Below are 132,586 nucleotides of genomic sequence, written 5' to 3'. Positions count from 1 at the left end.
CTTTGAGTGCAAGCTCTGTCTTATGTGGGAATTATTGAATTCGTTCAGCAACTCCCTTCACGCGGTTTAAGACATTTCACTGCAGTCACTCCACACGCTGATTGGATACAGCCAGTTAGTCATACCACCTCACAAAGCAAGCGAGCACAGTTTCTCCTAAAATAGAGTCGGTGTAAAACTCTGAACCCTGAAATAAATAAATGAAAGAATTAAATATGCACCATCTTTCATTTTCAGTTTTGTGAGTGGGCAGCAGCATTAGTGCTCCCTCTCGTTCACAGCAGTTACCTTTCAAAAAAATAAAAATCAATCAGAATCTGATGCAGTTTGAGAGGAATAAGAACAAGAATGCTGATTAGTTAAAAGGACAGTTCATCAGAAAATCAGAAAATACATATTTCAGTCAGGACCACTTTGTCAAAATAATCTTTATTTACTTGCACAAGTTTCATTTGGCGGTATGGTACTGTTCTTGGACCCCCTGATCTTCCACGCGCTTGCGTGGAAAGCCCGAGGCAGGAAGAGCACACCTTCCTGCCCTTCATGAGCCATCATGAACGGCATAAGCAGGGAGCGCAGCAGCAAAGAAAAACCCAGACAGAGCAGAGCAACCAACAAGATACAATGGTAAGGTTCATAACAGATGACGGGAGGAGCTGGGGTGGAGGTGGGTTGCAAAAAAGCCAGCAGAGGAAGCAGCAAGGGAGGTCGGGCTAGAGCAGTTTAAATAGCGCTCTGAATGCAATTTCCCAATAGGAAGCGGGCACGGGGAGTCAGCAGAGCCATCAGCTGATCTGCTCGGTGTTGACAGCTACGCTGTTGATGCTGATTTAGAGCTTGACGTCGTGGCCTGCCAGAACTAACGCTACGCTTGATTTGTCCTCTCACCTATCGTGCTTTTTAACCATCCAGATTGTTTTCGGTGTGAGAGGTCTGCCTTCGCTCAAATATAACGGAGCAAGGCCGCATGAACTCAGCAGTAATGTCTCTTTCATGAAATCATGACCCGTTCAAGATAATCTACAGACCTTGTCATGAGCAGTTTCATGTGGGAACTAATTTACACAGAAGGAAGCATGCATCAAGTCTTGGACAACAGGATAACTAACTTAACTAATGTTACAAATCAGCCGAGGACACCATTAATGTTTACATCCCACGAGCCTCTCTCATATTTCTGGTCTCTCATTTCCAACCTGTGACCATTCATGAGCTGTAGCTAGCATGTTAATTTATTGTTGATGAGTTGGTTAAAAACGCTGCCTGCAGCTGCCTTTCTAATCTCACTGGGCGACATGTTTAAAAACAAGAATCTTGTGAAAGGGATCTTACATAAAAATGAACTTTATAGCTACAAACATGGTACGATGCTAGGGGATTGAGGCTAAAGCTGCATGTTCCCAGCAAGATGTCCTGCATGATTTCATAAAGTAAACAGCATTGCTGTACTGCAGTGGAGAGGCAGTTAGTCATGGTATTACAAGAATTGTAAGACATGAGATCAAACTATTATTTCAACCCAGTTTAGCTGTTTACATTACACACTTCTTCATATATTACTGTATAAAGTATATTTTAATTTGAACTTTTAACATTACAAGAGACAATCGGTGCTTTGGTTGAAGTTGTAAAAGAGTGTGAAATTCCCCGAATGAAACGAAGAGCACGACCAAGCTAACGTAACCCCACACCCTCACCCGCAACAGAAAGGAGCATGTCATCGGTCTCAATTTCTTTGTGGTTGACATATAAAAAATCATGAAATATTCAGAGTTGAACCGCCTCCTTTAATCCCGACGACTGTGCCAGGATCAGAAAAAGGAGAGCAAAAACACCACCTCTCTCTCTTCCTGTCTGCCCGTCTCTTCCTCACACTCTTCGGCATCACACACCCCATCGCTCGCCCGTCGCCTCGCAGGTCTTTTCCTCTCCCCCTGCACGACCCTCTCACATCCTCCTCCTCCTCCTCCTCCTTCCCACACTATCTCTGCTCTGGGTTCTCTCCTTCACCCCCTCCTCCATCCCCTCTTATCACACACAAAACACACACATTTGCACATACTGACATACTTACAGCTTCTGTGTCCTGGCACACACACACACACATATATACACACTCATAGGCACAGTCACAAGTATAAGCACACACACACGCACAATACAATTTTCCCTACTCCTCCCTCGTGTTGTTTTTTCTCTGTTTTGCTCTGGGGAAGTTGGCACCGTACTGTAACTGTCTATTGTATTCATCGCTGAGAGCTATGTGGTTACACATTCACCCATGCACACACACACACGCACACAGACAGAGACAATTACATGCAATATAAATCTTGCACATTTTGCAAATAAAAATGATTTCCCTATGAAACACCTAAGGAGGAAACATCAAAGGTAGAAGAGCTCAGAAGGATCCACTTCTGCTAATGAAAGTGAGTCATCCTTCACGCAAATTAGCATCTGCTTTCTTCACGTTGTGTAAAGACTCTATAGCTTCTGTGAAGCCTCCGTTATAGATGGTTGCTGGTAATGATACAGACAGGTGCTATAGATCAAGTGTTGTGGGAGATCCCCGACTCTCCATCATGTCATGATAGAAACAAATCTAAAGCAACGTATCTTTACGTTTAAGGGACAAATCCCTCGAGCAGCTGTAGGAATTATTATTCTTGTCTCTCTTATCTATATATGCATTGTCTTTATGCAGCCATAAAGCCTGTAGAGGGAGGAATTCCTGGTGGTTGAAAGGGTGCAAAGAATGACTGACTTTAACACCACTTTTCATTTTCCAGGTTAGAATATGATTACCTTTGCTCATGATTATTTTAGACAGCGGTGCGTGGTCGTTGGAAAGCATTATTTTTCTTTTCAATTAAATTCAAAGGCGCTTTACTGACATGGAAATTACAAGAACAATATTGCCAAAAAAGGTGACATTTGTCCAAATATCTGTACAGTACACAATAACATCAAAATAACAGTTAAAAAATATGCTGTGCTATCCATCATTATATTCTATAACCATTACATTGTGCAAGAAATACTCATTCACAATGATAGGTTGAAGCAAAAATATTGTTTGATGTCGAGTGTTAAGTTTTCACAGGCATCATATATATAAAAACAAAATAATATTTTGACCTTTCCCCTGCAGGTTTAAGGAAGGAATGCAGGGAATGACAAAATCACAGGTTAACGTACATGGCGGCGAGGTCACAGATGTGACTGGATGTTTCCTTTAAGCAGCTATAATCAATGTTTTTAGAATAACACTGTATAAAATTGCGATGCCAAAAAAAAAAATGGTAGTGATGAACCCATAGATAATTAACACCTGACCCAACGCAGACAGACGCACTAGTGACTAGCTGGTGAACATTGTGGAGCATGTAGGAGCTAATAGCTGGAGTTGGTAGCAACCAAAAACAGAGCTAAAAGAGAGCGAATATTGGACTTACATTGCCCCCTGGTGGTCAGACACACAATTTCAAATTAATGCTAATGCTGCTCTGTATCTGCTGCATGTGTAAATAAGCAGTGTTTGGGGGAAACGCCTTACAAAAGCAACACGTTACAGTTATACATGTCTTTTAGCGGGAATGGAGCAATAAAACGCGTTACTAATAATATTTCAGTAACGTGTTACTACAATTATGTCGCATTACCGACAGAAGTGAAGCATTTATTGTTGTTTTTTTAAGAATCCATCCACATGACCATATAAATATAGGCTATGCGTGTGTTTCATATTGTTTTGTTCTTGACTTTGGGAGGTGCGTATTTGTTACACCTTTTATTTTAAATGAATGACACCTGTTTTGTATGTTCCTCAGCAAATCCCATGTCAGTTTTTACACGTTTCCCTCTCTGTTGCCAAGAGACTGACATGAACGGTGAGACTCTGCAGCGCTGACAGCCAGAAGGAGAAATCAACAAATGCCTGAATGATCTGCACATCTTCTTTCTGAAGTCATATTGGCGAAAAGCACAGAAATCATTTCAAACTGCCCTTTGCCACGGCAGCCAAAAGAGGACCTGACCTGGTCAGTACGGAGTGTCAATCAATACACAGGTTTTTTTTTTCTTCATAATTTAGATCATGTAGCCACGAGTTGCACTTAATTAATTTTCTCTTGAGGTCATCCTCTTCACCCACCTCTTATTCTTCTGTCACCTTCCTCACCCGGCCCACTCCTCCTCCTCCTCCCTCCACAGCGCCCCTCTTTGTGAATACACTGCTGATTGTTCAACAGTCCTTAAAGCCTTACGGTGAAATCTATTTCTGACTCCGAAGCAAACCAGAGGTGGTCAGCGAACAGTCGCAGCATATCTGATCTCACTCGGGTGCTCGGTGTATGCGACGATGCTATACGACATAACATTACAGGCCACTTGACAGAAGGAGGGTGATCACGAATGTTGGCTTTCACGCTCAGCCATGTGCGTTCCATCTGTTACCTGGACGATTAGGAACATTTTGTTTATGAATTTGGGGCATAAAAGAGAGCCGCAGCAGGGATGCCTGTTTGCTTGTTTGTTTGTCTGCAGCCCCATTCATGGAGTGGATTCCAGTCACATTTGGTTTGGGAATCCAACTGCATAATTAGGCTGCATTTTTTCCCTCTCCCACCAGTAGCTAAGACATTCTTTTGCAGGTGAAGCATGGAGGTCGGTGACATTCTCCAATATTCTGCTCAACTGACTAGCTCTTCTGCAAAAAACCATAACCATGGGAGTCAGTAATGACACTCAGAAGATCTTAATTATTCTGAACAATGGCTAGTCCTGCACTGGTGTAATTAAGCCTTTTCTACATGCATACGGGGGATGATAATTTGATCCTGGCTCCCCCAGCTCTCTCATCGACATGATTTTATCTCTATCAATATACTGCGCTGCTAATATTTATTTAGTTTCCACAGCCAAAGAGAAAAATGTTAAAGGACCTTGTTTTTTCTGATCTCTCTCAAGGCTGGAAGAAGAGCCGTGGCAGGATCACAAGCCTACTGAGACAGCCAATCAAGACACTCCATTCTGAAGCCTGGCGATGGTTTAGCACAAGGCCATTTACTGTCAGAATTTAAACCCACATGATTTATGGTATGGCCGCCCTGGTCTGTTTTCTCTGCTTAGTTCAAAGGATGAGTCTGGCTGCAAAATGCTCAAGGGCACGGGCTAATATGATAAACAGGGAACAGAGGCTGCAGGCTGTTTGGAGGGGGGGTGCTCACTACAGTTTACCCTCACCCTGTGAGAGGCGAGCAATGGTGTGAGGGATGAAGCCAAGAGGGGGAAGAGGGATGCGAGGAAGGGAGATCTTTTTCCCCCCATCAGCTCTCACTGGGGGGAAGGAGGAAGTGGAGGAGGATGGTGTTGCAGGGATCACCAGTCATGGAGGATTATAATTGCTAAAAATAAGAAAACGGTATTTTCCTCTCTTTCAAATGAATTCCTCTGGGTTTCTTTCTTTTTTATATTTATTATTTTAAGCAGAGACAGAGAGGGGTCTTTATGAAATATGCAGGGATCATCCACTGAACTATATAGCATGCTAATATATTGAAATGGTTTCTGTGCAAAACGCAATGTTTGTTGTGGAGGGGAAAACTACATCAGCTTACTGCCGAGCACTTCAAAACACATCACTCTCTTTTAAATTAATATCCCCAAAATATCCACTGGAATATTCGACTCTCATGCTAGCAATCAGTTAAAGCAGAGCAGGGGTCATATTTTGGAAAAACCGGATATCACATTTCGGAATTAATCTCTGCAATTCAATCTGAAGGACTGATTCAATAAACAGTATTTAAACATTTTATGAGGAGTGCAAGATGGATTTAAGCCTCCCCCTCGTCAGAAATAGGCAGCTAGCTGTATCCGCCTCGGAGGGTTTGTCTGGAGGGGAGATTGGCTGCGCTTAGAAACGGACATTTAGGACGGACTGTAAGCAGATGGCGCGGTGACAACTTGAGCCGCTAGTTCTTGTGTTGACATATCACAGCGGGGTCGCGGCTCGAGGCAGCCCCATCATCACATCAAAGTCTGTCTCTCTGAGTTCTGATTAACACTTGCAAAACGACATGGGAATGACCAGAAAAGGTTTAAAAAACAGTGGATGGAGTGTATATACAGTATATTATGTGAGAACAGGATGAATATAGCGGTGGTGGAAGAAGAACTCAGATGCTTTACTAAGCAAATACCACAATGTAAGAGGTATTACCAGCTAAAATTACTAACAGTACCTGTATCATGTATTTATCAACCACTAACAACTCCTACCATGAGTACCCATAAGTTGGAGCTGCTCCAAACAGGAAGTGAAGAACAACATAATTAAAACACAGTTGTAAGAATATAAATAGGAAGAAGAAGAAAGAGAAGTTGTAATTGCTGACAGATACTTTAAATAACCACTTCAAAATGTCCTTATACTGCTTACAAATGCTATAAAGGGGGAGCTAAAGTGCTAGCGTGGACGAGAGGCTCATGCTCGTGACGGTGTGGGTTGTGAACATTAATTGCATCTGCCATCAGCTGAGCTGTAACATTAGCTATTTAAGTAAGCTAGCCTCTCGTCCACGAGTTGAAAGAGACATTGCTGTTGAGTTTTTCAAATGTTTTGTGTTGTTTTGTTTTTTTTGGTGCCATCTTGGTCCATTGTAGCCAGAAGAAGGCAGACATCTATTTAGCTGATATCTCAGAAACTTGGCAACTCACACCAAAACTATCTAGATGGTTTAATAGCACAAAAGATAATGTGACTGTTTTTACATTTTGGGTGATCTGTCACTTTAACCCTCATAGACCTACACGGTCGCTGGCAGATGGAAATAGCCAAAATGTCAAGTTACTCAGAAGAACCCATGTGGTGGTCCTCAGGGCCAACAGGCAAGGGTTGTAGCCGAGTTACTGTTGTTGTTCACGTCCAGTGGAAAATATTTTGTATTTCTCTGAGAAAAATATCACTTTTGCTTCAAAATCCTCTGTCATAATTTAATAACCTTTCTGTTAACTCTCTGAACTGTACACATTTACATGGTCAGTAAATAAAACATAGGATTACACCTGTTTCTAACTGAAAACTGTAATATTACAATAAATATTATATAAATAAATGGCTGTGACTTGCTAAGGAAAGGTAAAAAATTAAAAAGTAAATCTTTTGAAGTAATAAAAAAAGGTTCAGTCTGGGTTTACAGTAAAAAAAAAAAAAAGATTTTCAATTAAAAATGTAAAAATTCATTTAAATTAATCTATTCTCAGACAAAGTAATTAAATGTCGTAAAAATGGGACTTGAAATGAGTCTGACTGCAACTTCAAGTTCTCCTGAATCGAACGACTGCTAGGACAGGGTGGGAAAAACAAAATAAATACAGGAGAGTCAGGCGCTCTTTGAGGATCAAGTACAATACTTGAGTGAATGTATAGTTACACTCCACCACTAGAATACAGTGTCATAATAGCCCATGAGTTAATAATACACAGGGAAATCCAATTTGACAGACACACATTCACCACTGAGGCTAATCACATTTCACGTCTTCTCCTATTGATGGGAACTATCAGCTCGGCCCATGAGCTCATGTTATCAACTTTTATTTGAGTCACTCAGTTTTGTCAGCACTTCCCTCTACCTCTAAGTAGGACACATATGGCCCATTTTTATGACCATCATGATTTTTCAGCAAGGGAGGGAAGGAGCGAGCAGAGGACCGGGGCTTTTGGCAACCTGTGGCCATCTTTCTGATGTTATCCATGCGTATGCTTTCATGAACCTAATCCCAGCAGGCACACACACACACACACACACACACACACACACACACACACACACACACACACACACACACACACACAAATGCAGAGTCACCCACGTGCATGGGCACACACATACACACTGACACAAAAAAAGAAAACTTTCAGCCATGCGCATCAAAAAGCTGGAGCATTGCAAAGTTGGCATTTGGACAATATTTGCGAACAAACTGGCAGATGTCAAAAGGCTTTGACGGCAGGGTTTTAGAGGGGGAGAAAAAAAAAAAAGCACTAATACGGATGTGCTGTAGTTACTGTGTGTGTTTTTGAGTGCTCTGAGCCCCGGGCTGCCAAAAAATATAGAGCCAGGCCTGCATGCTATGAGCGTGAGAAGATATGGAAAAAAAAAAAGCATGCTCCTTAAAAACAAACTTACAAATATAACAGCTCTGTAAAATAGGAAAAACGAAAAAAAAAAGAGGATGCTGAAAATGAGATAACGGCCGTTTTTATGTCCTGAATTTAAACAGCAACAACAACAACTTCACTCTTGCTTTGTACAGATCTTGGACTTTTCAGGACACTCGACTTTCATCCCTCTGGCTGACTGAAATCCACCCAAAAGAGTTTAAAGGGGCTATCTGGAAAAAGAGGAAAAAAAACTTGAGACACACGCATATATACAGTGCTTTAACCCTGAGGCCTGCAGGGTAATGGTAGGATTAATTACTGTTGAGTTTGACCCAAGGAGAACTAGAGCAGATTATCCCAGATGCTGCAGAGGAAGGCATTAGTGCTGGTCGTCCCTCCATGGCAGCAGAGAGACAGCCACCTCAACTGCGACGATGTCACCATGACCTCGCTGATCTGGCCCACTGCACACAACCACACAGAGGCAGCAGCATACAGAAGGGGGCTCACGTGGCAGCGACGCCGACGGCGGCGGCGGCGGCTGTGCACTGTTCACACCACGATCCAGCTTATTTTTTTTTTTATTTTTTTTGTGCGTTTTTTTTGTCGCCTTCAGATGCGGAGCGGGCGGCTGAGAGCCAGCTCCTCTCCTCTCAGCAGGCAGGCATCAGAGGAGGAGAATAATGTGTAATTACAATAGACAATCTAAAACAAAGCCCTTCACTTTCAATGAGTTCCTCTTGGAGAAGGGAAGGTTACCTCAAGGGGGAATTCTAATGAAGCAGATGGCTGAGTGCTCACAGGGGCAGACGCTGACTGTCCTCCTTTTTTACAGTCTGCCAACAATTCCAGCGTTCTGAGGAGCTTCACCTGTCTCTTGACCGCTTCTCTGCGTGCATCTGGGAGCGAATGTGTCTGCGTGATAGGCTTTTGCTTATTGACACCTCTCACAAGATGGAAGGGGGGGGAAATAATGAGTAACAGCACAGAATCTCCATTTCCTGCAACCCCGCTGCACGAAAAAATAAAAATAAAAGTGGCGTATTGTACCGTGAAGTGCAACTGAGAGCATGCAGCATGTGAACATTCGCTTTTTTTCTCTTTACCCCCTTTCTCGCTCCCCTCCTCAACAAAAAGAAATAAAGAAAGAAACAAAAGGGGAAAAGAAAGGAAGAGAAAAGATAAATAAATAAATATAACGAACACATGGGCAGGCTCTCGTAAGATTCACCTCCCTGCCAAGAAAACTCAGCCTAGTATTTACTTATTTTACTCTTTATTCCGTCTTTATTTTTTTTTTATGTATTCCAACATCCCAGTACTTTTTTCTGTCGCTCCTCTCTGTATTCAATGTTTGTTTGCCCTCTCATAATGCGCTTATCCGGTGATGTTTTCTAATGTGCTTAGTTGTGTCTTGTTTCGTCTCACTTGTTATGTCTTACATCGCTGAAGAAAAACAAAAAAAACACTCCCTTTTCCTCTTCTCTTCCCTCCCTTGCCCCCTTGTCTTGTCCTCCTTCCCCTCTCCCGCCTCAAAAAAAGAAAGAAAGGAAAAAGAAAAAAAGATAAATAAATAAATGAGAAAGGGCTTCTCCTCACATGGGCAGGCTCTCTCCCGTCTGCTTTTTAACCTCCCTATTTGGCTTTTTCCCCATATTACCTTTTTTGGCAGAATAAAGGCAAACAAACAAACAAAGAAACAAACAAAAAAACACTCCAGGCAGGTGTTCCTTATATTTTATTCTATACCGTTTTATTTCATCCAGTATGTGTGCTTATCGAACAATGCAGTTTTTTGCCTCTCTCCATTCACAGCCACACAAACTACGAGCCACGGCTACTGTGTGTGTGGTTGTCACGTGGATCGGCGCAATGTCCCGCAGGTAACACATCCAGTCACACCATACATGTACAGTTCCCTTATTGCTTTTTTCCCATAGTTCCTGTGTTAAATGCAGAAAAAATAGATATCCGTTGATCAATAGCAAAGCGGTCAAAATACTGTCCTCCCCAAAAGGTCGCGTGTCCTCGTAAAGAAGTGTTGAACCAGTCACTGCCTTCATGGAACAAAAAAGGTCGAGCCTTCAGGTAGAAAGTCTTGGTCTTAAGCATCGTGTAACGAAAATGTCCCACTCCTGCGCCGCATCAAAGTAGAGAGATTATACAATGTAAATGACATGTTTCCTTAAAAATCATGGACATGTTATGGACTCTGTACATACACACAGTTTGGTGAACATTGCTTATCATTATCTGTTATGGTGATGACATCACTTATTAAGAGATTCTAAAATAAATACAGAAATATAAATAGGTCCTATGGAAATATATAAATCTGTATAAGTAAGTACCTTGTTGAGGTTACGCTCCCAACATCAGATTAAGTGGAATTATAGTACATACTTCAGCAAATGAAAGACAGCTTCGAGAAGCAGGATTTTTTTATTTTTTTCATGTAAACCCTCATCTCTCCAAATGTAGTACGAACGTGACCTTACTGTTCCCACACACACAGACACACAGACACACACACACACACACTTTAATCCAGTGAAGAGCAGCCTCACCTTTGGCTTCAACTCAGGATTTTATGATCAGCTGCAAACCAGTAGAGGAACAAATGAGGCCGTGTATTTTCAGAACCAAATCTAAGCATCTAATTTGTGTAGTCGTTAGTTTACAGACAAACAGGCTGTAAAGTGACTTGACGACTATATCGACAGCTAAGAGGGAGAATCCTGCCAGTTAGCCGTACAGTGTCGTAACCCTGAAGGATCGTTAGGTGACACAGACTTAAGGGTGAATTCCCCCCGCTGTTGCATGGCATTCTTAAACTGGGTCATATCCAGGTTACACTGCCCAACAGCCCACTTCGTGGTCAAAATAACATTAATGTCGTGTCATTACATCTCTCTAGAGCAGCAGCAAAAGAGGTCAGTTGTATTAGATGCTACGATAAATAGAACTTTTCACCACATATAGCAATCTTCATATCATATCCAATCACTCTGAGGTACATTGTCATAGGGAACACCTGATTCCGGTGCTTGTGTGCAAAATAAATTGAGCGTTTGCGGAAAAGGGTCAGAGGAATTTGTGGTCATGAATGAATAACGAGGGCTTCGGAAAACCACACACACGCGTGCCTTTTTCTCCCCCGAGAAATTGCAGGTTCGATTCCGCTGCTGCTACATCTAATCCTCAATCACAGCAAATGATTTCATTAGTGTGCATCGCTGATTCACCAACCCATATTCATGGGCGAGTAGGGCGGCACAAAGGGAGAGGGAGGCTAAGATTAGGCAGCGAAAATTGGAAGCGCACCAAACAGAAATCTGAGAATGCTGCGTTATAGAAACAACCATGAATTGGAAATGGTACAGAGGGTGCCGCCAAAGCTCTGTGATGGCTGTCGCGCTGAAGCAATTTACAAACCTGCTGGCTGCTTCACAACACATCTACCAGGGGTCAGAGCCAGGCAACACAGGTTTCATGGTAAAGACACGACAACCCCTGACCTAGATTAGATTCAGATAAAATAGAGCAACCAATTCATACCAATGCATTTTGTTAAAATGAAACAGAATGCAAACATGCCAGGTGCTTTTCCATCTTGTCCTCTATACTGGTTTCCAACCAGACACAATGGACACAACCCTGGCAGCTGATGTACTCCTTTGACCTGCCTTCATTGCTGTTTCCTCTCTTGCATACAGCCGTTTTCCTCCCATGTTTGGTGGGGTGACACATAATGAAAATAGTTCCCCTGCATGAGTCACAGTTGTTTTTCTTTATTCGCTTTTCTCAGAAGACACAAAGTTTCAAAGCCTCCTTATCTAATTCCCAGCTGATTCCTCTGAAAAACACTGTCTCTATACTACATTACGCTACAGATGAGGCTGCAGCAAATAGTCTGAGAGGATGGAAATAGCAAATCCCCTTGAAGAATAAACATTGCTGTCAGGTGAAAGTCTTGTTACTCCAATTTCTGTTATTTTCATGTCTTGGATTGAAGGATTACATGGTCTTCTGTGACTTGAGAAAATTATTATGAAACCGCTTTTCCAAATTTCCACTACTGAAATTCAAAGCTGCAGGGTCAACAATCCAAAACTGCTTTTCTTGATTTCATAAAAGAATTTCTTGCATAAAACGTCTAACACAAGAGATTTTGACCATCATGCATATTGTGTCTGCGCTCTAACTGACAGTGACAGATTCAGCTGATACACTGTGCGCCCACCCAACCCTCGCCTTAACCACTAATCTGTGATGATGGACCAGACTAAGTTCAGGCCGACTAATCAATCCCCGTCCAATGTCTGTCCCTCCCTAAGCTATGACCTGTGCCACTCTGTCCCACCCTGAGCCGATAGCGTCCAGCCCCTGCCATCGACCTTGCCAAGCAGTGTGGGAAACACAGTCACACACATACACAGCCAAACACTATCTGCTAGTTACATAGCTACACTCACAGCTTTCCCCTCATATCCTTCCAATCAATACCACACTGACAAACATCAACTACCACTCACGGACGACCACGAGGAAGAGGGTGACATGCCGCAAGTCCCAGAGAAACAGCACCCCGTCAACACGAGTACGCTATAGTCTGCCTGTCTTCCCCTGTGGCTGAAAGTCCAGCTACATCATTCTCTCAGTGCATCAGTGTTTCCTCACATCTCCACCTTTGTTTCGCCAACCGGCTTCAAATTGTTCCCTAATAAGGTCATATTGTGAGAGAAAAAAGGGGGACTTTTTCCTGATGTGCGAGGCACAGCAGTCTGTCTGCTTTTGTGTAGTGCAAGGCTAGCAGGTACGGGAAGACCGAGGTTTAAAAGCCTAGACAGTCGCTACTCCAGCGGTGAAACAGTTGTATGTGTTTAACTCCATTCCTCCAACCTCTTCGCCCCTCTGGTTGTTGGTCTTAAGAGTCCCTCTGTGAGATATTCCTACCGACATAATTCCGACCATGAGGTGTAAGGCCAATGTAAATGTTTTACAGCCTTTCGGATGTTTACTGCAGATAAAGACGAGGTGTTAAATGTGGGATAGGCAAACAAAACACTGCTCTATCCATTAGCAAAGCCTGCTAAGACTGCGATGAAGACCATGAAAAGGTCATGTGTATACAGATAAAAGCTATGACCCATCATTGATTTCACCTAGGTTATGTAATGAAAGGTGAATCTGTAATGAAAACCCAAATAATCATAGAGTTCATGCACTTCTCTTTCTGCCTCATCCAATTCTGTGTACGTTGTTATTTTACATTTCACATAATGACTGCTGGTGACATAGATTGTGCCTGGACGTATTGCATTCAGCTGTTGGTTTTATTTGCTGATCATAATTAACGCTCTTGTTTGAATTTATTCTGTACTGGAACAATCTTGTCATCACAAAGGGAAAGCTGGATTTGACTAATTAACTAAACATAAATAAGGAAATACATCACCAATCAATACAATGAACCCTAATCTCTGGTCCTATCGCCTATCACCTGACAATGATTCAGTGTCTGGGGACAAAATTTGGGACTTCCAGTGAGGCCAGGGGATATGCAGACATGATATCTCGTTTACGCTTGTTGTATACAGTCTGCTTGGCAACTTGAGGTGAGAAAATGGAGTTGAAGACGCGTTTTGGCTAATCTCTGTAAACAGATATCTGCATATGAACACTGATATTATTTTTTTTTTAAAAAGGGATTAAAACTCTAAATTGGCTTCAGATAAGAGCAGATGCTCTCCACATTGACTGTTTACCTGCAAGCAACCGATGCAAGCTCAAACGTGATTGGTCAATACTACTCGAACTACGGTACAAACAAATATGAGAATGATATTATAAATATAACATGTTGTTCTTTTCCTACAGATTCTGCATTCACATGCAGATATCGGTTGGTGCGTTCCATTTCAAGTCAGAAGTCAAAATGTCCTAGTTCTCAGTTGGCACTTTCAACTGGAACGCCCCCTGAAGTCGGATTTCTGACTCGGAAAGTCAGACGCACCTCACCAACCCTGACCTCAAAATCCAAGATGGCTGCTCTGTGAATCTATACTGTTTATTTGCACTTCTGTCTCATTAAATGACTCTTGCAAACGGTTCTGTCTGACTTCTATCTGTGGACATGTTGCTTCGGTGTTTGTATGCGCAAAAATGGTGTAATGCATTGTTAATCAACTGGTATTATAAACAATAGCGAAAAAACTCTAACCTGGCTAGAACTGGTATTCCAACTTGTTGTACTGGAACGCAGTCAACTCGATGTCATTACCAGCTCTGAATTTCTACTTCTGATGTAAATGGGACGCACCAATTTTATAGATTAAATACACCCTGATGAACTAGATTTCCTACCTTTATGTTGATGATGTTGACATTTAATAATGTGAAAATATCTCATGAGTCCATTGAGGGATGGAGTGACGTACAAGTGTAAGAATTTCCACTTAAAGCAAGTTGCTTGTGATAAGAAAACTGAATGTTTATTTAAAATGAAGGAAAAACAAAAACAAAAATGGAATAATAATAATAAGTCTTCCTCGGTTTACAGTTCATGTATTCATGTCTTCACCAAAAGTCAATTATTAAATCTCCAATCAGCTATTGGCTTTATAACCTGGATATAACTAATCTGAATGCAATAGTGCAAAATCAAATCAGTCATAAATTTTACAACATAAAATGTGGATAAAAACCATGATTTCTGAATATTTTTACCATGAGCAGTCGTTACGTGCTGTTGTGGCTGTGTGCATGTCTGTAAATGTGCATTCGTGCAGCTCTGTGTCAGGGCACGTGTGTCGCTATACCTTATTATAGGGACTTCTGGGAGCTGTAATGAGAGGAGAGCATGGTCACTGTGCACCTCTGTGTGCGAGTCCATGATAGCCTGCGAGGGTCAAGGGATTACAGACATGTCTTGTTAAATTAGGCTGCTGAGGCTGAGTGCTGTGACTGAGTTAGGGACTCAGCTGTCTGAGTGGAACCCGGGTCTGTCTTGGTGATGAGCTACGGACAAACATGTAGAAGCATATCACTGCTCTTCTCCTGTGGGAGTTTAGTGATACCGTCCTCTACGGTGTATTCGGTTTTTTTGACCACTGTATGGCTCTCTGACAGTGTCACCAGAATCTGAATGAATACACATACAGTATGGACCTATTCTTATTCCTATTTCTTTGATTTTGACTGCAAAAAGCTTAATCTATTTGAATAATGTCTGGTACCTTTTTAAAATCCTCATTCTGTCATTGTTAAAGTGCAGCAGTACATAAATACTTCATGGAGAATGATTAGTAAGGAGTGGGCTTGTTCAGGCAACTTACTGAGTCACCGATCCAGATTGCCAACAATTTAGTCTGTATCGGTTCTGTGTCTTGCTAAAGGACACTTGGGCAGGAAAAATGGCTGCTGATGAAAACGTCAAAGATATTGAACCAATGACCTTTGCAATTATGGAACAGTCTCGAGACCCCCCTTGGGGCACTGTGCCTTGGGTGCATCAACCATAGCTACAGTACTTACTTTTAGCAACAACAAACACACATACATTCAGATCTCAGACACATCACTGGCCTTCAATGAGGAAACAAGTCTATGTTGACCATATAGCAGCTACAGCAGAAAAAAAGAAATGCAAAAATCAAGTCGCAAATGTCCATTTCCAGCACTTTTTGGATAATTCAGCATGCATCCTGTATGCTCTGTATTTGCTTTTGGGGCAATTATATATATATGACTATTTTTGATTCTCAATGGTCTGAGTGCTACACAATGCAACACACAAGCTGTGGATAATGGAAGTCCTAGTTTTTGTGTTGATCAGTCCAGGGAAAAGTCTTGCCTTGCATCCGACTGTTCCACTGAATCACACGCTTATCCTCACCAACACTCACACATTAACAGTTGCACACACTCAGGAAGAAAAAAACAACGCATGCTTTCTACACAAAAGCGGCATGAGCTTGGAAGACAAAGTGAGCTTGTAAGGACATGGTTGAGGACTCTGCAGACAGCCAGTCGCTCACACACTGTTATGTCTCAATATAGAGATGGAGGGTAGCTCGCTGGACCCCTCTCCCCCTGCCTCAAAAAACAGTATTATTAGGATAAAGTGGTATAAAATAAGGATTGACGGGCCAAGAGGAGGTGAATTATTATTACCCCACAGGAAAAGTCTTTTTGGTTTCCTAAAATCTCTTCTCCATCTCTCATAAGGTTTTGAAAAGTTTATACAGTGGATAAATAAGTACAATCTAATAGATACATTTAAGGATCAGCAATATGTGATCCTGTATGAGATGGTACAAGAGTCTGCCTGTCTCGAAGCATGTTGTTTTAGCTAAAAATGAAGATACTTTTTTTGAAACACACAAAAAGCCTTTATACATGCAGGTATTAGTGCATAGGTTCCTGCTGAAAAAGAGTATTACTGTGTAGTCCGAAGAGTTGTCTTCCCAAACATCACCAGATGAATTTGGCATAGTTATAGAAATAAAGAAAATGACTGTCCTTTAAATGGAGATAATTTTCACACCCTCCTAGTCCCTTGACTAACTTAGCATTTAAATATATCTCTATCTATATACAGTATGTATGAATAAAAAAGAGGACAAAGCATAAAACAAATATAGAGTATTCTAGAGCTCCGAGTTACCCGGTAAAGTGTCTTTTAAATCACAGTAAATGTAAGATCTTGGTAAAATGAGAGGTGGAACACAGTGAAGTCTGAAGACAGAAAGAAAAGAATGCCACACATGGAGATAGTTTGTCTGTGTTTCAGTTTGGAGGAGCACAGGAGGGTGTGATCAATCCTCACAAATTAGAAGGGAGTTTAGAGCGGACAGTTTGAGGTTCTAGATCTGAAGAGTAAGCAGCAGAGCCCCTCCGTAGAGGTGAGCCCGGGGAGGCCCTAGGGGAATGAGTCTGGTGAGGGTGCCCCGGAGACATCTGGATTGGAGGAGTCATGCGCCCTGGCACTGAGCTACAGGGTTTGGGCACAAGAGTGGGTGAAGAAAAAGGTGAGGGGTAATATCCAGTTTCCACAGAAGCGCAAGGAGTTTGGTGGCCCAAAGCCTGGGCCACCTCTTGTGGCAGAGATGAGTGGGAGCTGGATAAAAGTTTTAAGTCCTCAGAAAAGCGGCCCAGCGGGGAATCTCTCCCCGTTGGGTTTGGCTGGCTGGGAAGCTGTGAAGGTATAGAAGACTGAGGCAGGAGCAGAGAACTGTGGGATCCTGTGGCACTGGAGGGGTCGCTGTAGTGAAAAGTCCTTCCTGCCACTGGGCTTTGAATAGTAGGGCTGGGTGCCACTGGGGTAAGGCAGGGGGAGGCGTTTGCTGAACCATACTGGGCCAGGGAGGCCAGGGCAGACCTCTCCAGGGACATCTGATGAGGCAGGAAGCCAGACTGGAGGCCTGCCAGGCTAAAATGACCGAGGGAAGATGGGGAGCCCTCAGCAGGCTGCTGGCTGTGCTGTCTTCTACTAGAGGATGGGGAGCCTTGTGGAGGGGAAGGGAAGAGGTTTAAGCCACTGGTAGTCCTGCCTCCCCCAGCAAACTGCTGCAAAGGAGCCACTTGAGGAGGTTTGGTTGATGGCTGGCTATGGAGAAGCTGAACAGGCATAGGACTGGACGAGCCGGTAGATATAGGACTCTGACAACGGGAGGAACCAATAAGTCCAGCTGTAATTCCACCAGAAGTCCCTCCTACAGGACAAGCTGCTGAACCTCCTATATGGCTCCCTACTGCCCCTCCTGCTGCTCTGCCAATATGTCCTCCAATCACCCCTCCCCCTGACCCACTCGAACCTCCTCCTATATGGCTAGTTGTTGATCCAACAGAAGCCCTTCCCAATGATCCTCCAGGATTAAGTGCCATTGAATCACCAGAAGTCCCACCAATTGGCCCGACAGAGGCTCCTATTGTCAATCCCCTAGAAACCACCCCCATTGATCCACCAGAAGCCCTCCCTAACGATCCTCCAGTAGTCGTCACTACTAGTGATTCCCCAGAAGCCCCTCCCACCGACCCCCCAGATGATCTTCCCAGTGATCCTCTCGAAGTCCCTCTCAATGATCTCCTGGCTGCATCTCCCATTGGCCCACAGGCAATGCCCCCCACTGATACCCCTGATGCCCCACCTGCTAACCTACCACTAGCAGCACCCATTGACCCTTCAGATATTCCTGCCATTGAATCCCCTGAGATCTCTCCTACTGATCCACCAGTAGCTCCTCCCAACCCAAAGTGCCCCCCAGGAGCCAATTCTGTCGTTCCAGTTGTAAAGTCATCTCCAGCCCAATTAGTATCTCCTCCAGTGGCTCCTTCCACAGACCCTCCAACTGCTCCACCTGAAGACCAACCTGTAGCACCACCACAAGCTCCAACTGCCCCACCACTTATTCCTGACCCTGTGCTTCCACTCGTAGATCCTTGGTGGAAGAGGTTTGAAAGAGGTGGGGTGTTGGAGCGGAAGGGCTGTTGATGCTGTGGTTGTGGGTGTAGCTGGGCCATACTAGATGAGGGTGAACCAGAGGAAGAAAATGGTCCGAATGGGAAGGCAGAGGCCCCTCCTCCACTGGACCCAGACGCTGCCCCACTAGGTCCACGTTGGCCTTCGCTACCTAAGGCCTGTTTGCTAGAGCTGGTTGCCCCTGTACCTGACGTCATGTGCTGGGCCCGAAAAGAGGCCAGCAATGGCATGTCCACCCCCGTTCGCAGTTTTGAGGGTGTGCTAGACGGAGAGTCTCCAGCAGAGCCTGGTGCTGTGGATGGAGGAACAAATGTGTGGAACTTCTTAAGCCGGCTGGAAGGGTCCTTTAGGGACCCCAAAACAGAAACTGGAGGCCTGAAGAGGGTTGGTGGAAGGTGAGGATGGTGTGTCAAGGCAATGGCTACTGAGGTGGTGGCAGCTGCTGCCTGAAGAGGAGCCTGGATGAGGGGTGCCCAGATGACAGGGGTAGGTGAGGGAGGTGTCTGGGGTGGGACATTCTGCAAGAGGTGGGCGCAGTGGGCCATGTCCCTGTCATGCTGCACAATCTGCTGGATGATCTCATTCTCCTGGTAGTTGAGTACACCAGAGCTGAGGTCGTGTTGTACCTTGTGCTGCAGGATTGAGTTTTTCTTGCCTGTAAAAGCACACGCACACACAAACACAGACACGTAGAGAATGACAGGTGAGAGAAGAAAAGAGATAAAAGGAGAATGAGCATAAATCTCGTAGGCAGTTAGAATCAGATTGACATTTGGATGTACTCAGGTAACCACCCAATTTTCCAACCACCTTTTCCAATAGAATATGCCAGCAAAGACTCTGCTTTGAAAGGAGAAAATAAAGCATGACTGTCTACCTGAAAAGACAAGTGGGAAAAGGGGGGGAAAGAGATTTAAGAACGAGACAGGGAGATTGAGCAGAAGGGGAAAGAAAAAGCATGAAAGACCACAGAACAAGAGAAACAGCAAAAGACAGGTGGGGGATAACTACTCAGAGACCGAAGCTTGTTGTGCATGACAGCCTATAAGGTGTAGGTGGTGTATGTTTGACTAGTTCTTACTGATATTCCCTCGGTGGCAGGGAGAAAACATAAAGCAAACATTGTACCACAAGGTGCGGCCTGGGATAGAGCGTGAGTTGCATTGAGACAATGGCTCAGTGGGCCAAGAACTATCTTTTTGCCGTCATGTTTTCTTTCCTGTTATTGGCTGATGATTCCTTTAAAGAGCATTTATAAAAAGCTGAATAAAAAACATAAAAACTTATTTTTCTTTGGGATAAGCCATTGCATGACCTAAAACAATCCTTGCTCCTTTTTGTTTGCGCTCCTTGCGTTTCTCTGAAGTCCCTGTGAGCTGTGCACAAGGTCAAAGAGACCAGTTGGTGTTGCGTCACTATGACAGGCATACAAACTGCTGACCCAACCTCTGAGAGAAATGTGCGATACTCTGACCGCAAAGTCTATTAGTCATTGTTGAATGGTCGTACTAGCAGTGACAGGGTTAATTCACATGACTGCCATTTTCAATTTGGTGCTAACAAAAGGCTGTGAAATTCGAAGATACTGTAAATGCAATTAGGCCCGGATCAATCTCTCCATTTTCTGTTATGACTGGTGGCAGATTAGTAGAGGTGTTGCATTGAGGTATTGTATCATCCAGCTCGACCGTGGCACTACCTGACCCTTTATCACCTGCACACCTCCAATCAGATTGTGCAAAGTCCATCAAGATAGTAATTAATTTGTGGATCATTGCCGTGTGAGTGACTTTATTAGGGAGGAAGGGTGTACATGAGTATCAGGCCCAGGAGAAAGGACATACGCAGGAGACCATCTCACAGAAACATCACTATCAACCCACCACATCTTTTCAAAGCAGCCATTTTCTACAAAGAGACCCCCTAAAGCAATTTCTCTATCTTCCATTCTAAACATAGCAGAGGATAAAACAGAGCATGCAGTGATGGCTGAGTGATGATACAGGCATGCCTTTCATTGTGAATTTTTCATCTGCTGAGGCTGAGCCTGGGAACAGTGATGGATATGGAGAGAATATCAATTGTATGCGTACGAGAAGTCACGCAGGGATTTCAAAACCAGAGCTCTATCTGCATGTTTATATGCAGATGACTTTGAAAGTAATTTCAGTCACTGAGTATCAGTGTGAACATTTTTTTTTTTACAGACCTTAAGTTTTGTCTGAGGGTTTTTGCTCTGGTTTGAAATATTTGTCTTTTTCCTGTCGGTGTCAGTGCATACCAACTGAGTAAATTAAAGCAGAAAGAAAAACAGAGACACAGTGATTCTCTCCTAACTCAGTGATGGACCTACTTATTGATGTGCTGGCTAGGTAAAACTACTAAAAATGCACAGTGAAAGATTTAAGATTTTGAGTATAGTTCATTTCTGACACCTTCTTATACCATGTCCTGTTATAGGTCTGCAAAATGCTGGCATCCTGTTTACAGTAATTAAAAAAAAATTCAAGGTCTCCCTCTGAAATCGTTATCGCAATTTGACTTTCTTACCAATACGGTCCAGCCTGTCCAGGGCAACAGTCTCAAAGGCCCGTCTCATCATAGGATACTCTTCCAGCACCTCATTGAAGTTGTCCACAGACAGTGAGTACAGACGACAGTACGTGTCCGCTCGGACACTGGCTGTTCTTCTGCCTCGCGTCAGCAAACAAATCTCTGCAACAAAACACAGCACAAAAGAGACGGTTATGTAGTGGAGTTTAACCCAGAAACATTTAATTCAACTGAAATAAAAACTGTTATAGCAGTAATACTAATATAGGTTTTTTGTAATATGTGGCAGACAACCCCTATACAGAAAACAAGTATGTTTTTGTATATTATTAAAACAAAAGTATCCCCCATTTCCGCTTCTTATATATGCATCCAAGTTACCCCTGATACTTTCAGTGATACGAGAGTAGTGCATATTAAGATCAACGATTTCTCACTGACTGTAACACCTCTTTAACTTACCTCACCAATTAAAACATGACTTGAAGCGTAGGACATTATGTTCTTTATCTTGTGTGATGAGGTAAAAACACACTTTCTAAGCAAACTGTGAACTCCCGAGTTGTTTTGTTTTATTTTTTTTACCATTAACAACTACAACTTTTCTGTAATCCATTGGTGCTGCTGCACTTAGTGCCCTTTTCAGAGCTTAGAGGTCTGCCAGCTATCATCTGCTGTGGCCGCTCAAGAAAATAATGCTTCATTTAAAGAGCTGCACTACTGTAGAGCTCGGGCACAGAGACAGTGTGTGTGGGTGCAAATGTGTCTCTACTGTATGCAGATGTTGGATGTGGCTGCATGCACTACTCAAGCTGGATGTGCCTACTGTATGTGAGAGCCTGTGTCTGCACTCGATGTGTGTGTGTGTGTGTGTGTGTGTGTGTGTGTGCATGTGTGATGAAGTGTTTTATTCATGAGAGCAGGCAGTGTAAGAGAGTAAGGCCTGCTGAAATAGAGGATATATTATTCTATATATACTTTTATATACATAAAACGTATATAAATAAACTTACATGGTTGTACTGTATACATCTATGAAATTCTATATATTTTATGTATATGTGTATTTATATAGACAGAGGTTAGGTGACTCTGACATACATATTAGTTAGTGTGCCATGTGTTTGTACACATTCCCTCATGTCGTTTCCCTTCAGCTTTCATCTCGTCTTCTGCCCTCCCTTCCTGTGTTTGTGATCACACTCCTTCTTTCTCAGAAACCCATTTCCAGCTCATCCAACACACACATGCTCTCAATTCTCCCACGTATTGCGCATTTCTACTTTCCCCCCCTCAGCTTACATCAAATCAAATTTTTAAAGAATCCAACTTATCTCAAGGAATCTCATGCAATGTATGACTCTCTCCATCTCCCCATTGTCCTTTTGCTTCAGCTGTACCCTTTTAGATATCGCACATCTATAAAATGTTGGTGTTTGTTTCCCTAACCTGCAGCCACACACACACACACACACAGTAGGAGCATCCCTGCACAGTATGGGGCAATGTCTGCTTTAATCACAAACATGTGTAACCTTGTTTGTTGTATATGTTTTTGTATATGGGTAAGATGATGACGCTGAGCTGTGTGTGGCAGAGTCCTAAAAAAATGAGGCTGTCAAACGAGCTGGGGTGTGTTCGGGGGTTAGAATCAATCACCACCTCCACATCTCCTTTAGAAGCAGCGCTCATATTAAACCTACACATTAATATGCATAGTGTTCGCTTCAGTTTTTTGATGATACATTCATACTCAACCTGTATGAAAATGTTCATACTGAAAGTGTTCACTTTAATTTTGTTTTTACAAAGCTTGTATAAAATATCTATGGTAACATTATGGCAAAGGTAAGGGAAACATCACAGTCTTGATTTGATCTTGAAAAACCTGACTACTTTAGACGTGCATGAACCCTGTTATGTTGTTCATCAGCCATAGTTTGTGTGTGTATATCTTGTGTTTATGGGCCGTGGGCACCCTAGGATCTTCTGACCCCCCCCATAAAAGATTTCTGGGTGCGCCCCTGCATAGGTTCCCCTATGTAACACTTCTGCTGATGTTTACTGCATAAACTAGGAAGCTGTGTGAAGCACCACGATATAACTGGACAGTTTGATGTCAACAAGAGCGTAAAAGTCGGTGTGCAAGATTTAGTCAAAGCAGCCAGTTGCAATCTACAATGCACAAAGCTCACATAGTGGAAAACTTTATGTAAAGGATATCTGTATCAGGCAGCTGCATAAGCATTAAATTAACTGAAAGGGAAAGTCTTACAGCTAATTAGCCACAGCATGCTAGCTGTTGTCGATGACAGATGCTGATGAGTACCAGATATTTAATCTTCTCTCAGCCTTCCTGCAGAGGTGGGAAGCAACAAAGTACAAATACTTACTTACTGTACTTGCATAGATTTTTCAAGTATCTGTACTTCACTTGAGTGTTTATTTTATGACAACTCTTTAATTTACAACATTACATTCACTACATTTTTGTTATTATTATTTTTAATTATTTATTTTTATTCTTCATCATTGCACATTGCCTTCCCAACATCACAAGACTGATTACACCGCATCAGTGCATGTCACGCATGGCAGATGTAGCAAGATGAAACAAGGTAACAAGAGGGAAACAGAGAGGGAGACTTTTTTTTACAAGTATATGTACTTCTACTTGAGTAAAGAAGCTTTTACCACCTCTGCTTTCCTGGCATCACTGAAAAAAATCAGATTTTTTTTCTCTTTTTAATTTGATATGTACAGGTTGAAGATTTTATAAAGAAAGTGAAAAGGGTGACCTTGGAGGGATCTTTAGGGGAGAGCACCGTGTGCTGTGCTGTGCCTAGTTCGCTGTCTCTGGTGATGGCACAAAATGCTTCTCATATTGACTCCTAAATTGCAGTCGCTGCCCAATTGCCAATGTAGCTCACCCATACTGCACTTCCCCTCCTACTGGCATGGTACCAAAATATGCTCCATAGCAAGGGAAAAAACCTATTACAATGCCACCTCTACACTCAGACATACACCAGATAAGTTGTGACTTATCTGGCAACTAACAAACGCAGAAATTAAACCTCATGTTACAGCTACTGTATATCTGTGAAAGATAAATCTTAGAATATATCCTCCGGTGAAGGAAGAATACAAACATCTATATATATATATATATATATATATATATATGTATACACTTTTAGGCTGTTTAGTTTTTGGAGAGACACCCAATTTACATATATATGGAGGGACTGCAAAACACCTCTCAATATGATGAAAGTAAATAATAAAAAAAACACCAATAAACAAGACCTGAAAAATAGCCGTGAAGCTGAGTGAACATTATATGTAGCATTCGCTACACGGCGGTTGTATTGGTTTGCATTTGACTGCACAGGACTTGATATTTTTCTGGTCACTGAGTGTAAAGTGGTTATGAGTGTGTGATGGTTTTGAAAAACAAGATAGGAGAACAGATAAAGGGAGAATGCATGATTTGACAGTGAATGAGGAATATGTCCTCTATATGAAGCATAAGAATAACCTCATTTGCAGTGTGTTACGGTTTGTGTGTGCATCTGTGTGAGAGAGATCATGGCTGAATGGCCAAGTTAGCAGGAGAGCTGTGTGGATGTGGAAGTAAAAATACCATGACTCTTCTGCGCGTGTTTGTGTGTGTGTGCTCTAAGTGTGTGCTAGCAGGGCAGCCCTGGCTGTGGCTGTGCTGGGGGTCCATTTCCCGCAGCACTGCTCCAGTAATCCCCTCTGGAGAGGAGCATCGCGGCTCTGTATTAAATCCTCTTGTCCCGTGGCTTTCTGGATGAAGCCAATACTGCCAAGATGAGGCGGTGAGCTGCAGTGAGCCCTCTGGCCTCATCTAACTGTCTTTTCAGAAAGCAAGCGAAGCCTAGACACTTAGCGGGGCCATCTGAACTACAAGTGCGAGGGAAAAAAAACAAAAAATACATGACATGATTTGGGTCTAGCGCAACCCGCTCTGAGCTAAACAATAAGAGATTAGCTGACATGTCTGAGTGCTGAGCGGCTAAATGCAGGCGGCTGCCCTGAAGCCCAACACTGTCCTGAACATCAGGAATTGAAATTAGGAGCTAAGTTAAATGTGGCGTCAAAATAAAGCAGTTTTCTATAAGTGGATTTACTCTAAGTAGAAAATATACATGTATATAATGAGTTTCACACAAAATGTTAAATGTATTTTTTGAGAGAAATGGAAAATCAGCTTGAAACCCCAAAGTAAATTGTTCTGTGGTCATCTGACAAAAAGTCACTGGATCTACTCACCAAACTGTACAAAACATATGTATATTTACTATTCATCTACTACTGAAGAATTCATTTCAGCTTGTTGAGTTTCTGTCCAAAAAATACATTTACCATTTGGGACAGCCCACTCTGCAATGTAAAACATACACTATGTTAGACTGCTGACCGCTAACTGAACTTATGCCCTGAACTGACCAACTCTAGGTGTCTTTTGCCTATGGGTCGTGAGTTACATTTATTCATGAATCCTCGAATCCTACTGCTTACTCACATCTCCTCATGACTCATCGCAATGCTCCCCAAATCCTGCATGAAATCATAGAAACAGGCTTAGTGGGTGTAGCTAGTGTAGCCTGTATTCTGTAAGGGGCGTGTGTTTTTCTCCTCACAGACTGCCACTTCTACAATTATCCATTTCTGTGTGGTCTTAACTCACAATAAGATGATTCATAATCAGCCCAAAATTGGGGGCTTTGTCAGCTCAAATTAGCAAAGCTATCATATCATCGTGACACAAGATAACTGACTGGCTGTGAATTAAACATGGCATTGTACTCTGAATCTAAAAACAGCATTTTAGAAAAAAGGATGAGTGAGTATAAAGATGCAACTCCCAAAAAAAAAACAAAAAAAAAAATTCCAAAGGACTACTTGATAAATCTCCCTGTCTTGTTTATCTGACTGTTTACAAAACTGTTCTGGCAGTCGTGCTACAGACACAAAGAGGCCTCGGCTTCCAGAACACAAACTGCATCCGTGCACTACGGGATGTTACTCTGCTGTATAGCCATGATGCGTTTCATTTTCGCACTTAAGTGACAATGCGTTCATCAAAATTGAATGACACCAATTAAAATTGGATGTTGCTCAGGGAAAGGAGGACTAAGACGTCATGTGTTGTGACCTTGGTGAGAATGCACATGACTGGTCTTTTGTTGCATGGTGCAGCCCACGTGTCCTGGGCTCTTACTGGAAAGATGCTTCCCCCGAGTCCCCTTCTGCACCGGCTCTCAAAGTGGAGAGCAGACTGCAAGCCATGCAAGATATCAGTGTGTGTGAGAGTAAGTAGAAGGCAAAAAAAAAAAAAAATGAATGAGAGATGTCATGTGTGCATTGCTGTCTTTGTATTTTTGAATACCATATGCTCACAGTGTTGTTCTCTTTGAGTTTGGGTTGCATCTACACTAGGAAGCAGAAGGCTGAGCAGAACACACTCAATAAAAAAACAACTGTTCATGAACAACTCTTTATGACGCATGATTGGTGCGAGAGAGGCTGTAGCATTGCGAACATCTATGAAATCTTAATTTCTAAAAATTATTAATAGCGATGAGATAGTGCTCTAAAAAAAAGACAAAGCGTCACTCAACACACCAATTAAATCATCATTAATATTATTATAATCAATTATAACATGTAGAATTAATACGAGCATGAGAAAGACAAGTGACATGGCTTCAGTGCTATACTCAGAGAAAACAGACTACAGCTACCATAAAACCGAAGGTTAATATTACTGTCTGACCGGTATATGGGTCTGCTAATGTTACAGGTCAATGTTGGCCTATCACAAGTTTATTGGTATCAGCGTATATGTTGTCCGATATTAATTTTTTCCAGGTGAAGTTTGCTGTTTCAGTGCACTGATGTCATTTTGGACAATAAAGTTAACTGTTAAACTGTTTGTGTTCATAGTCTGTCTTCACAAGAATATGGGATATCAGATTTTTTTTTAACTCCCTCACATCAGTATCAGCATTGGCCCCAAAGGTCCAGTATTGGTAGGGCTTTCCTTAACATGGGTTATGAGGTAATATTTTTGGATGGATATCACAACCAAACCATCATCACAAAGATCTTCTGCAAAAGTGTGAGACAAGACATTAAATGAAAAAAGATACAGCAGATTCAGCATTTAGAGCCCAACCTATATATATATATATATATCAGTTTGCCATTAATATTGGCCGATAATTAAATCTCTGGTAAGTTTACTGTTTCTGATGTCGTGTTAGACAACAAAGTTCGATGTTACATTGTAAAATATCCTGCCTCTCTTATATATATATATATATATATATATATATATATATATATATATATATATATATATATATATATATTTGTCACAATTGTGTGATAGCCATATTTGAAGGGTCATTGCTAAAAATGTGCATATATTGGCCGATATATCGATATTGGAATTTTTTTACTTCCTTAAATCGGTATTGGTCCCAAAAGTCAAGAATCAGTTGGGCTTCAACAGAATGCTGTATGCATACTGCATGAAGTGAATGCAAATATTGGCCTTTGAATGTGCTTTTACATAGATTTAAGTCTGAGTGTCTTATGTCTTTATGTTATTCTACGTGTGTACCTGCCTTCCTCTCTGCTTACAAGTGTGCATGGATGTGAATTAATGAGTTTGAGCAGCACTGCTTGGTCTGTGATAAAGTATCTGTGTCCTGCAGCCAGGTCTGGCAAAGCTCACCTGGACTCTGAGTCCTGCTGTCAGCTCCCATCTCCCTCCCCGACACTGCCCCCAGCTTACGGAGCGGACATTCTCTAACCTTTGAAACATCCGCAGTAGGCTGCCTGATTCCCCGTGACATGCCATGCTCACTCCCTCACAGCATTAGCATAGCCGCGCAAACACCTCCCATTTGGCTAGCATGCATAGACAGGTAGGGGATATCTGGTGTTTTTCTGCACCGCGGCTGATGCCAGGGTCCCGTCACATCTCATCGTCTCTTTTTCACCCCCTGAACGGAGGCTGGTTATGTTAGTGAGGGACAAAAGACACAATAACACAACATTCATGGACCAGAACATGTTCATGTATGTGTACAGATGCAAATCCACAAGTCATTATTTGAGGATTGCCACTTAATTTTGTACACAAATTCATGTTTTCCTCAAGATAAATTATGCCAACTTTGGTGAGGGCTTAATTTTTCTAGTGCCACCATCAGGTCAAAATGTCTTTAGTTCACAACTAAATAACTGCAATATGAGATTCCCAATAGCCTTTGTGTTTAGAGCTAATTAGCATGCTAACAAACTCAGCTGGTGAACATGTTAAACACTACAGCGTCTTAGTATCAGCATTTTAGTGTCATCACTGTGAGCATGTTAGGATACCGCATACAGCATTTAGCTCTATGCACCGCGGCACTTAACAACAGTGGCCCAGAGTGATCGGTAATGCCAGGGCAGCATGGTGGTGAGGTGGTTAGCATTGTAAGAGAGAAAGCGATAAGATATATTGCTGTAAGTCCCTCATCTCCAGTGTGTTTATCAGGGAACACAACTGATGGTGTCAACACATATCCACGAAGGACACTGGTAAAGTCGTTGCCACTGAAATTATTGCTTTTATTGTATCGTATAATAGCCTTGTCCTATCCAATAACACCATGCGGGCATACTTGTATAGTATATGTGTATTATTAAGTATTAAGTATTATGCGTCATCACATCGTGTTCACTCTCCAGTCATCTGCATTGCACCCTTAGTGTTTGGATGACACAGCCCAACAATGTCTCACAATGTATCGTGCTGTATCAAAACACAGTATTGAATCGTATATCATCCTATCCCATCCAGCCTGTCATGTTATATAAGACCGCTCTATATATCATCGTATCCCCCATTCTGTCACTGAGTCAACTGCTGCAGTGCCTCAATCTTCAGCTGATGCTGCTCCAGTATAAGAGGAGCAGGGGTGTTAACTGGGTTAAGGACCAGGAGGATTACCTGAGCCTTTGCCGCTGCCAGCCTCTCTCACTGACTGGCTCAGTCAGGCTGGCTATTTGGCCGCTCTATAGCACAGCCAGTCTGAGCCCGCAGAAGGGGGAAAAAAAAAGGAAATTGAGGGGAGATGGGTGGAATATTAGTCCCCGAACCCAGGACTTCACAAGACTACAGATTAAGAGAAGACCATTCAGAGAAAACCAGTCAGAGACTGAGTAAAGCCAAAAAGATGACACAGGAGATTGCAAACTGTGCAGTCAACTTCCGCCCCTCCTCAGCCCCCTATCACTCTGACTCCGTCTCACTGTCTTTTTTTTTTACCCCCACTCACAGAGCCGCTACAGGCCACTCACTCACAGTCAAAGCGAGCCATCTTAGGGGCGCAATCACGGGCAGCTTTTGATAAGCACCTCTGACTGGCACGCCGGGCCACCGCAAGGTCACCGAGCTCTACTCCATCCGAGAGAGAGGCGCAGTCTGCACTGGCAACACATCAATTACTGTGGGCAACAAAGGATGAACTATAACAACACAATAACCTGCTCTGTCTGGGCACTGAGAGGGCAACGGAGATGCTGTTCAGATAAGTGTTTCAATACTGGACTATAAGGAGAGAAAGAGGGAAGTGAGGCGGGGGTGGAGGGTGCATGTTTTCTTTCTGAGCCCAGAGCAGCGTCCAGAGAACGGGGCTTGGCAGAGATCCATGTGTCCCTTGGCGTTAGTACTGCAGTCACATTACATTTCCCCTCTCCACTGGATTGCTGTGTGCCCAGCCGACGCTCCCATCCAGGACATGTCGTGTCCACTTTAGACTTTTGGCTCTCTGGCTCGAGCTAATCCAGCAGCTAACAAACTGGAGCAGACTGCTGAGTAGATAATTGTGTAAATAATTCAGGTCGTCTGTGAATGAAAGAGTTACGGTACATGGATTTGCCGAGATGGTGATGAGCATATACACATGCCATTTGCTGTACTGTAAACTCGAGCCTGCAGACACTGAGTGTGTTTGACAAAGAAGGGAAGCTCTCAGACGACTGGACCTCCACTGCTCTCCAATGCACATGCTTACACCCCCCACCCCAGAGAGTCAAAACCTTGCGGTCCACGTGGAGCAGGTCTCCGTGTTCTGTACATATTATAAAAAAATGATTGCTTTACGACTTCCTACTTGCTGCTAGTGACAGCTGCACTGAGATCCACTTGTGCCACACACTCCCTGTACTGATCCTGCACCAATTAATTTCATGAATGACTAACTCGTGTTTGGTAACAAACTCCCAGTGGCTCTAGGCTTACCTCACTAGCCCCCACCCTTACAACCCCCTCCAGAGGAGTGCCACTGCCAGGAATAGTCACAGGATAATGGAGTCAAAAGCCTTGTGCCTATAATGCGCGAAAAGGGGAAAATAATTACAGATCTAAGGCTTAAGATTAAAGTGAGCAGGCCAGTTTCTGTTTGTGGGTTTCACTACTCATGATTACTTAAGGCAAAACAGGTCACATGCATCTATTCGAAGGCATTTAGATGACATCGTCGTCAAGAGTACGCTCAGTTCAGCAACCCTGAGTGGCAGAATGTCACAAACTGTGCCATTACCACGATACACGTGCTAACAAAAAAGCCTATGCGCTCCCTTTGAATCTGAATTCTGCCTTGCTGAGGACATTTTTTGGACAACATTTGAGACAACATGGCCCTAGAGAGAGCTGGGGCCATGTTGTCGAAAATGTTGATTAGTTTTGGCATGTGTAGAGATAGATTGCCTGCCATCTTTTCATTATTTCCGCAGAACCCCCGGAGAGAGGGCATGGAGATGGACTTGAGCAGGCAAGGCGTAATTAAACTTCCACAGGCAGGTCATGTGCTGTTAAACGCTTTGCCACCATTTCTCATTACTTAACAGTGTAGTCTAAATGATACGCTGTCACTGGGCAAATTAATTGGTATTTGGTGAGGGCAGTATGGCGGCATTGTCTCCTACATGTGTCATAAGCTCTGTGGGACCATGAGAGGACTACGCATTATCTGACCCCGATTAAGAACATAACACGAGTTAAGTACATAACAACTCTGGGTTATCGCACACGTCTCAAGCATTCACATAGTATGTAATTTCACAGCTTTCGAACCCCTCTGACCTTTGAGTGCATATTTCTTAATTTGTGCTAAAGCAAGTGCTGTTTTCTTAATTTGGCTTCGCCCCACATTTACAAGACAGCTCTCATGATGTGATTTAAGGGGAAAGTCCTGCATAAACCATGAAGCAGAATTTTAAGTGAGGTGACAAGCTCTGCACAACATACCACTTCATGCTCCTGACGAGCTAATATCAGAGCCAGAATACCATTATCCAAATGCTGGTTGCCTCGCACAATCAAAATTTTAAACCCAGACCGACCTCTAAAGGTGCTGAGCGTTATTAATAATAAAACAGAGCAGATTTAAGCGCCGCAGAAAGATGTGACCTTTGAGTTAGTAATTCTGGCGCAGCACCAGCTTGTCTTACCTCCAAAGTAGGAGCCATCTGAAAGCTTGGTCTCTTTATTGCCTTTGGTTAGTACACTGACAACTCCGTGCTGTATGAAGTACATCTTTTTGCCGATGGTGCCCTCCCTGATGATATAATCCCCGGGCTGGAACACCTCGAACCTCAGCTTGGTGAGCATAGAGGTGACAAAGTTGGGGTCGGCGTTGGCAAACAGAGGCATGGACGCCACCAGCTTTCGACAGTTAAAGTTGATGATTTCCTGCGTGAGCACACAGAGAAAGCAGTTAGCAAGAGCAGCAGAAAAGAGCAGGGGCTTTACAAAATGCATTGGCCTGTCACGATCTCAGACAAGAGGGATATTAGAGTAACAACAGGAAAAATGTCAGCCATGCAGGCATTTTTTTTCTGAGCTCCTCTCAGTTTTACTCTTGTTTGGATATGGCCTCAAGAAAAGGAAAAAAAAAACAAAAAATGAAGGAAATGTCAAGCAGTACACAAGCGTTTGAATGCATGTCCATGGGATTCAAACACTCAGCCCACCTCACGCAGCGGCTCGTTGAGCTCTCCCAGGATGCTCTCCTCGTCGAACATCTTGCCCTGGTAACGGTGCTCATAGTAGTCGTGGATTCTCTGTCTCATATCTGCCGGCAGCTTGTGGAAGGACATGTACTGCTCCACCTGTTTGTACTGCGGGGACATGGAGACACACAACAATCAGGTTATTCAAAGGCCATAGTGCTGTAGCACAGATACACAGCCACAGGGAAAAGCTGGAACTGATGTCACACACACGAGGAAATGGAGATAGATACATAGAGGCCATCCAGTCTCTGGCAGGTTACGCCCAACAAGATAGTTTTATTCCAGTATTTGATCATGTTTCTTGCAGTATGTCTGTCTCTCTCAAAGGACAGAAAGCTACCTTACATAATGTTCTTACCAGGGCTGAACAGTATATTTACATTATATCGTTTTCATGATATGTGACTGTATATCGTCTTAGATTTTGGTTCATGTTATATCCTGATAAGGCATAATGGTTGTCTTTAGGGATGCATTGAATATTCTTGGGTAATTCCAGTTCCCGATTTTTTTTTTAATTCGACCTTACTATTCTGATGTTCTATGTAAGAACTATGATTGACAGCAAACATTTACATGCTCACAATAAAACACTGACCAGTAAATAGGCTTAACTCCTTCTAACATTTCCTCCCAAACTGCAACAGGTTAAAGGACCTTCTCTCACTCTCACAAGTTTCAAAATAAAGTGCTCTGTAACTGGACAGAGCTTTTTGTACAAATAACATCCAACTGAAATTGCAGTATATTCCACTTTATCTTACATGTTGTAAGCTATCTTATCCTTAGTGAAGTGGTCTACGTTAATTTAAGTTTCCCTTGATATGCACTTGTGTAGTGTTTACCAGGACTCTTATTTTGAAAGGCAAAAACGGAAGGAGACTGTCTAATGCGCAAAGTTTGCTGTGATATAATTTCCTCAACTTACCAGACTGTTCTACTTGTTCTAATACTGAATATAATTCATATTACTGATGATTATTTATCAAAAAACAATCAAGTACCAATAGTCGTCTTTACAGTATTGTTGCAATATCGAGGTATTTGGTCAACAATATCCTGAGATTTGATTTTGTCACCCTGTCCTGGCATTTATGAAGCACTTTTGAGGTAATTTCAAAACATCCATATATATATACACATATAAAATCATATCACCAAGACCATATGTCTTGTAAGCAAAACTAAACATTGGTTCAACTAGACTACTGCTCTCTTAAGATATAGGAGAATTGAAAGAGATTTGATCATTGTCGAGAAGTGTTTAGTCATGCTGACAGCTCACTGGAGCCTGTAAAAGGTTTCATCATTATGGCTAAACTGGGTCTTGTTTGCCACTGAAACATTATCGGAGCAAAGCAAATGTGTCACTTCAGTATCTAGTTGAGGTGTGTGTTTGAAGAATTACATTTAGTAACAACTCATATTTCTACACTGGGATATCAGAAGACTTGACACTCTTCATTCATAGTGTAAAATTTAAATAATTTGCCTCCACACACAGTATCTAATAATACATAAATCACATAACTGGTTGGCAGGATACCATGTTGTCTTGTATTTAGTGTTCATTTGGAGAAGAAATTGTGAGTAAGAAGGAATGTGATGATGTGAGAGTGTTCACGGAAAAGTTGTGACGTGATTAGAAATTCAAATCATGTCTTTAAAACCAGTGACAGGAGAGAAAAAACACAATGCAACCACGGATAAAAGAAAAAAATGTTACAGTAGAACAAGACGCTTGAGACACTGATGATCTGTGTATGAATGCATGAACTTATGTGCAGTATGTGTGTGTCTGAGTGTGTGTATGTTATAGCTTTACCATAATAAACTGCAACTAAACCATTCACAAAATTCACTAATACACACTATGTACTGTAGGTATGACATTAAAACTAGCTATTAAAGGAGACATGTTATGCTCATTTTCAGGTTCTGTTTTAGTTCCTGTCTCTTTAAAGGCCGCCCTTCTGAATACCCAGTCTGCTCTGATTGGTCAGCTCACACATGCCTGAGCAAGCATCGCTCATCGTGTCTCCGGTCCGCTCTGTCTTGTTTGTAGCTTCCAGTTAGCTTCCCTTCTACCATGAATTATGCAAATAAGTAACACGGTGACGTAGTGCGATGTCAAGAAGACAGGAAATTAAAGGTGGGACTACTGACGAGGTGTTTCAGGAGCAATGTTTTCTGTGTGAGAGAGGAGCCCCAGGAACACTTGGCTTTTTTTTATCTTTAACATGCACAAGAACCTGAACAACACATTGACGGAAAGGAAAAAACGAAAAAGCACAATAGGTCTCCTTTAAATTAAAAATCAAACGAAAGATGAAATAGTAAAAAATATACCAAAACACCAAAGCCACTCCAATGAAATCAAGATAAAAACTAATAAAAAGAACCAAATAAATGCTGTGTGATAACCATGCTGTGATCTCACTGATGCGTCTTGCTGATAACTCAATATAATATTTACACTGTGTATGTGAGTGCAGTGTTGTAATTATATAACAAACAAAGCCCCGTGGCTCCTCAAACACAACCTACATCAAAACACTTCACAGTGTATTTAATGTATGTTTTACAGTGCAGACACTGTGTGTGTCTGTATCCTTCAGGCTTCATGTTGTTTGTTTAAGATGTGTGAGATGGCCTTTCATTGATTCTACAACGTAGGAAGCAGAGACGCACATCAAAGCACACTGAGACCACCTCGGGAATAATAGCAGGTAAAAATCCTTGACCCAAATAACGAAGGAAAAAAGAAGAAATTAACCATTCAAAGGGCCACGCCGGAGGTGCTCTTTGATCACCATTTCCACGCTGCCTAACGGCCTTACCACTCAGTGACGTGGCTGACCTCAGATGTCTTCCTCTTTGTTATCCGGCTCTCATACTCTAGTCACCACTGATCTTGGAGGAGATCATCAAAAGGCCAATCTTTTGAGAAATATAGCACAGTAAATAAGGACAGCTGTCTCATGCAAGTCAGATTGTTTTTTTGTTTTTTTGTGAGAGCAGGAAAGCTGTCAGACTTCCTGACAATCAGAAGATGAGAAACACATATGAGAGTCCAGTACTTTAAAACGTGAAGGCAGACTAAACTACAGTATAACCACTTTGGGACGACTCTGTTCAGTGCTAACAAGGATTTGCAGGTTGCATCTTCTGACCCTCTGACACACTCGTGTTTGTAATCCTCCTCTCCGCAGCCCCCTGTGACACCCTCTACAATGCTCTGTTCTGCAATGATCTCTTTTGTCTCCTGTGCTCCCCTCTTTGCAGAATGACAAAGGAGTCAGTCTCTGTTTATCGATGATACAGCTCCCTTGACTGCTGCCAGGTAGCCACAAGCTGTTGCACGCCCTGGCTTGTAAACAAGATTTTTTAAATACATTGTTGTTGCTGTTACAATCATAAATACTACAGTGTATGCATATATCTACAAGTGCAGGGGAATATTGTGTGCATAGATTACAACAAGAAATGCTGCACGTGAGAGGGATTAGTTCAACTGATATATGATATGTCAAACACTAAGAATTTGCTCATCTGATATACTTAAAATATCATGATGCCTCAAGTGAAATATTTGACAATGTATGTGTGTAAAGTGACCTGGAAAATTAAATGCTTGCACAAGCAAGAATAAGACGTGGAAAGAAGCTTTTAGATATCCGGTCTCCGTACATGGAGATGGATGAGCTCTGTCATGGGGTAAGGGTTTGAGTCTTTATCCCCACAATCCCTTTGGCATAAAATTGAGCATTTACTGATCTGATGATGAAATAGAATCCTCGCACAGAGAGGAACTTCTGCTCCTCTACTCCAAGTGACGGAAAGCTCCAGAAAATGATCGCCGACTTCTCCAGCTGCAGTCCCATTGGCTGCTGAGCACTGCTTGTCTGCGTGTGATGCCAGGGTGAAGATGACAGGTGTAACCCACATTCTGCATCTTGTCTAGTGTCTTTATGTCTCCAGCATTAGACATGCCACAGCATGGCGCTCTGTTTCAAAGGCGTGGATTATCATCTCAGAATGCCCCCCCCCTCCACCCCACACTTTTTTTTACATTCATAAAAAAGACATAAAAAACACTGTCAACATGTAAAATAACCATTTATCCTCAGCTTTTCAGCAATTTGATTCTCCCAGCATGAAAAGGGGCATTAAGTGAACAAATGCAAGATAATGTCCTATTGCTTTCACATTGTGATGGGTACAACTGTACTTTATAGGTGCTCCCTGTCCCACTCAAAGGCATTTCATATTTACTAATCACTGCTGAGTCAGAGGAGGAGCTGACAGGGATGTAAAGACACCAACCATAGGGGGTTATGGTCTGATAACACCCCCTGTGACAGGAAATTATCTTATTGCTGCACAGCTGCCATCATGCTGCCACCAGGAGGATCCCCGCTCTCCTGCTTTTACTTGGCTAAATCAAATCATAGTCAGCATTAAAGAGGAAATCATTCCACCATCAGCCTCCCTCGCAGGAGTAGCTGAGGAGAACCACAGGGTTGATTCCTTTGTTCTTTCTTTCTTTAGTTGGGTATATTGGGAAAGATCTAATTTGTTCAGATGAGAGGATTAACACCACTTTCATATCTGTAGGGTTACCACAAGCATCTGGTTAGCTTAGAAACAGCTAGGCTTGGCTTTGTCCAAAGGTAAAAAAAAGTCCGCCTACAAACGTCTCTATAGCTCAGGCAACAGAGACTCCTCCTGCCAGTAATGAGCAAAGTCTGGCATCCTCACGATGATGACAAGACTCCAGGATGTTACTGCGCCCACCCGAGAAAAAGTTACATAACCATGTCTTTCTTACACTTTGGTTTTTGTACTGAATAAGCAAATAAGATATAATGTGTTAATTAGCAGAGCTTTAGAGGGGCTGGTAGGCGGACTTTGTTATCCTTGGACGGAGTCAGGCTAGCTGTTTCTCCATGTTTCAACCTTTTGCTAAGCTAATGGGCTGCTGGCTGTAGCTTGGTATTTATTGGACAGAAACGAGAGTGGCATCGATGTTCAAGTCACGTAACTTTTGAAAAGACAGGGAAAAAGTAAAAAAAAAAAAAAATCAAAGTTTGACAAACTTTCATCCAAACTTTGGTGGTTTCACTTTGAAAGTCCTGCACTAGATTTTGAATTTTTTGATATCTAAATTTTCAAACATAATAAAAGGCAGTGAAACAATGAATGCTGCATAGATCAGCCTTTTTGTTCCTCATCAGACAACCATTTCAGAAAATAAAAGTGATTTCAGAAAAGTGAACGGTGCATCTGTACAGTATATACTGTAAGTGTCTTACTGTAACTTACCGTCTTCTAAGTACATTACATTAGAGAGTTTTGTGTGTGTGGGCGAGCCTGTAAGCTTTCAGCCTTGGCACTTACAGTACTGTAGTAGCTGCCCACTGAGCAATATAGAACTGCATCTTCATGATATTTCATTTCACAAATCCTTTCCCTCTCTTTCTCAGTTTTGATCTCTTTCCAAATGGCCATTCTTTGGTCTCTTTCCCATTCATACTTTTCTTTCTTCTCTCTTTTATCACGCTTTTTAATTTTTGTCCAATTCCCTTCTCCCTCATACAGCTCTCCAAGCAGATGCAAATGTTTTACCGAATAAAATATGAATAATTCATTTCCCAAAAGAAATGTCAGCCACTTAATTATACTTTCTAAACATTTATTTTTCTCCACTGTTCTCTGTTTCCTTGTCCATAACCTTGGGTTTCATGGTCAAAGGATTTGGGTCATACAAGTCAGTGTGACTTTAGTCTTACATCTGCACACCCGCATGTGTAAGTATAAAAAAATGGGCATCACAGAAGGGGAGTTAGTACGTATCATTCATGGATAATTTAGTGATGTAATCAGGCCACAGCTGGTCAAGAGAGAGTGCGATTGGTCAATGGTCAATGTGGTGCATTCTGGTTAAACAAGCAAGGAAATTCCTTGTTCTTCACAAACACCACGCTGCCACTGCATAATAAAATGAGACAAGCTTGACTTCAGCACAGCAAACACTGCAGAAAGCATAAATTTGCCCTGACATTAAATATAAAATGTATTGACAATGGCTGCATCTTTGATTTGGTCTTGGTTATGCACTCAAAGAGCGGGTATTTCATGGAGCACCTCTGGGGCATGTCAACAGTCCTTGACTCAGCAGTGAAAGTTGTGTGGCAGACAGGGAGGAAAAGGGAATGTAACAGGGTTTAGATTAATGCCATCAGTCAGGTTCCGACTAATGAGAACGGCTCTTACTGTAAGGCAGAATCAGACTTAAGCTCCTCAACTTGTTGACAGCTGTGTCCTTGGGTTGCCTGTATGGGAAAATCGTGACTTAACCTCGACAAGGCGCCACAAAGTTTTTGCTATTGTTGGATGGAACCTACATCTTTGTCGTGCTGGGGATTTTTAAGGCCTTCAGAATCAATCAACACAGTATATTTAGCCCAAATAAGGAGAACACTTAAACTGCATGTTTTACTAGTTTCCTGACAGCATTAATCCATTTCTCTCCCTCTTGGGAGGAAAGTCACAACTCTGTAAGTGCAAACATAGTCTCCCTCTGATGACTACTTACTGTATTTCCAAAGGTCCTGATTGGGGGATTGACATGGGGGAACAAAAGATCTCTAGAGCCTCTTCACCCTCAGAAAATCAGCTTTGGGCCTCTTATTAACTATTCCCCAAAGAGCCATGTTTAATTGCCAAGTGTTAATTAGAGATTTAGAGGGGAGGGGCTGCAGCACCACACTGCCATTTCCTTCTAAAGCCATTTGGGACCGGCATGCCACAACACGCGACTCATATAGTCCCTCCTGGGCATCCCTGATTTCATCACCAACTACCAACAACAAACAGAACAGAACAACTCAGATATCCCACACTGAATATTATTTATTATATGAAAAAAAAAATGAAAATATGAAAAACCTGAAAGGATCAGAGAGCCTCTATAAAGTAAGACATTATGGACACACGTTAGCTGCAAATGAATGAGATTATGTCTTTTGTTTTGTGTTCCCATTCCCTTCTCTCTGTATTCTATGCATTTCCACTGTAGAGGGCCATAGTGGCAGATAAGCAGCGGCTTACAGAGAGCTGGAGTGGCAGGCATACCCTGTATGCACGGTCACATGTGCAGCCATCTTGTGGCCCCAATCTGGAGAGATGTAATTCTCTTTGTGTGATAATGGTTCTCAACATGCCCGAGACAAGAGGGAGGAATCCTTGGGGGAATTGGCAGATTTGGCAGATGCTTAACCCACTACAGCTCACAATGTTTTAGACCGGTTAATACATGAGCTCAATGTGGGGACGAGAGACCCCAACAGATTATTGAATAATACTACAGTAGTCTATAACAGACGAAAATACTGAATCTCAAGTATTGTACAATTCTGTTCGACAATGTAATTCTGCAAGAGGGACATTTTACTCCTGTCGAGACGGTTACAGCAAATTAAACTAAGGTTGGGACAGAAAATGAGTGATGTGAAAGAAAAAGAAAAAACAAATCATCGTTGCACTCAGCAGAAGAAACGCATTAAGTCTTCTGTCATATTTTACTAATAGATATCCAATGCGGACTTATTTATTCCATTTCACATTCGACTAAATGTTTAAGTCATTTATCAAACAACAACTGCCAAAAAAAATAAGTAGCTTTGAGTTTTGAACTCTTATTTGGACAAAATGTGCAGCATGAACATTTAATCCTGTGATGTTTTACAATCTTCCCATTTTATACATTAACTATTAATTGTTTAATTAGAAAAATAATTGACCAAATAATCAAAATGAGTCAGTTGCTGCCCTACAAAATCTTACAAACTGATCCATTTCAGAGAGTTCGAATTGGGATGCATTTTTCTGTCTGAACCCGGTCGAGTAGTAACCGAATCTGACCTGAACTCGACAGGCGTTCTGTTTTTGATGTCTGATCCCGACTTGAGCCCAACGCAGTTAATATAAGCTGAAACAGTTTGTGTTACCCTGTCATGCAATTATTACCATGGTTACAGCTTGCCTGTTTACCCTGATTACAGACATGTACAGTGTGTAGATGACCATGAAGGCAATGTTCAACGCGCACAGATATTAAATAAAAAATAAATACATATATTATATGTAATTTGCCGTTACCGAACCCAAACCCAAACATAATTTCTACATTTTTGTTTGACTTATTTGGTCATTCACGTCCCTTCAGGTTCAGGTCGGGTATCCATGTTCTAGTCCAGGGTTGCCCTGCAGGCCAAGGTTGTAAATGTAAATGTAAAAAAATAATAATAATGCAGTAGTAGTAGTCTGCATCTTAACAATACAATGTGACAGATGCCTACCTTTGGCCCTTGGCTCAACATTTAGTTTCGGTTTTGGCCAAAAAGATTGGGCAACCCTGCTCTAGTCAGAGCACTTAAACTCAACTCAACTAGCAGTTGAGTGAGTACAGAGTTCAAAATAGAGATATCAAAATCTGAATCACTACTTGAAAATGTGACTAAAATCCCATGACTAGAGCACTCTGTAACTAGCACTTTGCACTTCTAACACATGAGAGTCTCTGAGTAGAAAATGTAGCGCTCCCAGCACGTCCGGCTTCAACCTGTCTCTTTTCCATTCACATCTGACACGGACCCAAACGAATCCATGCAGTAAGATTCATCGGGAACAAATTAGATTGCAAACAGGTGAAAAAACGCACACATTTTATTTACCTATTTATACCTACAGGCTCTGTTTACACACAGCAAAAGGCTAGCATCAGGCGTATATCTTCAACAGAGTGATAATGAATCTAATAAAGCTATTTTTCGTCTCAGTGGGGCCCCACATCCACCCCTAGTATTTAGTGTGATTGTTGCACTCTCTACTTTGTGTAACAGTTAACAGGCTGCCTGATTCCTATTTAAGAGCTCATTTAAGTTTTAAACTTGCAAGCTTCTGACAGCCCGGGCATTTATCACATGGTGCCACATTGTAATAGAATTCTATTCAGAAAAGATTATACTCTGGCTTTCTGATGATAATTTTCACCATCTTTGGCGGCAGAGCCTTCAGCCCCATCCTTTCCTATTTCCCATCTGTACATTTCTAAGAGTCCTTCATAGGCTAATTTTCATCATAGCCCCCCACCCCAGAGGGATTTCATTGCTTTGTTTCCTCTCTAAATTTAACCGTTACCTGGACATCACCTCTGCATGCCAACTGCACAGATGGCCTCTCATCTTGGCCATACATACCGCCATGTGTATACGACAGATCCACGCTCTACTTTTTACAGCTCATTTACAGCAGATGAATACAGAAGCCTGTGCCACATAATAACCAGCACGAGGCAGTAAAATGTGGTGATGGTGCAGCTCGGCTCAACGTTGATCTCCTTTTTTGTATTCTTTAAGAAACTAAACAGTGATCAGTATCTGCTCTCCATCCCACTGTGACATTACGGGGTGTGAAATTTGTGTTGTTGTCTATTGAACGTATAAGTACAAGCTGGATTGAGGCAACTGCAACCTGCAACTGTGATAAAGCTCCTAGCTAGCTAATTTGAGTATGAGTATTGAGTATGAGTATTAAGCATAACTATCGAAGCACAGTGATCTATGGAGCATCTATAGCATCCACATTACAGATGAGGAAGTCACAATTCATGCTACTTCACAGACATCTGGTGTATGCAAATGATGCAGTTTTGTAGTCTTGCTGACAGCATCTTTGGAATATCAACATGGGGATATTTGGCTTCCGAATACAAAAAACTCCAAACTGCAAACTGCACAAATCTGTTTCTCAGCTCACCACCAGCCAACAGAATACTGACTGGTGGTGGCATTTCCAGCACTGACTAATGGCTCAAAATGTCTAATTCCTCACATTTCACACTCTGTAATGTGCAACATCAGCTATGCATGTGTCAAGTCAGCACTCCAAATGAAGTATTAAAAGAACATTTCTGAACATTGTGATGTTGATTAGAAAGCAACAAAGACCAAAAATGAAAAAAAAGGCCCAAAAAAACAAACAAACACACAAGCTGACACTTTTTGTAATCCTGTTTGATTCATCTGTAACAAATACACACTGGATTTGATGAGAATTAATGAGAATTAAAGCTTCTTGATGCCCTTTGAGTTCCCACTCAGTGTTTGTGTGTTCAATTACACCCATTAAAGTGCCCTAACAGGAAAGCACACAATAGTATCAACACATGTCCTGTTACCCAAATATATACGTAAAGGGAGACCTTTTCTTTCTTTGAACAGAGTTTCTTTTTGATATTTCAAAGCAGTAAACTTAACGTTTATTTATTTATTTTCTTCCTGCCTTCTTTGGGTAAGAGAATACAGAATTATGCACGAATTACGATGAATCACTCTTTGTAATCAAGTATTTTATAATTACCTGATATCTGTCGTATCACAATCCTCACATTGTGCACGGTTCACTTAAGGCTTACAGTAGTAGGCTTACTGTAGTGACAGTAAGCCCACCATCACATCTTCGCCTCGTTGCCTTTTTAAGATTTTGCATTTACTGACTTGAACAAATGAGACACCAGGGAACGTCTCACTGTAACAGACAGGCATGTACGGGGTTGGGTGGTAACATATAACATGTGATCGGGGATTATATATATTAAGAATATTATGTTATTAGATTGTAAAAAAATACTAAAATCAACAAAACTAGATTACATCTGAAGAAATGTTTAATCATATTAAAGTTCCTTTGTCAAGGTTTGCTTTATTACATTTCTGATTACATCTTTAAAATATGTAAATTGAATTTGTTTTAAAAACAGCATCCCACACAGCACACCTGTAGTTTATGCCAGTACTGTTTTTGTGTAATGAAAATGATGCAAATGCTGGATATGCAAAATGTTTTTAATTTGCATTGACAATGTTTCAAATAATTGTGGAACTAAAATATCCGTGGCAATTTTTTTTTTTTTTTTTGGTATGAGGTGCAATATTTTCAATATTTGATTTTGAAGTAAACATATCCAAATATATATACATATATATATATATATATATATATATATATATATATATATATATATATATATATACATACATATATATATACAGTATATATATATACACAGTATATATATATATATATATATATATATATATATATATATATACACAGTATATATATATATATATATATATATATATATATATATATATATATATATATACACAGTATATCTATATATATATATATATATATATATATATACACAGTATATATATATATATATATACACAGTATATATATATATATATATATATATATATATATATATATATATATATATATATATATATTTAAATTTTTTTGTAATCCAATGGCTAACATTCCTAATTACAAAAATTGCAGTGTAATTTCTCTGCAGTAACTGACTAAATTTTACAGTATTCTGACCCCACCCCAGGCGTATATAATAACTTGGTGTATGATGTCAGGCTGGGCTGACTGGCTGCTGTGTTGCTGGTGTCTCACTTAGCAGATTTCTCCCCAGGCTGAGTCCCGGCGGACAGGAACAGCTGTCCCTGTCATGGCGGCCCAGTGGCCGTCTGAAAACAGCCACCTGTCCTCTCAGAACTCCAGGGATTGACCGATGGATTGTCCACTTCTTGAGTGTGTGGATTATGGTATTAGTCTAACACGGAAAAGAGGAGTGAAATCACCAGGAAGCAGATCCCATTGTCACACAACTGATGCGGGGGCCAATGACAAAAAGGTTTATGTCTTTGAAGGGAAATAACCCTGATAAGCAGAAGGGAGGAGTGGGTATAGTAACAGTGTGGTAGAAATGACTACTATCTGGCTCCCACAGCCAGATGAGCACGTATTGACAGTGCAGCCAGAGAGTGCCTTATCAGTGAGGCATGTGGGAAGATAAATGAGAGAATCCGCGCTCTTTAAAATTAATTGCAGTCTGCAGTAATAACCTTTCTGCAGGCTGGCACCGTGGGAAGCTGTGGGAGCACAGGGGAGCCTTTTTAGCTGGCTGGGGGATTCTTAAGGCGCCTTAGGGGGTGATCCCAGAAACGGCAGCAAATGGCTTTGGTAGTGTCTGCTGACTGGTGCTGAGACAGGCCAGCTGTTCAGTCTACTTGGCAGCAAGGCATCTGTAAAGCTGTGCAGCAGACGAGTGGAGAGCTCTGAGCTGGGAGATAGTTTGCTCCCCTTTCATTAGGCGGCTACTCAGATCAGCAGCATTAACCGTAAACCGACTTGAGTGTTTTACTTTTCGTGGTCGAGATTTCAGTTGGTGAGAATCTGGTGAACTTGTCTCTGCGTTACTCACCCCTAGATTTGTGAGGTGTTAATTCATCCACTGCAACGTTTCTCCTTTTGAAGACCCATTACGTCAGCTAATCTGTTCCTCTGCTGGTCTGCCGGGGCCTTTCTCTCTGCCCTCTTTCACTCCCGCTCTCCCTTCCTTCATTCAGGTAGGGTCTGTAGAGCCTCTGCCTGCATTCCCACGAGGTCATCCTCCCTCGTCTCTTCCTCACCACAGACAGTGGGCAATGTGGCAGCTTCGCAGCTCAGCTCATTATCGCCCACGCTGGGCCCACAGAGGGCATGGCACTGTGGAACACGACTTGGCCTTCGCAGCCAGCTGTCAGGGCTTTCCTTTCACTGAACTGGGCAGGCTGGGGTTCCTGTCTCTTTATGGATGGTTCCACGGACAAAAACCTCATCCGGCCAGAGATAAACAGCCAGCTTGCAGGAGCTGAAGAGATGTGAACGCCAAGCTTAGTATGCCCTATCTTTTAGTAACTGTGTTGTAATTCTGTTTCTGTTGTGGTCTATCTCTCTGAAAAAAGTTCTGGCTTCTTTGTATTTCTTTAAACCATTCACAATCATCATGGAAAATAGGGTCAGGAGGAAGCTGTTACGATGCATGCACATGAGGAGGCCAGTCTTGCATTAAAATGGCTAAAAGAAAGGGTCACAGCTGCGAGCTTGTTTAGCGATCAGGTGCGTGTTTGGGTAACTTGCCATTTTCAGCATGTAGGTTGCGAGCTCAAAGGTCGTTGCTGTTTTTAATGTAGAGATGGGGAGTTTGAAAATGGTAACAAGCAGATAGTAGATAGGAGACAAAGGTCTCGTGGACGGCTGTAGCTCAGGAGGTAGAGCGGGGCGTCTAATAATTGGAAGGTTGCTGGTTCCATTCCCTGCCAGCTGCATGTCGAAATATTCTTGAGCAAGATACTGAATTGCTGATGAGCAGGTCAGCACCTTGCATGACAGCCTCTGCCATCAGTGTATGAACGTGTGTGTGCATGGGTGATTGTGACAAGTGTTGTAAAGCGCTTTGAGCGGTCAGTAGACTTGAAGGGCTATAGAAATGCAAGTCCACTTATCATTTATACCAACAGTGTACATCCGGTGAGTTAGACTAGTTGCAACAGAAAGAAAATTATGTATCAACTGTTCCATTTTCTCGAAAATGTCCCCGTTCTAAAGCTACTGTAGATAACCCTTTTTTGAATGGTTTATCTACAATAGCCCTTTCAGTGAGCTGAAAAAAGAACACCTGAAAAAAGGGCAATTTGTTTTAGCTTTCACAGGACAGTTATGTGCTGCTGTGCTGAAATAATAAGAATAAAGTCCATAAATATGCCAAGAAAAAATAGAAAAAGATGCTTATTTTCCCTTCAGAACTTGCCTGAGAATCATCCCGTTTTTAAGTTTTCTTTGGCACCAAAGTAATCCGGTGATATTTGTCTATACATCCATGAGTCTATTGGAACAGGAACTGCTAATAGCTCATTCAGGACAGCTTTTCTAAAGATGTAAACAAATAAAGGCTAAAAGGACAAGGCTAAAGTTGTAGCCATGGCAACATCATACTTCCTCTTTATGTCTCAAAAATGTTCGTGGGAACCATTAAAAAAAAAAGAAAAAAGAAAAGACAAATACTCCCATTTCACTATTTAATAGTGCCACAAAGACGTTTTGGGGCAAGACACCCTTCTTCAATATACACATGTAAGGAAATTATAGATGACTGCATGTATGATTATCTCCAATTTAAAATGAAACAAATAATAATAAGAATGATAAAACCTAGTAATAACTTTTTTTTCTTGTTGCACTAATCTACTATTTTTTAATTAGAGTAGACTGAGATGTCTAAGTTTTGTCATGGGGGTGTCACAGTGTCAGACTTTGAAAAGCCCGTGCTTAGAGGACTCTGATGGTGCTTTTTTTTCCCTCTTTGGAAGAATTATGATGTCAGTGTGTTTTAGTGGCTGTACAAACCTTAAAGAAATTGAATTTTGGGCTGAACTGCTGCAATAAATGACAAAATAAAAGCAAGCTCTAAACTGAGGACGAGCCAGCATCCTCCCCTACCACCGCTGTCCTCTCTTCAACATAAATCACGACAACAACCGCTGTCATCAACGCGTCATCTTGACTCACCTTCTCCTGGTACTGCCGTCGAGACGAGTCTAGAGATTGGATTAGCGCGGTGGCGTGGCCCACAAACATGGCGTAGCAGGTAGCGCCCACGATCATGCTGAGGATGGTCAGCCACACGTCTGTCATGCCCACCGGGGGGTACATGCCATACCCAATACACAGCATGTGGCTCATAGCTTTGAAAAGTGCGTAGGAGTACTGCTGTCCCCATGTGTCATTCTGCATGAAACAGAGGAGATGGGGTGAGTCAGGGTGAGTACATTGGAACACTTTCTATCTTGCTCACTCTCTCTCCCTCTCTCATCAGGGTGTTGATGGCACATTAAAGGTCAATGAGCACCCCGACAGCTCACTCACATGCACGCACACATCCAATTACTTAAGACAAAACTAACGGCAGATGTCCACTTCAAACTGTCTTAGTCGAATACAGAGCAGCTGGCAGGGTAAAACATACTTTTCAATATGCAAACATTTGGAGCAAGCAGACATTTGGGCGAGAGCCTAAAACAGAGCCCTGAGAATGGGCGGATAGAGCGTGAGACACTGGAGGCTTGCATGACAGTAAGTAGGTCAGCTATTTAGAAAAATGTGATTTCTCTGTGAGTTTTCTCATTTGTAGATAAATTGCCCCCTTTTTCCTTTAGATCCCGGTGGTAGTTCATGGCAAATCAATATCAACTCTCTCCTGGGGGTGACATGTCCAAATTGCTTTCAAACTCATTTCCACGGCGGAAAAGCCGAGAGAGATAGCAATTTTATTAGTGCCCTCCTGAAAAGGTAAGGAGCGATGACCCAGCACGATAATGGGACAGCTACTGTAAAAGAAGACGAAAAATGTCTCGTAATGATTCTAATCAGAGCCGAACCAACCGTGACTGAGTCAATACTAACAAACTCTTCGTCTACCAGGTGATGTGGGCCAAACATGAGGTGCTTTCCATCCGAGAGGTGCCTGCCTGCGAGGCTTGAATTAATTCAGAAAGATATATTTGTTATTCTGTCACACTGAGAGCCATTCTTCTACGTAATGCAATTAATTAGACAGTGTTTACTGTCGGAAACACAACAAACTCCATTTTGATGTTAATGAGAGGCTACATCCCTCACACAGGATTTGAAACTAAGTACATTATGAGTGCTCTTCCTCACATCTCAGGGCCTCTGCACTCCTACATGCAAACGGCAGTCTTGTGTTTTTGGGAGGGGTGGGCAGAAATCTGCAGAGGCAACCTCTGTGGAAGTTTTGGAAAACACGAGACTGAGCTGCGACAACATGAGAAGCAGAAAATGCCTAAATATAATCTAGTCAGAACTGCATGAAATCATCCTGTGACAAGGCTTTTGGCATGTGAGCGCATGTTGCAGAGTGGCTAAGATAGAGGTATTAAAACATTTTAGAAAGGGAAGACTGTTTATAAAGGTTTTAGCAGCAGTTAGTGGAAGTAAAAGTAGGGCTTGTTATTAAGATCACTGTGAAGGCAATATTTCTCTGAAAATTAATAAATATAACAGGAAAATATGTTTTATTGCATTTTGGACTACTTAAATCTGACTCTTACTGTTTTGGCTTTGTGTATCATGCCGTATTATCCCTGCAATGTACTTAAGGTTCAAATACAGCTTTTTTTTCACAATAAAACACAAAGATTAATACAGCAATCTTGTCCTTCTTTTCACTGCTGCAGAATAAGACATCAAATCAAATTTAATCCATGCATATTGTACTGTACCTTCATGATGAGCCGGAGTTTACATTATGTTGCCTGACAGATCAGCCTTATGTAACTTAAGATAATCCCCTTGCTACTTGCCTCTATGCATACTGAACTAGTGGTAAAAATGCATCTTTCATGGCCGAGAAGGGAATAGAAATTTAAAAATGGAAGAGGAAATGGTGACGTTCTAGAGGTAACTCTGTCTGTATCTTTTGTCTTAATCCATTTAAATGGTTAAACTGGAAGGTCGATCAACCGGTTGCTGGTTTGAGCCCCTGTCCCTGAGCAGGACCACCTCGCCTGATGACTGTGCGTATCCGTGCACAGACAGGTATGGAAAACAAGCTAAAATTAGCGAAAGTGTGAAACATCTCAAGGGACAGTGGTTTGCAACATCTGTCGTTTCTTATGATTAAATATAACAAGTGAGCATGTCAGGGAGGCAGCGAGGCATGATGAACCAAATACATCATACCTTGAGCGATGTGAGTACTCATGTGACATCCGCTCTGGCACGGAGAGCTGAACATACAGCTGACTGGAAGCTGGTTTATGTAAAAGACCTGAATATGTTGTTTTGTTGTCCCTGTTTAAAGATGCATTTTTATCTGTCAGCTACTATTTCTTTTTAATCTTTAACTATCTACTCGCTTGTATTTGCTTTTGTTTTTATGGGCTTTTAAAGGCAATTTTAATGAATCTCTATGCCCCTGTAAAGCACTTTGAATTGTCTTGTGTCTGAATGATGCTGCACAAATAAACTTGCCTTGTCTCGTCTAAATTATTTCAAAAAAATCATTTCAGCCTGTATTTTAAAGGTGCAAAATGTAAGAAAATTGGCCATCAGTTGAAATCATACTCCAAACAAACAGGGGGTAGCATTTCATCTGCTAACTGCTGCTAACTGGAGCTCCTAGTTAGTTCAGGTAGCTGTGCAGCCAGTGGATGATGGCGCACTGGGGGGTTGTTGGTGTTGTTCACACCACTAACACAGGATCTTTGGACCACCAGGAGGAGGAAATTGGCTGTAGCTACTAGCTGCCGTTAGCTAGTTAGCTCAGTTAGCCATGCAGCTAGTGGCCATAAGCTGACTCTGAGTCTATGCAAACCAGAAGCTTTGAGCAATGGGAGTCTTGTTGTTGCACCACAGGCAAAGGAATGGGCTCAGCAGCCTCTTTCTTTGACATAATATCAAAACTGAAATTTCTTCACATTCTGTTAATACGTTTTGTTAATTTTTGAATGTTTTAAACTGAGATTTTTACTTGAATCTTACATATTGCACCTTTAAGACTGTAATTTCCTCACATTATAAATTTTTTTAATTTGAGTTTTGAATGTTTTAAAACTGAAATTCTTACATATTGCACCTTTAAGTATCAATTTCTAATGAAAATAATTTACACAGAAAGTTTTTTTTATTTTTCAGTTTTTCACTGAAATGACTTGCCGACCCCATTAAGCCCGACCGTTCACCCTATTCACACTTAAAGTGACGTGTACTGTATATTGACAGGCCGTCAGTTAGGGAACCGCTCTCCACAGCTGCAGTCCTCAAGGGTTAAATAAATGTTGATATATTGGTATGTTACACTGAGAAGACAAACGTTCTCTGGTGTCAGATCCCCCACCACAAACCCTGACAGTAACTCATAATCCTCTTTTATAACACACTAAGTTTACATGAGGCCATCAGCTGCGGGTGATTCAGAGTCGCACATCAGGTGCGACACAGTCCGCTTCCATAAGCAAATAAAAGAGATCTCTATAATGATTCAGGCTTTAACAGAGACTCTACTCCAGCAGCTGTTTTAACAATACAGCAAAATTAAAGCACAGCATGAGCGCTCACTGGAAACTGTCAATATTCAACCGATATTGAATAAGGGCCGTCTGTCCTCCTCGGAAAATCAATGTTCCCTGCACAGCCTAAGTGTCTCTCTCCTTTCACAATAAGGACAGATGTCAAGAGCTCCAAATAAATAAAAATAATGAGCAAATTGAATAAATGCGGGCAAATGCAGCAGATAAATATATTTGATTTAGGGGCTCAAAATGACAGATACGCGAGGCAATCTTTCCCAGGATGCTAAAGGGTTTTAGTACAGTAATTACTGAGGCTGATGGATGAGATAAGACAGGGCATAATCTGATTCGAACAGGCAGGAGGACTCTGCGCAGGAGAAGCACTTACCACCATCTTATTTTTGGACACCCAGCAGTCGGCGGGGAAGTCCTGCAGCATGGGCACCAGGAACTGCAGGCAGCCGTCCCAGTGACACAGCAGCAGCATCATGCCGATCAGGTTGACTATCCTCACCATGGCGCTGGCGAGGTCATAGGTCATGTGGAAGATCTGAGGGGTGGGAGAAGAAGGAAGCAGGAAACGTGGTTAGGGTGGGATGACTCAACGCGCTGGTGGTCAAATCCCTAAAATCTCTCTAGATTGCAAAACACACACACACACGCACGTCCTCAGGGGAGATTTTCCTCCTCCACAAGCAGTTCAACGACTTCTGGGTCTTTTCTTTGATCACGCCATGCCCAGACTTTCTGGTTTAGGAATTAGACAACAATGTACATGGCCTGTGGAAGCCTTAGCTTGTTTTTACATTGCCAACAGATGAGCTGGTGGATGCAGATGTTGCTGTTCCGAGAACGGTCCACTGGGGATGGTCAGCAGTCTGGGACCAGAGCTTTACCTCCCCAGCTGCTGATTCGCTCTTATCATCAGCCACTCAGCCAAACACAATAATGGTACGAGGGTAGAGGTGGCTGCGCTCCTGGGGTGAGAGCGTTCACAAGCTTGGTTTGTTAATCCTAATGATAAATATACTCATAAGGCGCTCCAGGACTTCTGGGCTGGTGTAGATTTTAATGGCCTCAACAATTCAAAGCCTCTTAATCCCATTGAAGACCACGGTGTGCACTGCTAACCACTCCACGCCTTATTAAAATCCACTCAGTGCCTTTTAGGGCTTGTGACTGAAAGGGGATATTCCATCTTTACTTTGTTTTTAAGCAGTAGGTGATGAGGAGGAAGATGAACATATTTGTCACCTTCATCTTTAGTTCCTAATGCACTGGGCTTGTTTGTTGTTGTTTTGTTTCCATCTGAACGCACACAAGTGTGTATCTGTGTGTTTCTTCTGTGTGCGTGTTAAGAAGGAGGCTGGCAGGGACTAGCGTGGTGTTTGTCCAGGACAGTGTGGGTGCTGCTGCACCATCAAATCACATCAATTTCGCTCCGTCAACAGGCTAGCATAAAGCCAGAGGTATGCCCAGGAAAATGTGGCCGGGCAAGGAGGGGAGCCAGGCTCTCTCTCAGGGTGGATGGAGACATCCCGACTCACGCACTCTCTGTCCGTCCACACAAACATTACATGCTGAAACTCAGCGTGGCTCTCTCCCACTCTGTCCCTTCCCTTCTTTCTTTGGGCTCTTGTTCAAAATATTTAGCCTTGGGCACTTTCACATCATCACCTAAGCTGAATCATTCGCCCAGCTGCACCTTTTCTCGCTCAACCCACCAAATCCCCTAATTTCCTCCACGTCTGTTCACAGCAGCACGTCAAACGTTGGCTATTGCTTGTGTTTTTTAGCAGCCCGTCTTTTCTTTACACACAGTGATAAATAAGTCACGGTATCTAATACGCAATGTTGTGCGATGTCGAATTTCCGGCTGGAGCAGTAATGGCGTTCCATAGCATTAAAGTGTTAAGTTCACTCTGTGGTGGATGAATAAATCATGAGGTGCCCCTTTCCATCTCCCACGTTGAGCCTGATATATTTTTCATTTGTGAAATCGTATTTCCAGACAGGAAAGGGAAGCTTTATAAAAACAGAGGCTGCTTTTAAATCTAGGAAAACTTGCCAAATATAGCAATTTCTGAGACATTAAGGATAAACAAAGATATAAAGCATAAACGCAGAAAGATTACTATTTACATTTTAAATGATTATTTCTAAATTAGTTCTTTGAGATTTTCTTTGGCAGATTTTGTTTATAAATAACTGTATATATGTTCTGTAATTTGTGTAGCATGAAGGAGATTACAAACTTTCATTTCGTTATACAACCCTGTGTTGTATAACGACGAATAAGTTACCTTGTGCCTTCTACCTGGTGATGTCATAGTGGGCATCTACCAAGCAGAGAGGCTCTCTGTTGAGCTGCATTATGGGAAATGAAGGATTTATTTTTGAGCATGTAAAAAGTCAGGATTTCCCACCTTCTACTGCATTGAAATTTCTTATTATTTGTCTTTGTGAATCCAAAAACCTTACAGGTGTTATTTTGTAAAATATGGACAGAATTCCAAGATGGCTCCAAAAAAATCGGTGGCAGCATATCACCAGAGATAGCAACAACTGCTGCTCTTTGCTAGCTATCTTTGGCTGTAGTTGGTTACCATTAGCTAATTAGCTCATGGCTTTGTTAGCTGTGGGCTGGACGGGACTGGGACCTTGGATCACAGGGGGAGTCAGTGCGGGCAACAGGACCGAAACTACGACTGACGCTGAACAAGACAGGACAGGCCAGGGCCAGTTGGTTAGCATGCTAACTTCAGTAGACATTTGACATAATGTCAAAATTGTTGTTTCTTTACAGTCTTTTGATTATAGTATTTCTTTTTTCGATTCATATCTCACAAATTGCTCCTTTAAGGAAATACAATTCTAAATTGGTGGATTATCACTTTAACAACTAAATGTAAAAACACCATTTTTACTTTTGAGTTTAATAAACAGGTGTTACCTCTATCATCCAAAGTATTGCACCACACCGGCTCATTCTGGGATGAAACTCTTCTTGTGGAGTATTAAATGATCTACTGCCTTCGGTGCATCATGCACCACGCTATGTGGGCTGTCCTTGAACCTGTCAATACATTGAATACTATCAAGCTCTCTACAGTGTCAGTGTATTTCTGAAGCAGGATAAATTCCTTTCTTTATCTCGTGGCGCTGCCTGAATGACTCATTACTGTTCAACAATAACTCCTGCTACGCTCCTACTATAGACGTGCCCTCAAAAGACCTCTGGCACTTAAACACTGTGCGGAGAATAAAGCCTGTGAGAACTGTCACAGGTAATGCCATGCAAATCTCCAGTTTGTAACCCAAACTCTACTGTCACTGGAGGAAGGTGATTCCCCTATCTCTTCTTACAGCTGCAATCAATTCAAATACACCCCCGTGCCAGGCAGGAACAGACTTTCCAGTTACGAAAAATTGTTCCCGAGATTGCTTCTGTTAGAAGGTTGGATCATTATTAAAGGATCATTATACTGTGGCACAGGAACGAGGCCTCTGCAGCTCCCCTCCTTTCATTTCTGTCGCCTCTTGTAAATGATAAAATAGCCACATACGGCAGAACGTCTGTGCATGTTTAACAAAGAAACATACTGTGCTATAAACATGCACACATATTTAACACAAACACACACGCTCTGTTTGCACACACGGCGTCCCCACAACATGGCGTGTTACATGGAGGATGATGGATTGCTGACCACTTTCTGTTAATTGATAGGGACACAGAGTGAGCCTGGCAGTATTAGCATCAGCATAAACAAGAGAGCTGTGATTGATGAGGGCACCGAGACGCAACACAACGGTTTCTTACGGGGTTCTCGTTGTTACTCTCACTACCCTCATTAGGCCTCTCCATATGAGAGGCCATGCAGATATCCGCTGGCCTTTTTTATTAAAATTAAAAGCACGGGTCAGATCACGTGACCTACAGGAAGTCAATGCTGACGGAGTGGTTTCATAAACGCGACTAATGAAACTGCAGCGGCATGGCCGTAAGTACTTGTGATGGAGGCAGATTTTTTTGGGTAAATGGTAGGCCTAGTCGTGTGGGAAAGCACTTTAACCACAGTCAATATTAAAGGCAAACAATATAAAGGAAATTAAACATTGATGATGAACTACTACCATTATCAGGGCTGATATACGGCATTTTATTATCGGTATCAGGGATTTTTTTTTGTCAGATTGTCAATAACAAAAGTTAATTTAGTATTGTGTTACTTTGGTTCAGATGCAGCATCCTCATCTCAGTACATGCGCACATTTTACGCCAAAATTTTTACTGGAAATATTAAATCCGAATATCGGTTATCAGCCTCCTTGATTTCTAATAACATATATGGTCCCTGAAAAAGCCATATCGGTCGACCCCCAATAAGTAATATCAGAAAAATCTACTTAAAGTATATAAAGTACTCATTCTGAGGCAAAATGGCCCCTGTCAGCGTTTTATTATTAGATCTGATGTTTTTGTGTTAATATAACAGTTGCATTCATGCGCATGTTGCATTTTTCATGCTGTAGATGTTTAAGGTTGAGCTAATTTCAACTACTTTACAATTTAATCTACAACAATGCATCATATTATTTGAGGCCATCATATGTTTGTTGTGAGAACCATGGATCTATATATATAAGTCAACTTTTTTTCTTAAATTTCTTAACCTCTTTAAGCAGTGGTTCCTAAGCGTTTCTTCAGGCCCCCCCACCCACACACATTAACATCTTTTTCTTGCAAATTTATTTTAAACATTAATACAGAACAGGCAACTTCAGTGTGAAAAAAACTAAATAAGAAATAAGTTATCTTCATAGAGGGAGCATTAAAAGTGCAGCACACATTTTCTCTAAATCTTTACTGTGGAACAGCATTCATCGCTTTAAAGTGATTTTTCTCAAAATTGCCTCTTCACAAACAACTCTCCTGGAGCAATCAAAAGCTGAACATTTTCTGAGTAGTCTCCAAGTGCTGTGCTAACTTGTTCAGCTTCATTCTGTCAGAAGCTAATATTTTGAGACACACAACACACTGTGGTCTCTCTTCCTTACCCACTCTTGTACTGGTGAAGCCGAGGGCGAGAAGTGCTTCGAATTTCAGTATAGTACTTGGGTAAATTGCCATTTCACCACTGACTTAAACTACAGTACTACTACATATACAGTAAATGCAACTTCAACACTTTTTAACACAAATTGTCTTTTCTAAACTACTACTAATACAAGTGATAGACCAAAGACATTCACTCACAGTGTCTCAGACAAATAAAAACTAGTAAATACAGTCCAATAAACATGACAGGGGTCAAATACAGGCCTATGTGCTAAAGTCATTTCCTAATCTGCATCCTCGTGAGTTAGCGATCAGGCCCAGACAGGCACTGAGCGGATGAAGGCAGCTGCCGAGTCATCTCAAACAGATGGAGTGAGAAGAGCGTGATCCAGGTGAGAGAATAGATGCATATGTCCCACGGTGCTGATGGTAGCTGCCCAGACACAGTCCACGCAGCTCTATACCGAGGCATCTGGTGTCTGCTGCTCGCTCCGCTAATGATGATGAATGTTTGGCGTGACGGCGTCTCGACACATAAGAGAAAACAAAATTCGTCACTCGTGCTGTTTTTCCGATGCCACGACACGTGTCCCTTCACCTCAAATCTCTGCCATTTGCTTTAGACTTTCACTGCTACACACAATGTGATATGCTGTATTTAAAAAAAATGTTTGATTTACTTTAATTGGTTTGTATTATTCATTTTATGATTCAATTGTAGAAGTTATTTATTTAATAATTGGAAATAGTTTCATTTTATCACACAGTTTTAGTTGTAGTTCAATCTGAAAATCATCGACTTGGCAGCTCTTCAATTAAATAATGTATTACTGTGTTTAATGCTCTAATAGATTGAGTCATTCAGTGATAATCATTTAGTATTTTTGTGGATTCAGCATCCATACATAGTAAAGCACAGTTTTGATTGAATTTTATTTTATGTACTGAAAGACAGAGTTTTAAATATAACGTCGAAAGCATGCACTGAATCTGTTCCATTACCTTAACACACATACGCAACATAAAAAGGTTTAATTTTAAATACTGTCTCTGAGTTTTTAGCTTTACTCTTGAAAATTGTTATTTTCACACATTCAATCTTGTCATTTTACAAACACAAATAAAAGATTTTTGATGGCTATACTGGTTATTTAAATGTTTTCCGTCTTTACTCTACAAACAGTGCTTTCTTACTATGTTTACTAGTGTGTTATCGCCATGTGCATGCATCCTCCTCCTGTGTTTGGGTGAGACATGATCTCCCGGTGATGAGTAATGAAGTTTATCAACAGAATCAATCCATGCGTGTCTCTGTGTTATTTTAATCATCCACGATGATGATGGCAGATTCCCGGAGCAGGCTGTGGGCAGGGGGTTAGATTTCTCACTATAAATGCCTTCGACCAAAATGTCATGCTCATGCATGCTGTCATGGTGGACGAAGCGTACGTGGAGAATGAGAAGTAGGCCTGGGAGGGGACCACTGGGAACACCCTTCCATCATCCGTCTGAACAGGCCTGGAGGGCTCGGATCACAAAAACCACTCTCGCTCTGCTCCCTACCAAGACGCGCCATTGGGTTTGTGCAGGATTACACATTTCTGTGTAATAGTTTTTTAAGCAAATCCACTGTGGGTATTGATATCACACGAGGCTTATTCAGAGTGTTGAGGACCTGTCACTGTTGCCGGCGAGCCTCATTGTGCACTCAATAATAGCCCATTAAATCTATTCTTCCTGCTTTTCTTATCTCTGAAAGACCAGTCCTCAACCAAGGTAATGGGTCAGTGAGTGGGGGGCTGATTAGCTGATTTACCTTATTTAAATATTTTTGTATAGATTTACTGGGTGGAAATGAAAGGCGCCTCGCTCCTTCTCGGGACCTGCGGGGCAGCCACGTTGCTAACTTTTATCACAGAGCCTGAGCATTTCACTGACAGCACACAGCCACTTGGGCGGGCAGAGCCATACATTTTACCAATCCAAGATGCCAGTACTAAAGAGATAGACGTAATCAACAAACACAGGTGTCTGGCTTAGGTTCCTACACACTTTACTTAGGTTCCTCATCTTCTTTGTTTTTCAAACTCCCTGCCCCCACTTCAGTAAAACCTCAGCTCTTGTCTCATAAAGTCATCTCCATCCAAGCTAAAAAGCAACGTTTACTGGGCTGGCCAGTCGAGACGGTTGTGTTGGAGGCATCGGGCACGATGGGAGGAAGCCCTCAGAGCTTAGTCATTAGTGCATTGCCTTGAATCTGATTTAACAGGATGACTAATCTCATCCAAGTCAGTGGTTCGTCAACAGGAGACAACTCCAATGAGGAGAATATCCGGTCACAGTCTTTTATCCAGATGAAAAGTGACAAGGGGAAGCTGACAAGAGGGAGATGGGGGAGACGCCATAACGGCAGTCTGCTCCGTGTGTGTGTGCGTGTGATTGATATCTGCACACCATGTTGAATGTCATGATGCATGACCATGTTACCACTGGCGCATGGCCACCACCGCCAAAAACCTCCTTGTTTGTAAACAACATTCTGCCAACATGGCGCCGGTTGTAAAAAAGAAACACTCTTAAATTCAGAGTGTTTGGAGGGGAAAGGGAAGCAATCAGAGCTAATTTATGACAGCTGTGATTAAAAAGGAGAGAGAAGAAGGAGATTCATGAGCTGGTGGGGGATCATTGGTTTAGTTATGCAAAAGGATACTGATGGTGTTGGAGGAGTTCGGATTAGAGTATTTGAAGAGGTGGAGATGATGTGATACCAGTTGCAGAAATGTCACTTTACTTGCCGAAATGACCTCAAAACATTTTTTTTGCTTTGTATTTGAATGTTTAACTGTAAACTTGACATTACTTTATAATCAAGCTTTGTGTTGTTGGGAATAAAGTGTTAAAAAGTGTGACATCCGTGTAACCAAAGACTGAATCAGAAAGGATTGTGCAAAATTCACGTCTCTGTAATTGGCAGACATAGCAACAAACTCTCTGCATGTTCAAAAGCAGACAGGACTGCCTCTTTATTCCTTGTCCTGATTGGATAAAGGGGGCAGGGATACTAGAAAATGTATTTTCTCTTTTACCACATGTGCAGGGGAAGGTGAGACATGGGTTACTGACCAAACAGTTGTTTACTCTAGGAAAATAAAGCTATTCAACACTTTTTTTTAAAATCTGACTGACAGCAGCTTTATTATACTGCTGTGTAGTTTAATGTATAATACATCATTATGTATCTGTTGATTACATTTTGTGTTAATAATCTGAATCTGCAAAGTAGCGACTAATTAGAGCCTTTAAATAAATGCAGTGGTGTAAATTGTTCTTTATCAGTCTGGTGTGAAGTTCGGTATCACTCACTGGAGCTGTACTCACATTCAAAACCACATCATTGAGTTGGAATATCTTTGATGCTGCTCTGACCCAAAATCCCCTCTGTTGTCTTCTGGGAAGCCCCGCTGGAGCAGTTTAGGGGTCAAGCATCACACTCAAGGACACTTCAACAATTTGTGGTCTTGCGGCAACATGTCTGAGACTCAGGCTACCGCAGCAGCACAGTCTGGTCTCATAAAGACATTACAGTCCATGACAACAAAGCCAGCGAGACCATTCACACGCAGCCGACATAAACATACATATTACAACGAATGGACGTACATTGATGGCACTCCAATCTGCTATTAACTATTTGCCAATTAATATGTATGTGCATGTGAGATCATGACCTACTTCCTCGACCTGGCGAACAGTTTCATAAAACCAAAGCTAAGGGAATTCTAAAGATTATATCATTTTTTTTCACATCGGTAGATTCAGCACCTTTATGCCCTTCGGACAAGTTGTTATTTCACTTATAAAATACTGACGCAATGACTGACGGTGATGCTACATGTGGGAGTTAGCTAACTGTCCCCAAAGGGATTATGAAATAGTTTTATGACGTGTTGGACTGGCCTGTTGCTGTGAAAGTGCAGGTCACATGGGTGCAATTTTTTTCTCCATTTTGAGTGAGGGAGTGAGGCAGCAGATGATTAGCTTACTCACCTTCTGACAAAGGTTTCTATATGGTCTCTGTGGTAAGTATGCCACTATGATTTCATGCATCTATTTTGGACGACTTTAGATATTGTCTAAAAATCTTCACCTGTAGTCCGTATTAATTGCTTCTCCATCTCTTCAGTACACATGTTATCTTCCTTTATCTTGTCCTGAATTTCCTAAAAAGCTTTATTCACTGCAGCGAGAAACATGAGAAAAGATTCTAATTTTAAAATGTGTTCCCAACAGTATCGCTCCACGCGGCATTAAACCATGCAGCGCAGTTCACTGAGCTGTATTCAACACTCCCCGGAAGAAGTGTCCTCTGTGTGACTTCTTACTGGGGAGGAAATGAAACTCAAACAATAACAAACCAAATGAATTTGTGCAGGACTATTTATAGCTTGCAGATACTTGTGAAATATGAGTAAAATAAATCGGCTTTGCCTTTTGGAGGACATCGGGACATCACAGGTCTGCAGCTCCTGCCGTGTCAGAGGAGTGCACCTCATCACGGCACCATATTTAGAGTGGCAAGCAACGCTGAATTGCATTCAGTGGTGTTACAGGGGCTAAAAATTGCACAGTGTCATGGATCACAAGGACCCTGCATACGTATGCCTGAATGTGCTGTGAAAACCAGCAGAAATGACTTTTTATAGTTTCATTTTACAGTGTAATACTGTAAAAATAAGAACAGAATACAACTTTACTGTGGATTACTGTGTAGTTACAAGCTTAAGGAGAACGTGAATGGACCAAAGTAAGGTCAGTGTGAAGTGTTACCACAATATTCAAATGGCGATGAGATATATACGCGTTGTCTGAAGTGTATCTGTCGATAGGAAAAGTCAAAAAGTCAGTCAGGTGGTGAGATCCCTGCGACAAGTTATTCTGCAGTGACAGATGACATTTCTGTGAGGTTGCATCTGGAGTACTCTGGCGCTGAGGCAAAGCTGGCCTTTCACTCTGTCTGCCTAGCGAGCATTCATCAGCAAACCCGACACACACTCTTACACACACACACCACCCACACAGGCATAAAACATGTAAATGGCAGCTGGCTTCGTGAGTGTATTGTCCCTTTCTCTTTGTCGTATTGTTTTGGTGGGTTTTAGAAGTTATACGCTCGTTCAGCAGGTCTTCTTTCTTTCTTTCTTTCTTTCCTTCCTTCCTTCCTCCCTTCCCCTCGTTTCATCATCTTCTTCCTCTGTCCCCTTTTTGCACATGTGGCAGCTCGCTGTCAGCGTGTCCACTTCAAATGACGGCTGGCCTCATACACTGCATGTATCCCTGCCTTCATTTTGGCCTCAGAAGTACAGCAGCAGACATGCATGGCAGCACAGGGTGGCAAAGGGAGTCTCCCCCAGTGAATCATTTGAACTTTTCCTCTCTTTGAAATGGCATCACAGAGGCCCTGCATGATTAATGTCACCACACTTATATACACTGTTCTATCCAGCTGAATATTTGAAAACTTTTGTGAATGCCCCTGGGCAGGTCTGGGGATGTTTGATTGGCAATCAGCTTGCTATTCAACCTTTCCAATTGTCCATGTAATGCCACACGCTCAGGTGAGCACACACCCACCGTCTAACCGAGTGGCGCTGTGTCCAAACAAGCTTATTAATGGATACCAGTGCAGTGTTCTAAGTATGTGAATGTCAAATTAGGGCAAAAGTTCACACTAAAGGGAAATGACCATGTGCTCCTAATGCCACCTTGAGCAGTCCACTGTGAGCTCTCTAAAATACTCTAATTCAAAGCATAATACACACACACACACAATACAAAACACACAGCAGAGCCAAAGCCCTAATTTATGAAAATGTTCCTTATTCTCTGATCAAACAAAATTATGTGCCTTTCATAAATAGAATTAAAGGACTTTAATCAGTGGTGCCACAAAGAGAGACACATAACTAGAGACTCACATTGAAATTATTGTTTTGATCACTGTGATTGTTTTGATGAAGGCAAACAGCACTTTACTTCAGTAACACTGAAGCTGAATGAATCTCTTTGGTAAGGAGCTGTATCAAAAAAAATACAATGAATACATTTTCCCTATGTGCCTTTGTTGAATCTATAAGGGCTTTTCCATTGGCCACGGTGTGTCAAACCGTGCCATGCTGATTACCATTTCCATTACCAGTTTAACAGAGCTGTGCCACGCAGAGCCATGTGTGCTTCCAAGCGGGCTGCAGTGACGTCTCGCAACATACAGCCAAACCGTGAAAGTACTGTCAGATACCTGCTTTATTGTCTTGTTTCATCGTGCTCGCTTTCAGCTGTTCAAGGAGTCGTGTTAAAGAGGCAACTGACAACTTTCCCCCCCTAGCGTTGCCAGATGGTATTTTTTGTGGGTACCGTTGTTGCGAAGACAAGTGGATTGTTTCCGTTTTCCTCAAAGTTGCAATCATTTAGTCCATAATAGAAAATGCATTGTCAGTTAACCTTCCTTTTCTTGGGTGACCGCGTGTCTGGTGGCAAACAAAACTGTGTAGTTACAGTGAGGTTTATATATAACCATTGTAAACCCTGATGGTTTCATTACTACGTTTCCATTACACTGTGCAATCAACATTTACTTCATAATGATATCTTGAAGCAGAAAACTTGTCCATTGCCAGTTTTCAATGAAAACACAGCATTTCCTGAGTGTGCTGCTTCAAAAAGCTTTTAAGCAACTCAATAACGAAGGACTTTGATTGTGAACAATTTATAGGAAATTAAACATTTATCACTGTATTGGAGGAGCTTTGTTAGCAGCTACTTCTCAATAATAGTGCAAGGAAGTATTTACAGCCAAACTGGTGACCACTATTCAAGACAAGGATGTCATCAGTTAAAGTAACACCTTCAAGCAGGTGGCCCTGTTACAGCGAAACTGCGAATCCCTGCCGTTGGGCTGACATGCCCAGTCAAACCTGTGACTGTGTATGGAAAAACCCCATATGTACACTGAGACTAAACTTTTTAAACTTGTTTTTCTATTGTAAACATGTGGATACTATCACCATCAAAACTGAGATTGAATTGGAAAACACGAGGAACATAAATTGTTAGTTATTTGAAGTACTGACTGGGTGAAATGTATCTGGACACAAATGTCAGTACTGGGTAATAACACACTTAGACTTTAGTACTGTGGGGACCATTCGCATTTCAGTGTGCTATGAGACATACGAACTGCTTACAAGAAGTGCAAGGTCTGTCTATCCAATAAAATGTTTTCTCTGAGCCAGGAGGTACACAAGCTGACTAGTAACTGAAAATGTTGCTTTGATCCCTGACATCAACAATAGTACAAGCTGTAGCACCACACTTTAACATCGGTGTTATGACCATGCACACTGATTGTGTCCAAGTGCTCTTCATAGAGACACTAAACCCTGAGCTAAAGCCTCCACCCTGCACTTCTAACGCCTCAAAGAAATACAAGCTTGTAAGGGGGCTTCGGTTGTTTTTAGGGAGGATATGTGGAATGACAAACAGCAGTTTATTACGAAGCACTGAGCCTCCAAGAAGGAGTCCTACTCGTGAGCTGCATTTGTTAAATTACCCAGTGTTCTGACCAACATGGCCACCCTGACTGTCCCACATTATCCTCCAGTGGAGTGCCTTCTTGTTGACTCCACGCTGAGACTCTGATGCTTCACTTTGCACCTTTTACCTCCGAGACTAAACAGCAAGATCCATCCAGTGAGAGCAACGGAAACTTTTCTAATTATTGCCGCAATTATAATCACGCTTGTATTGCAGCAATGGTTCTCTGGGCTTCGTGGTCCCACTGCTAGCTGGATGCTCACACAGAGGGAAAAATGCTAATCAACAACCCGGCTTCATCAACTTATCGGTGACTGGGGTACAGCGAAAGAGCCTCTTCACTCCTTTCGAGAGTGGATGTAATCAGAAGCAGCATCTATCCATATTTCCTTCCCGGGGGAAAAGGGGAAAGTGCAGAGCTCTGCAAACATACTTGCAGTAGCTCCCCAGCATGGGAATACCATTTGGATTATAATTGGATTTAGGAAGTGAAGCCCTGCGTGTTTGACGAGCTTCATCAAATAGCATGCTTGTATGATTGTCAATAATTGTGATTTCCATGGAATTGTCTCACTTCACTTGTTCAACTCACAAACAGCATGCATCTTACACATCATACAAGACACTGGGCAACAATCAGCATAGCAATCACACTGAGATACACATTCCTACCTCTTCCCACTGGTGGATGTAGCGAATGAGTCTCGACAGGCGCAGGAGTCGCAGCAAACTAAGAATCTTTGTGAAGCGGACAATCCGCAAGGCGCGCGCCGTCTTGTAGAAATCCGAGTCGATGCGCGTCTCCACGATGAGGAAGATGTAGTCCACGGGGATGGAGGAGATGAAGTCCACCACAAACCAACTCCGCAAGTACTTGATCTTGATCTGTTGCGGGTCCAGGATGATCTCTGTGTTGTCCTCTTTGACAATGCCTGTCCTGAAGTTGAGGACCAGGTCCATGAGGAAGAAGGTGTCAGAGACCACGTTGAACACGATCCACGGGGGCGTGTGCTCGTCCTTGAAGAACGTGATGCCCACGGGGATGATGATGAGGTTGCCCACCATCAGCAGCAGCATGGTCAAGTCCCAGTAAAACCTTGTTGGAGAGAGAAATGGAGACAGGATGGTTAAAGAGAAAATGCTAAAGTCAGTACATAGTCAAATTCTATGGCTAACTTTGAGCAACATACTGCCCAGTTAGAGGCAGTGCTTCCCACACACATATTTTACTCGGGCAGTCTGCCCAGGTATATTAACAGCCGCCCAAGTATATTTGGTGACCTATTTTAGCATTTTTTTTTAATTGTCTGAGAAAATGACGCCATCAATGACTGATTAACTAGTGGACAATCTGCCCTTGCTCTCTGGTAGTACATCCCTCCTGTGAATGCACTGATTGTGATGCTACCTCTCCTATTCGATGTAGTCAGTTATGATTACTTATAACTATAAGGCACACTATCATGCATTATAAGAATGTTTATAATGCATTATTGACATTGGCGTCATAAAAAGTGTTACCAAAATGCCCAAACACAAAACCAACACACACTGCTATTGCTTGGCACACACTGTAGAAGTAAATAAATGATCCATCCAGCCACAGATTTTCAGACCGATATGTTGTTTTCCTGTACGAGCGACCAGTGATGTGACTCACTGTGTCTCATCATTATCCTGTTTTGACCTTAAATACCTCTGGGTGTTGTGTGACCGTGGCGGAAGCGAGCTTATAATCACACAGTGTGTAAAGATAGCGTAATAACCTATACATATGTAACCTCCACACCGTGCCAGAAGGCAGCTTGACATGAAAGCTATTTGTGTTTGGACTGTAAATCACAACTCAAAGGTCAATGAGGGTTAACTGTTAATTACAAACTGTACTGTGACCTCGTCCATCTTTCGTGGCTGAGAGTTTGGATATAAATTGCACTCTCTGCTGGCTTGGTAATTGAATCCAGATCAGCTCTTTTGTGTTAAGGGTGGTATATCGTGGATAGATTGCAACAGGAGGGGTTCCTGCCCCGGTGAGCTTGGATGATTTACCCACTCACCTTTAACTGGGACACAAAGATCTGGTCTCTGTGCAAAACCAATTTCAAGAGCAGGATCATAAGAAATAAGGAAAAAGGATACCAGGAAGAAAGGGTACTGGGATGCATTTTTGTTAGGTGAAAAGTAATTACGGCTATTCACTTGCTTGTTGCAGCTGACATCTATAGATTCCATGGTGATTCACAGTATGTTAAAGTAAATAACTACATAAATAAAGACCTCTGGTCCTAGTCAAGTCAAGGTGAGTAAAAATGTACAGTTTGTTACGCACTGTCTTGTCTCACAGAGCAAAAACATACAGATAAAAATAACCTGGCATCAGGTGTCTTCAATTTTTTTCTTTCAGGATTTTCTCGGGCATCTTTTCTTTGGCTTCCCTGTCTTTCGTTTTTGTTGTTTTTTTGGATGATGTACAGTTTATCATTTCTTTGATAAAAGTGGCCTTCTCTTTCTAAAGTCCTGCGAGGCGTGATGAAACACTACAAAAGCATTCACTTAAAGAGTTTTTTCTTTTATACTTTGATATCCCCATTGATGCTACTTCAGTCACTGATGTTCCACGTTGCTATCAAAGAAATCTTTCAAATGGTGCAGACTTTTTTCAGAGATCATACTTTTAGGAATTTTTTTATATGCTAGCAATGATCTATTTTGTTTTTCTTTCTGCGTGCATGCCAAAACTCCTTTACAGCTGCATTACGAAGCAATAAACGGGACATCAGTAATGGCTAGCACTGTCTCCTTCCTCTCTGACTCTACAGAATACATCTGTGGACATAATTCACATCACTTTAAATAAATAATACTGCACAATAACGCAAACGTACATAGCGACTGCTTGGTAGCAGACGCTTGAGTTGTAATGTGCTCGGATTACAGTTTACAAGAGCGTCTCATGCTTACACATGCATACATAAATATACAGTATACACAGCCACACATATCAGTTTCACGTCTGCTGCACACACACAAACACACACTGAGGAAACAGTGACAGTAATTGGAATTCTTCAAAGTAAAGGGGTATCTACTGTTCCAGCTTGTTGTCAAGTGGAGCTATATTTAGACAAACCTTGCCACCACTGTGTTTGCTCATGTTAAGACTGAAAGCCCAAGAGGACAAGAAAAACTTCAAAGGAAGAAAGGCAAACATAGGTAATGACATTTGTTCTTTATATTGCCATGTTCCCCGATATTACAAATATTGTTGGCCTGTGCGCTGGGAGCACACTTACATCCTATTAGTAAGCTGTGGAGCACATACAAACACTTGACAGGGTCTGCCAGCAAAGAGAGATTATTTGTTTCTTTCAGCAACAACTGCAAATCCCTGCCTTTGTTTTACTCTTTGTATCAACACACATAATACATCTTACATCAAGTTTATTACAAATGCTTCGTCAACCATGTTCTGAAGGACACCATAGCATTTAAGATAATAGTAATAATTTGTTTAAAGACACTTAAAACTTCCTTGAGTTTGCTAATCCATGTGTTGAGGTCACATAATCATTGTGTGGCAATGCAATTGTTAATTCCCACTTCACTATCACACAAAACCAATGTAACTTTTTTCTGGGATCAAATTTGATATTTTTCGATATTGGAGGTTAGGTTGAGTATGACAGCAAATCATAAGTCTCTACATATATTTAACTCATAACACTTGACATTGAGTATAAAAGTATGGTAATCTTATTTATCAACACTAAACAACAACCCGACAGAAGGGCTCTTATAGTCTTTAGTTTCCCCTCCAAACCAATGATGCTTCTAAATGATACAGAATACCATAGTTACCAATAATGAAAAAAAAAAACCTATATGTGACGTATAAAGGGCTAATGGGTCTGCCTCTGCGCACCAGTCCAGTTGCTGTTCCTGAGTTGTAGCGTTGAATAATGGCCCCAACATTTTTTTACAGAATATTATGATGTCACAATGAAGGTGACATTTGACCTTTTTGGATATAAAATGGCCTCATTTTGTCATTTTATCCTATTTGACCTTCGACCGCTCAACTCTGATCAGTTATCCTTTAGTCCTGCAGTAGTTGACATTTCTTCCAAATTTGAAGAAATTCCTTCAAGGAGTTCTTGAAATATCACATTCACAAGAATAGCATTCACGTTTACCATGTTCACTACCTTGATTTAGCATGTTAGCATGATGACATCTGCTAATTATCACTAACCACAAAGTACAGCTGAGGCTGACAGGATTGTAATAGATATTTGGTCAAAAACAGGTTTCGAACAAACAGACTTTGACCTGACAATGCAGACAAACACTGACACGCCTAGAGCCATGATTCTAGCCTAGCTAATAAAAATAAATGCACTCTGAGTTCAACAACTGGGTATCTTTCAGCACAAGAAGAACAAAAAGGCAAGGCGCTGGGGTGAGGGCCTGACAAGAAAGTCTGGCTTGCAAAAAAAAAAAATTTTAAAAAAAAACTCAAACCTTAAAATCTCAGCTTGCATGAAGCTGTATGAATGACAGAGAGAGGAAACAGAGTGAGGGAAATAGTAAAGTTGTGCCAAAGGAGAGCGCCTCAACATCTCTGCAGAAAGAATAACAAGACAGAATGTGGTTTAAGACCTCTGGACGTCAGTCTGGCAGAACACAGCTACTGCTGCCACCTGTTTGAGTAAGCCCGGCTTGTCTCATGGACGTGAGGATTGGTAAGATTAACAGCAGCTGCTCTGCGCTCATTGTGAAAATGCATCTTTCTAAATGTGAAGAATAATGCAGCGCATGTTCCAGCAAAAAAAGAAAAAAACAAGTCAGATCATGGCTCTTTTTTATTGTGTTATTTAATCATTTCTTTTCGAATAAATCAATCAACTAGTGGAAGACTTCTCTGGATAAGAAAATACCTCAGTATGCAGAATTTCAGATAGCTCTATAGGAATCCCTGTGTAGTGATGTGAAGACTGTGTTTTTACATGCACGTGCTGTGTGTGTATGTATGCGTGCGTGCATGCATGTGTAGAGTAAACGCTCATGATTTCTCCTTTTCACTCTTGCGGTTGCCTCCTAATGGAGGTCAGGCCACCTAAACATAGCAGGGATCCATTTACTGTGTTTTATTATGCACTGGGACCCTGACATAGAAGAACATTGTTCTATAAATACAGTTGGGCGAGTGCGGGATGTGAGGTGGACATTTCAAAGGCATTAAACAATCCCATATCTCTGTGTGCATCCCAAATCTCAGACTCACACACTGTGTGGTGCTATACCACCTGTCTAGAAATAAAATGAAAGCAAAATGCAGCGACCCAGCACTGGTGAAATGAAGGTGATATTCCCGGGTGTTCAGTGAGAGAGAAACATCACATCTGAAACAAAAATGAGCATATTCTTCAATGTTATTCGAGTCGGCTAATCCAGTCCCAACTCTAGTGCACAAAAAGTGTACTTTTTGTTAAAGGAGACCTATTGTGCTTTTTTCCTTCAGTGCTATATAGGCTGATGGTGCATGTTAAAGATCTTGAAAGTTAAAAAGGTCAAAGTCGGCACCAACGGAAGCTGCCCTCTCTCACTGAAACGCCTCATCAGTAGTCCCGCCTTTAATTGTGTGACATCACACTATGTCACCATGTCATACATTTGCATAATTTATGTGTTGCTGCTAGTTTGGCACGTAAGAATTGATTTAGCACAGCTGCTCTGTTGTTGCTCAGGCGTGTGAGCTGACCAATCAGAGCAGACTGAGTATTCAGGAGAGTTGGCATTAATGAGACAGGAGCTAAAACAGAACGTTTCAGACAGAGGGGGAATACAGTGCTGCAGCACTGGACAGTACGAGAAAACTGATGCATTTTTTGAGCATTAAAGCATGTAAACATAGCTAGTAAACACCCAAAATAAAGTTATGAACCTGAAAATGAGTATACAATATCTTCTTTAAAATCAGAACAAAACAGTTTATTTGTATTGTAAAAAGTCTAGTTTTATTAAAGCTATTCTACATGAATCATTATTTTTTCTTTGTTTTAAACACAATTCACATAATATAAATGTGACAAAGTTCTTTGTAGGAAACAAAAAATATCAGATAAAAAAATGTGATAATAAAAGGATATAACCACAAATCTGGCCAGAGCCTGTGCATGTGTTCATATAATTATGTGATCATTGTCAATGTCAAAGCATGACGAGGAACTAAATGGCAGACAGTGCACCAAAAAAAGCTGACCTGAGCAGAAGTGAAAGTAAAGGCCGCCACGGTGGCGGGTTTTCATGATGCGTGTGCAACAAACTTTTAAAAAATCAGGCCCAGCAAAGCAGAGAAACATTGGAAATACAGAGGAAAATAAGCGTCAGAAAAGCTCACACCTTAGTTGTTGTGGTGCTGAGGGTACAATGTACTGATGAAGGGAGCCCTGACATTTTGCTGTCAGTGGGGACAGAGCCACAGCCCACTCTGGTCCCCGCCGTACTGACCGGGGACAGCAGGAACATGTTGTCACCCTCAGAGTGCATCTAACTACACGATAAGCCTCTCTCATTCTCCTCACCCTGCCAGCCAGGCTACCTGAAAGGGATTGTGAGAGCCGCCACAAACAGCCTGAGATGGACTCACGCTTACCTTTCAGAGACGCCTATATTTAAATTGAGGAGACAGAAGGGGGGGAGACAAGAATGGGAGTATATATAGATCTATATATAAAGGGAGTATATGTTTGTATTTGTGCAGGCATGCATGCGTGGCACTTGTTTACATTTGCCTTGTAGAGATTTTGATCTGCTGGCCTCCATGCTGGGGGAGTGATGGCAAAGCATGCAAGCAGATCATCTGTCATGTCAGGTACAAGTGGAAGACAGCATTTAACAGTGCCTGCCTTTGCAGTCTGCGCCGCACTGACTGAATGGGAACAGCAGCAGAACAGTGGGTGCTCCCAGACTGCACTTCCATGAGCTACCATCAGCTAAGTGTCTGTGCACTGTAAATGGGGTCTGGGCTGATTAAATGATTGAAATGTATCTGTTTTTGCATCAAAAAGCAGTTTCCCTTTTGAATAATGTATTAGTGTGTGTGTGTTGGCTCCCACTTTCTCTCTGAAGATTTGGTAGTGTTATCAGGGGTCCTGCTCAGAAGTACTGACTCAATATATGCCTGACAAATTCTGGCTCAGGTTAATGGCAAATATCAACAGCACAAACGTCATGTTTCATTCTGAGCTACCTAGACACAGTTTCCACATTTTCTCTTCTTAGACAGTTTTCTATACCTAAACTCCAGGGTTTGGCTGACCCAAGTATTGATCCAACACCATTGCTCTTTTTTTCTTTGTGCAGCAAACTGTGTGTAACTGATCAGGGTTGTAACATAAGATTAAGGTCTTGTGGCAGAGATGTTGATACCAATAACACCAACAGCCATGACAAAGAAACAATAGCTGTGTCTCATTTGTCGATCTACATGCCCCAGTTGACTTTCATCGCCACCATGACAGTTCCAGCATACTTTGTGAGATCGACCATTCGAAGGCTGAGGGAGAAGGTCATCAACGATGGTCACTCAGCGCTGCATATCAACTGCCGAACAAGCTGATTTACAGTATTTAAAAACCGATGTGATGAACCAATGTCAATGCAAATAGTCTGCAACTCTAAGAAACAATATTTAGACAATCACGTAGAGTCACGTCAAAGTATCTTTCTTTTCCTGAAGCATTTTTCATCACTTGGCCTGTTTGGTTGCGTAAGCCGTCACTGAGAGCACTGTAATTGGTAGCTTTCCCTGTTGCGCCATTGCCAGTATACATATTATAATGTGAGGATCCTGCCTCTTTATGGAATTCTCTGTCCTGACTGGATAAAGTGGGCAGGGATACCAGGATTTGTTTTTCCTCTTTTACTGCATGTGCAGGGGGAGGGGGGAGATACATGGGTTACTGACCAATAAAGAGCAATTTAACACTTATTTAAATAAATATATTCACTTACAGCAGCTTTAAATAAAGTAACTAACCAATCACCTGCTGTTAGTTAAATGTAGACAGGGTGATCAAGACCACGGAAGTTAAAGCCAGTTCGAGTCCTTTCCTGTTTACTGGTAGTTTAATTTTGACAAAATACAGACACTTTAGGGCCATTTCTGTGTAAGAGGACTTCACACACCTCGTGTGGAAATTATACATTGAAGACTGGCCTGTTTATATTGTAGAGGGGATCTCTGTGGCACATACGCACCACTTACATGCTGCTCTCACGCCTGAGGTAGTTTCTTTGATTACAGTAGAAGCGTAGCGATGCAGCCGCCGCTCCACAAATGGTCCACATGTGTTATGTGTTCAACTTAGCCACCCTGTTAGAATTACTGGAACATTATCCTTCATTTGCATTTCAAACTACCTATGTATGCTTTTTTGCATACTGTAGTAATGTTAGTAGGCCATAGTGAATGTTATTATGGTATTCAAAGGTCATATGTGGTGGATGGAACCCCTTATTAAAATGCATCAGTGGTTATTTTGAAGTACCTACAAGGCACAAGAAGCGCTGCACATACACATTTGCCGACTACAAGGGCGAGTGATTTTCATTTACATCTCCGCTCCTCCCCCATGCACTTTCCCTCTGCTCTCCAAGTGGCCTCATAGGTGGACAATATACTACAACGTAGGAGAGGAAGTGGAGCTACATCAGTGCACTGAAACAACAAACTTCTTTGGGAATTTGATAATTATTAAGCTTTTTTTCTGCATTAGAATCTCTGAAAATAAAAATGTTTTATATCGATGCATATTGGACAACATAGATGCCGATACGATATATCTGTGATAGGCAAATATCGGCCATTAAGATCAGCCAACCAATATATTGGTATTGGTATACTATAGAGGTGACTAAAGCCCTTTAGTCACCTCTATAGTAACTAGAGCTGCTGGAATTACTTGGGTACATTTGAGTTAGAGAGATGTTATTTATATATGTCAAAAATAATTTATCTTTATGTGAATCCAAAGTGCAAAAAAACCCATACATTTTCTAATTTAACGAATTGTTTGGAAATGACAATACAGCACTGAAAATTATCATATATCAGGCATCTGGTGTTCCTATATGGAGCTTTAGGTGGAATTTAGGTGTGGCTATATTTTAGCAGCAAATAGTTATTGTATCACCAATAAAACTCAAATGTCAACTGACGGAGCAACAGCCTCATTGAGTCCATTTCTGAATGAATGACATTAATGAAAAATAAGCATGCTTTTGTGCGACATAAGCTACACTTATCTGCGAGAGGAGGCAATCTATGATAAAGTCTGTCACGGCAAAACAACATCTGTAACAACAATAACAAAAAAACACAACAACTGTTTGTTGTCCATAAAAGCGCAGCCCATTGGTTTAAAACAAGCCAGTTGGCAAACACAGTGAGAATTAAGTGTCTAAGAGAAAAAAATAACCGGTTAAAAGGGTTAATCCTATTTTTGTTGTCACCCGCTCCAATGAACTGTCATAACGGCGCTGTCTTTGCTGAGCACAGCCAGCAGGCACACTGCAAGCACATCACTGACACTGGGGCTGTGCAGTCGCAGGTGGCTATATTTAGGTGAGGCATACTGCTTTATCAAACCTAGGCTAAGAAGATTTCATCAGAGGGAGAGGCAAATCTCCCCAACCTTAGGCTATGAGAAAACAGAGGGATTTACTAAATACCTACAGAAAGGAGAGGAGAAACGAAATCAGCTGAAAGGAGTCAACCTTACCTAACACTGCTAAGAGAGATCCATAAATAAGATTACAAGTGGTTCTGTGGTAGGACATCAAGGGAAGGGGACAGCGTCTGATTTTGCATTCACCTCTAAAAGCTGTCTAGGACTGTTACTCAACACAGCCAAGAGAAAGACAATGCGTAAGACAATGTCAAATCCGCTGCAGTGGAACATTTTCAAACAGATAGAGCTCTGACCCATTAAAGGCAAGCACTGACAAATGTAAAGGAAGGAGGAAGCACAAGCACCAACACTCAGAGCACGAGAGGGGAGCCTGATATCACTCTGAAACCAGTAACACTTAACAACAACTGAATCTAGAATCAGTATTGCTTATGCTCACAGTAGAAAAATAAGCCAAAATTGGACATTTTTGTGAAATATGATCAACTGACAAATGGTTCTTTTACCCATAGGTGTAACTCTGGTTATGTCTGTGAGTAGATTCCACATGCATGTGGTCAAGAAATAATTTTGTCTGTCATTTAAGTGGGTCATTTATGCCCCATTTGCACCTGGCATTAACAAGTGATCTGTAACTGGATATGTTATCCTGATGAGAAATGGTAAATCAGCCCCAGACTCCCTTAAAAAAATCAGGGACTTCTGTGGGTTGTTGAGTTAGGGGGAAACGTCATAATCTTTGTGAAACAAGGTCTGTGACAAATTATTAATTATTTGTCCCCTCTAGTACATTCAGCATTTGTAATACATTAAGTCATTCCTTTATTCATATTAAAATATCATATCAAGTTGTCCTGGTTTGTTGCAGAACCAGCACATAGGCTACTCTGTGACCAGATAAAATATGGTACATGCTTTGTTTCAATTTTCACAGAGTTTCAGTAACTGGAGCTGTGTTGCTTTCAGCTTTTTGGTTTGCTCTCTCTCTAAATTTTAACAACCTATATTTTGCTCAGCTAAAAACAAGTATCTATATCGATGTTATGGTGTACACAGGTGCCAGCATGTTGTACGGATTGCGTTTACACCTACCTAAGACCCGAACACAACACACTGCGTCCAGATGTGGTCAGGCAGATCCGATCACATTCTGTTCACAACATATTTACACCTTGCATTAACATGCATTTTTCCTTATCCGCATAACGTGTACAGTTATAGATCACATTTTAATACTAGGTGTAAATGGTGTCTGTATTGTATATTGGTTTAACAGGAATCTAATCAGCAGCATAATGATCACTTAATTCCTTGTTTCATTTCACTACATCTTCATTCAAAATGATGCAAGCAGTTGTTCACAGGTCCGAAACTGGGCAAACCATCTCAGTGAAACTCTCTAAACTCTCTACAGTGTCAGTCCAAGACACTGAAGAATGTCCCAGATCCGCTCACTGAAATAAGTCCAGCCTAAACCTGCTCTGATGTTTGAATAGCTCAGAAGTGTGCACTTAAGAGCCCTGGCTAAATCAAGAAATCACCAGAGCCACTTTGCGAACTGACCAGACGTAATCAGGGAGCCCGCTGAGAAGAATGTGGTGAAGTAGCCAAGTCTGTGTCTCCTGTCCCCTTCTCATATCAGTGGGATTTTTTTTTTTTTTTGGTCTGTTTCTGGAGAGGCTCTGCCTGGCGCCACCAGTGGCTACTCAGTATCCCTGTCCTTGTCTCTGCGGCCCTGTAGAGTCCTTCAGAGCTTCCCAGAGCGCGACCTGTTACCTATCTGCTCAGAGGAACAAAAACTGTACACGGTAGTCAGCAAATAAATGTGTCCTCTGTGGGGAAAAACAGAGAGACAGTGAGTGGCAGGGCTGTACAGGAGAAGACACAGAGAGGACAGAAAGCTCTCCAGCCGGTGCCATCAGCATGCACTTATCCTACTAGCATATGCCAGTATCTGCACTCCAGCGTCATGGGCTGTCATCCTGCCACTAATTGCATCTGTGTTTTATCATGATGCCTTGTTATCTCCCACAAGGTCCTTAGGGTCATGTCAAAGGAGTCCCCTGTCAGCCAGCCACAGAGACACTGGCCAGTTTCTCCCGACTGAACGCACCCACCTTCTCTGTTGGACAGGAGAGAGCCAGAGAGATGTAGCAGTGGGCTTTCTCTTAACGTAGATGAAGTGCTGAGATAATGTACTCTCTATAATATCAGGAGCTGGTCACACTGTACACCATCACCTTGTGCCCTTGCTCTGGGCTGCACCAGTACTGGGCCATTATCTTCACCAGTTCAGGTGCTGCAATCAGCAAATGGAGCAGCCACAATGAAAGCCCTTTCTATCCATCTCTGAAAACGGGGATCTGAGGTCAAAGGGTGACAAGGAGAGAAGGGCATTGAAAAGAGAACACGAGGGGAGAGAAAATATGGAAACAGTGCAAGAAAATGAGATTCTGTACAACACATTAAGACTAAAGTGCAGGGACAACCAGGAGGGGGAGTGTATGAGGAGATATCCATGTCAGGATGGGATCATCATTTTTCTTTCTGCACTGTTGTTTGGAGCAACATTGCACAAAAGTAGAGGTAAATAAAAGCTAAATTAATACAGCTTAAAGGCTGATGGAAAACCCTCAGTTGAACACTCGGAGCATGAAATCAAATCAAATTGGAGAGGAGACGCGGTTTATCTGATTTTTTGCTGGTCTGCGTGAGTAAGCAAAAGCAGAGGCTTATCTGACTGTTAAACCAAACAGGGCAGGGTTTATCATGTTTATTTGTTAGCTCTATCATTTCTTGATTGTACATGCTAAACAGGGTCAGGGTTGGATTTATACACAACAACTTTGCTGCTGCCTCCCTATTCAATCCAACACTGGTTAACTTTGTTGTGCTGTGGGTAAAAAGAGGACATGCTATCGACTATGGAAATGGTGAAGATGATTCAGGATCCCCCCCCCCACATAGCAGAGGAGAGGGAACAATCTGTCTCTCACCACTCCTTGTCTCATAATCCAGCCATTTGTCTGAGTCTTCTAGACACCCAGCGTGTGGCGGGGCCAGGCCAAACACATTGATCCAGGGAAGTATTTCCTGTGAATCACGCCAGCCACACACAGAGTTCTTTATTCAGCACGCTGGACTCTGGTCCTCTCTGAGTGGAAACCCCACTGTTTCCAAAGCGCTTCAGCCTGCTATACATTCTTACAGAGTAAACCGTGGAGAGGTCCTCGAAGGAAATGTCATCCCCCTGCCATGTCTGCTCTGCACGGATGTGAGATTAGCAATGGACTAATTCAGCACAGGTGAATTCTAAGCACCCGGTGTGAGGATCTTTATATCTAGATCTCTCACTTTTCATGATATCTCAGCTCCATTACAGAGATTTTCCATATTGTGTAACTATTTTTTGTCTTATTTCTGTTCATGTAATTTCAAAATTAGGTGAGTGAATAAAATGGGATCACTAGTAAAATGTGGAATCTATTCACAAAATATAAGGTGGTTCTCATCAAAATCTCAATACCAATGAGACTTCTCCCCATTAGAAGTATATTTATATAAAATGGCTAATATTTTGCACAATCACATATACAATTATCAAAATGATCTGAGACAGAAATGTAATACTCGACCTTGGGAACTGTGATTTGACTAAATCATTTTAACTCAAGGTCAACTCGCCATCTTTTTGTTCAGAGATTTCAGTGCTCTTCATAAGCAAATTTGACGAGCTGTCATGGAGTTGCATGAATTAAATAAACTATTAGTAATTGAAACAACTTTTTAACAGATTATAAAATGAGAAATCTATATCTATTTGCAGATGAAAATGTAAGTGTATGGTACTTAGTACATTTAGGTGACCTTGAGTGAAGGTTTTCTGTAAAACACTTAATGCAAGTAAAATATACACCCTCTATTAGATATCTTTGTCACAAGTGTTAACCACATTTGAGGGATCATTGCAAAAAATGTCTGTATCCAGGGCGATTTTTTTAATCCATAATATTGGTATTGGCATCGGCCCCAAAAATCGATTATTGGTTGGTTCTTATCAACATGATATTGTTCCAAGGCCCATAAATGTAAATATTGAATAGATGACCAGCCCCAGCACATGGTAGTCCCTTGTAAAAGCCATAAACCTCCCGTTAGCAAGACAAAAAGAGTAAAAAAACAAGTTTTGTTTTAAGTTTGCTTATATTTCTCGCATGTTTGCATCAAGACAGAAAGTAAAAGAATTGAATGCAATGACAGTCTAGGTGCAAAGTAACTGTCACTATTACGTGGCGCATGTTCGTCCGCCTGAGTCACCTGCAGGTGGAACTGATTATTGTTCCTGGCACATTCTACTAATTGGCTCTGAACTTTCCTGTGAAGCTGTCTTTGTAACGGCGAGCCTCTTACATTAAATATAAAGTGCTTTTTAATATGGTGTTTCTCATTTTGTGTCCACCCCCTGGAGCAGCGTATCAGTGCCAGTTTGACATCTTGGCCATTTCCTATCTGGGCTGATAGGGAAAAAAGCAATCCAATTTCAGAGAGACAGGGGGTGTGAGAATCCACCTGGGACACAGGCAGGGCTGGAAAGGTCAACCTGTACTGGATATAGCAGAATGTGTGTGAGGAGGGATGGACAAGATGGGGCTGCAGCGTGCATGCAGAGGTCAACACAAGGGGAGGAGCGAAATGGTTACTGTAATATCCAAACTATCCATGACACACTGGGTCATTTCTTCGGGAAAAATAAAACACTTAGCAGTCTCTCAGCATACCACTTCTCTCCAGCTGAAGGACGAATCAGGGTCAAAATATAGTTTGCAATTAATACTTGAGTCTATTTTAACTTGCATGAGGTACAAAAAGACAGGCTTTCATAAATCAAACCATTTTGTGTCTTGGGTCAGAAACAGTAATGTACTGAGATTCTGTATAATTTGAGTGATTGTGTTTTGGACCCTCATTGCATTGTTAAAAATAGTAAATCCCGCCATCTGGCTCCTAACTAGGCAAGAACAAACTGAAGAAAAGTAGTTGCAAACATTATTCTCCCAAGGTCTGTGTGGAAACAGCGTGCCTGGACCTGAATAATAGACAGATCAGAGAGAATCGATAGCAAACAGGAGGTATTTTAACCCTGGCAATCTTAATTATTCATTCCCACCATGCTGACAATTCCCATAAAATACAGGCTTGATTGCTGGCATCCAAGTTATTTCTTGCTTTCAACATTTTTTATGTGCTATAAATTGTTCATCATCACACATGGGTTAGTAAAAAGCAATGCTAAAAACGAATATTCCCAAGTCTGGTTGTCAATTAGGTGATGATGTAGATGTGTGAATCGCTGCCTGTAATCAGAGTAAAGAATGCCCTCTTGGGTATCATTGGAAGATTACACCTACATAATCTGTGTTGATGTTGATTGCTTTTTCGACCAGCACTGATTACGTGTCAGGTGTCAGATTGAAATTAAAACTAAACGTGCAAAATGAGATTTATATCACCATTTAGATGGGAAATAATCGCCTCTGTGTCACAGTCCAAAATAAGGAAGCATACAGTAAAGGCATCGCCACAAAATTCGGCGCATGTCTCCACAGAATTACAATCAGCTGCACAATTCATATGTTAAGTGTCACTGTAACCTTCCTTGTCTGCTCAGATCTTCCCCTCATGAGCCATTTGGACAGGTGAAGTCAACAAGGGAAATGTGTCAGGTCACTGCATGGAGAGAGAGAGGAGACACTTAATTTTTTTTCGTTCTTTTTTTTTTTGCACTCGTCTCTTTCCCAGAACAGGAAGTGGTGCTAAAATAACGCCGTAGCACAGCCAGAAGCAGAATGTGTCAACAGGAATACAGAAAGGTCCACAGAGGTCTCAGTCACTCTAACGTCACACACAAGGCTCTTCAAAACGTGACTGGACTACGGGCTGGTCATTTGTTAACAAATGCACATTTTCTCCATCAACCAACCTGAAACGTTGAGATAAGTGAAAGTGACATATTTATCTCTGGTCAGTGGGACAATAATCACATCTGTCCAGCGGCAGGAGAAATACATTTGACACTGAAAATGTGCTAAAAGAGGAGAAAAAACTCGAGAACGGTTCTTGGCTGACTAGTGCTGTGTATCCACCTGGAGAGATTATAAATTGATGTTGCAGTGCAGAGGATGGTGAAGCGGGAAGGACAACATTACATTTGTCAGGTGACCAAAAATACATCAAGCATTTCCAGCTGGGTGACATGTGGCACTTAACAGAAAATGCTCTCGGCAGCAGGCTTTTTCCCATTTTCAAAATGTATATGATGTCCAATCAATCAATATAATCTCACCTCGAGATTATCATCACTTTGCCAAGGTTAAACTCAGCTCTCTGCCTAATACATAAAGCTGAATTAAATGACATATCACCAGGAGGGGGGGGGGAACACACGCACATGCCACACAAGGCCTTTGTTTTACAGTTGTGATCACATGCACGCCTACACAAGTGTGCCTGGCGAGGTCACACGGTGCCGTTCAATCATTCCGCCACTATGACAGGCAACCTTCCACCCACCGGCCACGCACATCCTCCCTGGGCTCCCTCCATTAAATAAATTGTGCTGTAATAATCTCTTGGCTCCTAATATTCGTGGATGAGCACAGCAGTCTATTTTGATTACCCCACTTTCAGGCCCAGCCAGAACCATCTGTAATCCCCATGTTTTACCCTCACTAAATTAAAGGAGGAATTATTTAATGGAGACCGAGAGGAATAGAGTGTCATTCATCCTATGTGGTGTCAGAACGCTTTTTTCTCCAACCTTCCCATGCAGATTAGCACTGTAAGACAAGAAGACGTGGTCCGCAAGGGCACGCGCTAACACTCTCCAGCCTGGACTCAATTCATGCATCTTTTATTTCAAAAGATTTTGATCTCATATGGATCTCGCAATCATCATCATTAAGACTTACTGCGCTGGAAAACTGTCAAAAACGATTTCAGTGAGGCTCTTAAAGTGTCAGCTATCGCATCCACAGCACCTCGCCTTGACCTTTGTGTAACTCTCACCCAGACTACGACTCCTGCCACCAGCCGTACGAAGGGGAATCACCCTCGCTGCGGCCGTGTATGTTTCTCCATCTCATTTTTCAATAAATCCACCGATGGCAAGCTAGAGGCCCCACGAGACCCAAACAAATCAATAGCAAAACGTACTCTCAAATCAACCGTAATCAACCTGACTGAAACAGAGAATGCTGTTATTTAATCTGATCCCATACGCTCACGAACACAATACACACAGATACACATGAACACACTCAGGTACAGTAAGAGTAATGCATCTTCAACAGAAAGCCTGAAGCTGGTAGTGGCTGCAAATGCTTGATAAGAACCGTAAAGCTAAGGTGCACAATTTGTGTAATAATATCTCACAATTCATCAAGGGAATAACAACCATGGGATTCATTTCCCCCAGACTTCCTACAAAATACAAGGGCAGTCTAAGAACAGGTAGCTACCATTCTCCTTTTATTCTCATCAAGCACACGATCTTGTTCTTATCATTTTAGTCTTTTGAAGACTGAGATATGCAAATATGCAAAAAGTCAACACAGTTATGCTAATATTGTGAGAAGCTGTCCAAAAAACAATGTTTTTTTTTCTATCCAGACTAATGGAGGACATTCAAAATGCTATGACTCACTTTAGCAACAGAATCAGAAACTGGTTAAATTAATAGGTAACATGAACGCCTTCAGGAACACAGCGCACATTTTCATTTAGTCAACACTTTTCCCAAAACTTACTTCCCTTTAACTATATCACAGCCTTAAAGTGTACATCGGTGACTACATCTGCTCTACTTTTCTTTTAATGTATTCTCTCTGCACAAGAAAAAAATAAAAAATAAAAATAACAGAAGCAAAATTGTAAGATGTCTTTTCAGAGGATTTATTTTTGCCACTGTCTAGGTAAGTGCCTTCTGGGAAACAGAACTGGATGTGCGGGAGGAATAAAAGGCTGCTGAAAAAAGTGGACTTTGCAAGAGGGGATGGGAGGATACGCCTGACTGTTGCAAAGGGATTTAACTGATTGACAGAAACTGCAGGACAGCCGACCCCCCTCTCTGATAGTGTTGGCAACACGGTTCTCAAGGAAGAAGGGGGGGGGGATTAATAGAGCCTTCAGTGCAAAGAAAAAAAAAAAAGTTCTAATGTGCGACATCTTCTTTTCCATCTCTCCAGGGAAATGTAGAAGACTTTCCAACAGATGTGTCCTCCGGGCTCTGAATCACAAGATAATTAAAAGGCACTTGACGATCAGAGGGCTGCATTCTGATATTGTGCCGCATCGTTTGTCTAGAACTTGGCACAATGGGTTTGCATTGATGGGATCCACTCAAAGGGCTCAATGCAAACAGGTAAGAAAAAAAAAGAATCGCCTGGTTTTCATCATACCGAGATCCATTATGTGAGACGAGCATCATTTTGTCAATCAAGCACTGAATAATCTATCATCTTTCTAAGGGTCATAACCCTATGACTTTTAGACAGTCTCTATTTATGACCAAAGACTTGCGGCTTCGAGGGGTCTCAGCACAGCTTATGGTACAGGAAACATAAAGCACAGAGACAAGTAAGCTAGCAGTGTGGCGCAGATGCATCCAGTGAGGAGCAAGGCAGAGAGAGGGGGCAGTAATCTCAGCATCAATTATATCGTTCAACAATCCTATCAAACCCCCACAGATACTTTACAGTCAAGGACAGTAATAATAGTCGTTATTTTAAAAACTTCATACGAATCAGTCATCTTGTAGGAACGTTCATCTCCTTTTTTTGGCAGGGGGGGGTATCTGCACTGTAGATGTCAGTCTCTGGTTAACTGACCACATATGCTCACTGGGAAGACGCTTGTTCAGAATCGAAGGAGGCTGCTCAGGCTTTGGATCTGGAAATGAGGCTGAAGATTGGATTATGATGCCATTTTTAATCCGTCTTTTTCCCTCGCAAGATATTGCTCCTCCCTTGCTTCTTAGCGTTATACAATACTTGACAAGAGGAGATTTTGCTGAATTCCGGCACAGTGATGACTATGTGATTTCTCGTGACACTCTAATTTGAGTTTACAGTGCCAAAGCTTTGATGCAGACATGGGAATAAAACTTTTTAGTCACAGAGACCCTTCTTTTCTCCGGGCCCATTAAAAGGTCCCACTCATGTCGTCGTGTGCTTTAATTACAGCCATCTTGTCCTGTCTCTGATCCTGATTTTGGAGGAAGTATCATGTTGCTCCTTCAGTTCATTAGAAATAAAATAGTGGCTGTAAGTCATCTCAGCATGCTGTGTTAACTAACTGACATAATGTGCTATTTTTTCCACATAGCTTTCAAATATTTCAAGCATTGAAATACTGATAAAAAAGGTGATGTAGATGTTGACTTCCATCATTATCCTTTAATCTACTTGTGAATTAAGACGTTGTTGTCTTGTCTACAGAGAAATATACAAGGATCTTTTTCCCATACAGAGTTAGCCGAAGCACAGGCTCATTTTTTTTTTTTTACTCTCCTGACTGAGTGCCACATCTGCGGTTTTAATTGTAGAGTTGAGTGATTACGTAATCATAGCTTGGAGTGATTGAACCACAAGCAAACTGCTCTCAGATCGCCAAATGTTTAATTATGGTAATAAACAGTATCCCTCCTTAGACCCCGGACAAGTGGTTGGCTAACCTCATTTTTCAGAGCACTTCTCGCTCTGCGCATTCTCATTTATCGTTTTATTTTGGTACATCTCGCTGAGAGAGACACGCATGTGCATCTATTTCAGCGGAGCCCCCCTGTTTCGGCGCCTTGCTCAAAGACACTTCAAAACTGATAGCTGGTGCCAAGTCTCTGACCTTTCGGTATCAGGACAGTCTCCCCAAGCCCCAAATCACCCTTCCTCATGACATTTAACACAGTGAGTAAGAGAGCAGAGGGGGTCAGAGTAAACACAACCAGCTGGGAGGAGTGTAACAAAAATGGCAAACTGTCTAATACATGTCTCACTTGCTGATGATGATCTGCCTAAACTGTGTGTGGATTTTGGAAATACGAATTTGCTAATCAGTGTAGTTTAGTACATCGTTTTTATGCCTAAACAAACTAAATAAACATACTCTCTTTGTTTCCACGACTGAATAAACCGAATAAACAAACTGACCTTAAAAGACGACATAATTTCATACTGTTTTACTTTGTTTATATGTGGCGGACCCTGCCACCTTTCTAGCTTCAAACTGTGTTCTGGGAGACCTCATTTTCCTCTCAGAACAGCTTGTTTATTCAATTATGGAAAACATAAATATTTCTGAGTTTGTATTACTGTCTGATTAATACTGTAAATATCTAAGTTCTGAGTTTGAATTTCTTCTCCAAAACTGCAAAGTGCCCCTTCAACAACATTGTGCTCGAAATACCTGTGACAGGCTTGCACTTGTTTACGGGGTTTTGACTGCGCAGACAAAAGTATTACATGGAGACAGACAGATTCTTAATGCAGAATAAACCAATCACAGACTGGAAAACACTAAACAACAGAGCCGAACACCGGATATGATTGTTCCTGAATTGTTGTTCATACATCTCTCCTCTTTCCTTCTGTCTACCTCTCCCTCACATTCGCACAATTAAAGATACTTTTTCCTGATGGCAAAAGACAGCTGACGTTTGTGTCCATCTTAAAAAAAAAACTAAATTAAACAGACAACATCCAGTGGTGTTAGCCAGCACACTGTCTTATCACTTCTCACAGGATAAAAACAGATAAATGTGTCTGTTAGAGTCTAATTCAAGCCTTTTTCCACTGGATTTGTGAGCAACTCGCACCACAACTCACGTGTCTCTCAGTCAAGTCAGACATCTTGTTCTTGAGGTAGAAAAAGACACTTTTGTGGTAAGTGAATTTCTATATCACATGTCATTACCCCATCACAGCCAATCAAACACCCGGCAGGCTAGACAACATTCAATGTCACAGACAAGGAGAAATACAAGATGTGTAACGAGGACGATCTCGCAATAGATCCTTTTAAAGCCTCCACATCATTTAAATGGTAGGAGATGCATATGTGAACTAAATGTCAAGGCTGCGACAGCTTGTAATGAAACAGTCTTACCTGATTCATTAAACCACAGGAACATGTGATCAATTCAGAATAATGCAATAATGCAAGCTATGAAGTAGGCAAAATAGATGTCTTTGTAAATTTGATTTAATTGGATATGTTAAAGGTAGCAAATTATGTGAGCGCAATACAACCAAAACCATCTCATTGTATCGGGCCGATCTAATAATATCAAGATCACACACATGCTTGTGGTCACTATAGTGTGTATAGTGGGCACAGACTGATGTTTGAGCCACAGTAATACAGTTATGGCATTAAATAATAAGTGTTCACCAGCACTTCTTAGATATTGGTCACCTGATATGCTAAAAAAGTCCATATGCATATGCATGTGTTTGAATTAAACGGTTTTATTTCACCAGTTGTTCAGAGGCATCCTACGATGCTGTTCTAAACGCTCCAAAGCGAGGATGAAGCACCTTATCTGGTCTTAGTCAGCAGTTAAGAGCCTCCATGTGCCCATGAATTAGATGCATATGTCCAATAACAAACTCAAGGGCACTAACAACAGATAGGAATCTGTGGGCCAACAATAGAGTGCTCCTGGACTTTTCTCTGCTCAGTTCTGCAGCTGTAGTTTGTCACTAGATGCAGACAGCCCTATTAAATGCACACATCAAATGTGTTGATCATTTCAAACCTGCCCTAGAGCTTTAACTATTGATCAGAATGGATTCAAATTAAATGACTTAACCCTGTTACTTTTCAAAATATCATGTAGCCACAAAAGGGGAATAAGGAGATCGATGTGGGAGCATTTAAAGAAGATGTGAAGTGAAGTGAAGGCCGCATTACTGTAATCAATGATAATTCATGTCGCCTGTGCACAGGTTTTTCATATAAAGGAGAATAAACCACTGAGGTGCTTCAGTTATGCATCCGTTTGGACAGCATCTGCACAAGAAAGGTAAATTGGCCTGATTAGCACAGGTTGTGTTATCCCATAACACAACACAGGCCTCCTGAGTAATATGTGCATACCCTGAAACTAATGAATATAATTCCTCTGCTGTGTTATGGCACTGAAAAAATCCCTTATTAATCTATGAACTCATTAGCAAATTGTAAGATTTTTATGAGGCATAAAAGGCAATTGATTGCAATTATGACTTCTGTTAAATGTCGTCTTAAAAGTGAAGGGGGTGAAATAAGTGATGAAGGTGCTGTAAGGCTGAAGAAAAACAATGAATGGGCTGCTGGTGGGCTGATGTTTGCCCTAATAAACGATCAACAGAGTGAGAAAAACATCTGGGCCTGTGCGAGGCATCGACGTTATCGTGACGCTTCACTCTGAACCTTTTGTTGTTTGGGGAGCATGTGTGTGAGGTGTCTAAATTTACCTGAAATCACTGTAGGGGTGAATTATCCAAAATCCGGCGGATTTAACCCGCTCTTGTTCTCGTTCCACCGCCTTCTCACTCCCAAACATCCTCAGGGAGAACTTGTTGACCCCGGGTTGAAGCATCGCTCCAAACTGTCTGTGTATGAACCCAGCTTGATATAATCTCTCGTCGTCCGGCAGAATTTGATCAATGCCATCCAACTTTATAAACCCTGACTGCTGGTCTGGGGAATCTTTTTGGCTCCCGCCGCCGCCGCTGCCGCCGCCACCGCTGGCCCCCTGCGCGCCTTGATCCGGCGGCCCATCACCGATGGCTCCGGGGGGGCTCTCCTCGCTCGGGGTGACATCCCCATCGGTGATGAGGCGCCTCTCCTCCGCCGAGTCAGAGTCGTGCACATGCCGACTTGTGATGGACGACAGGCTGCCTCGAAACCTCCGGCAATCTCCATTCGAGCTGGTCTTCATCGGTCTCCCTATGTCCGTCTCCATGATCACAGACTCCCCACTTTTGGTCTCCCCTATGCCTTTGCAGCTTCCCCCAGAGGTCGGCGACGGTGACGGTAGAGGCTTCATCCTAATACTCTTCCTCCGGGTGTCCTTGTCTGCGTCTTCTCCTTCGCCCATTATAGATGCTTTCTGTCCAATGTGCTGTGGCAAACTGTAGAGCCTTTTACGCATGGAGGAGTGCAGCCTGTCCATTATGACATTGAGACACAGTGGAGAAAATGAAATAAATCCAGATTGTTAGGCTGTATTGTAACGATTATTGCCACCAGCCCCGCGCTCCCTATCTGTTTGTGAGTGCGATCAGTCTGGAGCTAATCTGAATCCCTGAAAGCCTGCTACACATGACATGGACCGCCGTGGCTCCACTGAAACAGATGAGAGACACTCTTTTTCATAATTAGACTACCTGACAGTTTGCATATGTCCTCACACGCAGCCTGGGCGGTCCGCTTGGCCACTGCGTCCCCGATGAGCATCTTTGTGCCGTTCCGACATTGTGCGCAAAAGTGGAAAAAACTGCTTGAAAGTCACCTTAGCGTGACATGTGAGGGACGTGCCGACGGACCGTGATACGGAGACGAGGGAAAGGTCATGCACGACAAAGGATGCGCTTTTCACCAGATGTCTTGCCAGCTGCCATCAAACAACGCGACACAATCATGCAAAAATACAGTAGAGCATGCCAGGGACCGCTGACATCACTGATCCATAGTCATGGTGCGTTTTGGCGAATTGTGAATATTCATGATGATGCTGATCTATTGGGTTGCCATAGGAGCGAGAACTGCAAATAAGCTCAGCCCACCTTGTTTAAAGGGGAATGCTCTTCCCATTCTTAAAACGCTCTCCTGTGCTCCCAAGTTAAGGCTACAGGTAGGCGATGCAAACCCATTGTTCAGCCCCCACGGTGGGCTTCACTCGGAAGGATCCAGGTAGCCCATTTGCCATGCCTATTACAGTTTGAGCCACTGCGTAATTTGCGCACACAGATACAGTTGAGGCTCGTCAATAATTTGGCAAAAGGTGTTTTATCAAGCAGGCTGGTTTCTCAAATGACAATAAATACGAATACTTACATTAAAATATTATTTGTCCAATTACTGATTTCTATTTCCCAATGTATCCTTACGGTGCTACGATACTGTTAGTATGAATAAATAAATATACTTTGAAATATTTTCTTTCTGTCTAGGCAGTTAACAAACAAGACATATTGTCATGGGAATAATGAAAGGTAGATGTACGATTTTATATTTAAACCCTGACTGCAAATGTTTTGTGTGATCTGTTTCCTTCACTCTATCTGAGCTATGAATCATATGTACAAAATTGTGCAATTTTTTTGAATGAATGCTTTGTCTGTGGAGTTGAAGGCAAACTAAATCCAGAGGGCATTTTGCTAACGTGAAAAGAGTTGAAAGTAGATCAAATTTAAGGGGTATATTTTTCTGTACTTGATTTGCATAATGTCATGTTGACTCCCCTTTTAAAATTAAATTAATTAGATTAGATTATTAGATTATAGCTGCAGTTGCAAATGCATCAGCCCAGTTCCCAGAATAAAATGTTGGCATGTTACACGTCTGAAAACCCCGGACAGGTTCAAATTTGTATGTGTCATACACACCATGTCAACATTTCTAAAATGTGTCTCATGTCACGTTCACATTACGTGTGTATTCGCTGACTTCCGTGTCAAGAGGTTGATGGGATGGTGGTGGAGTTACAGGTAGGGGAATCGTGCCAAGCCAGCGACGGTGTTTCATCATTTGTAAGCGTGAAACTGCTGCAAACTTTTCAGCTGTGTTAGTGGCACGAGAACCAGGAGAACCGAAACGTGATGTTTTCCTAACGCTAACCACGTGGTTTTTGTGTCTCGTCCTAACCAAAGTGTAACTAAATCATAACTTAAGTTTTGTCACAAAATGAACCTAAAGAAATGTAAAACTGCAACATAAAGAAATGTAGTTTAAACATATCGGTGGTTAGCAGAAATGCATATAGGCAAAATGTATTCTGACATTTGTCAGCTAGTTACAATTTCAAGGAAGAGAGATGAACAAAAAAGTACTGAGGGAGTGCAAAACACAGCTTTGAGCAGCAAAAGTACAATTTGAGGCAATTTGCTCTTGTGATAACGTAGTACACCAAGCCTGCCTTATGTAGCGGTCAGAAAAAGTCAATTAGACCCTGGGCAATATGTTGGTCAGGCATATAAATATTGATATTGGTACTGATATTGGATCATTACAGATATACTGTAGTACGTAACAATAAGGCAAACCACAGAAATGCCAAAGACATTTCTAAGGTCATTTAGAAACATCCATCTATTCACCCATTAGCTGAACTTGCTTACCTGCTGCGAGAGGCTGGAGCCAATCTCAGCTGACATTGAGAGGCGGGGTACACCCCGGGCAGGTTGGCAGTCAATCACAAGTCTGACACGTAGTGACATTTACAAACAGTGATTACATTAAGGTTTGTCAATCAGAGAGCACTGACAAGTTGATTTCTGACAGTAAAATGCCACGCTTGGTGACTATCTTGGTCAAAATTCTTTGGAAGAAAAAAAATAACAAGAAAAATACATTTTAAAAGGTATAATTTCAGATTTTAGTTATGTGTTGTGTTCATGTTAAGAAAAAATGGCATACAGGCTACTTATTGTTACTGGATTTTTAAAACAGATATCAGATTTGATATTGGTATCTGCCTCAGAAATCTAGTATTAGTCACGGCCCAAAAATAAAACCTGATGGCGAGCCACAGACCAAAAGCAAACACCTATTGTACTTCAGTTTTACGATACAAAAATAGTACTAGGAAGAAAGTTCCCTTAATTAACTGACTTCCTGCCCAAACTGTCACTCTGCCATCATGCTCAGATAATAAATAATTCATAATTAAGGAGCATTTTTAAAACACAAAATGGCATAAACCAATATATATTTTAATTTCATACGTTATTTTTTGTTTTGTTTCAAAAGAAACATCTGACGGGCAAAACTGAACCTTATGGCTGGCTGTATTTGCCCTGCAGGCCCCACTTTGGTCAGCCTGGCGTTAAACAGTGCCGTCGTTAAAAAGTGTCTGAAGTGGAACACTTCAGAGCACTTCGTGTTAAAATAACAAATTATTTGAAATTATCTATTAATTATTTGATTAAACATTTAATCCAGTATTTTTTAACCTCAAAATAAGCTACATTTTTGAGAGATTTCAGATGTTAAATTGGTGCCAGGGGTCATTTACAAGACTTATCAAGAACATGTGGTAATTGTTGCGCATGCCCTTTTCAGACCTGTACATTTAAGACAAAGAGAGAGAGGCCCATGTTAGTAACTACCATTACACCATTACCATACACATTATTAAAAATAAAGGCTGTGTATGTTCTCTTCCCATGCTTTACATCCCTTTGGTCGCAGTGCTAAACTGTCTGACATGCTATCAGTGTTTCCCTCCTCACACTGAACCTGCCTGAACTTTTATCCAGTAAGAATTTTTAACGCATTACAAAATTCTGACAGCAATGTTCAGGGATAATATCGCTAAGAGTTGTTAAAGTTGAGTGGTCACAATTTTAATTTATTCACTTGTGTTTTGTTTGCCATCCATTTTCATGCCATCTTTAGTCGTGTGTCCTACCTGTGCTGCACTGTGTCTCTCTCATTAGCCATGTCAGTAGCTGGATCTGGGGGGGGGGGGGGGGGGGGAATACAGTGGAGAGATCAGACTGGATGTTGAGAAGCAAACCCATCTGAGCCGGACACGAGGGACATCTGTAGCGCTGTACCATTTCATTGGTCATATCAATATAATGGCTGATGTTGAAGCTTGATGATAGCTAACAGGAAATCACAGAATGTAAGATGCCAAAATAGGTTTGAATTTATTTTAGAAACAGTGTTTCTTTACATACATTGTCCATCAGATAGGGTGAGTTGAACTTTAAAATATCCCACTCAGTATATTGTATGTCTGCATCACATAAAAAATAAATTCTGAGGGATCTGCACAAATATTGTTATGTGTTTGCAGCATGTTATGTTACTGGTGGTCTTTTCATTATTGACTACATTGCAGACACAAGCAACACAGTCGTTGTAGTTCTAGAGAGTCAACTTAAAAAAGACAACCAGGACATTTAACAAAGACTCCTCCATCCAGCTGGAAACAAAATATTCAGTTGGTTCTCACACTCTTAAAATAAAACAAAGATGGCATTTTCAAAAGAAAATGAACCTCATACTAAAACATTTTTGGTGATTTGTCATAATATATGGAGTCAATTTGAGCAGCATTTTGACATAGACATACTTCATACAAGCTAGGATAAAATAAACAACCATACATGCGGCCTGAAGAAGCATCATTTCTGTTTTCCTACATGAACCAGCCATTATATGACTTTCTTAAAGTAACAGCTTCAAAATCATTTTGGTGGTACAGTGTCTTGAAATAGGGTGAATGGTGTCTCTATCACTTGTTTCTGCACTACGTAACTTCAGTGAGAGGGTAAGATCACGCGTTACATACATGTTCACTTGAAGATACAAGTTTTTAAGACATAAAATTGATTTGATGGATGCATTTTTTCTGTCCCTAGCCTTTACACAAAAATTACACCTGAAAAACACTTGAGACTTATTTTCATATTTCATAATAAAACATTTTATATGAACAATTACTGCTTGTTTGGCCATCAATTTGGCAATATCAGTTACTTAACAGTCCAAGCACCACAGAACTAAGGAAAGTGACATATTTTGAGTTCAAAACCATGTTTTTCTACCATTTATAATGCAATCAAGTATACAAAACTATTAAATACATGTTAGAAATGACATAAAAAAAATAAAATTCCAAAGAAATATTATAAAATATGTAATGAAAGTAACCGTCCCCTGGAGCCGCGTCACTGGTGCTACTCTAAGTCTATTATTTTGAAATAAAAATCACATAGATGAAATCACTAATCCTTCTTTGACCTATTTCCTGGAGATCAATGAAGAAAAGGAAGTGGTTAAGCCCACTGTGTCTTTTCAGTTATAAGACAATTTTCACATGTATCTCAGGATTTCATATGAAGATTTTAGTTGACCTTACTGGTTTGTACTTTATTAGTGTTATTACAGTAAAAGAGAAGAATACAAATGGATTAAATTACATGATTTAGTGAGTTTTACATGAATGACAGCAGGTGGTTTGATGCCCTGTAGCGGCCATTTTGTAAAATGCATTTTTCATGTCACTAGTGTCACTTTCCTTAAAAGAGAAAAAAAGAGCCATTAAGCTTTTAATGTATGTGTATTCATAGAGTCGTCGAGTCAGAACATCAATTTTGTTTGATTAATTTCTTGTTATATTGAAAAATACACTCGATACATACATATTTATAGTAGTATTTGGCCTCCATTACATGCCTGTACTGTCAAAATGCATTTAAACAGGCTGTATGTGCTTTTTTAAATCTCACATAAACGTACTTAAAAGTCATATAGGGCTGCATACCGTATTATCCATACAATAGTGATTGTTTTTTCCCCTCACTTTGGATATTTTAAGTTTTACACCTACTCTGCTTTCTCTGCAGCACCACTTTGAGTCCAGTATCCGACCAGTACCGACCACAGTCGGCTCCACGGGCTACCTCACGTCCAGAGCATCCCGAGGCTAGCAGGTGTACTAAGTGTTGGTTATCAACAACAAAAACTTTGCCAAAGTTACTGGAAATGGCCACCAACCTGATATGGAAGTTAAAACGCTTTGGGCGTTTCGTCCCAGGCTCCGGAGAGACAGCAGGGCTGCGCTGGAAGGTAACCGGCGTTTAATACTTCGTACTTGAGCTGTGTGTATCATGCTAGCTAGCTACGGTTAGCTAGTTTTCCTACTAAGCTAACGTTAGCTTAAGTTAGCAGCTATTTAGTTGCTCAGTCTGCCCTTAGTCTGAATTAACTAGCTAAGTTGTGTTGGCTCTTTATACCATTACTGTGTACATAATATGAATTATATCGCTAAAATTGTATTTTGGACCTACCATGACCTATTAGCGAGGCTAAGTACTGACTCAGTTTCTGACCCTCATGTATCTTAACCTTAACCTTAACGCGGGTCAGGACACCTCAGTTTGGAAAGGCTGGATCAGATAGTCTAGTTAGCAAAACTCCAAAAATCTTAGAGAATATACTTGTGTGAGAAGTCCACTGTAGATGTGGGAAAAGTCGTTTGCTAGTTTTGATGCTCTCCACATTGATTTTCACAACCATTTGGCTTATAATGTGATGAAAAAGCTGTGTGATGATATGGAAAACCTGAATTCAGTCATACTGATATTGATTATTATGATAATCAAGGAAATCATGGTACTGTAGTCAACTAAAGTCTGCTGATAAATTGATTTTATTGATAGAAAGTTATACATACACTGTAGGCACAACCACAATTGGATTGCATTCATTTAAAATAAGTCTGTAGTTAAAATCAATTAGGTTTGCTCACCCAAATTATCACTGGTTGAGTACAAAGGTAAAAAAAAGCACAGATTATAAATATCGGTTAATCTGTCTTCTTCTGTGTATTCTTGAGTAATCAGTCAATAACTATTACATTTCAAACACGAGAAAACCCATCTAGTATCTAAAAAATACTTATTTTGTCTGAGCTACTGTTAGAAAACGTAGAGGTATTCAATTAGCTACGATATAAAGATTAATAAAGTCGCTTTTACTGCTTACAGTTTTAATTTGAGAGGCTGTGAAAAATAATTTCGAGCCTTTCCAGTTAATGCTGGAGAGGATTCATGTTGACTGATAAGACCTTTTGTTGGAAGCTTTACTCTCAAGTAAAACAGTTCTGCAGTGACTCCCAGCACTGATTTAAATTCACACGGAAGTTGAAAACAAAATACTTAAATGCACTTCAGGACACAAAACAGATCGCTAGAAATAGACAGAAATAATTGGCAGATTAATCAGATCAGTGTGAAAGGGATAAATATCTGTGAAATATCAGTAGCAGCAAACAAGTCCAACATATTCAACTGTAGGTCATAAATAAGATCAGTACAAGAATTTTAATTTTAGACCGTCTGTACTGAGCTGCATTCTGCATGTGCTTTGGGAATCCAGAGATAAAATTGTTAGTTTTTAGAATAAAATGTATATATCATTAGTTGCTTGATGGATTAGCTGATTAGCTGGCCTTTATTACAGCAGACACTTTGACCTGACAAAGTAGGAAAAGCACAGGTGTTACTAATACCAATAACGATGGCTCTATTCTATTCAAGTGTCCCAGTGAGCCATGACAGCGTGACAGTAAGCCAACATGCACCCATCACCAATCATTGATTTTATTATTTACACCTGTGCTTGACCTGTTGTGACATATCAGGATGTGTTTGGTGACAAAGGCCTGCAGTAATAAGATAGCTTGTTATTTTTTGCTATTTCAGACTATTTGATAATTTCTTGTTGGTAATTGACAGTTTTAGTTACTGTTGTGTGCTGTATAAAATTGAAGGGTTGCTTGTAGATTTGTGGTTTTGTCTTTCATTAACTGAATCAGACTCTAGGTGGCAAGCTGGAGCTGTATGTTTAGTGTGAAGACAGGGATGCATGGCTGTGAAACCAGAACCTACCTACATTATACAGTATACTGTGTGACAACTCTGAGAATTAAAATAAGAAAGAAAAAACCCTCGAATATAGATCCAACATTAGTTGATCAGGAAAAGCGAGTAAATCACTACAACTTTGCACTGGCCAATATTCTCCTCTCTTCACCAGATATTTGAGGCAACTGGCAAGAAACCGGAAATTGTCCTCACATTTGTGGATTCTGGATACCTGCTGGTAATGCAAGGACAGAAAAGCTTGGTAAGAAGGCTGTGTGGCTATACTGACAGTTTAAGTTTTGTGTTGTTTTGTTTTTACGTGAATTGTCTCTTATGATATCCACACAACAGGTTAATATCGAGCTTTACTTTCCAGATCCTGGTACACACTGTATGCTTAGATGCTTAGGGTAAGGTGGTGAAAAGGCTTATTTTTAAGTAACCTATTTCTTTACATCTTCCATAAATTTGATTAATGTCAATCAAATTCATATTCACTGTCTTCCAATTGAATTGTTTGAATTTAGACTCCCACCCTTAGGACAAAAATATCTCTATTTTGGGCGTCCATGTAATATGTATTCTGATAGATTAGTGATTATAGATTGACAAAATGAAAATACTTCCCTACCCTTCAGCTTTAGGGTTGCAAGGTGATGAGATTTTCATAGTATGATCTCAGAGAATATCACAGTTTCATGGTAACACGATGTCATGCTATAGGGAATTACATAAATGTTATTTTGACTAATTTGATTATTAGTAAGAATAATCCTAAAAGTAATTGAAACAGTAGGGGTTTTTATCTCACGAAATATTATGTCCTGACAGACATGACACTTGATAAAAACATGAAATTATATATGTATAGTTTATATATTTATATTTATAACACTAAAATGGTAGAATATTGTACCGTATATAAGCAAATGTACATGTATGACTGTCAGGTTTCATACCACTGTATACCTTGAAAAAGATATATTGCTGCATCCCTAGTCTCCTTCAAGATAGACTTTAATCTCATATATCCAGAGAAATGATAAGTTTAACCATCAGTAATACTGTGGAGTAGATAATTTCATTTTGATTTTCACACAGACTTGCTAGTCATAAGACCTTGTCATTTCGACTTTAGACTGTAGCAGGTGTGCAAGTGAAACTGTTGCATATGTGTTGCAGTGTACTTGTACTTGAAGCTCCGTCATTCAAAAAAATAATTGTGGCTACAGGGGAATGTCTTGAAATCATTTAATTCTGCAGCTGCAATAATCATTCTCTGACCCTAGTAATCTGCAGTACACCACGGTTATTACTGGTTGTCCTCTCTCATGTGGAGGAAACATTGAATATGGATTATATTAATTATTAGTAAGGCTGCTCCAGCCTTACATTACTGTGTTGCCACTTTCTCCAAAATTTGACATGCATCATGTCCGACAACATTGTATCCTTTGTTTTCAGTTCTATGTATTGTTTTTTACCTGTTACTCTTTGTGAATACAACAAAACAATAATTATTTATTATTCATTATTTTAATATGACGACTGTATGAGCAGTATGCAGTGTAATTTTTCAATTAAACCTTTCATAAAATGGCCAAATAAAAAGTGCACCATTCTCTCAGCAGATATTCTGGGATGTAAATCTGTAACAGGAATCTGCTTTCCAGATAAAAGGCTTCGATTAGGGCCGTATGAAATATTCTGCTGAAGAGCTTGACATTTCTGCTCAAATCCTGAGGGATTTGACTGGATTGTTTTGGCAAGGCCAAATGCCCCTCAGAACTTTTTGTGTACTGGTTCAAAATAAGTGAAAGAATATTACTGGGAAATGTTTTGTGGTTCAGGCTCACATAAAGCTTAGATTCACTTCAAGCTTGATTCAGTGTTTGTGGTGGTCAGTGTGAATTTACATGCCTTGATTCAGTTTCTATTTTATATGCCTCTTAGAGCATGGACTTGACATTTGTTGTTCTGTTGTGAGTTGGTTTGGTGCCAGCCCTGTGACATGTACATCTTAATTCCTCAAGTGGGCCAGTACCAGCTGTGGACGATCAGGGCAAGGAATTGCTAAAGTCACCTTTGTGTTAAACCATTTTTTTAAAGCAGGTAACCATTATCTAGGTGTGTCAGACTACTGCAAATCTGGTGAAGCATGCAAGATAGAAAAGGTAGATCATGAATTTGGGGGCCTTAGCAGTTATTGTGGCCTTTGGACCAAAAAAGTGAACTTTCTGCCCTGCAGACAACAGAAATTTGAGGGACTACTCAGTGTCTCATTAATGGAGTTCTGGCAGGTGACACAGCTATCTTGCTGCGCCAGGGTGCCGAGCCAGACAGATATTCAGGTCAGACTGCAGAGAGCTTTCACCGAGGATGATGGACTGGTCCATTATAGATTGGTGCAGTGAATGCTCAGGAACTTTCAATACAGAGAGCTCAGGCCTATAGGCTACATGATAAGCTCTGAAGGAAACTTTTGGAATTGGTTTTTAAACAATACTGACATTTTCTGTACCAGAGAGCAAATTATTGTGGAGCTTCTGTGCTCTCCTTAAAATATGGATAATCTAGGCTTAACAGGCAACACCTGACAAAATAAAATCAGTCTTCTGTGGTTGTATATATTACGTTCATTCACGCGGAACATGCAGCAGATGGTGATGATTTAAAGGAAAAACCAACATAATGTGATTTAGTTAAGTGTTGCCCCACTATGAGCCAGCTCAACTCAGATTTCCTTTAATTAATTGCATTACAGTTGATCACCTGAGTGAAAATGAATGTCCAATAATGTGTTCTGTATGTAATAAAGCTTTTGAATATCCTACAAAAATCACAAGCCTGTTTTAATGATATATTTACTTATATATGTATCAGTAAATATATGTATTTATATATTTACTTTATCTTCACAATTACAGTGTAAATTTCCACCAATTTCCAGCAATAGATGACTTGCTCCATTATTCCCTGGTGCAGTGCCATTTTTCTAAGGAAAACCCTGGTTTTCCTTAGCAACCCTGTACCTATGCTGTTATTTACCAAGTCAAAACAAACACATGTGTAAAGCACATTTAATAAAACAGACTGATCACAATATTAAGCTATTGTTGTTTGATTCCGTGTGTACAAAGCTTATCATGAACCTCAAGGCTGAGGTTAACTGAGTAAACAGAGACCCCTGCAGACAGTTTAGGGAAACTCTTTTTTCAGCTTGATAGAAATACTCTCCTTTGTACATTAATTTTATCCAGTAATTTGAATGAGATGAGTGATTAAGTGGAAATCAATTTGCTTTTGTTTGGTGTAGTACAAAATCATTTGATTTTACGTTCTTAAAAAATGTTTTTTGTATATGTTTGGATGAACCAGTTTTCTGTCCTGGCTACTGAAGACATTTATCCTCTTGTCTTTTCTCAGGACACAATCTCTTTGCTCTGCGGTGCTGATGCACTCAAAGTACAACAGAAATCTGATAACCTGATGTTTCGAATTACTCTGGAGGTGAGCCGTGAGATGCATTGCAATCCCACAATTAGCAGTGTTTTCTCGAGGTCTGTCTTAATACCTTAATTCCCTTGCAAGATCAAGATCATTGTATATGTCACACTATAACAAACTAAAAGGAGAAACTAAAACTACTGTGCTGTGATGAACAGCCTCCTTATAATGTAATTATTATCTAGATAATTTGCTTTTAATGTTAATGTTCAACAGTAGCCAGAACATCAAATTCACCAGTCTCCTCCTCTTTGCATACCAAACCCTATTTTTAACTAAAGGAGATGCTGATTTCACAAATGCAACATTTAAAAGTTTGTTTTCATTGGTACAGTTTAGATTGACAGATACCGATTGAATGCATTTGTGGATTTCCGCAGGGAGAGGGCCGCATAATAAGGATGCAGTTTGATGGAAGTAGCAGGGCAGAGGCTATAAAGGAGTGTTCGAGTGCTGTGGAAAAACTGATGGAGTACATGCCTGTCACCACTCAGGATGACGCCCCGCCGCCCCCTAATCAGTCCCCTGCTGAGGTCTCAGCACCAGTGTTACAGGTTGGCCACGTTACAATTCAGTAAACACAATTTCTGTAATGTAATCACAACACACTGATCAGATGTTTGTAGGTTTGAAATGTGTTGCCCATAGAAATCCCCCAAAGCAGACAAATGACGTAAGTGGTAACTCAAAGCTGTGAGAGTCTGGTTTGTGTCTGTACACAGTCAAAGAGCTACTGTTTTTTTTTCCTTCTGGCATAGTTTGGTAGAAATGAAACATTAATCTCCTATGCCACCATATATTATACAGCCCTTTGTGCATTTAAACATTTTGTTTAGAGTTATATAAATGCCATAATTGAAGTTGTCATATAGTCATTACTCATTGCTTAATCAACAGTCTTATAACAATGCTTTGATGAACAGTGGCCATATTATCCTCACTAGATGGTGCTATTTACAGCATTGTCTTATTCTTAGCTGTGACACAACACCTACAGTAGATGGACTCATGAGTATATACTGCATATGAGTCGTTAGCCAATTGCAGTGCACTACATGGTGTAGAATACAATACGTCCCATCCCAAACACTCATACACGGAAGTAGAATTACTGAATACATCAGATCAAAGTGGCATACCCTTTAAACCAGTTACAAGATGAGTTTTTAATATCACAGACAAGTTGTTGATAATGAAAACAGAATTTTTGTCCTAAAGCCAACAACAATGATATTACATGCCGTCAAAACATTCGACCAGTTGGAATTCACGATCTAAGAATGACACACTGTAGGGATGAGTTTGTCAGAGCTGTATCACTCAATTCTGCTTCATTTCAGTTGTGACCTTTCATTTATTTTCAAACTTGAAAACACTCAGAGCATATGGTTAATTAGAAATTAGTTTCTGAGTAAAACTGCCATCTGGCTTACTACAATTACGACACTAAGGACTGAGAAAGGCTGGACTCTGCCATGGGTTGAATGTGACCTTTAGCGAACAGACACTGAAGGAGTTCACAGTGAAGATGAAAGGGCTTTGAGGGGTGGATACTGTTCAATTAGTAATGGAGCCATTGATTGGTCTCTTAACCCTGCGGTGTCATGCCGGGTCGCTCAAATCTTTTTTCTTCTTTTGTGCGTAACCCTGTTCCAGGAGACTGGGCAGGAAAACGCTGCGGGAGTTGAGCCTGAAGTTATCCAGGGATCATTGTCCATCAAGCGTCTCGCCCAGGTATTGATCTTTAAAAAGTCAGAGCTAACAACTAATAGAATTCAACATCCGCTGTGCAACATATTCATTGTAATTTTTTTCTAAATTTAACTTAAGAATCACAGTGTTTGCATTGATTTTCACAAGGCGTAGGATGCTCAGATTAGCTTCCTTAAATTATGAATGCTAACATAGGCTTCTACATTAACTGGTACCTCAGTTCAGTTTAAGTTTGAAAAAGTATTTGTTGGACCTTCCACAGCACTTCTTGGGAGAGACCGCCTTGGCTTTGCCTCAAGTATATCGTCACGGTTGTTTGGCACAAGGTGACTTGGGGCCCATCCTGCGTATTTGTCTGCTGGATCCCAGCTTTCCTGCATTTGTTGAGAAGGTGGAGGGGGAGCTTAGGAAACTGCTTGAAGAGTGAAGAATCTCAACAACAGCTGAAGGCAGAGAGGTCAAGTCAGCGCGGCGTGTTTTTTCTTATACAGTTTGTGTAGGCAGTGCCTGGTGGTGGTGTTGGTGGAGTGTTTGTTGCTGTGCTTCCAATGTTGTTTAAATGTTGCAAAACATTCGTTGTTATGGTATATGGCTTGAAGATGCTTTGAGTTGTACTGAATTTGGGTGGTTAGATAAAGAAGTTGCAAAAGCCAAAAACATTCATTTTCAAACTTTTTATTCAGAAAAGAAATGTTGGTCTCACTCATATGTTAGATCGTGGCTATATACTCTGGTCCCTCTATTCCCACCTTAATGCAGGTCCATTTCCACCTCAACACACATGGATACATTGTATTGAAACAGGAGTCATGCAGCTACAGCAGTGAATTTTGCTATGCCAGCTTCCAAGTGATCCCACAATGTTAAAGCTTCACTGAGTAAAACAAACTGCCCTCCATATATCTATTTAAGAATACATATTGCATAGGATTATAGCCATGCTATACAGTTAAAGAGAGAAAAATAAAAAATAAAAATCAAAAACTGAAATTGGGAAATATAAAAAAAATATTTTTTACAGATTTCCTATCATTTGAACACTCATACTTCAACATATACAAGACACCTAAGTTACTCTGGAAAGAAAATAAAAATAATACACGTATCATTTTTGTTTAGATAGTTAAACACACAGTAGTCATTTTCTGTAATCACTCTCATTTAAATTTGAATACTGCCAGTCATTGAAGCCCTTGCTTCACAATAAAAGATCTCTTAAAAGTGGACATCTTGTCACAAAATCAAACATAGTTAAATGACCATGATATGCTGTACAAATCTTCAAGAATAAAACTAATTATATATATATATATATATATATATATATATATATATATATATATATATATATATGATAAGGATGACTCCATAAAAAACATAGGTCATTTTAGATGCAAAAAAAGCCACACGAGGGATAACAACAGAAAATGTATATTCTGAGTATCCTATTGCGTTATTATCTTGCATGCATTGTACATGATATGTAATACAAAAGGGATCACCTCATTTGAGGATATGGTAAAATTAATAAAGGAGACACCAACAGCACATTAAAAATGTGTACACCTTTATGGTGGTTTTAGTCATTATTCATCATCCTGAAATCTCCACGTAAGACTGAATAAGGCATGCTTAAGACAGCCATTATGTTCTTTTTGTTGCCAGTGTTATGCTGATATTGTTTCTCATAAAATGAGACAAGATATGCTTTTTTCAAAACTGCCCGGAGCTCTATCCACCTCTGACACCGTCATGTAGTCACAAAAACGCAGTTTAGCCATCTCATCTGTGAAGAGAAAATCAAGAGAAGGCGTGACTATGGATAATCCTCACAGTGAGTTCTATATTTAGCCCCCTCCCCCTCCAACAGTGTCTTACTTGAGTAAATTTCTTATTTTGTATTCCTCTGGCGAATGTTTTTGTCCTTGTGGTTGTTTGTTGAATTTGTTTTCCTAGGAAAGAAGCAGTAATGATTTAGTGACCTAAAGGTAACTCCAATTCAAATCACAGTCCCCAGCTTTTCTGTATGAATTATATGTGTAGCAAAAGCATACTTACATTTGTCCAACTGGTTCATCATCTTTGGCATGAGAAGAGAGAGCAGGGCAGAAACAGAACACAGAAGACAAATATAAGATAAAAAGACAATACCTGTGTTGCATGTTTCAGCACATTTACTGCAAATTATTTGTACTTTACTTTGCTGACAGTTTTCACATTTTTCATTTTTCCCTGGCAGCCATTAGTGTATCTATTAGATAGAAAGGTTAGCAAATCTTTCAGTGAACATTATTATTGTGCGATGATGCAGCTGAAAGCACAGATTGCCTTGAATACTGGTGTGGTAGTCGTGTTCTAGTGGGAAGCTCTGACATCACACACATGGGAGTGAGCTGCTGAACAGCTTTGTATGCGCAAGCTTTGTGTCTGATACACAGACTTTGAAGGAAAAAACTCAGCAAACACAGGAGTGTGAATTTACCAGCTTCTTGCTCTATAAAGGTTTTTAGACTCTAAAGGCTGCCGAAGGCTCCTTGGAAGGTGGTTGAACCCATTCAGATAAACAACTGTATGTTTGTGGAAAATGGTCAGCAGTGACATATTTGTAGTAGAAGGGCTGAAATGTGAAAACAAACTGTGGTATAATCTCTTAAAAAAAACACATCTTTAACGCCAGGGATTGTAAACTTAACCTCACATGCCATGTGAATCTCAGGGGGTTCCTGTTCATTTCAGACTGAGCATATGTGTAGGAGGCTTACAGATGGCTCACTTAAAGCCATCTTTTAATTACACTCAGCAATTTCATAGTGATTTTGTAAAAGAGCCTGGTACATGAGTGTGATATTGTGACTGACTTGGCTTCAAAAAATGATTCTCTTCAAAGCTTTCTCTCTTCAAAGCTTTCACTCAGCATCTAGAGGTTATATCAGTTCCCTGCAGTACACAGTGCTTATTATCTCTGTTCAGCGCTCATTCCATTCAGATCGACACATTTTAAGTAATAATTTTCTCAGTGTGACCACATATAAGAATGTCATTCTTTCTCATCATACAGCAGTGCAATAAAAACATACATTACAATGTAGGAGTAAGAAACACTACAGGAAAAGGACATGGTGAATAATAGTGGATATTGTTGCACTGAGTGACAAGTTAGTTCAAAAGCCCCACAGCCTTGGGGTAGACATGGTGGTTGGTGTTTGGCATACAGATGAAAATGTGTCAACAGGTAAGTAACCAGTCACAGTGAGATATATTCCATGCAGCTTTAAGTCGGAGATAAGCAGCATTAGCAGCATTCCATGGTATTAATATGGAGCAGATTATGACAGTTATAATGTTAGACAAAAAAACATGGTTCTGTGATCACTTAGAAGAGGAACATCTGTCAGCATCTCCCACCGTTTTCACACCTCATGTTTACACCACAAAAGCTATGTTTACTATAATGGCTTTGCAAGCACAAAACAAACAACAGACGGTTACTGTGTGAGATTGACAGTTGAAGATTGTTAATAATCACTATAGCATACAAATCTGATTGCATCGGTTATACTGTAGTTTTTATGTAACATCCAAAAAAATACAGTATGTGGGTGGTAGGTTTTTAAGCTTAAAAATTCATCTTTTACATAAAGAGAGCTGTTATTTTGCAAATCATCACACAGCAAAATCTGCAATTTTAGCAGCTGGGTTTTTGAAACATGATAGAAATGTCAGCCTCTGCCTCAGAGCCCTTGCCTGTGAAGTATGAAAGTGTTCAAACACAGCTAAGCCATCAAGAGACCAGAATTCATAATGCAGGCAGACAGGGGCCAAAACCTCCGGGAATACGGGATGCTAAAAGGAGATTTTAGAGAGGCTGTGCCTCGTGAGCAGGGAGTCCTCATTCCTGATTTGAATGGCATAAACATGACAAATATAATCCACCTTAATCGCTTCATTTTTCCGGTAGATGAAACCAAACTAGAGGCCATGCACAGAGCTTACTTGAGCTGCCTGGTTTCTCTACTGTATGTGTGTGTGTGCTTATATTTGAAGCAAGTATTGCAGTAAAGCGTTTGTTTATTCTAATTATCACGTAATAAACAATTTTAACAGGTCGCAAATGAATAGTGTTATATATGATCAACTGATTTAATTCAAATTACTGAAAATTATATTTTATATATTCCATTATTGATTATAGATAGATTGAGATATCAATGCTTAAAGACAGTTAACCATCAAAGTGTATTATTGGTTCAGTAAGATTGACAAGATTGTAAAAAAATCTGACCCTCATCCCTTGATGTCTCCCTCCAAAGCCACTCCTCCAAAACACAAAAACGCGCACTGCTAACTACAAGCTCTCTTAGCTTAGTGTTAATTTTGGCAGCTATTTTAGATTTAGTCTTAGTCTTAAGATGAAAATGATTATAAGTTTTAATCACATTTTAGTCATTTTCACCCTTTATAGTTTTAGTCTAGTTCTAGTTTTAGTTGATGCAAACTCAAAACGTTTAAGTCAAGTTTTAGTGAAAGAAAAGTCATACATTTTAGTCAACTTTTAGTCAGAATGTGTTCTCCTTTAAAACTCGTAGGCTTATAAGCCTCTGCATAATCAGAAGCTTCGTGTTTGTCAAACATGCCAGACAGTTTGAGGCTGCTGTGTAGGTTGTACTTACAAATACTACCATGAAAGCCACACTACTGCTGAAACAATTAGTCGATTAACATTCCTGTCTGGCCTCAGAGCTAAGAAATCCTACATAACGCTGGCTCTATCATTTAAGAAACAGCACTTTGAGTAGATAGTAACTCCAGTGCCATTTTCAGAGGCTTTTTCTTGTAAAGACAAGCGAAAACTGATCAGGCATAATAACAGGCTGCGTGTCCAAATTTATACAGTACATAAATTAACTTGCAGGTTATAAACGTTACTACATCGACAAAAGATGCACATTTAGACACATTTCCCCATTTGTTTTACTCGAACAACAGGATTGAAAACCTGAAAAGAGAAACTGGCTTCCAGCCAGGCTGAGCCACCGTGGTTTGAGAGCATATTTGCCAAAGTTAATGCAACTGATTGACCAGTAACAGTAAGTTGTTTGTATGATTTCTACTTAATCTATAGCCACAGGTTGTCTCTTAGCCTTCCTTCCCTGCAGTGTGTTTTCCTTTTTGCCAAATTATAAATAAAGTGAGTCCATTCCGTTTTCCCTACCGACTGGCTGTTGGTTTAGGACACCATTACCTGGGTCTCTGCACATGTCAGTCAATGACAGGGATGTATTTATTATATTTTTACACTTGCACTTTCTCTGCTATACTTGCACGACTAGCTTGCGTAGCTTTAGCGATATATCTGCCGGCCGAGGCTTGTGGAAGATTCTGATCATACGCAGCGCACGCAAGCAGGCCGCTAGACTAGCAGATAGGCAGTCAAAACATTTTATACAATGCTAATGAAATAATTGGATAGACCTATTAGTGGCATGCAACAGCCACATGTATCCTTTTTTTTCTAAGAAAATTTGATATATTGATTGTTTCAGGATTTTAAAGGATTTTCTACAAATATAACAAAAAAGGCTTCTACAACAACTTAACAACCCGAAGCTTTAAATGATTAATACATTTTCTTTGTCACCTTACCCCTTATTGTGAGATTGCTAAAAGTGTGGATAAAACGTATAATGCAGAGTTAAGAGGAAAAGACGGAAGACAGAAACAGCACCACATCTAATGAACACCTCAAGATATTGAAGCCTAAAACAGGTTTATCTGCTTAATATTCCTTACACATTTGACTGAGTAAATCTTATTTTGTTTGTAAGTAAATGAAAAGCAGGATGTACCCTGAAGCTCTATTTGTTTAGTTCGTAATAGACTGTGGCGTGCAACGGTTTCCCTTTTGGAGTGATTCATATTAGTGAGGCGACTGTTGTGGTTTGTGTTCATGTTTTATTCCAAAATGAAAAGGAGATGAAGCCACATGAGTAGAGGTCGGACAGAAGCTCTGGTGACTGGAAGTGCCGGAGGCTTTTTAGACATTAGGATCTTGTCACATTCTTATCATTTGATTTTGACTGCCTCTGAAAGCTTGGGCCATTAGCCCACTACACAACTACACGATACTAAAAATAAGAAAGTTGAAATAAATGTAAACTAAGTCAACAAAGGGACAGGAGATTTGAGAAATAAGTAAATTAATACTTTCTTTATTTGGCTTTATGTGCGAAGTTCGGATGTTCTCCCCATGTGCGGGAGTGGGTTAATTGGCTACCCTAAAATTGCCCATAGGTGACAATGTGAATGGGTATTTATCCAGGGTGTAGCCCATTGTTCACTCCATGTCAGCTGGGAGCGGCTGCTTTGGTTGAAACCTCAGTTGGCTACCAGAGTAGAGGCCCTTGACGTTTTTTGTACACTTAACTATCAAGTGGCTCTCTAATATCACAGCTGTGCTGGCTAGATTACATTGAAAAAACAAGGGCCATCTAGTAATAGAGGACTAGACATTTAAGTATTTATAACAGTACAGTAGATGTTGGATGGAGCAAGTACCAGTGTATTTCAAAGTGGTTCTAATATTATAGGTAAGTGCTATGTGTAGTTTGCAGCCTTAATTATTCTAAACTTGCTGGGTCTACCTGCCCATCCACTTGAGTCCAAAAAGTGCCCAGTAAGTGCTAAGGATGGGAATTGTGAACCAGTACCAGCTGAGAAACAGTTCAAAGTGTGGCTTCATTTTATGAAGAAATATAGCAAATAGTGCTAATTTTCATTGTCTGTAAAATTAAAATTGGGTGGAAACACCTGCAATATGCTGAAACGCAACACGGCCTTAAATTCCAGGAATGCCATGTACTTGACACTCTACTGTGCCACTGCTTCCCAACAAACTTTGTTTCTATTCTGTTTCTACACAGATAGAAAAGTTAAGCAGGAATATAATAATGGGATCGATAAAGAAGTGGATTGATAAGCAGAATCACATAATGGCATTGGTATCAATATCATGTTATCACTTATCTACTACGAGTAATGGTAGTTTGTTCAAGGCAGTACCATATAATGCTTGAACATGTTTATTTTAAGTAGGGGCCACATTTGATAATAATAATTTTTTCAAAGCATGCTGGTGACTTTTATTTGAATATGTGAAAGTATAATTGAATATTAAGGATTGTTCCTTAGTCGTCTGCATGTGCTAATTATTTTTGCCAACATAGCCGAAGTAGATTTTCAACTCCCAAACCTGAAGTTTTGTGGCTGTGACATTAAGACTGCTAGCTGTAAACACGTACAGGTGTGCATTTTTACTCAGGATCATTTGAGGAACACGTCGAAAGTTTAATCACAAGAAAATTCCTAATTGGGCTTTTCATATGACTAAGAGATTACGGCTCTTTGGAGATGCACAATTTAATCAAAACAATCGACACCTTTGAAAACACATCAGACGTTATGGGTTCATCCTGATGAACGAGAAATGAATGGAGACATTTTTCTTTCAGCTTAAAAAAAAAGCGTAATTTACTGTGTTAATATCTAAGCGGTTATCATAATGTTTGTGGATGGACTGTAAGCTCATAAAAACATATACATTGACAGAAAGGGAAAAAAAATCTCTGAAACCATGCAGGATCTCTCACTTACCACCCATTAAGATTATGTTGCCATTAGGAAAGATGGGGGAAGGGAAAAGAATAGTAACCAATTAAGTTATATAGTCGGACTGATACGTTTTACAGCGACAGGTTGATAACCCCACATGCTTAACACAGTTATTCTGCTGTCAACATGGGAAACAAATGTGCTGTTACCATTGCCATTAGCACAGCAGCACACAAATAGGTTAGCTGTGTAAAGGTTAGCTGTGGGCCCTCTGTTGTTCACCTAATGTGCATGTATGAAGGTCATATTCGGATGCATCTTACATGTGACAATGTCCTTCTTTCCTCCTTTGGCCACATAGGTCGAGAGTCTTTGATAGCTAGCTGACCCCTACAGATCTCCTCTGAGAGCACATGCAACCTTTTGGTACAATAGTCTACTTGCATCTGAAAACATCTCTGATACACTTCTTTTTTGGTGACATTTTACCTTACAGTTATTGTCCTTTTGGACAACTTTGTCTTTGCTGTACTTGCCGAAATATCTTATCTGACAGATAACCTTCGCTGATTTACCCTAATTAAAACTGTACATCTTGTGCTCAATTTCAGATCAGTATGTACAGGATATAGGTGATGTACTTTAAACAAATTCTGTAACACCTTTATATCAGACACCAGAGGAAAAAAACTTAAATGTCTGAGGGGTTTTAAATTGCATTGTTGTACTTTGAACATAAATAATGTAATATCAATTTTCATAGTTTTCTTTTTTAAATTGGGCGTACTGCAGGAAACAGAGAAAAAGGTTTCTTACCATCAATAATGTCGTCCGGCGTCTTGCGTTTCTCGTACACAACGATGATGACTACAAGGATTATAATTTCTGCGAGCACACCCAGGAAAGGCCAAAGCGGCGCAAGGTGGCTGCGCACCCGTAGTATAGTGGTCTCAGCATTGTTTCCAATCATGTTTGTGGCATTGCACTCGTATCTACCAGGATCTGTGTTTATATCCAGGTTTAGTATGTTGAGCTCTGTGTAGTTGTCTCTGTTAGTGATGAAGAAGCGTCCGGTGGAGTTGTCAATGTCCTGGAACACAATGACCATTGTTCAAAGTTAGTTACATTTAAAACATGTTAAAAATGTTTCTTTCAGAATAGAAATATCTCATGCCCTTTATGATATTGTGCAGATATATCTGTCTGTTTCTGTCTCTCTATTCAAACTCTATATATTCATACTTTATTTACATATGTACATATACCGTGTAGGATGTTCCGTCGACTTTACGCCATGTCCAGGTCGGATGAGGGTAACCAACAGACTTGCAGTAAAGCATTGCATTTTCTCCTTCGTTTTTATTTTCACTTCGCTTGTGGCCAGTGATATCAGGTTTTGCTGGAAAGGTAAAATAAATAAATAAAGTTGATCATTAGCTGTGTTGGCAGAGGTACGACATTCAAAGGAACGTTTTAACTCCTACCAGATGGCATGAATAAGGAAAGCATGATTGGCTGCTCCGGCTACGGTAATAATATGTGTTATTCAGATTGCTGTGTAAGAGAGAGAAGTGTAATTAAGACTCTCTATAGTGGCATTGATTCACTGAAGCGGCTCAATTTTCTTTAATATTTTCATAATCTCGAACTGTTGCAATCAAGAAGAAGCATAGTAAGCTCTTAAAAATCTTAGACTTAGTTTAAGTCATATCTTCACCTCATTCAGTATCTCACACAGGGGTCACGGATTTTGTGCTGTATCTTGTTTCCTAAATTTCTATCATCTTTTACATTTGATTCCACAAACTACTCATATGGTTTTGTTTTGTTTTATGATTATTATAAGTAGTTTTCACACTCAATCATTCTAACAAAAAGCTCTATATTGTTAGCCTTCAATTTTTTTGCTATAAAAACCTCATGTGGGCTGCAGTATTTTAATGCTTCTCAATAAATTACATTTTCTATGCCATTCCTTAAGTAAAGATGTATTGTTTTTTAAATAGTAGATACCTGTTTAGCTGAACATATAGACCGCCTCATCATATCAGAACAATTTGTATATGTAAAACTGCATTGTAAAACAGAGTCTTGGGTAAGCATCTAGAAGAATAGAGTAGTAGAATAGAGGCTTGCCAAGGAGTAAAAGTGGACTGCTGCTTTCAATAAAATGTACTATTTTGGGTGTGCAGATGTTTTGTGAGCACATCCTCCAACACCAAACCCCAGCAATGGGGAATATCACTCAGGAAGAGATAAAAACATTTCAATACAATTCATAATGAGGTCATGGAAGAGGGGGGATCAGTATGATATGAAAGCCAGATGTTCCCATTCAACATAATTCCACAGTGAATTCCACAAAAAGAGATGTTGAGCCGAAGGAAAACGGTGTGAATTGGCCCTGATTAATGAATAAACTGGTAATAAAAATGCCGCACAAAGGTTATGAATTTGATAAATTCAGGCATATGTCATAAAGCACTGCAACAGATGCCAAGTCAGACTGATCCAAGGAACAGGCTTCTCCAAAGGTGAGACTCTCCATGTAACTGTGCTGCATTGGAAAAGATAGCTGCTCCTCCTTTTCCACTAATCCTCAAATTTACAATAATTCCTTCCATGCAATTAAGCAGAATAAGGAAGAGGCCTGGAGTGAGCATTTTTCAGCTGTGCGTGGATAATGGAGCAGGAGGGGTCTGAGCTCTTTTGGTGACATCACCCCACTCTAATTATGGTGCACACGTGCTCCCTGCGCGGGGGAGTGGCCAAGCTCATTTGTGCTTCATCCTGACTGTATTATGTCAGTGACTGACAGCTCTGAGACAACCCCTCAGAGTGGCGCTAAAATGGGCAGAAACCTCCATTTCACACTCCCAACTACGATTACTGTGACCATTAATCTGTGTGTGCTAGACAGAGGTAAAGTGACACATGAATGTGAGAGGCACATGTGAGGAGGAGCAAGGTCAAAGCTGTCAGAATGAATAGAAAAGGGCTAATTAAGATGACATGAGATGGTAAAGAGCCATTCAATCAAATTATTGATGAGAGCTCTTCACATTTTATATTAAAGCAGCGAAATTTTTTGATTTGGATGAATTTGTATAAAATAATAAATAATTTCATTTTTTCTTGAGGAATATGTGAAATTCAGCATGCAGTGTAAATCATTTTCACACAGAAACGTGCTTAACATTTGCTAATATTTGAGAAATATGAGGTACCAAATATGTATCTGTGGTAAGCTTAGTATCACAGACAATAAACTCCACTCCTGCCACAGAGATGGCTGGGACCGGATTCAGAGCCTTAATCCTACAACATCACACAACCCTCCATCTGTTGCCTCTGAGCCGAGTCCTGCAAGGATGAGTGTGCCAAGGACACTGTAGGCGAGGGATCTCAGTGAACTGCTGCCAGAAGCGCAGTGCAAGGCTGGCTAGCATAACAGTGGGCCTGCTACCTGGGTCACAAAAGATCTCAAACACCTCTAGAAAATCACAAGAGCATTTAATAACTGAGGAAAATGTTTTGTTTAGATCCAGCAGTTCTTGACGTCAAAACATATTTTTCAGACACAGAATGTAGGCCTTTTTAAAGGACAGAAACGTGCATCATCAGTTTGGTTAAAAGACTGACTCTTTCTCCAGGGGACAGATAGCAAGCCGCAACAGTCACAGGCCTGCAGTCTCCTGACGGCTAGCACACTTCAGTTTGAATGGCGATGAGTCCCATCATCTCACAATCCAGTGAAAGCAGAACACACACGGTCATCACCCATGTTATGCAATCAGGCGGTGCTTTAAGACAGCCGCGGAATAAGAGAGAGGGCATGCTCAGTATGCACCATACCCATGCCACAGCAAATTGGCTTAAGCACTACACACGGGCAGCATCTCTTGAACAGGGTTTCACTTGCCCTTTCTCAGAGAAGATTTCTTATTCAAGTCGATGGCTTTCGTGTCAGCTTGAATGAAACCAACACAGTAGTTGGTTGGGCCTAGCTGTTACATTAACTGTCCTCACTAACCTTATTTACTTTAATCATTATAAGCTCTATCCAGATATAAAAGTAATAAATGAATAACTGCTCTTAAGGATGCCTCCTAGTGGGCTTTGTGTTTGCACGTTTTGGTGAGCACGTGCAGCGCCTGTCCATTTTGCTAGGCTGTTGTCTCTGTGAAAGCCAAGAGTGACAACAGCCTCCGGATCACCCCCCCCTTCATCACCACTGCGCTGGATGAATTCAAACATCTTTGTCAACAAGGACTCTCTTCACACAGCTTTGGGTGCTTAACTTTTCTAGGACACCTTTATATCTTCATCTGTCAGTAGAAAACCACAGATCAAGCTCAATTTCGAGCCAAGGCTTTTTCAGAATTTTAACACATCGTGGAGGAAATATGTCACAGAGGGATCTTACCTTTCACTTCAATTGTGGCATTTGCATTTGGTGCCATGACAAATGTGTAAACACACATGTATTCCCCAGAATCATCTGCCCGCGGTTTAGTGATTCTACAACAAAATACAAAACACGCATTTCATAACTGTCATTCGTCAGTCACTTACAGTGTAAGTAGGGACAAAAAATAAAGTCAACCAATTTCAGTTTAACTCCAGTAATTAGTTTGGACTACAACAGTGAAAGCTTGAGGGGCAGATAAAGCCATGGGAGACAAAATGTTGGCATTATGCTGTTATAACAGCAGCTCTGGGTTCTGCAGGGAAGGGCACCACAGGCATTTTAGCTGTAATCTTCGGCGTATCACTGATGAGATGTGACAAGGAAGTGACCAATTGGTCTTATCTTGTAGCTACAGAGAGTCTGTGGTATGTCTACGGGGGCGACAGTAGCTTTGTGCTCCAATGGTTACATTGTGTGACAGCAGGAACTAACAACTAGTTGGTACATTAGGCCCCTGATGATTGCTTTTCTAGTCAGACGCATAGGTATAGTTCAGTATTTGGATTAAGGCGTAATTACTGCACCATTTTTTCAAAATCAAAAGGGTGAGAAAGCCAGGAGTAACATCAGCACCGATCTGAGTCAAAGGCAGTCTGAAGATATTTAAATCGAATAGGGTTGAGTCATCGATCATCGAAATAGTTGGAAATTGTTTTTTTTTTTTTTTGAGCAACTACTTGATTAATCAAAAAGCTAACAAACCAAAATGCTTCTGTTTCTAAATCCCAATGCCTTGGTAACAGACCATATTCACACCTTGAGCGTGATGGCCGTGGTGTGAATATGGTCTGTTGATGTAGAGGATAGAGTATTGTAGAATAGGAATTTTCTGCAACACTGTGGTGTCTGGTCTGACCTATTTACAATTTACTTCCTTTGTTTCAGGGAGGTCCTGGTCCTCAACATGCAAAATTACATCAACATTGCTTTTTGCTTCTACAGTTACGTCCATTTTACATGATACATTTAGATGAAATCTCATCGACTTTCCATTGCCGGAAGCACTCACTGTCCGCAATGTCCTCTCTCATTAAAGATTTCATGTATTTTCTATCTTCCTCTGTGTAGTAACACGTAGAGAGGAAGTGTTTGTCACCTGTACGCTGTGTTCCTCTGCTCTGTCCGTGTATTGGCGATCTCCAGCCCGTTCTTCATCCAGAAGCTTTCAGTGTGGGGAGTTTGAGCAGTGGTGAGGTTACAAAGCAGGGTAACCGGTTTGCTAGCGCTGTCCGCTGACAGGATGATCTGATCAGAGGCATTGATCTTTGGTTCTGGAAGACAGAAACAGTCAAACCTTATCACAGAACTGAGGCTCAACGCTGCTCAAATGCTTCCTCACATGCTGTAGTAGCTGTAGGCTGTATGCTGTTTTTATACAATCTGTGTAGGAGGCTGTCTATGAAGTGAAGACAAAAGTACACACTGCAAATAAACAAAAGACATAATAAGTACATGAAACAGCTGGGATTCCTTGTGTCAAGCATTTATCTTTAGAGTAAATAAGAAGTAACTGTTGGATGTAGAAATGCCCTTAAGAGTACAAGAGAAATCTCCCTGGTATTTAAACCAACATATTAATCAAAATTGTATTATATATTGAATATTCTTAATGTACAATTATACAGTCGCCAGGAGTATATTTGACAGATAGTTCTACTGTAGCTGACAACTGGAGTCATTTTAATATTTCATTGTAACAAAGGAAACTGTATGGGCTGTCAAACATGGCCTAGCCTTTGCCAGCATACATGCATCAGAATATATAAGTAAAACAATCCCATGTACTTGGAGATCTGGCCTGAAGATTTACACTTAACAGTCTTTTGACATTTTCCATTAACGCTGAATGACTACCTACATTACTTCACCATCTAAATAGCTAAGCACACAGGTTACTAAACAATACCAGGGTCCATTTCTCAAGGACGTTCAGGGAAGTAGGAGGTGTCACATGAGAGCGAGGCACCCTTTGCTCTGCCTTGAGTAGTGAGCAGAAAGCCTCCCCTGCACCGGCCCCCTTCCCCCTCTCCTCCTCCTCCTCTTCCTCCTCCTCCTCCTCCTCCTCCAGGGCGGGCCAACCATGGCAACGATGGAGCCCCCGAGGGGAGGAGCAGAGAAAAGAAGCATCATAATCCTACTACTGGATGCTCCTGCAAGGCCACAGGGAAAGCAAAAGGGAGGAGAGGGCAAAGGAGAGCTACTGAGACTGGCAAGTGACTGTTAGCATTCATGGCACCTTCTTCTTGCGATTCTGTATAGTCAATAGCTCAGAGGATATCTCTCCCCTCCCCCCTGACATCTCTCTCTCTCCCCCACCAAGCAGAACCACATGTGCTATTAATAGTATCTTCGAGACATGCATACACACACAAACATGAGGTACATAAATTAACATTTAGCAAACACGGCACAGTGGTCCACAGGCAATTTCACCAGAAGGTTGTTTGTAGGACACCTTGTCACAACCTAAAACTGCTGGACAATGTATCGCCATATCAGAGTAAAACTAAATATAAAATGTCAAGATGATGTGAAACCTGATCCCCCTTTCCTCTTGCTGGTACTCGAATACAGTGCTGCATTTATTGATATTGTATCCAATCAACTGACAGACATAACATGGGGGTTTTGTGTTATGTTTTTTACATGTGTTACCTGTTTTTTCTTGACATCATCTGGTACTATTTAAAGTACCAGATTTGACTGACTACGAAGTAGGGCTGCGTTTTGTGGCATTTTACCAAGATGTCTATATTAAAGTGAGCATTATGTCACTCATCACAGCCAAAGCAGGCCTAGCACATGACAATAGAAAAAGCGAATCTTCAGAGAGATGTCCCAGTAACTGTCACACAGAGAATAGTGGGCCTCCTGAGCACGTGGTTGAGCTAAATGGTTTGAACCACTCATTCTTAATAAGGATACACAATTTTCAATACATTCTTGTTCCTAATTTGGAACAACACACATTTATGTTACTTTGCAATACAAACAGTAAAACTTAACATACTATTATAACTGTTTTAAAAAGCAAAGTGTCACAAAAATGTGCTTACTTTTAAGTGTACATGTCACTCAAAATCCATTGAGATCTAGTATGTAATCAGATCAAGTGATACTACATACAAAATCTATGTGTATGTATTTGAGTATGAAACACTCACCCCTTGTAGGCTTGACAAGTGGCTGAAAAAGATTTTAGGTTTACTTTTCTCACAGAGAAAACCAGCTGTGTTCAGCTTGAACTCATATGGGACACAATAAATACCAAATGTGAAAAGTATTTCATGCTGGAAAGAAACGAAAATCACCCCCAGAAAACTCACAAACCACACCTACAACATAATGTACTCCTATGCAGTCCATTTTTTTTTTTTTGACAGCCATTTCACCAAAATATGGCTAAATAAAAAACCTCTGTGTCACGAAGGGCGATGAAACTGAAGTACAACACAGAAGCAACTCACTTAGCCATATTTTTGTGTAACAATCAACAATGCTGTAGGTGTGGTTGGAGAAGTTTCTATAGATGTTTTGTCACTGCTGGAACAAATGGTAATCGAATGAGTTAAAGCTGACCACAGCTGCTGTTCTTTGTTGGAGCAATAGTGCAACATTTTGGGAAACATGCTTACCAGTACTTACTTCCTTGCTTGGAGCTAGATGAGAATATAAATACGCTCTCATTTCTGTACACTAAATACGAAGCTACAGCCAGCTTATCTTAGCATAAATACTGCAAACAGGGTAAAACAGCTAGCCTGGCTTTAGGAAGTCACTACTCCCAGCCAAGAAGTAGTCCAGTACCTTGGGTTTTGTATGTATTTAACAAACTATATATAAAATGTTAATTAAATAAGTTTTAAGGAGGCAGATTTTACCCTTGGACAGAGCTAAGCTACCTGATCCTGCATGTTTCCAGTTGTTATGCTAAGCTTAACTGACCACTGGCTGTAGCTTCATATTCATTGTATAGACATGAGAGTGATATGTTTGATCTAAAATATAAAAAAAAAGAAGCAAAGCAAAGCATATAAGCACATTTCCCAAAGTGATAAACTACATGTTTAATAAAAAACAAAAATGTTTTGGGGGGTTTCATAGACAAAATATTTGGGTAAAGTATCACTTTAAGTACATGCAAAAAAAATCCATGTTAAAACGAAGTATCTCCTGTAGATTTTATCCATAAGAGCGGTTCACAAAACTAAATCAACCGAAAGGCCAAAAAACAAGACAATCAGACTTCAGCATGTTTCCCGAGCTACAAACTATACATTCATATCAATGGGCTATTATGTATAGTCTGTTATATACATGTAATATCTTGGATATCACGTGTATATACAGAGAACATTTATTCCTCAGTAATGACAGAATATATTTAGTGAGGATTTGAACTGCACATTTGATAAGTAACACTGTGGCAGAAAAGTAGGGAAAGTGTAAATGTGAGAAGTGACCAGCTGCCGTCCTTCATATCATTGTTTGACAATGACAATTGCATCAGCCCTTACACCTAATCAAATAGTGCTCACACAGAAATCAAAATTTGTCAGTCCAATCAGAGTAGCCAGCGAGGATCAAACTCCTCTAAGCTCCTCAGAGAGCTTCACTATGACTAACAACATTCCACATCCCCCTGTGCTCCAGTGGGCAGAGCACTGAAGCATGTACAGATTAGGAGAGTCCAGTTGAAATTCAGTTTTGTTGAATGTTTGTGTGCATAGAGCAGAGGGTTAAGGATATAATGTCATTACTGATTCACACTCAAACGATTAATGGCTGAGAAGGCACAAGGTTACACAGCGCACAGGCAAATCCAGAGAGACTGTTTTGCAGACGTAAAATCTCTTGTCTCATCTGGACGAGAAATGAGACACTCAAGGCCCTCAAGTGGTCTTATCCTTTATTGGATTACCACGCGTAAATTTGAAAGCAGAAAATGTTTGCTTTTATCAGGAAAGAGTTGACAGCAGGAATCACTCTCTTTTACACCTTATCGGATCCCTCCTTGTGTCTTCTTACAGTCCCATTTACACTGTGCCCAGAGTGAGAAGCCAAATCAAAAGGCACTATTACTTCAAAGCGCCACTAGGTTTTTCCGCTGCATTTAGCATGCAGGGCTTTGAAGTAAATAAAACAATTCACGTAACGCAAGAGACACAACATAATGTTAAGGGAATAAGTATCACAAAGAAATCCAGGAATAGGAAATGGAGTGAAATTAGGATACAGAGAAAAAGTTCATGATTAGAATATTGTAAAAGGACACATGAGACAGTAAGAACAAAAGTTTGGCGTGGGGAGAAAGAAGGAAATGTAGATAGAGACTGGGTAAAGTTTCCTGGGTTTGTGGTCATTTACAACAAGATGCTCATGGGATTTTGGAAGAGACAGGGATTTTACCGAGTCCAGTAAAACAAAACAAAAATATTTATCGAAACCAAATTAACAAAACACAAAATACAACCAAGGGTAATAAAGGGTTTAGACAATTAGGATTTTGTTTCCAATAATCCTTGTAAAAAGTAACTTGCTAAATGCAAATGAATACACAATATGATTTGACTTTTGCCTAGCCAGTGACTGCTGTGGTCTGGGTAGGCTCTTGAGAGGTTTTTTTTTACGGGTTGGAGTGGTTGGGACAGGGGATTGGTAGTTCGTTCACCATCTAGGTACTACAGGACATAGACCACTCACTCTGTAGCACCGAAATGGTGGCCTGGGCGCGGATCCACGTGATGGCAGGGTTTTGTCGAAGGTCATTGCGCCGGGGGTCGTTGCTGGCCCGGCACTCATAGGTCCCAGAGTCCTCCAGTGTGAGGCGCGTGATGCCGAGCACACTGACCCCATTGGCGCCGTAGGCCGTGGTGATGGTTACCCGACGCTTGCGGGCTCCGTCCCACAGCTGCTTGAAGGAGTCAGCTCGGTTGATCTCGGCATACCACCACTGGATCTCCGGAGTGGGGTTACCAACCACGTCGCAGTACAGCTCAAAGGTGTCCCCCGTAAGCTTAGTCTCAGACATTGGCGACTTCACAAACCCAGCTGGAGAAGAAAAGTGTATCGGGATGGCAGGGAAGGAAAGGGTAGAAGAGGGTTAGAGCAGTAGGAAGGTGTGGAAAGGCCAAGGGATGCAGAAGGAAATTAAATAGGATTAGTGTACAAGAAATCAAAAGAGATGGTGATTAAAAGCAAATAGAAAGAAGCAAGCCTCAAATCAGTGATAGGTGGAAAAAGAAAATGTTAGTGAAGGTCTAAATGCAGTCTGTTCAACGCTAGGTTCCCTGGCCCACTGAGGCCATACAACTGTCAGACAAAGTCAGAGTCAACAATCCAAAGTCCATGCCAGCAAGTAGTGCTGGTGTCTCGTGTATTTTCTTTTCCCTTTCTCTTTGTCTGTTTCCCTCTCTCACATTTAACCTTATAACGATGAGTCCAAAAGGATTTTTTAAGTGTACCTTTCATGTTCTCATGCTTGAGCAAACAGCATTAGTTACAGCACACTGAATGTAGTACATGTGAAGCAAACCTTACCCTAAAATGTCACAAACACTAAATATATGGTGAAAGGGAGAGCTATTTGTGCATACTCACTCAGTGTAATCAGTCCTCTTAAAGGTTTGTTTATCAGAGAGCCTTGTCAAGTAGGTGAACAATCACAAAAACCTTTTCTACACTCGTGTTGCAGCAATCAGTGGCACGACTCCTACTTGACCCCATTGACATAAAAACATACTCGTGGTCCATACATTTGTCAGACCTGATGAAGAACGCTGTTTAGAAAATCACGTGACTAGTCAAAGACAGTGGCTTGGTAGTTCCACTTGAGCTTAAGTCTCACAGACACCACTCTGTCAGAGAAATGAATGTCACTCAAGTTATTAAACCTGCTGAACTTAAAGGTACAGTGATGTAGATTCCTGGGTATAGTGATTGTTGTCAGGGGTAAATCTATCAGGTTATTGCCTCCACCAAAGTTGCAGAAGAATGTCTCATAATAAAAACAGAGATGGTTTAGAAACAAGACGGTGTGCTTAAGGAGCGAGCGTGAGGACAGAATTTGACAGATTCCTTCATCCCCAATGTCACGCAGCTAAATACTGGACCCATTTTGCACAAGCCACATATCTTTCAAACACTAAAATAGGCTAGACACTAGCGATTTCTGGAGATCTGGAGTGATCATATTTAACTGGCAGATAAAAACAAGCAGCAAAATAAGGATAGTGGACTTTCAGAACTAGTCAACACTGTACATTGTTGTAGATTCATCTGAGATTTTAGCATGGCACGATAAGAAGTGAGATGGCCCTCTAATGACAGAAGGTGCACATAACTTGATGTAGAACGTATTTTCTATGTTATGTCATGTTAAATATACAGATTTTAAGCTATTTAGAGATGGAAAGACTTCATCTCAGTCTTCACCAAATTTCCAAATTTGGTCAATACTGGACTGTATATACGCTGATATGAGTTTGTGTGAGTTTCCCATACATTTTTTTATATACTACACCAATTTCCTATAATCCATCAATCAAATCCTGCTCATCCTGTTCAGGATCACAGAGTGCTGGAACCTATCCAAGCACACATTGGTTAGGAGGTAGGGCACACCCTGCACATGCCGCCAGTCTGTCACAGGGCTAACACATACAGAGGGACAAACACATTCACACCTATGGGCGGGTTAGAGTCACTGGTTCACATACTCTGCTAGTGATAATGTAGCAGGTTTTTTTTTTTTTTTAAATACTGACTGAAAAGCCTGCATTCTTTGTTATCATTATACAAATATTTTGCCTGCAGAATAAGATTTACATTGAAAAACTGATGCCAGTTCTCATGGTTCATCATTTGTTCGGAAAGCTTGAAATGCCTATTAAAAGCAATCAAGGAAACTGTCAGAAATAGCAGAAATAGATGTAACTGGATATATGTATGCAAGTATGTATGTATGTAGGTATAAACCTAATCTCTTCATCCATATCAGCTCTTGCTGGTAACGCTGAAAAATTAGGTCAGCCAGCTTTCATTTTGGATAAGCTGGACTTTAAGAGCAGGTTTTCAAAATTCACATGTGGTCACAGCAGAATAAGATAGTTCAACCAGCTTGTCTGTAGTCACTGAATGACATTTTGAAAATTACATACAGTGGATTTGTGCTTTTAAAGCAAAACGAACTTCATTTCAGTAACATGTAGTACCTGAATATGCACCCATTTCTGTAATACATTGCGTAACTGACATTTAATCTTAGGAAAATGGCCACAAAAACCCACTTTGTCTAACTACCTCACTGCCACGTGGAAAAGGAAACACGTTTCAAATCTGAAATGCACTGGAATTTATATTGAATGGGATCCATATGCATTATCACCACAACTGTGACTGTACAGTGCTGTGTATGCGCCTAATTTATGACCCTGTTTCACATCAGTAGTTAGCCCAACAATACCCTGCCAGCCGTAATGAACCCCATCTAATGACAAATCACCTGGTCCACAGACACTGTTCTCTGCTGCCCCTGCAGCCTATCAGCTGTAAACCATGTGTGCTTAAATAAATCTGGGAAATGAAAAAAAAAACACACTGCCTTAACTCTGCCCTGAATTGTTGTAGAGGAAATGGGAACAAAGAGCCTGTGGTCTCTTGAGTGAGACTATGTGTTGTGTCTAAATACAACAGCTTACAGGCCCTCCCAGATCTGTCTGCCCTGCTCAAAGTAATGTATCATAAGCACATGAACAGATAAGCCCGTGGAAGCCTGAGGAAGGAGTGTAAACAACTGCAGTATTCAGCTCACCCCCACAATGAAGCCAGTTACATTTCATTCAAATAATTGTATCGGAAGTTTAACGGCCAGGTGAAAATAAACACCATTCACAAGGTTTACATGGTTTTTTTTGTCATTTTTGCATAGTGATATAAAGCACATGGTTTGCATATCTTAAGAACATTATTCTCTCTGCACTGGACTCAAACAGACTGTCGAAGTACAGCCAAAATATTTCACATACTTAACAATACATAGATTTTTAGCTAGTGCCATGGTAACAGGTCTGTTGCCCAACACCAGTTTGTGACTCACAGTCATAAGAAAATAAATTAGATGGTGGGAATGAAAAATTGTATTTAGCAAAAGACTAAATACAAAATTCAGTGTTCCTGCAAGGAGATCTTTCAGTGGATATTTGGTGCTTACAACTTGTGTTTCTATGTGCTATGCCTAGAGATACGCAGAGTAATTAGCATTTGTTTCTTTTCTCTGGAAACATCTGGGCCCATCAAGCTCACCACATAATCCCAGAGGGTGAATCCAAACCTAACCGCCTACACTGTTAAAGCAATATTTCAATTTGACAGAACATTTACTATGGCAGTCTTTACTATGATTATAGGAATGACAGTAAATTGGCTTAGCACGTGGCACAGATAACTATTGTAAGCTAAGCATAAACGGTCATAATCACAGTATAGTGTCTGCTTCAAAAGAAAAAGTTATGAATGTCCTCCAAGGTGATGGTAAATTCAATCAGAAAAAAGGAACAGATGACTTCATTTAAATTCAGGCTCTGTGGAGAAATACGCACAGAACAAACTAAACTACAGACAACACTCGGCCAATGAGCAGACCAATTTTGGTGTTGTTTAAACAAGGAGCTTACACTGGCAGTGAAAACAAAACACAAAGCAGCCAGCCGGTACTCATTCATTTCAAAGGCATGCTGGGAGACATGAAGTGACAAAGAGAGGAGCAACGGATGGTGGACAGATCTCAGCAACTTGATTATAGAAGAAAGATGAGCAGAGTTCATCTGTTACCATCTTTTGCTCCGATGATAATACATTATCACATTATATGATGTATTTATATGTACATTGGGTACATCTTGCTGTCCATTTACAGCGAAGTCTTAATTATAGATTGATCTTTGATTATTATTTCAACATATTAGTCTAAGATGTCAGTAAACTGACCTTTATTATCTCACAGAGCCTAAGAGGATGTCTTTAAATTGGTATTTCTGTCTGACCAGCATTCTAAACATAGAGATATTTAATTTTCAATATAAAACTGAGTAATGCAGCAGATCCTGCTTTGCTCGGTCGGTGACTTCAACAATAATACTTATACAATATTTTTGAACAAATACCATGATGGTAAGATCAGAAAATTACATCACTTTACTTAAATTCAGCCTGTAAAACCAGGAGAAGACAACACTTATGTCATAACACGATATTTCAATATCCAAAATCTAAGACGATATATAGTCTGATATCATGATAACAAGATAATATCAATATACTGTATTGCACAGCCCAAGTAGGAGATTAGGTGATGGCTCTGCAGAGCCTTTAGGATTATAGATCAGGCCTACATTCACCGTTTACTCCACACATATTCTACCTTTTGAGAATCAAATAGCTGCTGTCTGTAGGCTTTAAAGGTTGCTCTGAAAACTGGGTTGTATTCCCATTTGCTAAGTTGCTAAAGGTGACTAATTGCTAATGCTTGCAAAGCTAACATAGGGATGCTCTGTTTCAACTAATCCTTCCCACTGGTTTCACTAGTTGTTGTGTATTGCGATGTTACATGTTATATTGTCTTTACACATCTCTGAGACTAACAAAATGCTTGTACCGATAACGTGATCTAAACCAAAATATTAGCCAAGCAGACATAGCTGTGGTTGGGTCGTATTGCTGGTCAGTATCACAGTAAATTAAGAGGATGTGTCATCACTAAATGCAGTATTCTCAAAAGCATATTAGAGGTTAGTTGAAATTTATTAGAGCTTCACAGCAAAAAGACACACGCCGTCTCTATTTGAATTCACAATAAGGCATAACATCTACAATTGAATGGGCAGAGGCGTAGTTGCTATGGTGGCGTGAATGTGATCTAACCCAGGAGGTGAAACATTTCTATGAGTAGATGGTTTAACAGAAATTATTCAACACAAAATAATTAAGTCATTTTACTGTGCCATGTCTGGCTTACACGCTTTAACTCACTTTGCTCCCGTATGACATACGCACAATACTATCACAAAATAACCTGCAGTTTTCTGTGACAAGCTCTGTCCGCAGCTGCATGGAAGTCACAGTCATTACATCCTACATACCCCACTGATGTAGGTAGAAAGAAGAGAGCTCCCCTGAGGACTGACAGCAAGCCACACACCACCACCATGCAGCCTGAGAGTGAGTCAGCTGCCTTCCTACAACCTGGATCCCCATCCGCATCCCACAACACAGACAGAGAAAGCAGCGAGTAGGAAACCCCCTTGGGGCCACTGAACTGGTTATGTGCTAGGCAGCTTGTGTGTGTGTGTGTTTAAATGTGTGGTGCATCTTTGTCGTACCTGCATGATATTGCGAAAGATGTGTGCCTTTACGGGTCATTAGTATGGCACAGTAGAGCCTAGTTGTGACAGTAGTTTAAGTTTTAATATCTTTTACTGACTGTTGTTAGAAGAAGACGGTGGTCGCAGTTGTGGTATATGTTACGCCAATATTGTAAAAAGATAATCAAAATCAAGCAGATTTAACTTTGTTACAGCTTTTAGTGAAATTCAAAGACTGCCCATATCGCTTTTTATTTATTCTAGCCGATTTGGATCTCATTTTGGGTTGACATTAGGTTGAGCTATCCTTGGAGTGTGCAAAGGTCACTGATCTCCAGATACCTAAAAGAATCATAAAGGTGTGACTTGCCCAGCCCTAACAGGTTCCACAAAAGCAAATACCTTGTGTGAAGGTGTTGTCAGTCAAGTTCGGTTTGTCCACCCCCACACAGTTTGTAGAAAAGGTCAAATCATAATTGGCATTAGTGAGAACACCTGTGTCATTGTACTTCAGGTCTCCAGATCTTTCACAGTATCTTGATATCTTGTATATGGAGCCTTATAGATATGCTTTGTTCGTTTAAGGGTAGTTGACACGGCCTAAAGGTTAAATTCACACCTTGAAGTCCTCCTTGGTGTGTCAACAATTTAAATAGGCCATACTGATGTTGTTGCATGTTATATGGCCCTTGACATAACTACTGGTAAATTAAAAACCCAGAAGCCAAACAATACTTTTGAACACTGAGTCTGGAGGATTCGTAGTCAAAATGGTGTCATTTGGAAACGTACACTGGCCGCAGCTGAATTATCAAACCACTCTGCCAAGAAATTATTACATAAATAAATTGTTCTGAATGTTCACCGTGATGAATTACACGCATCAACCGAGTTTATTGCTAGATAATCAGTTGTAATATGAGGTATATGTCATAATGTTGGTTGATACATGCAAAACAACCAGTGTAGGTCCAAATCATTCAGGAAATATGCTATTCAGTGTGTAGAAGTCGTGAAGTATTCATATAAGAACTACCACTACACCTGGAAGATACTTTATAGGTGTGATATGTAGTGTGCAGCGGAATATGTGTCAGAGAGGCTGTGATGATGTGTAGCCGTACACATACATTGGTTTTAGTTTTCCTCACTGACTTAATCACATCACTAATATACCTTATTTGACGTTGCTGCAATGGAGCAAAATATTGCCATCATTTACAAAGTTGAATTTCCAAAAAACGGCAACGCTGGGCCGACCATTTTCATTTTTCTGGTAATACTTGAGTCTGTCATTCGGATCACAGAAGAGAGGCAACAGTCTAATGAGATTTAGTTCCCAAAAACCCCTGTGCTGGGTAGAAATGCTCTAATCCCATCCTCTAATCACAACCAGAGAGCACTTACTTTCTCTTTCAGAGGTCAATACAGGGGAATTCAAACAATTTGATGTAAAACCAGAGAGGCGCAGAGACAGATGCGTCACGGGACACTGATTCTCATCATTGAAATAACACAAAAAATTCTAAAAATAGAACAACCACAGCACCAGGAGAGTCTCTTCCACTACTAATTGTTTTCTGCGGGGGTGATGTATCCTTTTCTGTGTATTGTGACTGTGGTATTCTGAATATCAGCTGGCATGAGCATCAAGGAAAATAAAAGCAACCTTGTCACTGCTAGGTCACGAGTTAAAATACACAGACTGCTGGGAAGAATAAAAATGAAAGTAACATCTTTGAGCATTATGTCTCTGAGCTACCCCTGTGCAGCACACCCGAGTTGTTCCAGCAGAGCAGCCAGTAGTACAGCGCTGAGGCTAAATTGGGGAACTTCCAGCTGTGAATGTGTGTAACTATATGAATGTGAAGCGTGGTGCTACTGCACAAAAACAGCATGCACGCTCAGCAAAAAACCTGGAAAAATCGCTATTAAAAAATCATCGCTCACCTCAAAGTTGTGCATCGGTATATAGCTGCAGTGTGTTTTTATAGTGTGCGATGCTGCGCCTAATCAGTGCATTCCATATCAGATTTCACAGTGGGCAAGCAGTGACTCAGTGTAAGTGCTGGCTTGAGTCCCGCAGCATATTTTCCAGACTCATAAATGTACCTTTTGTCCACAGCCTGGACAACAACATCATAATGGACAAGTCGCTGCATCATGTACAGTAGATCTATTGATTAAACGGCATGTAGCTGTAAAATGCTCGTCTCAAAATGCTCTGCTGGTGATAATGCATGAGCGACATAAAAAATATTTAAACGGCCATATATTGCACTAAAAACTGCATACTGTCATTGCAGTACATGTGAGCATATATTTCTTTACTTTGTGTCTTCATACTTTGTTTGTGTTACCGTAACAAGAGCCAGGCTTTGCTGTTTTGTGTACTCAGTCATAAGCAACCAGTTAAATGAAAGAAAACAAACATTAATCTTTATCATGGCAGTAATCCTGTCAGCTCATTCTTCACAAGGTTGTCTTGACATGATCTGCATGTTTCGATTTATACAGGAAGTGATAGTACAACAAGAACCTTGGCTGCAGAAGCAGGCTACATGCTTCACAGGGGGAAAATTATGTAAGACAAAATGCACTTCCCCTGGTCAGCCCTGGCCACCTCCTCAACAGCCTTTTCTTTTCTTTGCATAAAGATCACATCGTCTCTCAGCCTAAATAGTTCACAGCCACCTAGTGAGCCTTTAGAAGGCTGTGCAGCTGTGCACAAGGAGGCCGTCCATTAAGAGTTAATGAATTCACTTTCACAAAAGGACCTTAAAGCCACAGTTCTCCGTGCTGTGTCTCGGTGGTTAAAAATAGAAACGAGGCAGAATGGACGGATGCTATTTACAGTCCTCCGAATATCTGTCGCAGAAACCTGCCACCTATGGTAGGCCTACTTTTCCCTGAATACAAGGAAATAATGGCATGAATTCCCTCTGCTTCCCAGATACAGTGATTACATCTCATGCACTTATAATTATTATTCTCTCCGCGCCACTGCCTGAACTCTGTAATATCGGAGGAAAAAACCTAGGATTGCATAAGAGGCCATGCTCCGATTACCCTTAATCTGAACTGTGAGAGAGAAATGAAAATGGCTTTTCGGAGCCATGCGACGTGCGCAAACACCAGAATATCACCAACGGTGTTAAACACTAACTGTAGCTTATTACAACTGGGATCAAACTTGTAATGAGTGCAGGGTGTCTGTAGATTAGTAGAACAGATGAGGCTCAGACACATTTAGTGACTGGGTGGCACCAGTCTGTCTCCCACTGACCCCTGGCTGTAAGTGTGTGTGTGTCTGTGAGTGCTGCTGTGGTGTGAACTAGGCCTCAGTCAGTGGGCACTGGGCAGAGACCACAGGAAGTGCTCGGAATGCCTTTGCTTGAGCTTTATCAAACAATAGCCAGCTTATTGGGTATTGGATTTTCCAGATAGCGAGATCAGAGGACGCCTCGCTGTGTACGCACACACTTCCAGCACCTTCGAGAAATTAACAAAGAAGAAAAGAAAAGGAATCCAGGGGATAATATTACGTTACATAACTGCTGTGGTATTTTAGTTTTTTTTTTTTTTTTTTGGTCTGCTCACAGGCTGAAGACGTAGGCTGCATCTGTGCTTTCTTATAAAATTATCTTGATTTTACTTCTGCTTTTTTCATTTCTCCATATTACGCTTCACCCAGTTTTAAACAGAAAAAGTACCAGCTGTTCCAGTATATTACACTTCTTGAGTAATTTGGTCTAAACTAATTGTGAACATTTTCCATTTCAGCTATTTGCAAAAAATAAATCCTTAAAAAGGTGCTGGAGCGCGCTTCTACACAACCCTGTCATCCTATCATCAAAATACATGTCTTATTAAGTCTTGCACGGTGGGTGTCCGATTATCCCACAGAAAAAAGACGAGGTGGACATTAAGCATTAAAATTATAAGAAGAGTAAATCTCTTCCTTATTTCTCTCTGAAAGGGAATTGGATCGCGTTAGTGATATTAATTTGTCAACACATTGGTTGACAGGTGGGTATGGAAGCGTCTTAAATTACACGAGTATAGGTGGTGATTATATTGTGAACGCCAACTAAAATAGAATGATTCCATGTGTGTATAAAAGCACCAACATCTTCACGGTCATATCAGGGACCTAAGGTTATTTAAAAAATGGAAAAAATATAGATTCCGCTCTCTTTTTATGACTGGCTCCTGATTTGTGTTGCCCTCTGGGTGATGTGATTCAACAGAATTTGAAGTCAGGACATGCTGTATCACTGGAACACCCAACAGCATGTTACTGACATTTACTTAAACCAAATCATGTCAGTTTTATCATGATTAATGCACAGTGAACCTTTGAAATTAAAAAGTTAAAAAAAATAAAGAACATCCTGAATCTCTTAAACCATTTCTTTGAATATTTGGAAAGAAGTAGAGCTGCATGAATCGATCAAGTTGCCGACTATTACTTTAACTGCAACTATTAGATTATCCATGTTCTGGTTTCTTTCCTCCACGATGACAGTAAACTTAAAATCCTTTGGTTTGTGGTCAGATTTGAGGACGTCACCTTGGGCTCTGGGGAAACTCTGATCAACACTTTTCACCGTTGTGAACCAACCATGAATTGATTAAACATGAAAAACAGATGAATCCACTATGAAAATAATCGTCAGTAATGACCCGAGACATCTTGTGCTCAGACATGCTAACCAGAGAAGGAAATAAAGATTTTACTTGTGTATGTTTTTAGTTTTGCAGCTGCAGACTGAATGAGGAAAGATCCAGTTTCAAGCTGACATGACAGGAACTGTGGTCTAACAGTGAAGTGCTTTTGTAAAAAAAATAGATGCATGCAGCCAGCAACTGTGGTACAGAAGGGCCTTACAGTATTGACACAACGTGGGCGAGCCTTCAGTCTGTTTGGTGTTGATAACATTTTAATAGATCAGCATCCAGAGCAGGTTAGCCCTGCTTGACACACTCTGCTACCCAACCCCCTTTAACTAACTGCACACTGGCAGCCTGAGGCTAGCCATAGGCTACATGTATGTGTACATATTCAGAGCTGCTTCCACCAAGGTGCACATCTACAACACTACTCACTGTCTAATTTTAAAAAATAAATTTGACAACATAGCCGAAAGTGGCAGACTGACACACCTTCACTGTACCCAGCTGACAGTAAATAACCTTGCAAGAAAAAAAAAAAAATGTCACAACAACGTCAGTTTCTTCCTGGTTCCGTGAAGGTTACATCGTGTGGTCAGTTATTGAATCAGATGTATTCGTGTCTTAACTCTGGCCTTGATGTCGAGATTTGCGTGAAACTAATAGTAGTGGCTTTAAACGCAGTCTTTCTCCCACAAAAAAAAAAAAAAAAAAAAAATCCTGTCTAGAAAACATTTCGCTCGGGCGTCTTCACACACAAGTCAAGTCACTTTCCCTCAGTGCGATGTTTACAGTGATGCCACGGTCACATCTGCTGCTTGTCTTACCGTTTTGAGCCGAGATGAAAGGCAGCATCAAGTTCCCCAGAAGGACCACCGCCAGCATCACTGCGTTAGGATGCATCGTCGGGGCTCGGTTGAGAGTACCAGGGTCTCCGGTCGGACGAATGTGGGAGGAAGAAATCGTGTATTAATCACAAGATCTAGAGAGACGGGCCCAGCATCGCACCGAGTTCTTTAAAAAAAAAAAAAAAAATAGTCAGATGATGAGTACAAAAAAACAAACAAAAAAAAATGTTGCAGCCGTCTCCCTTGATTCACCTTTTTCGAGGACAGCGATGGGTGAAAGGTCCGTGACGAGGCCAGCGGCTCAGGGATGCCGATGTGCGGCCATAGGCGGTGAGAGAGGGAGGAAGCCTCGTCGGATTGCGGAGGAGAGGTCTTCGGATGTCAGGGAGATTGTCCACAGTGTAGTTCTGAAGATTCAAAGATGCGCAGAGCGATGCGCATTTGCGCTCTCGCGGTCACGGTTCGGTGATTAAAATGAAAGTAGCGCACAAATGATTCCCGACGGGAAGTGATGTAGCCGAAACATAAGTCTGTTCAACCCCCCCACTACTCCCCCCCCATCCCAAAAAAAAAAAAAAAAAAAAAAACAGAACAGATGCTGGTAGGACACCGACGGCAGCAACGACAAGCTGCGCGTGCCCTATGCGCTCACGACCGTGGATAAACACACACATACACACACGCGTAATTGATGTTGTTTGTGAGCTCACGCTGTTATTATGTGCCTCCTCAGTCTTCATTTCCTTACGCTTCAATTTCATTTTTGTTTCTAACGAGGTGACAGGTGCTCATTTTGATTATCTGCCACCTCGCTCATACAGTATTTACTGTAACAGCCTGGACTGGATGATTTCCCATCAGCTCCTCTTCTACAGCTCCTTGCAATTAAGATACAAAATATTATAATTGTCAGCTCATCACCAAAACAAACCAACCATCGATTCCAGGTAGTTACACGTTTAATAACTTGCTGTGGTTAGTGCAGATGAACTGAAATCAACCAGTTTTTTGTTTTTTTTCAGCAGTCACATCTCTCCAAGCCTATTTCACAGAGCCCTAAATACTTTCTCTTGTCAGGCTTTAATGTGAGGAGATTATGGTGATGCTCTTGAGCTCGCTGAGGTCATTTATAAATTATGTCATCACATCAGTGGCCTGGGTGTTCTCAAGCTGTCTGTACCACATCCCCTTGAAAGTTCAACATGGCCTCCTGTAATCCCCTCTATCCTTAATCTGTGCTGCTGCAAGGGCGACCTCATGTGGCCAGTTGAGTTCACTGAAAAGAGTCAGCTTGCATCTCATTTTTTTTTATATTGCAGACAACTGCAACAAATGAACCAAAAAACACCTGAGCACTTCAGACATTAAAAACTAGCCTTGTAGCGTCATGAGGTAAATTCAGATATCCTACTTTAGTTTACTGTAAAAGTACTTTTTAACATTTCTCTCTCTTGTTTAGTTTCAGGGAATATTTGGGGCCTGTAACTTGATTCTACAATGCAAAAGCTCGCCTGTTGTTATATCCCTGCACCTCCGTGCATGTTTTTTTGGCCGGACTTTTTGCTAATGGCCAGTCTGTGCTCGACTGCAGAACAAACTTCCCTCCACTTTACAGCCCTCCCTCCAGTTTGTCCATGGGAGACCACATTTAAAATGTAACCCCACCTGAAACTTCACACAGACCAATCAGCTCCAGCAATGTCAGAGCAGACGGCACACCCTCCTTTGTTCAAAACCAATCAGAGTGGAAGTGTGGCATTTTGCCCGAGGGGAAAACTTACCCCTGGATGCGTTAATTACGCATCACTTAGCTGTTGCCAATGTGTTCACAACGGTGGACCCTCTTTTGGGCTTTTTACAACGACTGTCTTCATTTTTCGGTCAATCTAGTATGGAAAGTAGACAACAATGGCTTACCAGGCTGAAAAATGAACTTAGCAACAGTCCTCTGGTATCAAATGTGGCTTTTGGCTTTATCCTCATGGGACTAGAGAAGCTGGTGGAGCTGGAGTTTGAGTGTCCTTGCAACCCTACATGGAACGGAGTGTTTTCATCAGCATTCTTCATCATTCCTGCCGTCATGGCCTTTACCTTGATGCTGATCATTCAAGGATGCAGATGTGATACGTGGTGCAAGAAAACTGTTTCCCTTTCCAGTGTCGTTCCTGCTATCGTGTGGCTGATTTTGTTGTTCCTCGATGGCCAATACTTTGCTTGTGCTATGACAGACTGGGAGGGTAGATTTGTACTAGTTGACAAGGCGGCTCCGCAGAAGTGGTGCGAGCCAATTAGTGAGGGAGATGTCACCCCACAAGAACTAATGCTCCGCTCGCAGCAGCTGTTTGTTTTTTCTCAGGTGAGTTGAATATTTTCTACTTTGTACTTAAGATTATGTAGGATGATTGGGTGGAAACGCATCTCTCGCAGAGTATGCACTGGAGAGAGTATATATATATCCATGTAATGTCATGCCATTACCTGGAAACTATTAATATAGCTCTCTTAATAGACTTTTTTCCATTAAAAATACACGTCATCTGTGGGTGTTTACTAAACAAAGTGTTGCTTTGCTCTTTGTACCCCAGGTTATAGGCATAATCCTCCTCATTGTCATCTGTGTGGGTCTCGTAGTGTATGTAATCAGAGAAAGCTGCCAACAAGAGGTGGAGATGCAGGATGCAGATGTAGCCGAGCTCACTGTGCTCAGGATGAGCTCTCTACGGACCAGGACATCATGAGAGGACTTACACCGCCCACCACACCTGCCCTTTGCTGGCATGGACACTTTGTAAATACCTTGAACAGACTCTACTATGAGTCTTCATAACAATTGTCAATAAGTGCTGTTTCAAAGTATTTTTTTCTCTCTCATACAAGTTGGTCATAGGTCTTACATGGTCAATGACATAATTGCAAACAGGGTTTTTTTAATTTTTATTCTGTATTATCAGTGAATATGTAACCGGTGTTGTGTCAGTGTTGATCTCATACTTCAGTGCACCAAGGTATTAGTTTTTACTGTCGTTAAAGGAATAATTCAATATTTTGGGATATATGCTTAATAGTTTTTTTGCCAAGAGCTATATGTCAAGATTGATAACACTCTCATGTCTGTCCGGTAAATATGAAGCTTCAGCCTGTTAGCTTAGCTTAGCTTAGCATAAAAACTTGAAATAGGGGAAAACAGTCAGCCTGGCTCTGTCCACAGGCAGCAGGATCAGCTTACCCCCATCTCTAAAAGGTCACTAAGTCATCTCTTATATCTTGTTTGTTTGATCCATACAAAAACCCCAAATGTCAATATGCTAATTTGATGTTTTATGGGTGGTTATGTGCCAGACTATTTCTTGTACGGTAGAAGTAGCCAGCCAACCAGCAGAAAACTCCAGGAAATTACTGCATGAAATAGGCTGGCATATAAATGTCCCCCTCTTTTCAGTCTTTATGCTAAGTTTAGCCAACCGACTGCTGAATCCAGCTTTATATTTACTGGAGAGACATCAGGGTTGTATCGATCTTCTCATCTAACTCACAGCAAGAAGTCAAAAACGTCAAACTGTTCCTTGAAAGTGATGTTTTCACTTTGGCACATTTTGTGATTTTTTTTATCGGAGATGAAATGGCAGCCAGCAGCTCTGGGAAACTCAGTCAGTACTGTTCTCTTCACTTTCAACTTTTTATATCTTGAAAAATAGTATTACATTTTTCTAACCTGGAAACATTTTTCGTGCCTTTTGTATTGGCTATATCGACATAAGTGGAATCCACCAGGCAGCTAATATCGATCTGACTAACATTATCTGACTTGTACTATTGTTTGAGGTGTGCATGCCAAAAATGAAGTGATTTTTTTCACTAGAACTACTTTTTGTTTTCCTCACCCGGGTAGCATATGTCTCCAGACTCATGTAGGATCGGACCCCCCATCGTGTCTGATCCTTCCGCGATGATCCGAACTGAACTGATATTCTTAATGATTTACCTGTTTGACAGCTAGAGGTGTAAAACCATGTATGTGATGATTTGTATCATGGTTGCAAGCAGCCAATCATAGGATGTAGACGCAAATTCTATAACAGTATTTGCAGTATGTTTTTTTTTATTATTTTTTTTTGTAATAAAAGAATTTATTTATTGAAGTAAAACCCTCAGGGATTTTGTAGAGTCATTTCATAATAGCATGTTTTCGCAATCCCCCAAAAAGTGACAGACTTGTGTGATCAACTCAGCTGTGAGTCCTTTCAAGGTTTAGTGGTCTTATGTGAAATGGCACTCATTCAGGACCTTAGCATGGCTGAAACAGGAAAAAGCAGAATAATCAGTGTAACACATAGTCCCCACAGATGAATACAAAGACTGTGTGTAGATCCTCAGGTGAACAGCACCTCTCTGTTTTAGCTTTAGCTTTTAGCTTTAGGCTCAGTGATTTTATTTGCAGATTTCTGCAGTGTAGAGATTATCTGCAGGTCTGCCAAACCCTGACAGCAGCAGTGTAGTTCCCAACTTGTATTTCTTGTTATTTACAACATTGCCAGTTAAGCCTATTAGGTGTAGAAATTTGGGCAGACCCTTGTATGTTTATCCTGTGGGAGGGCTTATTCAGGACTTCCTGGATGGCCCTGAGGATGTTGTTGTCTTTATCTACTCAGCCACCCCCCTACTTTTAGGCTCAGCAGGGTGTCATATTCATCGGCAAACAAATGCAGACCCACTACTGGGACTCAGAGGAGTCTTGAACTATTGTGGTACTATTGACTTTGATGATAAATTGTTCTTGGCCAGAATAGCTAGTCTACCACTCTTATGACTTTGAAATGTAATTTGGCAAATGCTGCAGCTATCTCACTTTTTGTAGCAGGTATTGTCTCCACACAAGTCTCCAGAGACATATCCTCATCTACGTGAGGTATTAAGGGACATCTTAAGGGACTATGGGTCAGGCAGACTAAAACATAATGACACGTCTCTTAAGCCTGCTGAATATTTACGATGCTCCCAGTCCAAAGTATTGATCACAAATAGCATGCAACTGTTTGCCAAGGAGCTCACCCTACGATTTCACTTGTTAATATAGTTTAAAAAATGTCTAATAGTCTGTAATATAT

General features: G+C 40.9%; 3 protein-coding genes across 5 annotated transcripts; 1 reads left to right on the top strand and 2 right to left on the bottom strand.

Moving 5' to 3' along the window:
- Nucleotides 1-14,733: 14,733 nt before the first annotated feature.
- hcn4 (hyperpolarization activated cyclic nucleotide-gated potassium channel 4) lies at nucleotides 14,734-91,315 on the bottom strand. 2 transcript variants are annotated; one of them, XM_073464598.1, is made up of 8 exons: nucleotides 91,263-91,315; nucleotides 63,639-64,062; nucleotides 50,703-50,864; nucleotides 46,791-47,009; nucleotides 32,274-32,420; nucleotides 31,752-31,992; nucleotides 21,207-21,371; nucleotides 14,734-19,311 (listed from the first exon to the last, which is right to left on the bottom strand). In XM_073464598.1, exons 2-8 carry the CDS (start codon nucleotides 64,041-64,043, stop codon nucleotides 17,000-17,002), a joined length of 3,651 nt encoding a protein of 1,216 aa, XP_073320699.1. In that variant the 5' UTR covers nucleotides 64,044-64,062; nucleotides 91,263-91,315; the 3' UTR covers nucleotides 14,734-16,999. The 2 variants fall into 2 exon arrangements, with proteins under 2 accessions (XP_073320699.1, XP_073320698.1); XM_073464597.1 differs by lacking the exon at nucleotides 91,263-91,315 and adding an exon at nucleotides 85,171-85,871.
- rec114 (REC114 meiotic recombination protein) lies at nucleotides 91,300-99,156 on the top strand. The gene is made up of 6 exons (XM_073464602.1): nucleotides 91,300-91,501; nucleotides 93,473-93,562; nucleotides 96,727-96,810; nucleotides 97,188-97,361; nucleotides 98,464-98,541; nucleotides 98,783-99,156. Exons 1-6 carry the CDS (start codon nucleotides 91,418-91,420, stop codon nucleotides 98,945-98,947), a joined length of 675 nt encoding a protein of 224 aa, XP_073320703.1. The 5' UTR covers nucleotides 91,300-91,417; the 3' UTR covers nucleotides 98,948-99,156.
- Nucleotides 99,157-99,179: 23 nt separating this feature from the next.
- Nucleotides 99,180-127,843, bottom strand: LOC140994811 (neuroplastin-like). 2 transcript variants are annotated; one of them, XM_073464601.1, is made up of 10 exons: nucleotides 127,734-127,843; nucleotides 127,461-127,647; nucleotides 116,303-116,650; nucleotides 111,696-111,870; nucleotides 110,555-110,649; nucleotides 107,394-107,527; nucleotides 106,945-107,218; nucleotides 100,579-100,600; nucleotides 100,399-100,472; nucleotides 99,180-100,306 (listed from the first exon to the last, which is right to left on the bottom strand). In XM_073464601.1, exons 2-9 carry the CDS (start codon nucleotides 127,534-127,536, stop codon nucleotides 100,412-100,414), a joined length of 1,185 nt encoding a protein of 394 aa, XP_073320702.1. In that variant the 5' UTR covers nucleotides 127,537-127,647; nucleotides 127,734-127,843; the 3' UTR covers nucleotides 99,180-100,306; nucleotides 100,399-100,411. The 2 variants fall into 2 exon arrangements, with proteins under 2 accessions (XP_073320702.1, XP_073320701.1); XM_073464600.1 differs by lacking the exon at nucleotides 116,303-116,650 and having other exon boundaries at nucleotides 127,734-127,839.
- Between the last annotated feature and the right edge of the window lie 4,743 nt (nucleotides 127,844-132,586).

The sequence above is a fragment of the Pagrus major genome, chromosome 4, assembly GCF_040436345.1.
Source record: "Pagrus major chromosome 4, Pma_NU_1.0".
NCBI lineage: Eukaryota > Metazoa > Chordata > Actinopteri > Spariformes > Sparidae > Pagrus > Pagrus major.
Note: the sequence above shows the minus strand (reverse complement) of the source record. Positions and strands in the feature narration are given on the sequence as shown.

Bases quoted from the DNA above. Each gene is read 5' to 3' on its own strand.
- hcn4 (XM_073464597.1), bottom strand. From the start codon at position 85,871: ATGGACAGGCTGCACTCCTCCATGCGTAAAAGGCTCTACAGTTTGCCA. The intron at 32,421-46,790 runs GTGAGTCAAGAT...ATGTCCCCGCAG, and splicing joins GACGGCAGTACCAGGAGAAG to TACAAACAGGTGGAGCAGTA. The intron at 31,993-32,273 runs GTGGGCTGAGTG...GTGCTCACGCAG, and splicing joins TCAACGAGCCGCTGCGTGAG to GAAATCATCAACTTTAACTG.
- rec114 (XM_073464602.1), top strand. From the start codon at position 91,418: ATGGCCACCAACCTGATATGGAAGTTAAAACGCTTTGGGCGTTTCGTC. The intron at 91,502-93,472 runs GTAACCGGCGTT...TCTCTTCACCAG, and splicing joins CAGCAGGGCTGCGCTGGAAG to ATATTTGAGGCAACTGGCAA. The intron at 97,362-98,463 runs GTTGGCCACGTT...ACCCTGTTCCAG, and splicing joins TCTCAGCACCAGTGTTACAG to GAGACTGGGCAGGAAAACGC.
- LOC140994811 (XM_073464601.1), bottom strand. From the start codon at position 127,536: ATGCATCCTAACGCAGTGATGCTGGCGGTGGTCCTTCTGGGGAACTTG. The intron at 110,650-111,695 runs GTGACAAACACT...ATTTTGTTGTAG, and splicing joins CAGAGGAACACAGCGTACAG to AATCACTAAACCGCGGGCAG. The intron at 100,601-106,944 runs GTAAGAAACCTT...CTCATGCCAAAG, and splicing joins GCCGGACGACATTATTGATG to ATGATGAACCAGTTGGACAA.